At 45.0% G+C, this 142,699-nt stretch overlaps 6 protein-coding genes across 8 annotated transcripts in view; 3 read left to right on the top strand and 3 right to left on the bottom strand.

Annotated features, from left to right (window-relative positions):
• Nucleotides 1-31,940: 31,940 nt before the first annotated feature.
• On the top strand, nt 31,941-85,215 carry TCF20 (transcription factor 20; the record flags this gene model as incomplete). 2 transcript variants are annotated; one of them, XM_082666275.1, is made up of 4 exons in its annotated part: nt 31,941-37,649; nt 69,872-69,965; nt 77,842-77,891; nt 78,967-79,074. In XM_082666275.1, 4 exons carry the CDS (start codon nt 31,974-31,976, stop codon nt 79,048-79,050), a joined length of 5,904 nt encoding a protein of 1,967 aa, XP_082522401.1. In that variant the 3' UTR covers nt 79,051-79,074. The 2 variants fall into 2 exon arrangements, with proteins under 2 accessions (XP_082522401.1, XP_082522400.1); XM_082666274.1 differs by lacking the exon at nt 78,967-79,074 and adding an exon at nt 84,946-85,215 and having other exon boundaries at nt 31,974-37,649.
• Nucleotides 85,216-91,423: 6,208 nt separating this feature from the next.
• On the top strand, nt 91,424-95,832 carry CYP2D6 (cytochrome P450 family 2 subfamily D member 6). Its single transcript, XM_082665661.1, is given in 12 exon segments — nt 91,424-91,691; nt 92,421-92,592; nt 93,247-93,263; nt 93,267-93,399; nt 93,488-93,505; nt 93,508-93,647; nt 94,057-94,230; nt 94,384-94,409; nt 94,411-94,506; nt 94,508-94,509; nt 94,726-94,913; nt 95,380-95,832. Coding segments are annotated over 12 exon segments (1,572 nt in total). The 5' UTR covers nt 91,424-91,505; the 3' UTR covers nt 95,800-95,832.
• A 1,466-nt stretch (nt 95,833-97,298) lies between these two features.
• LOC309829625 (uncharacterized protein) lies at nt 97,299-130,327 on the bottom strand. 2 transcript variants are annotated; one of them, XM_082665658.1, is made up of 10 exons: nt 130,259-130,327; nt 106,721-106,802; nt 104,611-104,649; nt 103,664-103,707; nt 103,100-103,176; nt 98,812-98,877; nt 98,622-98,660; nt 98,153-98,341; nt 97,799-97,841; nt 97,299-97,453 (listed from the first exon to the last, which is right to left on the bottom strand). In XM_082665658.1, the coding sequence occupies exons 2-10, from the start codon at nt 106,744-106,746 to the stop codon at nt 97,332-97,334; spliced, it is 645 nt and encodes a 214-aa protein (XP_082521784.1). In that variant the 5' UTR covers nt 106,747-106,802; nt 130,259-130,327; the 3' UTR covers nt 97,299-97,331. The 2 variants fall into 2 exon arrangements, with proteins under 2 accessions (XP_082521784.1, XP_082521785.1); XM_082665659.1 differs by lacking the exon at nt 130,259-130,327 and adding an exon at nt 129,269-129,510.
• NDUFA6 (NADH:ubiquinone oxidoreductase subunit A6) lies at nt 129,790-136,218 on the top strand. Its single transcript, XM_082665660.1, has 3 exons — nt 129,790-129,955; nt 135,177-135,292; nt 136,013-136,218. Exons 1-3 carry the CDS (start codon nt 129,820-129,822, stop codon nt 136,142-136,144), a joined length of 384 nt encoding a protein of 127 aa, XP_082521786.1. The 5' UTR covers nt 129,790-129,819; the 3' UTR covers nt 136,145-136,218.
• Nucleotides 136,219-137,707: 1,489 nt separating this feature from the next.
• SMDT1 (single-pass membrane protein with aspartate rich tail 1) lies at nt 137,708-141,345 on the bottom strand. Its single transcript, XM_082665075.1, has 3 exons — nt 140,841-141,345; nt 139,243-139,383; nt 137,708-137,956 (listed from the first exon to the last, which is right to left on the bottom strand). The coding sequence occupies exons 1-2, from the start codon at nt 141,024-141,026 to the stop codon at nt 139,246-139,248; spliced, it is 324 nt and encodes a 107-aa protein (XP_082521201.1). The 5' UTR covers nt 141,027-141,345; the 3' UTR covers nt 137,708-137,956; nt 139,243-139,245.
• A 177-nt stretch (nt 141,346-141,522) lies between these two features.
• The window catches only part of PHETA2 (PH domain containing endocytic trafficking adaptor 2), a 4,758-nt gene continuing 3,581 nt past the window's right edge, over nt 141,523-142,699 (bottom strand). The window contains exon 3 of the mRNA XM_082667047.1: nt 141,523-142,699. This exon is cut by the window's right edge and continues 1,093 nt beyond it. The gene's annotated coding sequence lies outside the window, so the exon portion shown is untranslated.

Raw genomic sequence — 142,699 nt, 5'->3', positions numbered from 1 at the left:
GTGGGGGATACTCTTATCCCCTTGGACCTGAGGTACCCCAGGTGGCCTGGCTGTAGTGGAAGAAGTAAGTCATCCTCTTCCCAACGCCACAGCTAGAGCACCTCTCACCGTCTCTCTCTTCTTATCTTGGGTATCTGTGGAAGACTTTTGCTGGAAAAACTGCAAAGTATTTTCGAATACCACTGCACTAGGCTCTAAGGTCCTTGCGGTCAAGGCTGTGTTTTATTTTATAGTCCCAGCAGCTGGCACATTGCCTATCAATGCATTGAGAGTGAATGCACCATTTTGCTTCTGAGCCCCTGCCTGGAATGCCCTATCTTTCTCCTCTATCTTTATCCATATATTACAGTGATGTATGTCATATGTTACAGTTACTATGGAATGTGTCTGTTTCACCACAAGATTGTATTCTTAGATGGTCACCATGCCTTGTTAATCTTTATTTCTTTATGTCCCCTTCACATAGTATGTATTAAAGTAATGTTAAATTTGGATTTGTTATAAAAAACTTGTAAAGCATCTTTAAGAGTAACTAAAATAGTTGAAGAATAGGGGGAAAATTCAGAGAAAATATCAGCCAAAGAAACGAGTTAATTTAGCCTGATAAAGTATCCTAAGCAATGAGTTAATGAGGGTCTTAGGGTATGTTAAAGAGTGATGGCCTGCTGTTCCTCAACTCTGAGAAGGAAAACAGCAGCAGATGAGGTCAGAGGGAGTGCTAGTGGCTTGGGTGGACAAACCAAAGAACTCCCTGCCCTGTGAGGAACTCTGGGAATTTCTCCTAGAGAGTTTTAGGCAGTAGAATAGAGTCATTTATGTGCAATAATTCCTACTTGATGGCAGAGGCATGGCGAACATGCCTCCAAGATTCCAGCCAAATGACTCCTACACCCTCAACATACACAGTGTAAATGAACCTAAAGACTTACAGGCACCTGTACATTAGTGAACAGACATAAGCAAAAAAGTACACGTTGCGTTGAATTTAGTGCTGCTGTTCTGTTTTGCTTTTACCTAGTGGATATGTGAGTTTAAACATAACGGGAGTAGAATTTTCATCTTTTAGTTAAGAAGTCTTTGTGGAAGTGGGGTTAAGTTCTAACATATTGAATAAGAGAGGTTTGAGTTGGAGTGAAGGACGTTGCAGCCTGTGTCACTTACTAAATTTTTTTTTTTAACTGAAATTTTGCTACATTGGTTAGCAAAGTGCTAAAAGTTGGCTATCACTAAAGATGAGAGACAGAGGCCAAGTGAAGCCTGTGGGAATGAAACATCAGAGGAAATACGAGAAAAAGAAAATTTCTATTTCGATTCAGCCCAGATTGCTAAATCTATACCATGCTAGGCACAAAAAATGCAAAAGTAAATAAAACGTCTTCCCTTTCCCCGGAGTTCAGTGTCTGTGGGAGAGTCAGACATGGAAAATTAACATTCATAAAATCTATATAGGATCTGCAAGACTATAATAGTGGCGCAGCCAGAGTTCTAGGGAAGAGGTTTACCCCTGATTAAGAATGGGAAGAATATCGGAGAAGACTGAGGGGAGGGGACCTGTGAGCAGGATCTGCAAGGATCGATAGGAGAGAGCATTCCAAGGGAAGGTCCTTCAAGAAGCAAGGCTTGGAAGTATGTGGCATGTTATATATATATAGCAAAGTGCAGGCTCTTAGGAGGGCCTGGAGATTGCAGGGAAAGGACTGTCAGAAGGAAGTATGGGCCAAGGGTGAAGTGGGAATAGCTTGATGATGGGCCTTGAATCTGGGCTAGAGCACTTTATTCTTACTAATGAAACAAGGTTTTGTGAAGAGAGTTGTGATATGTGGTTGAGAGACTTGTTGATTGTGAGGAGAGGTGGAGGTGGGAAGGAGATGGGAGGGCTGGAAGCAAATGATGAATTGATCATCTTTTCCTGTTCCTGTTCTGGAGGTTTTCCCATGGCCAAATCCCTAGTCTGCATGAGAAGGAACTAAAGCTGGTTTAAACAACATGGACTTATAGGAAATGTTGGCATCAACCCACGTTAATTCCAACAGATGGGCAAGGATATTTTATTTATGAAAAACTTTGAATAAATAATAAAATAAATAATTACGTAATTAAACACTTGAAAATATTAACCCACTTAATTCTTATAAAAATCCTATGAGGGTATACTATTATCTCCATTTTTTCAGGTGAGGAAACTGTAACAGAGAGGTTGAGTGCTTTGCCCAAGGTCCCGTCTAAAAAGTAGCAGAGCCAGGATTTAGAATCAGGCATCCTAACTCCACATTCTGTGCCCTTAACTTGTGCACTGTGCGATTCTGTGCTTAATTTGATGAACTGGAAAATAACTCTTGCAGCATAAATTTGTGACACCTTTGAAGGGAAGAGTTTGGGTTTGGATTTAGGGGGAAAAAAAAATAGAGTGGAGTCCAGAGTTGCCATTTTGGGCCTACTTGTTAGAACAACATCTGTGTGAGGGCGGTTCCCCATCATATCCTCGGCACCTAGAATAGTGCTTGGTGTGTAGTTAGTGCTCAGCAAATAGTTTTTGTGTGAATTAATAAATGAAGTAGAAATTTTCCTGCCAGCTTTCAAAGGAATGTGCCATGGAAACTTCAGTTTCTTTTTCCCCTTTCTGAATTAATGAGTTCCATGCGTTTATTACCTGTTTTTATGGAACTTATCTTACTCAGCTTTCAAAGGATGCCAGCCCAGTCTACTGTTCTCTAGATTAAAAAAAATCAGCAACTTATTTTCAAAATCAAAATGTTAGGTTTTAAGATTTCGGCAGAAATCTTTTTATATAAACAAGATTTCTTTTGTTGATGCTTTTTGCTTATATTTAAGATGTAAACCTCGGAAATGTTATTAAGAATTGAAATTGACTTCTAATTATAGTAGTTGATTATATGTTTATTGAATATTTTCTTAGCAGACCAAGTGTTATCTCTACTTCCCCTTTTTTGCCAATTCAGATATTCTTAGTATTCGATACCGGTCCTTCTGTATCTGCTAAAGAACCTTCCTCAGTGAATTATTTGTTAGGAAATCTCTTCCAGGAACCCAGTGATAATACTACTCAAGAGGTGTCTGCTAATGTAAAGTCACAACACTGACTATGTATAAGTCACATATCTGATTTCATTAGCAAATTAATAGGTAATATAGGTTCTGAGGGGGAGAGACATGTCTTCTCTCTGCTTTAGTTCATTCTAAATTAAATCATTTGGGATAGGAAAATGGGAAATTTTGTCTTTCCATCTAGAGATACATAAAGACTTGGTTCCATAAGCCAATATATTGTTTTTCTTGTTGACTTGATTCAGATTATTAATACTGTATTAAGAGATATACTTCATAATATTTTATTTCCTTTTAAGAATAAGATTTAACTCTACTAAATTAAAAATTTGAAAAAAATCCTACTACTCTTAACAGTATTTTTGTTCTGAGTTAAAATGGTCATATGAAAATAGTTACTTTTGTTGAAATAGTTATACATGGAAATAATTACATATGTTAAAGAAAAAATGTCAAGAATGTTAGCATAGTGTTTTAGTTGAAACAACTTTTAGAACTTTTTTTTCTTGAAATGTATCCTTTTATTATAAAATTAGTACATGCTCTTGTTGTAAAATTCAAACAATACATAGGTGTATAACTTTACTCTCCAGAGATAACTATTGTTTACAGTTTAGTGCATATCCCGTACTTTAAAAAAAAAAATAGGCTTTATTTTTTAGGGCAGTTTTAGATTCACAGCAAAATTAAGAGGAAGGTACAGAGATTTGCTGCATACCTCTCTGCCCCTGCACATGCACAGCCTCCCCCATTATCAACGTCTCCCACCAAAGTGGTACCTTTGTTACAATTGATGAACCTACCTTGACACATTTTCACCCAAAGTCCATAGTTTATGCTACAGTTCACTCTTGGTGTTATATTGTATATTCTGTGGTTGGGAGAAATTTATGACCTGTATCCATCATTATAGTATCATACAGAGTAGTTTCACTGCCCTAAAAATCCTCTGTGCTCTACCTATTCATCTCTCCCTCCCCCTAATCCCTAGCAACCACAGTTTTTTTTACTGTCTCCATAGTTTTGACTCTCAGAATATGATACAGTTGGAATCATACAGTATGTAGCCTTTTCAGATTGGCTTCTTTCACTTAGTAATATGCATAAGTTTCTTCCATGTCTTTTGATGGCTTGATAGCTCACTTCTTTTTAGCACTGAATAACAGAACTGTCTTTTTATTTGTAGATGAAGGTGGTTCTTAATACTGTTTTACAAAATATTCTGAGGTTTCTGTTTGCAGGTGGTTCATCTCCTGAAGACTTCTTTTTTTTTTTTAAGATTTTTAATTAATTAATTTGTTTATTTATTTATGGCTGCATTGGGTCTTCGTTGCTGCGCGGCTTCAGTAGTTGTGGCTCGCAGGCTCCAGAGCGCAGTTTCAGCAGCTGTGGCTCACGGGTTCAGTTACTCCGTGGCATGTGGGATCCTCCTGGACCAGGGCTTGAACCCATGTCCCCTTCACTGGCAGGTGGACTCCTAACCACTGCGCCACCAGGGAAGTCCCTCCTGACGATTTCTTAAGTATTTGTTTCAGACAGTTGATGCTAAATTATTACCTAGTTTTTAAATATTGCAGTGCAAAATTTTTTTCTTTGTATATTAAACCACTGATTTAATGACTAACATTTATACATCCTTTACCAAGTGCCAGGCACAGTGCACAGTATTTATTTTCATTATTTTATTTAATTCTGGTGAAACATAGCTGGAACCCAACTCTGTGTGGCTCAAAACCTTTTTCTCCCTTTTAATATAAAGCGTGTGCCTTGTAAAAATACATACTGCATCACTGCTTCCTTCCCCCGATCTGAGCTTAGAAGCCCCCCCACACACACAGGTTTTCTCTCCCTGCGCCCCACTCTTTCTCCTCACAGCATTTAAACGACATTTTTGTCTTTTATCTTTTTTTTCCCCCACTAAATGTAAATTCCATGGTTAAAAACTGTGCTTCCTTCACCTTTGCATCTCTGTTGCCTAGAGCAGTACATGGCATCCGATAGGAGCCCACATATTTGTTATGAAGAATATGTACCATAGGCTATATCAGTCTGTAAGATTTGCTTTTAATTACTTTTGTGGACAAACTATTAAATTATTTTCTTTTTGTATAGTGATTTAAGTGAGGGAGTTGAAGGAGGGGTCTCTTGAAAAGATGCTGAGGAGCCAGTTGAGTAGGAGACAAGGCTGTTGTGGAAGTGGGGACTAGAAGTGGTTTGGACGAGCGTAGTGGGAGACCTGCCTGAGCTCTGTGAGAGCCTCTTTTTTTTAAATTTATTTTATTTATTTATTTCTGGCTGTGCTGGGTCTTCGTAGCTGCGCGGTCTTTCTCTAGTTGCGGCGTGCGGGGACTAGTCTTCATTGCGGTGCACGGTCTTCTTATTGCAGTGGCTTCTCTTGTTGCACAGCATGTGCTCTAGGCACACGAGCTTCAGTAGTTGTGGCACGTGGGCTCAGTAGTTGTGGCGCACAGGCTTAGTTGCTCCGCGGCATGTGGGATCTTCCTGGACCAGGGCTCGAACCCTTGTCCCCTGTATTGGCAAACGGATTCTTAACCACTGTGCCACCAGGGAAGCCCTGTCAGAGCCTCTTGAATAGTAACTCTTCTTCCCTGGGCCATGGTTCGGTCTCTTCCTAACAACTGCCAGAAAATCTTTTAAAATACACCTTTTGGGCTTCCCTGGTGGCGCAGTGGTTAAGAATCCACCTGCCAATGCAGGGGACATGGGTTCAAGCCCTGGTCCGGGAAGATCCCACATGCCGTGGAGCAACTAAGCCTGTGTGCCACCAATACTGAGCCTGTGCTCTAGAGCCCGCGAGCCACAACTACTGAAGCCCACGCGCCTAGAGCCCGTGCTCTACAATAAGAGAAGCTACCGCAATGAGAAGCCCGCACACGGCAATGAAAAGTAGCCCCCACTCACCGCAACTAGAGAAAGCCCGCACACAGCAGTGAGGACCCAATGCAGCCAAAAATAAAATATATAAAAATAAATAAATTAATTAAAGAAATAAAATACACCTCTTGTGTGCTGAAGTAAATGTAGATGCCTTGCTTTGTTATCCACAGTAGGACCCTTTCCTGCCTTTCCAGCCCCATCTCCCAGTTTCCCTTCACGTATTCTCTAGTGCAGCTTCTGTGTTCCCATTTCCATGCATACATCTGTACTCTCTTTTCCCATTCTCTATCATCTATTGGGATCACCATCATTCAAGGCCTTTCTTAAATGCTCTTTCTTCCATGAAGCCTAACCTTCCCTTACCTGGGTGTTTCTCTCGTGGCATTTTGTAATTTTCTTGTGTACATTTAATCTTCACTTTTTATTATACCCTTCTAAACATGTTCTTGCCTCCTTTCCCAGTCCTCTTTGAGGCCAAGGATTGTGGTTGTCAACACTCCTTATATTTTCTGCAGTGCATTGAATATGAGAGCAGACTGTGAATAGTTTTTGAAGTAGAGAAGAACAAAAGTAGGCAAAGCACAGAATTGGTGGTACAGTTGTCCCCCAGTATCTGCTGGGGATTGGTTCCAGGAGACACCGCCCCACCCACCCCCACCAGGGATAGCAAAATCTATGGATGCTCAAGACCTTTATATGCAATGGCATAGGTTTTGCATATAAGTTATGCACATCCTCCCATATATTTTAAATCATCTCTAAGTTACTTATAATACCTAATACAGTGTAAATGCTAGTTAATAGTTGCCAGAGTGCAGCAAATTCAAGTTTTACTTTTTGGAACTTTCTGGAATCTTTTTTTTTCCTCCCAAGTATTTTCAGTCTATGGTTGGTTGGATCCGTGGATACAGAGGACCAACTGTATTTACTTTGGGCACAGGGAAGACTTGTCCATATCCAAGGATTGTTTTGGTGGTTAGGAACCTTTTGGAAAAGAAGTCAGGAGGGAGGTAGGTAAAGAATGAAGTGTAGCAGGTCTCGCACGTTAGAATAGACGACAGGAAGTCAGAAATGACTGGATGAGCAGCAGCAGTTGTTTTTCAGAGTTCTGGGATGAGTCCCAGCCAGCACTTGTCCTCAGGGTGTTCAGCAGTATAGTGAGGGAAGCAAACAGGTAGATCAGTGATTATACATTATAAAAAATTTGGCCATAGAGAAGAGAAGGTGCTAGAAAACATTTGTTGATTCTAGAGAAGTGAGAGCAGTAAGAGCCAGCAAGCTTAGCAAGATTGTGGTCCTGAACAGGTGGGCAGAAAGGTTGGCATCATGTGGCAGGAGGCAGTCTTAGGGTCAAGACATCCATTGTCCTGTCCCCCTTAAATGAGCATCGCAGAAGGTATCACAAAGATATTTTAGAACAATGTTGGTGAAAGGTTAGCTTTTAGTGTTTGTGCTCAGATCTTAAGGGAGAAGTAGGTTAGTATTAAAAGAAACAATGGTGAATTTAGTGTTTGAAACCCATTTAGCAGCTTGTTCTTCAGTACTTCACGTGTTTGCAGGACTGGCGATTGAAAGTCACAGGAGTGAGCCAGGATTGAGGGAGATGAGTAAGGGTGGGGGGCACCAAGTAATGAGATTACTCACTCTTGGGTGTCCTAGGTTCAAGATACCTCCTTTGGGTTTTTTTATTTAATTTTATTTATTAATTAATTTATTTATGGCTGTGTTGGCACTTCGTTTCTGTGCGAGGGCTTTCTCTAGTTGCGGCAAGCGGGGGCCACGCCTCATCGCGGTGCGTGGGCCTCTCACTATCGTGGCCTCTCTTGTTGCGGAGCACAGGCTCCAGACGCGCAGGCTCAGTAATTGTGGCTCACGGGGCTAGTTGCTCCGCGGCATGTGGGATCTTCCCAGACCAGGGCTCGAACCCGTGTTCCCTGCATTGGCAGGCAGATTCTCAACCACTGCGCCACCAGGGAAACCCTGGGTTTGGTTTTGTTTCCTTTTTTTAATTGATGTGAAACTCACAATATAAAATGAACCATTTTTAATATAATACATTATTATTAACTATATTAATCATGCTGTAAATTAAATCTCTAGAATTTATTCATTTTACACCTGAAAGTTTGTACCCTTTGACCAAAATTAACTATTTTTAAGTGAACAGTTCAACGATTCAGTGGTGTTCAGTACATTCACAACATTATGCACCCACAACCTCAATCTAGTTCCAAAATATTTTCATCACTTCCGAAAGAAAACCCCCATACTCCTTAAGCAGATGGTTCAGTTTTCCACTTCCCCCAGCCCCTGGCAACTACCAATCTGCTTTCTGTCTATGGATTTACCTATTTTGATTATTTCGTATAAATGGAATTATACAGTATGTGACCTTTTGTGCCTGGCTTCTTTCACTTAGCATGTTTTTAGGTTCATCCACATTGTAGTATGTATCATTACTTCTTTCCTTTTTTGGCTGAATAATACTCCAGTGTATGTATATATCACAATTTGTTTATCCATTTACCTATTGAAGGACATTTCTGTTGCTTACAATTTTTGGCAGTTTACTAAGTTGCTGTAAACATTAATGTGCAAGTTTTTGTGTTTACATGAATTTCAGTTCATTTGGGTAAATAGCTAGGAACCTGGCTGCTGGATTGTATAAGAGTATTTTAACTTTGTAAGGAACTGCCAAACTATTTTCCAAAATGGCTGCACGTGGGACTTCCCTGCTGGTCCAGTGGTTAAGACTCCACACTTACATTGCAGGGGACACAGTTTCGACCCCTCGTTGGGGAGCTAAGATCCTGCATGCCACACGGAATGGCCAAAAAAAAAAAAAAAAAATGGCTGCACGTTAACTTCTCTTTTTTTAATTTTGGTAAAAAAAAAAGTATATGACAGAGTTGCCATTTTAACCATCTTAATTTACTTTCTGTCTCTTTGAATTTGCCTGTTCTAGATATTTCATAAATGGAATCGTACAATATTTGTCCTCTGTGTCTGGCATATTTCATATAGCTTAATGTTCTTAAGGTTTGTCCATGTTGTGGTACATATCAGAACGTCATTCCTTCTTATGGCTGAATAATATTTCATTGTATGTATATGCCACATTTTGTTTATCCATTCATCTGTTGATGGACACTTGGGTTGTTTCCACCTTTTAACTGTTTTGAATAGTGCTGCAGTGAACATTGGCATACAGGCATCTGTTTGTGTCTCTGTTTTCAGTTCTTTTGGGTATATACAGGAGTAGAATTGCTGGGTCATATAGTAACTGTATATAATCTTTTTTTTTTTTTGTATATAATCTTTTGAGGAACTGCGGAACTGTTTTCCAAAGTGGCTGTACCATTTCACATTCCCACCAGCAATATATGAGGGTTCCAGTTTCTCTACATCCTGCCCAACACTTGTAATTTTCCCTTGTTTGATTATAGCCATCCAAGCGGGTAGGTGGTATCTCATTGTGGTTTTGATTTGCATTTCCCTAATAATGTTGAGCATCTTTTCATGTGCTTGTTTGCCATTTGTATATCTTTGGAGAAATGTCTATGAAAGTCCTTTGCTTATTTTTTAATTGGGTTGTTGTCTTTATATTGTTGAGTTGTAAGAGTTCTTTATATATTCTAGATACTAGACTCTGATCAGATATCAGATATGTGATTTACATTGTCTGAGAATTTGGGATTCTTTTTCGCTAGTAACATTTGAACAAGTTAGTTTAGACACATTGTCTTAGTTCCCTGACCAGGGATTGAACCTGGGACCTGGCAGTGAAAGCTCTGAGTCCTAACCACTGGACCACTGGAATTCCTAAGACACATTGGTTTATTTTTATTTTTTTATTGGTTTAGATATGAATAAGCCTGTATGCACATTTGAACAGTACTTGAATCCCAGAAACAGAAGAAATTTTGAATGATTTTGAAGATTGTTTGATGTCTGTATATTTATTTAGTCATTGTATTTTTTCCTGATCTCTTTGAAGCCTGTACAGCTCAGAAGACTCATGAGATCTGGAGAAACCAAGCTTTGAGAGGCAGACCTAGTGTGCGTAAAATATTGTAAGCCACTTTATTCCTAAGACAGAGACATTTACAGTTACGTATTGAATCATGTCTTTGTGTTTTAGTCTGAAGGTCATATTCCAAACACAGAATCACAGGAGCGCTCCCAAGTGATGGACAGCCTATCCTGAAACTTCAGTAGCACTAGGCTTCAGAAAGGGTTTGCCTTATTTCATCAACACATTGCTCAGTATCACCTGCTTCTTTGCATGTCAGCTTTCTGACTTGGGAGCAGGGTTGATGTATTAGTGCCAGCTCCTCTCCCACTTGATTCCCAGTACGGGGATGTACATGCTACAGAAGCTTGAGGGAAGGGCAACAACAGAAGCTGTTTCCCTCCCTGTGTTTTATCTCCTTGGATTAGAGGGTTCCCTTAGCAGTTTGAGTTTTCTAGAAGGCAGAGATCCTTGGGCTTTTTACAAGATTGATTTTCATATAACTTGAGGATTCCATGAATTATATTTTCACATTATACTACCTGTAGTATACTTCACTACAGGTAGTCTCTGTTCCCAAATGACTGCTCTTCACTCAGCTCCTGGTGGACCTCTCCTTCCTCTACCTGAACTTCCAAGAGCCAGCTTCTCCACGTTGTCTCAAGTAATAGAGGAACAGATGCTCATTAGAATTATTTATGTCACCATGAATAGAACCAAGAGCTAAGTCAGAATTGTCTGTTTAGATTTAACTTTTTTTAATTTTATTTTATTTATTTATTTATTTATTTATGGCTGTGTTGGGTCTTCGTTTCTGTGCGAGGGCTTTCTCTAGCTGCGGCAAGCGGGGGCCACTCTTCATCGCGGTGCGCGGGCCTCTCACTATCGTGGTCTCTCTTGTTGCGGAGCACGGGCTCCAGATGCGCAGGCTCAGTAATTGTGGCTCACGGGCCCAGTTGCTCCGTGGCATGTGGGATCTTCCCAGACCAGGGCTCGAACCCGTGTCCCCTGCATTGGCCGGCAGATTCTCAACCACTGCGCCACCAGGGAAGCCCCTAGATTTAACATTTAAAAAAAATTTTAATTAGGTAGATTGGGGAGAAAGTATGAAGAAAAGATTCTTCTTTGAATTTCTCATGCCAAGGACTTTGAGTTTAGATTGTGAGGTATGCTTAATTAGCACAGTGAACGGAATGGAAATAGCATCTAGGCCTGGATCTTGGCTAACATTGGAGTGTCCTTACTTTTACTCCTGCAAGCACCTTTTCGTTTATTGCCTTTACGCTTAACCCATTTTCCTTTTAAATACGTCTCTCTAGCATTTTTTTCTGCCTTTTCCTTTTCTTTTCTTCCCCCCCTTCTTTTCAGTAGTGCAAAGGTAGAGAGAGTATTAGATTATTGTGATTTTACATATCTCTTCTAAGTGATTGACTTTGAGCTCTTCACATGCTGGGAGTGTGCGTCTTTACATTCTCTGTGTCTGGCCCCTAGTTAATTAGTTGTGGCACTAAACTTACAGAACAGGCCATGTTATTTCTAGAAGACGTTCTAGGATAATAAAGATCACTGATTTTGTATTCACCAGGCTTCTTGAATCTGTGGCTTGATTTCTCTCATCTGTTCTGGAGGATTCCCAGCAAGTCTCTCCACATACTGCTTTGTCCCCATTCTTTTCTCGTTCTGCGACTCCAGTTATTTGGGTATGTTAGACTTTCTCACTGTTTCCTTTTGATCACTTATCCCTTCTCCTATATTTTTTATCCTCTTTATTTTTCATTTTGGGTGGTTTCTTTTGACCTGTATTCCATTTAACCAGTTCTCTCTTTGACTAATCTGCGTTTAATTGAAATTAAGAACTCAGTGGATAGGTTTATTGTATTGAAAAATACAATAAAAACTGAAAAGTTTGGGTCCTTTCAAATTTGCTATGTTGTTTTTTATGGATTCCTGTTCCCTGCTAAATTTTTCAAGCTTGGCTTTTATTTCCTAAAACAGAGTGAATATAGTTGTTTCATAATCTCCTTTTCTCAGTTCATTTATCTGGAGTCCCTTTGGGTCTTTGACTGTTTATGATGGTTCTTACTCATGGTATTTTGTCTGTTCATGTGTTTGTGTGCTAGATGTAGTATTTGCAACATTATTTATAGAAATAATTAGAGGCCTTCATGTCTTTTTCCAAGGAAGATTTTCATTTGCTTTTTCCAGGTGTCTGAGGGCACTAGCGAACTAGGATTACTTTAATCTGGGTTGAGAGTTTGAGATCTTCTCCTGGTGATTTGAAGCTGAGTCCATGAGAAGACTGGTTTACTTCTAGTTCACTCTTACTCCTAGGATGCAGCCCTTTAGGGCCTCAGTCCCCTGGTTTGGGGCTGGGCCGAGGTTACCAAGTGTCTCCCTATGCAGGGCCTAGAAGGGCAGGCATGCCACTGGACCCCTTGACCACCTCCGGCAGATCAGCAGTCTTATTACATCTTTGGGTTTCCATTCCTTCTAGGATATTAACTTGGTAATTCCTCATTATCCTGTTAGCTTCTTGTTACTTTTTAAAAGATGTATATATATATATTTCATTCAGTTTTTTTCCCAAATTATTTTATTGAATGCAGAAAATGAGACCTTATTTTCAGGGGCTCATGTTATTTGAACATTCACCTTGAAACAAGTGACCATAACGTGAGAGACACCACACTGTAGTCTTGGTTACATCTCAGTGTGACACTGAGTACAAGGTGGCACACTGGTCAGGAAAACCAAGGAGTGTTGGTCAGAGGATTCTCCAAGAATCAGTATCTAGAGATGGTCTCCAAAGCCAGTTACCCGATTTTTGAACCCCAGCTCTGCCACTTACTAACAGTGTGACCTTAAGCAAATAACTATTCTGTGCCTCTGTTTTCTTGTCTAAAAAATGAAAATATGAATTGTACTTACCTGTGGTCGTGCTGATTAAATTTGTTAATAACTAAAGCTTTTAGAATATTGCCTGACTCATAGTAATCACCAGATAAAGTTTAGTTACTGTTATAACCATCTAGAAAGTTTGGAAATTGCTGATTTTTCAGAAGATGTTTATGTTGTTTTGACTTTTATTTTCAAAATTAGGGATTGCAAGTGGTGATGCCTTTTCATCAGCCACCTGTTCTCTATGGGCTTATTTCAAAATAACTAAAGTTGGTGTTTGCTAATTCCATGCCAGTGGTCAGGGAAGGAAGAGACGCTCCCCTGCTTGTCAGAGACCAGCTGCCTCCAAGTGGGTCTTGACAGTCAAGCCGCTGTCCCTCAGTGGGGAAGGTGGGGATTTGTCTTGTGGCTTGTGGCTCCTGCCTATAGAATAAGAATGTGCTCCGTTGGCATTTTGATTGTGAATTATGAGCACTGATGAAGATTTAAATTTAACCCTGCTGTGATTTTTATGAATGGACTATAGACCCCAGGGTATGGGAGCTTTCTTAATTAGAGAATGACACAGAAATTAACTGTCACAGAGTGGTTTTCTATCAGTCATTTGTTATTTTGTTTTTTAGGGTTTTGTTGTATTTTGTTTGTTTGATTGATTAATAGATAACTTCTCCCAGTTTTTTTCCTTGTTGCTTGTCTCTTGCCTGTTTTGTCATTGGTTCAGATTTTTACCTGGGAAAGTGAGAGATGACGGTAGTACTGATAATGATCACTTTAATTTATGTGGTACTTAGCAGTTTACAGATTTATTGTTGAGCATTCCTGTGAGGCAACAAGGTAGGTAATTTGCAAATGAAGAAAGTGGGACTTTCAGGTTAAGTAATTTGCCCAAGTCACAGAACAAGTGCGGCAAAACTAGTATTTAAATATAGGTTTCCTGATTCTAAATGTAGTATTTTTTCCAGTGCATCACTCAGGAGAATCTATTGAAAACAGGTTTAATAGGGAAAGCAATTGTACCTTGCAAAAATAAAGTTGTATTTTTGCTCATTTGGGTTACTAAAATAAAATTCTATTTCCAGAAGTTTTTTTAAACATGTTTTTCTTGGTCTCTTTCTTCAAGACATTTGGTTTGACTCCTAGGTGAGAAAGCAAGGCTTGGTGCTCTCACTGTCCCGTAAGGGGAGAAATGGTTGTGTGCTGATTGGGCGGGGGCAGTCAAGGAGGGCTTTATGGTTATTGCTTTGCAAATCTCTCTTTTTTTAAAAAAATAAATTTATTTATTTATTTATTTTTGGCTGCGTTGGGTCTTTGTTACTGCATGCAGGCTTTCTCTCTAGTTGCCGCCAGGTCAGCGGGGCTACTCTTCATTGCGGTGCGCGGGTTTCTCATTGCCTTGGTTTCTCTTGTTGTGGAGCCGGGCTCTAGGTGTACGGGCTTTAGTAGTTGTAGCACGCTCATTCAGTAGTTGTGGCTCGCGGGTTCTAGAGCGCAGTTTCAGTAATTGCGGCGCACGGGTTTAGTTGCTCCACGGCATGTGGGATCTTCCCGGACCAGGGCTCAAACCCGTGTCCCCTGCATTGGCAGGCGGATTCTTAACCACTGCGCCACCAGGGAAATCCCGTTTTGGAAATCTCTAGAGAAAGACAGCAAACAGTTGTCAGGAGTAGTTTCTTTTGTCTCTCAGTGCCTGTTATTTGTACACTTGGCACTCTCCTTGTTATGGTTCTGGCTTGCCCTTTTTTTTTTTTCCTTTTTGAAATGAAATGAGAACATAAAATACAGTCGAGAGCTAAAGCCATTCACGAAGATCCTACGCTACTGAAATGATCTGTCTTTTTATTTCTTTAAAATCCTCCAACTCCAGATCAATTTGCTGATTCTTGAGGCTCTTCTTGGAGACTTAAAGTTGACTCTTTCTCTTTAGTTTGGAGCTGGAGTTTAGAAGTTTGTTACATGTTTGAAACGATTCTTCCAGCTGTTTATAGGTGTGGAATTTTTGTGGGGTTTTTTGTTTTGTTTTTTGTTTCTCTCTTTTTAAGTGGGAAGCTCAGTAATCTTTAGAAGGACACCTAGCTTATACATGCATTTAACAGGAACCAAAGCGTTGTCTCTCAGTATTTTCAAGTTGTGGTGAGTTTGAGGCAATGGTGCAAGTTGTAGAGTGTGTCCACTTGGCTCACCTCAGCTCCTCCTAATTCCTGTGCTCTTTCACAGGAATCAGTCATCCAGACAGTATTCCTCCCATGCCTGCATCCCCAGCCATACGGAGAGGACCCCATAAACTGTAAAAAGGTCCACTGGCTTTTATCTGGAGTGGACTGCACCCATAGAGCTCAGTTCTGCCTTTGCTTCATTTGGCAGGTTGACCAGTGGTCTTGGTACCTCCAGTAAAATCAAGTCTTAATGCTTCAGTTGACTGCATTTCTCATCGCTTTACCCAGGAAGCTAAGAACACGTTAAAATCTGTTCATCCCATCCTGTATTTCCTTTCTAAGATTGCTGGGGCAGTGCTTTTGTTTTACAGTGTGTTGTTCGTTTGGCCTCAACTTCTGCTCATAAATTCAGATGTGGTCAGATGGTGCTAAAAGAGCTTTTTGCATTTTAAGCATGTCTGATTGACTAGCTGTCGTCTCTTCGTGTTTATGTGTATGTATAGTATCTTTTAATATTTTCACATTTCTTTGTGCTAAACTTAAAAAATACTTTTCTGCAAAGGTCAGAGCCTTTGGAAAAAGGTAACCAATTTTCAAAACTATTTAAGATGTCTTAAAAAAAAACCTTTTGATTTACACTATTTACATTTTTAAATAAGTTACGTGGTTTTTGTTCATCAGAAGTGGCGATCTGTAATGTTCAGCTTTTGTGGAAGAGGTGCAGAGAGGTGAGGCTGAAAGCGGGGAATGAGGGAGGGATCATAGAAACTCATTCTCAAGATTAACTTCCCTCACAGATGAAAGCTTTTGGTCTCCATCTGTTATCTTTGCTTTTGTCAGAAGGAGAATTTACATTGTCAACTTAATTCACCCAGCCTTTGAATGCTTGCTACATGTATGGCAGTAGGAGAGCCAAAGCACTAGCTGTTGGGGAAATAGAGGGTTTAATTACTCTCAGGTAATGTTGGTAAACTCCTCTAGGGAGGAGTTAGGGGAAAAGCAGAATTTGCACTAGTCCTTAAAGGTGAATGGCATGTCAGCAAAGCTAACATTATTCAGGCAGAGGAACCAGCTAGAACAAAGGAAGGACTGCTGAGGTGTATGTGGGGGCACTGGGGAATGCACCGAACAAGAATAAGGACAGGAGAGGTTAAGGGCACATTCTTTTTAGACCTGGGTTTAAATCCCAGCATCTCTTCTTCACTGACTAGCTAACTAACCTTGTGAGAGTTACTTCAACTTTCTGAGCCTCAGTCTCTCCATCTGCAGAATGGCTAATAACTACATCATAGACTTGTTAACATTAAATGAGACTATAATATATTGCCTAGCACATAGTGTAAGGACTCAGTAAAAATAGCTGCAGTCACTAAATTTCTTTGCTTTTTAAATTTTATTTGTTTTAAAGTTAACATGTTCATTAAACCAGTTCCTGGAAGGTGACTGTCCCCTGCAGTCTCACTCCAAAGACAGCTGTTGTCAACAGTTTGATGAATGTCTCCTTTTTAATTTCATGTCTATACATCTTTTTTCTTTATATTTGTTTTGATTGCCATTGTTCCAGCTTTAGAGTGTTTGGGAGGCAGGGAAGAGGAACGCTGTATGGCGTTTCTAGAAGACAAGACTGAGTTGTCTGTGTGTTGTACTAATGATTAGGAGCCAGGGAAGGTTTTAGAGGTCAGGGAGTGACATGATCAGATCTGTTTTAGTAATAATGCTGAAATGTATTTAAATTGGGTTGTGGGGAAGCAAGTCTTTGTTTGGCTGTTAGAATGCCAGGCAGATGTCAAAGATGTCAACCATGTAACCCTAGTTGGGGAAATGAGGCACTCAGCTGAGGTAGGGAAGTGAGGACTAGGCAGGGACCAGGCACTGGATAGTGGTGTGTGGACAAGAAATGCTGTAGCTCTTCAGGGAAGGCAGGATCACTGAGTGTTTCCTGAAGGCTTCAGTGAGGAGGTCAGATGTGAGCCAAGCCCTGAAAAATGACACAGATTTGGGAAACATTTTTGGGAGGGGCAAAGCACAAGTCAAGAGGTAGGAGTACAGGTATTGACACTTGGTCTGGATGGAATGGTGGACTTGACTTGGCCAGCAGTGAGCAGTGTGGTTGGAAAGGAGAATTGCCCGTGCCCTCGTCAGATCTGTTACATGCTCTGCCTTGTGGCACTGATCTGTTTGCAGTTTTCTCCTTTCCAGAGTGTAAGCTTTTTCAAAAGGGCAGAATAGTTTTAGTCATCCCTGTATTCCCAGGCCTGGTAAAGAGCCCAGCACATAGTAGGTGCTATTAAAAAAAAAAAATTGAACGACTGAATATTTGCTGTTTATGGAAATTATAGACTGGATATCCTGTTGTCCCCTCAAAGTCAGGATCTAAAAATCCTAATCTCATTTCTCTCCCCCTCCCCTTTTAATTCTGCCCTCAGCTGTGAGGCCTTAAACAGGTCACCCACCCCTGTGCTTCCACAGCACCGTGTGCTTACCTCTCCATCCCATAATCATTTGTGTACACCTGTTTGGAATCACACTGCACAACCCTCACCAGCACATCTGGAGTCATGTCACACTCCCTCAGCTCCGGGGATGTCACATTGCCTTTCTTCCTCAGTAGCTGTTTCTTCTCTTCACTCTCCTTTTCTGGCTTCTTTTCCTCTTTCCCAGCCTCTAAATGTTGGAGTGATTAAGGGATCAATCCTACACAAATCCCTAGACCAGTGGCTTTAAACCTTTTTTTGACCAAACTACACACCAACCTGGTATACGCACACTACATTCACTTATGCACCTAGACACTCATGCCTGAAGCAGAAGTTTCATAAGAAAGTTCTCATACTTCATCTTACTCTGAGCCATGGACTGTTATTTTCCATTCTGTTCTATTTCATTTTTTTTAAGTACCGTTCATGACCCACTAAATTGATTTCACAACCTTCAGTTTGAAAAACTGCTGTGGATGATCTCATCCACTCCTTTGGCTTTAAATACTATCTCTGTGCTGATGACCTTCCCGTTTATATCTCCATCCCCACCTTTCCCCTGAGATCCAGACATGCCAGCTGTCTACCTGACATCTCCACTTGGACGCCACTAGGAATCTGAAAGTTAACATGTCCAGCAAAGCACTGTTGGTTTCCTTCAGTCCCTCCCCCTGCCTGCCTTGTCCCTCTCCATAAACGGTGCAGTGGTCACAGTTGCTCAGTAAGGGACGGTGCTGGAGTATAAGCTCCCTGGACCTGGCGCTGCCGCCTGATGGGCTTTGAGGCCTTGGGCAGTTGCTGAACCTCTCTCTGCCTCACTGTCTTCATTTTAATAAAGTGCGGTTTTCAACTATACCTTCCTCCTGGGACTGTTGTGCAGACCGAATGGACTTTTAACTGTAAAGGACATAGAGCAGTGATTGGCACATGGCTGCTGCTGTTTGTCATCATTGTTGGGTCCCTCACATCCAGTTCTGATCCATTAGCAATTTCCATTAGCTCTGACTTCAAAATATATCCTCTCTTTGACCACACATCACCACCTCCAGCAACACCACATCCATCTCTGCGGCCAACATCTCTTACCCAGGCGACCAAAATAGCTTCGTAACTAACTCCCCGCTTCTGCCCTTGCACCTCCCAAAGTCTGTTTTTCAAAAAACAGCCAGAGTTGCCATTTGAGAATTGAAACCAGAGTATGTTGCTCTCTAGCTCAAAGCCTTCTAATAAAATCCAACATCCTTATGTGGCTTAAAAGGCCTTTCATCTGTACTTCTCAGACTTTCGCATGTATGTGACTCACTGTTGAGCATGTTAACATGCGGATTCTGATTCTGTAGGTTCACGAGGCCTGAGACTCTACATCTCCAACAAGAACCCAGACGGCAGTGCTGCTGGTCTGCAGACCCCATGATAACAAGGCCTGTGTGCTCAGGGTCCTTTCCTCTGGCTGCGCCTCCCTCTGTTCTCCCTGCACTTTGGCCACGTCGGCCACTTTGTTGATCCTTTCACCAAGCCCTTTCCTGCCTCACCTCTGTGCTCCTTGCCACAGGTCTCTGCACAGCTTATCCCCTCACCTCCTTCCAGTCATACATCACCTCCTCAGGGAGGCTTGTCTTCCTGTGTAAACCATCCTGTTTAAATCCTACCCTTTCCCCTACACCCTTCTCTCTGTCCCCTTAGGCTCCCTTACTTCTCCCTAAGCATTTCTTAGTTCCTGGCGTGTATTTATTTGTAATTGTTTTGTCTTTATTTGCTGTTTTCATGGAAGGTTGGGACTTGAGACTTGTTCATAGCTGTATCTCCAGAACCTAGAATCAGTGCCTGGAACGTGATAATTTGCTCAAATGTGTATTGAAAGATGAATATACATATGTGTAAATGTTTCTCCTGTTAGACATGGGCCCCTTGAGGGAAGGCACCTTCCTTACTCCTTTTTGCATTTTAGATGTTTAGCCTGAATCCTCATTCTGGTCCTCTCATACCCCTCCTCACCCTCATAACATCAGTCTTCAGTGATTGTTAAGCTACTGTTTGCCAGACCGTTCTGGGGGGCTTTCAATAACTTTTTTGTCTCATAACCAAATTTTTTTATATAAGTAACACATGACTTTAGTCTTACTAAAAAAAAAAAATCAAACAAGTAAAAAGTTATTCCTCCCCTAGTTAATGTTTTGGTATGTATCCTTCTCAGCCATTTTCTAGACTTATTATTTTGAAATTTATCAGTAATAAAGGAAAAGATGGGACTTGCTTCCAGTATCAGGAGAAGTCTTCTTAGTGGAATAGTGCATTGTATCTTTCACCTTATCAAGGGCAAACTCCAGGGCAGTTCTGTTCTACAGTTGAAGAAACCGAAGCTTAAGAAGTGAGTAATGTGCTCAGGATCTCACTAACGGTATGATGCAAAACCAGTTCAGAATCTGACTGTGTCCGGGTTCAGAGTCCATGCATGCCCTTTCTGCTACATCATGCTGCCAGGAGCTGTGGGGACAGAGACAGGAGTGGTTGACTCACTGGAAGGAGGCTCCCGAGGAAGGGATGTTTGAGCAGGTCTTCACAGAAGCGTCTGAGTTAATCAGATGGTAGAAGTGGACAGAGAACTAGCATTCTAGACATGGTAACAGCTTGGGCAAAGACCTGAGGTCTGAAGCACCTTTGGGGTATGGAGAGAAGTTCGGTGTCACTGGAGTAGGAGGTGTGAAATGAGGTCATGAAAAGCGGAGCTGGAAATTCTGTTGGTGTCAGAAGCTGAAGAATCTTAAATTCCATGCTGTGAACTCTGTGGTGTTTCCTCAGACCGGTTAAGTGGGAAACCAGAATCTTGTTTATTTGCAAAATGTGTCAAACAAACAGAAAAGCACAGAGTCTAATGGCACCTGTGTACCCATCACCCAGATTTAACAGATGTCACAGTTGGATCCTCCTGAGTACCTCCCTCCCTTCACTTAGAACCATATTCCCAAACACCAGGCCTTTTTCGTATGTATCATTTCTAAAATTTATCCATGTTCATACATACAGAGCTAGAGAACTAGTTTGGAATTCTTCCATTGTTAATTCATCTAATATAGTAAAAGGAATAAAAGCTTGATCCTACAAAATCACAAGTACCCCCTCAGGCTGGTTTGACATGTCTCCATTCGGCTGAAAGTATATCCTGGCTTTCTGGCACGGTTGAAGTTATTACAGGCTTATACCTTGTACTTTGCCCCTTGGAGGATCAGCCATTTTTCTAAGAAGCCTGGGTTCCATTTAGTGAGGAATGGCATTTATAAACTCAAAACTGAATGTCAGCTTGGTTCCCTAGGATTATTAGCGTTCTAAAATTACAATGCCTGTGTGTGTGTGTGTGTGTGTGTGTGTGTGTGTGTGTGTGTGTGTGTGTGTGTGTGTGTGTGTGTGTGTGTGTGTGTGTGTGTGTGTGTGTGTGTGTGTGTGTGTGTGTGTGTAATGTTTAGCTTTCTAATTCACCTGGAGTTTATTTTTATGGTTATCATGAGATGGGATCTAACACAATTATTTTTCTCGCTGAAAAATTCCAGAAATGTAGCATGTTATCCCAATACCCTTTAATTTATTTTAATTATAATTTAGAAAAAGTTATGATACATGGTAGGACAAATATCTTCTGACTTTTCAGTTTCCCAAATTTTCTTGACTAGCTTCACATGTTTTCTTTAATTGAGCTTTAGAATTCATTTATCAAAGCCTCACAGAGACAGTGGAGAGTCCTCTGGTTGAGGGGGTGATGGTGAGGAGACTTGAAGAATGAGGCTTCAGAGCTTGGGAGATGAGTTATGTTGAGCAAAGTAAGTAAATTGATTAAGCAAGTATGTAAGTATATATTGAGGATAATGGGAGCCAGGTGTCTTAACTATCTGAGGAGGGAATTACAAACATGGAAAGATGGAAGGTTGGAAAGATCCTTGAGGGTTTTGGGTTGGAATTGGAGGTGTCAGGATGAACGTGTGGTTCTTAAACGTATATACAACTGTAGATATAGAAGTACTTATAGGTGTGGGTGTTCGTGTACATGCATAATATTATCTAGCTAGAAACAGTGACATCCCAATAGCAATGAACAATCCTAGCACTCAGATCCTTGTTTCTAAATATTATCCTCCTCTAAAATGAATCAAGTGTCCTTGGAGAAATGGCTAGTTCCAGGGGTGGGGGTGGGGAAAGTAAATGATGAGCCTAAAACATCTTGTGCCAGGAAGTAAGGGAATGCTCAAGGAATGGAACATGTCAAAAGGATACAGGGGCCAGTTTGAAGAGGTCTCCACTCGCCAAATGTGGATAGTTTGAGAATCAAATAGATGAATGAATACATGGGTGAGGAGGGAAAGTTCTGCCTGCTAATGATGGATAGAGAATCACCATTTGGCAACCATCCTAGAGGTGGTTGATTCACATGGGAGTCATCAATGAGTGGATGTTTGACAAAGAACAAGATGTTGGCATAATCTCAGGATTCTCCCATGAGATACTCAACCGGTTACAAAGGTAAAGTGGTAGCTTTACAGTGGAGAAGCCTGGCAGAGATGGGCTTGACCAGGTGAATGAGATTGACATCACCACCAGTGGAGGGATGGCTTGCCATCCATCCCTGATGTGATACACTGAAAAGAGCACAGCATCACGTCTCTGATACTACTGCCAAGATAGCGGGACCTGAGCCTGGACATGCAGGTTGAGGACCATGCTACAGAATGAAAGGGCTATGCTCTGTTAAGGACATGGAAGTCAGGAAAACATTGGGGAACTATTTCAGATTGGTGAGACACTGGTGAGACATGACAACTTGTATTCCTGGATGGGATCCTGGGCCAGAAAGGAAAAAGAAACGTTGTTGGGGCAGTTAACAAAATTTGAATGGACTCCGTGGATTGGATTGGTGGTGTAGTGTGAATGTTGATTTCCTGGTGTGGAGGGTTTTATGCTGGTTATGCAGTTGAATGTTCCTTTTTTTGGAAATGTACACTGGACTATTTAGGGGTGATAGGGCTTCATGTCTTCAGCTTACTCTCAAAGAGGTCAGGAAGAAGCTAATTTTTATACAGGCTGTATAATATTTATACAGGCTGTATATAGTCATCCCTCAGTATCTGCAGGGGAGTGGTTCCAGGACCCCCTCAGACACCAAAATCTGTGGATGCTCAAGTCCCTTATATAAAATGGCATAGTATTTGCATATAAACTATGTACATCCTTCCATACATCATCTCTAGATTACTTACAATACCTAGTACAATGTAAATGCTACATTACATACACATAGTTATGAACTCAGTGTGAGTACTATATATTATAAATAGTTGCTAGGCAAGCAGCAGATTCAAGCTGTGCTTTTTGTAACTTTCTGGAATTTTTCCCCCCTAATATATTTGATCTGTGGTTGGTTGAATCTACAGATGCAGAGCCCATAGATAACAGAGGGTTGACTGTATAGGTAATGAATATGTATAGGTAGTGGAACAAATGATATGAAATATTAACTAAAAAGTAAAATGATATTATCAGTTGGGGAACCTTGTCGCTTTCCTGTACATGTGAAATTATTTCAAAATAAATTATTTTTTAAGACCCTACTGAGATTTTGACCAGAATGTTATTAGTTTTATAAACTGATCTGTGGAGACTTGACCTCTTTATGATACTGTGTCTTTTCATCTAGATACGTTATGTGTTTCCCTGGTGGGTTGGTTTATTTTGTTTTGTTTTTGAGCTCTTCTTTGGAGTCCTTTGGTAAAGTTTATTTCGACATGTAGCTTTTGCCTACTCCTACTTTGGATTAGTCCTCTGGTATCTTTTAAATTTTGTTGCTGTTATAAAATGAAGCCATTTTTGCCTATAAGTGGCAACGCTGATTGCTTTCTGTTATCCTTTTTGCCTGTGAAGGTTTAGAAATTATGTACTCATACAACCTTTAAGTGAGGAAAAAAAATTAATAACATCTCAGAAGCCCTCAGGCTCAACAGTTAGGAAAAAACCCACAGGGAGCCCCAGCTAGCTCCAGAGATACCACCAGCTCTACGCCTTTTCCAAAACTATTGGCCATCCTGCCCACAGTTGAGGTCATCTAGATTGATCTTGTGAATATGAGACAGGCAGCTATCTAATGGGAATGGGATTGAGCCCCTTTGGCCTGTCCAGGAGAAGTTTATGGCGTTTCCATTGCAGTTACAGAAACATGTGGTGATAGGATGCTGTGGTCTCTTAGCTATTTGAGATTATGTCTAAAAATAGGGCTGCCCACTCTGGGGTGGAATTCAGCTGTTTTTAGGTCTAATTCTGAAAAATAGCTCAGAGAGCCGGTGTTTTCTGTGTACACACTCACTTGGGCACCACAGTGTATGTGTGGTGTTGGTGCCAGGTTTTCTAGAGCGAGGATTCCTGCCTGACATTGCCCATTTCTCCCCCACCTGCCCCTGGGCTTGTAGGGTCTCCTCTGCCTTCCTTTTTCCCTTCTCAGTCAGGAAAGTGCTTTGCTGTCAGCAGAAAAAAGATATTTTTGAGATAGTGTGAGAGGTATATTTTTAAAATAAGGTTAATGAAATTTTAAGTGATTATTTTCTATGCAGGTATTAATGTCTATAGAAATGAAAATGCATCCACAATCCTGCCTCCCTGAATAATAGAAGGGTTTTCACTATTCCGTACTGTTTGGCCTTGGACCAAATGACTTCCAGATAGTTGTAACCATAGCACACATATGGTTACTTTTCTTCATCTTAGTATGTAAAACAGGCATTTCCTATGGTGCTAGAATCTTCACAGTTGTTTTCAATGAATATGTACTATTTCATTGAGTGAAAATACCATAATGTGTTTAATCATTTTCAAATGCTAAAAAGTTAGATTCTTGCCCATCTTTTCTGCTTATAGGTATCACTGGAGTGAATACGTTGGTACTGTGGTTTTTGCTTGGTTGTTTTGAGATTTCCTTAGGATAGAAATCTAGTAAATATTGATAGAATTACTGGGTCAAAAGATGTTAATATTTTTATTACCAAATAGCTTTTCCAAAGGGTTGTAATAATTTATGCTGCTTTTGCTATTGTTTGTACCAGCTTCACCCCAACCTCACCAGGTGTCATATCATCTCTGCTTTTTTTCTTTTTTTAATTTAATAGCTATGAATTTGTGCTCCCACTTTTTGCCAGCAATGTATTTGATCGTGGTTGAAGGTGGATGTGTTTTATAGCTTGCATGGTTAATACAAAACAGATTTTGACCCTCAGAGCAAACTTCTTACATCTGTAGCACTCTGGTGGGTGTCTTTTCCTCTAGACGACAGACTTGCAAATTCTGAGTTGGTTCCTTAAGCTGCTTTCTGGGCTCCCAAGCCAGGGACAGGCCAGCACCATCAGCACATTATCTTACTCTTAAGGCCTAATTGTACTGAGACACCTGTCAGCCACCAAGAAGGGTCTAGGCTCTGTTCATCTGCAAATATGATATAGAATATGAAATATCAAATCAAAACCTTGAGCAAATCTTTTTGCCTGATCTACTTAGGAAGATTCCATGTTTGCACATACATAGAGCAAACAACATAGAACTACCCAGGTATAGAAAGTCAACTCAACTCTGGAAAATTTCAAGATTTCCTTCTAAAATAACTCCCAATCTGTCAAAGTCTTGCTGCTGTTTCATGGAAGGCTTCTGTCAGAAGTACAGGTTGGGTTCTGGGGTGGGCATTCCATATCCCACCTGTCTGTTTACTATGAATGTTTTGCTTGTTTAACTTCTCTGAGCCTCACTTTACAGAAAGGAGCACTAATACTTGTTAGAGCATGGTGAGGATTAAATACATTAATATTTATGTAAAGTGCCTGGTACAGTGTGTGGCTTGTGTTAGAGATGCAGGAAATAGGTGATAGCTACAGTTATTGTCTAAGTGTTAGGATTTTTTTTTTTTTTTTTTCTGGCTGTGCTGCTAGGCATGTGGGATCTTTGTTCCCTGACCAGGGATCAAACCTGTGCCCCCTGCAGTGGAAGCGTGGAGTCTTAACCACTGGACCGCCAGGGAAGACCCAAAGTGTTAGGAATATTTAAAACCTGGATTTAAGTGCTCCTTGCTCAATTTGTGGTACAGTGAAAGAAGGGAAAGTGGGTTTTAGAACCAAAAGAATTTGAGTTATAGGATATCAGCTTCAGTTTATCCTAGAAGAGTGACTTTTGGCAAATTACATAATTTATCTGTTTTTTTTTTCTCACCTGTAAGTTGAAATATATGTAAAACTACCCAGTGCCTGACACACAGAATAAATGGTAGCTATTATCATCAGTAGTGCATACCTTTAGATAGTGGTTAAAGGCAAATGCACTTCACTAAGTTTGTTTTTACTAACAGAGAAAAGCTAACAAATGACCTGCTTCAAGGAAGACTTGTGGAAAAGGTCACATTTCAGGAGCTCTTAAGATTCTGGGAACCATATGACCTGACTCTAGGAAGGAATTTGTGGACCTAGGGATGTTTCAGAGATGGCTTCAAGGTGAGGGCAGGACGATGGCCCAGAGCGGATGGAGCAGGTTTGATTGAGAGGGTGGAGATGAGCAGAAATTGGGTTGGGAAGATGCCAGAGGGCTTCAAGGCATGTGGGGAGGCAATGCTGTCAAAACAGCAGGTGAAGAAAAGCTGTTCCAGGTGATTGGTTCTGGGAAAGAGACCTTCTAGAGATGTTATTCTAGTCCAAGAAAGATGAGAATGGCAGTGACAAGGCTGGAGAGGTAAAGGGCAAATCCAAGAGGTGGAAAAGTCACAGGATTAGGTAACACCATAAATACAAAGAGTTCAAGGAAGAGATGAGTTTGAGGTTGTTCTCAAGCATCTTGCCTAGGGATGTCTAAGAGGTGATCGTGGTTCTCCTTGGGGATAGGAAGTTGGGTCAATTGAGGAAAGAACATTTTTGTCCTTGAGAATGAGTTGGTGACTGCCTAAAAATGTATTTTGTCATCTTTATGGAAATTAATCCAGCCACAAGTGACACTGCCTAGAGTCTTTACATGCAAAGGTGACTGTTCTGTCTCCCCACCACCACCAAAAGAGGGCTGGAGGCCTTGTCATTAAAACCATTACCATATGGTTAGTAAGTCCTGCATACCTGACCCACCCCATCCCTGGCGGTCAGAGTCCCAACCAATTTTGAATCCTGGGGATTTCTTTCCTCCTTGCAGCTTGGCTGTGCATTTTGTCTGACATTTATAGGTGTTTTGTTATGGGAGAATTTTTAGACCCTCTGGTATGTTGCATGAAATAGAAGTCTCTCCCTTCCCAAGTGATAATATTCTACTCTGAAATCCTAGGAATGAGAGAAGAACGATATTAGTCAGGGTCCTGGTGGGAAACAGATGGCACACTCAAACTGGGTAATTTAAGGAGCATTTAATTGTTTCATTCAGGCAAAAGGAAGCTTTCTATTCCAGGTATGAAGAGTTTTGATAGAGGAATTAAGGATTTACCCAATCATTGGAAGAACTGGGATTGGGAAGGTCAGGGAAGCTGCTACCGATCATCTCACACTGAAACACCACAGTGAGTGGTTCTTGTGAGCTCATGGGGAAGCCGCTTAGGAATCCACGTCTGCTGCAGCCACCTCCAGGAGTATTACCGTCTCCTTTTCTTCTGCCTTTCAAATCTTTCTTGTGCTCCTCTTTGTAAACTCTAACCCAGATTATGCTGGAAAAAGGGTTCTGAAAAGGTAGCTCCCAGGTTCTGGTCTGCAGAGGAGAACTTAGAAAGAGGGTGGTCACAATGCTGCTGAGTTGTCCACAGTGCAGAACTGGGACTATTTACGAAGGGCCAGCAGGGACTGGGGACACCAGTAGAGAAAGTGGAGTCTCCTGGGCTAGCAGTAGCAGGAGGTGTTAGTATCCCTGGGCCTGGAAGGCAAGAGGAGGAAGCCATTCCTCGAGCCTGGAGACGGTGGCTGCTGAGGTTGCCCACCCGGGGCTTGGCCATTGGTGGGTCATCTCAGCCAGTCTCAGCCACTGCAGGGTGGGGTGGGAGCCAGGAGGGTAAATTCCTCCTCCTCACCCTCCTCCTGCCTCTTCCAGGCAACTGGACCAGAAGCCAGAGGGGCAGTGGAGCCTCTTGACGGTCCCTATGGTGCCCCCTCCCAGAGACAGTAGGATGGAGGTGGGTGAGGAGTAAGGTTGGAGGGAAAGCAGAATAATCCACCAGACAAGGGCCATAACTATAAGTATTTGTGTTGTTAACATCTTGAAGAGTAAAGCATTTTTTCAAGGTAAGGGAGGACAATAAGCAGAAAATCAAAGGTTAAACCTGAATAAAAGAGGAAGCAGGTACTGGAAAAGATCTCTCAAGGAAACTGTCTTGAAGACAGTTTGGAAAACTTCGTGGAGAAGAGAATGGTTTGGGGAGTGGGATGATATCGGACACGAGGAGGAAGAAGGACAAAGAAGGCTAATGTTGGTTTTCTACAAGATGGCAAGGTCGTTGGCCCTGGGGTAGGGTGGAGAGTGCGGCTGCAGGGGGAAGCAGTGCTTGTAGTGAGGTCAGTGTGGACTCTGGATCATGAACCATGGAACACATAAGGCACTATGTTCTGGACTTCACCAGTGCGCCTCCATAGCCCTCCCGAAACCATTCGGAAGTTTAGGAAAATGGGAGAGAACCAGGAAGGGGAGAGTTGGGGAGGGAGGCGAGTTGGTAAACCTTTTTCATATTAGGTATAGAAATTCCTTATGGGTGACTTTGCTTCCTTTTAGAGTGTCATTTTTTCTTTACTGCATCTGTACTCATTCAAACGAGGAAATTCAGGCATTTGCCACTATTAATCATGAAGCTATAAAACTGATTACACTGATGCTCTGCTTTTCTTAAATGATGGGACAGTATTGGAATTATCTATTAGTAGCTTATTTTATACACTGCTGCTAAAATTAGTACTTTGGGTTTACATTTTCAATTGCTGGTATACTTGGTTTTCCTAATTGCTTTACTTGGAAATACTAAAAAATGAACTTGCACCCACTTTCTGGTGATCAGATACTTCATGTGTACCGAGAGTGTTTAACTTGACTAATACCCTGCAGGAGATACCTGGCTGTGGTTTTTTTTTTTTCTCTAGTCTTTTTTCATCTAGTCCATAAACCAGAACAATAACAATAGGGAAGAGGATGACATCATACAGGACAGGAAACCTCTGAGAAGGGCTGAGAGCACACCTCCGAAGGAACTGTACCTAAATCTGTCTCCCACTCTGGAGATGGGATTCTCTGAGGAGCAGGCAGCCGGAGGCGGAGGCGGGAAGTGCTGATGTTACAGTGTTCTTTACTTCTTAGCAGCTCTTGCTGAGGAAAAATTTGGAGCAAGTGGCAACATTGTTTATATACTCATTTTTCAGAAGACTGATTTTATTTACAGAAGGATTAATTAAACAACATGTAAGATGTTTATTTATGGAGAGATGATCTCTCAAGGAAGGTTTTCATTAAACTGCCAGATTTAGTAGCTGCCTTTTATCATGTAGAGAAAGCCATTGGCATTAAGAGCTAGGGTAGGACACCACAAACAGGAAGAATACCTGTGTGGACAGAATTGGTCCTGACAGTCTTAGTTCCTAAGGTGCTTACTAACTTACCCTAAGTGGCTTAATGGGGAGGTCCTTGTGAGAGGGGAATAGAGAAGCACATAACTTCAAAGTATTGTTGGTGGGGTCATCCACTTTCAAGGCTGACCTCTGACAGGACAAGTGGCAGTTGTCACTGACTCATATTAGATCCTCTGGGTACTGTAGTGTTAAGAACGTGGCCTGAAGGTGCAGACTGCCAGGCCAGCCTTGTGAACTCTGTGCTTCAGTTTCCTCATCTGGAAGATGAGGATGCTGATTTTGTGAGGATTCAGTGAGTCAGTGCTTGTAAAGTGCTGGTACAGTATCAAGCACTACAGTAAGCACTCCAGTAGGAGTTATCTGTTGCCCAGCAGATGCAGTGGAACACAGAAAATAGCTGTCTGTTGCAAAGGCATTTTGAAGAGGATGAGAAGAGGTTTCCTTTAGATTCTGAGATTATTTGTACTTGAATGTTTAAAGGTGACTTTGGGTCATGTGATTATATAATCAAATTAATATCCAAGTAGTAGACTCTTGTCTAGCTATTTAGACTTAAGATACTTCAGGAAGAAGTAGGTCAAGCTTTCAGAGTTTAGAGTTGCTGACCATCTTCAGCTGTGGTCCATGTTTAATTTCTGCAGTCTCCTCACAGCTCTCATATGGACTTAAGTGGGGTTTTTTCCCTCTGGAACTGGATAATTTTACAGGTAGGATCTCAGGCATCATCTAGCTCTGCTTTCAGATCAGTCATATTCTATTTTCTCTTCCTGCTCTTCTCTCATCTCACTGCCACACCACCACCTCTGAGTATGGAAGTTCTCGCCTGGTTCTCTGAGGCTTACTTCTTGTGCATTTACTGGTTTATAGAATGCCTGCTGTGTGCTCCTTACTGTTTTAATGACAGGAGGATTACAGCAAGGCACCAAGTCTCTGCCCTTGGAAGTTTACATTCTAGTGGGGGCTGGGGACAGATAGTATAGAAGTAGCGCATATGTACCTGTTGGGAATAAATACTGGGGAGGAAACAAGGCAGGGGAATCAGGAAGGCCCAGGTGACGGTGTGGAGTTAGCTGTTTTTTAATAGGATGGCCAGGGGAAAGCCAAACTGGTTCCTGGAAGGAAGTAAAGGGGCAAGCCGTGTGCCTCTGGAGGAGGAGCATCGCCGGCAAGAGCAAAGTTCCTCTGTAGAAATGCTGGTGGCCCGGCCCAGAGGCAAGGAGACAGCAGAACTAGGGCAGAGAGCGGCAGAGGAGGACGTCAGAGAAGTTAGGAGGTAGGGGGTGGGCCTCCCAGACCAGCTTCACTTGGGATGAAATGGGGAGCCACTGCAGGGCTTGGAGATACGGAATCCAGCTTACCAACTCACCTTTTAAAAGAATCACTGACTTTCCTGCCCGCAACTTCTTTTTCAGCTCCCCTGAGAGGGAATTAAGAAAGTAGATTCATAAGCCATTGTAGGAAAACTTTGTCTTAACCTACCCTAGCCCATGTGTGTTTTGTAATTTCTTTTTTGAATAATTGATTCTAAAGTCATTTGGAGCAGTTTGACCTTGTCTTATTCATCTCTGACTCTGAGGAGACAGGCCCAGGCAAAAGGTGTAAAATAGAGAGCTAGTGGAAACCTGCGGTACAGCACAGGGGGCTCAGCTCGGTGCTCTGTGACGACCTAGATGGGTGGGATGGGGGGGTTGGGGTGGGAGGGAAGACCTAGAGGTAGGGGATATATGTATACATATAGCTGATTCACTTCACTGTACAGCAGAAAATAACACAACATTGTAAAGCAATTATACTCCAATTAACAAAAACAGCTCTTGATTAATTGTTTAAGAGGAGTATTATATTACATGAGAATTACATTAGCAAATGTAATGCAAAGTGTTGACCCAATCAGATGACTTTGGGAAGAGTCTAGGTCCTAGGCTTGGTGAATTCTAATTTTCCTCTATATCTTTTGCTGTTCTCCTGTGTGACTGAATTCTCTCTTTCATAGGAATGGCCAATAATAACTTTGTGAATACTAGATTGGCAAGTCAAAAACTACATGGGGGTCAGAGATGCTAAAACTTCTTGCAAACCTCCGGAAAGAATCTGGACAAATAATCACTGCTACTTTGGCTTATGATGCCTAGCCCTTTGAACCTGGGAGTTGAGGATGGGGGCGGGTGGTGGGGCTTGGACATACTTATGTGTCAAGAAGAGGTTAACCCCTAAGATTGTATAGCTGACTGAAGCAATAAGGAATCCATGCAGTGTTAAGAGTTGAGTGTCCCGGGGTCACCCACCATCACAGATTGTTGGTAATTATAGTAAACCTGCAGTCACATGCATTAGGATATAAGGAGCTGACTTCTGTTCTCAGGCCAGTTCTATTTCTCAGAGTCGGGGAGGGGAGTAACTGCCTCTTCATTAAGTGAGACTCTCAGTTCAATAATCAGTCTAATAATACATGAAACAAACTATATGAAAGTGTTTTTTTCTCACCCCTCCCCCACCATAACTGGAAGACTTTTTAAAAATTGTTGGATTTTTTATTGACAATATAGCCCCATATTTTGGGGGCTCATTTATCTAATAGTGAGGTTTTTACTGTATTGAACTTGTATTTACCCAGAATGAATGTTTCTTTTCATACTATCGTAGACTTCTGCCTCACTCTTATGGATGTTTCTTTGCTTATTTGCAGCTTCAGAAATGGATAGGATAAGAAATAAAGGAGATGAAATTCAAACCAGTTAATTTCATCTGGGCATCTGAATTTTCACGTCCCCTCCATCTCTAAACTTGATTTTATTTGTACTGAGGAGATGCATGTCTAATACTCGTTTTTTTTTTCTTCCATTTCCAGGAGGGCTGTTGGCCTGCTGCGGTGCTGCTGAACAGTATGCAGTCCTTCCGGGAGCAAAGCAGTTACCACGGAAACCAGCAGAGCTACCCACAGGAGGTACACGGCTCATCCCGGATAGAAGAGTTCAGCCCTCGCCAGGCCCAGATGTTCCAGAATTTTGGGGGTGCAGGTGGCAGTAGTGGTGGCAGTGGCAGCAGCAGTGGTGGTGGACGACGAGGAACAGCGGCTGCTGCTGCAGCAGCGGCAATGGCTAGCGAAACCTCCGGCCATCAGGGCTACCAGGGTTTCAGGAAAGAGGCTGGAGACTTTTACTACATGGCAGGCAGCAAAGACCCCGTGGCAGCCGGAACCCCGCAGCCTGCTCAGCGAAGGCCTTCTGGGCCTGTGCAGAGCTATGGACCCCCCCAGGGGAGCAGCTTTGGCAATCAGTATGGGAGTGAGGGTCATGTGGGCCAGTTTCAAGCACAGCACTCTGCTCTTGGTGGCGTGTCTCATTATCAGCAGGATTACACGGGACCTTTCTCTCCAGGGAGCGCTCAGTACCAGCAGCAGCCTTCCAGCCAACAGCAGCAGCAAGTGCAGCAGTTGAGACAGCAGCTTTACCAGTCCCATCAGCCTCTGCCGCAGGCCACTGGCCAGCCAGCGTCCGGCTCATCCCACATGCAGCCGATGCAGCGGCCCTCAACTCTGCCAGCCTCTGCCACTGGTTACCAGTTAAGAGTGGGTCAGTTTGGCCAACACTACCAGTCTTCTGCCACGACCTCCTCCTCCTTCCCTTCACCACAACGCTTCAGCCAGTCTGGACAGAGCTATGACGGCAGTTACAGTGTGAATGCTGGATCCCAGTACGAAGGACATAATGTGGGTTCTAATGCACAGGCTTACGGAACACAATCGAATTACAGCTATCAGCCTCAATCTATGAAGAATTTTGAACAGACGAAGATTCCACAAGGGGCCCAGCAGGGGCAGCAGCAGCAGCAGCAGCAGCAGCAACAGCAACAGCAGCAGCAGCAGCAGCAGCAGCATCCGCAGCATGTGATGCAGTATACCAACACTGCCACCAAGCTGCCGCTGCAAAGCCAGGTGGGGCAGTACAGCCAGCCCGAGGTTCCTGTGAGGTCCCCCATGCAGTTTCACCAGAACTTCAGCCCCATTTCTAACCCTTCCCCGGCTGCCTCTGTGGTTCAGTCTCCAAGCTGTAGCTCTACCCCATCTCCTCTTATGCAGAGTGGGGAGAATCTCCAGTGTGGGCAAGGCAATGTGCCAATGGGTTCCAGAAACAGAATTCTACAGTTAATGCCTCAACTCAGCCCAACCCCATCAATGATGCCCAGTCCTAATTCTCATGCTGCAGGCTTCAAAGGGTTTGGACTAGAAGGGGTGCCAGAAAAGCGGCTGACAGATCCTGGGTTGAGTAGTTTGAGTGCCCTGAGTACGCAAGTGGCCAATCTTCCTAATACTGTTCAACACATGCTACTTTCCGATGCACTGACACCTCAGAAGAAGACCTCCAAGAGGCCTTCTTCATCTTCTAAGAAAGCAGACAGCTGCACAAACTCCGAAGGCTCCTCACAGGCTGAAGAACAACTGAAGTCCCCTATGGCAGAGTCGCTGGATGGAGGCTGCTCCAGCAGTTCCGAGGATCAAGGTGAGAGGGTGAGGCAGCTAAGTGGCCAGAGCACCAGTTCTGACACCACCTACAAGGGTGGAGCCTCAGAGAAAGCAGGCTCCTCACCAGCACAAGTCACTCAGAATGAAGCCCCCAGACTCAGTGCCAGTCCTGTAGCCAGAGAAGAGACTGCCTCACCAGGTGCTAAGGACATGCCATTGTCATCTGAGGGCAACCCAAAAGTCAGTGAGAAGACAGTTGGGGTGATTGTCTCCCGGGAAGCTATGACAAGTCGGGTAGAAAAACCTGGTGGGCAAGAAAAAGGCTCCCAAGAGGATGATCCTGCAGCCACTCAGAGGCCACCCAGCACTGGCGGGGGAAAGGAAACCAGTCATGCGTCACTTCCACAGCCAGAGCCTCCGGGAGGAGGAAATAAAGGAAACAAAAATGGAGATAATAACTCCAACCACAATGGAGAAGGAAACGGCCAGAGCGGGCACTCCACAGGGGGCTCTGGTTTTATAGGCAGAACTGAGCCTAGCAAATCTCCTGGAAGCTTGCGCTATAGTTACAAGGATAGCTTTGGGCCAGCCGTGCCAAGAAATGTCAGTGGCTTTCCTCAGTTTCCTACAGGACAAGATAAGGGGGACTTCACTAGCCATGGGGAGCGAAAGGGTAGGAATGAAAAGTTCCCTAGCCTCCTGCAGGAAGTGCTTCAGGGTTACCACCACCACCCTGACAGGAGATATTCTAGGAGTACTCAGGAGCACCAGGGCATGGCTGGTGGCCTAGAAGGAGCCACAAGGCCTAATGTGTTAGTTAGTCAAACCAATGAATTAGCTAGCAGGGGCCTTTTGAACAAAAGCATTGGTTCCCTATTAGAAAATCCCCACTGGGGCCCCTGGGAAAGGAAATCAAGTGGCTCGGCTCCTGAAATGAAACAGATCAATTTGGCTGACTATCCAATTCCCAGAAAGTTTGAAATAGAGCCTCAGTCATCAGCCCATGAGCCCGGGGGTTCCCTCTCTGAAAGAAGATCAGTGATCTGTGATATTTCTCCACTAAGACAGATTGTCAGAGACCCGGGGGCTCACTCACTGGGACACATGGGTGCCGACACCAGACTTGGGAGGAATGAACGTCTCAATCCAAGTTTAAGTCAGTCGGTCATTCTTCCAGGTGGGTTGGTGTCCATGGAAACAAAGCTGAAATCGCAGAGTGGGCAGATAAAAGAGGAAGACTTTGAACAATCCAAGTCCCAAGCTAGTTTCAACAACAAGAAATCTGGAGACCACTGCCACCCTGCTAGCATCAAGCATGAGTCTTACCGAGGCAACGCCAGCCCTGGAGCAGCTACCCATGATTCCATCTCAGACTATGGCCCACAGGACGGCAGACCCACGCCAATGCGGCGAGTCCCTGGCCGAGTTGGTGGTCGGGAGGGCATGAGGGGTCGTTCCCCTTCTCAGTATCATGACTTTTCAGAAAAATTGAAGATGTCTCCTGGGAGGAGCAGAGGCCCAGGGGGAGACCCTCATCACATAAACCCACATATGACCTTTTCAGAGAGGGCCAACAGGAGTTCTTTGCACACTCCCTTTTCTCCCAACTCAGAAAGCCTGGCCTCTGCTTATCACACAAACACTCGCGCTCATGCTTATGGGGACCCCAATGCAGGTTTGAATTCTCAGCTCCATTACAAGAGACAGATGTACCAACAGCAACAAGAGGAATATAAGGACTGGAGCAGCAGTTCTGCTCAGGGAGTGATCGCTGCGGCTCAGCACAGGCAGGAAGGACCCCGCAAGAGTCCAAGGCAGCAGCAGTTTCTTGACCGAGTACGGAGCCCCCTGAAGAATGACAAAGATGGCATGATGTATGGCCCACCGATGGGGACTTACCATGACCCCAGCGGTCAGGATGGTGGGCGCTGCCTCATGTCTAGTGATGGTCTTTCTAACAAAGGCATCGAATTGAAGCACGGCTCCCAGAAGTTACAACAAGAATCTTGTTGGGATCTTTCTCGGCAAACTTCTCCAGCCAAAAGCGGCGGTCCTCCAGGAATGTCCAGTCAGAAAAGGTATGGACCACCCCATGAGACCGACGGACATGGGCTAGCTGAGTCTACACAGTCATCCAAACCTAGTAATGTTATGCTAAGGCTTCCAGGTCAAGAGGATCATTCTTCTCAAAACCCCTTAATCATGAGGAGGCGTGTCCGTTCTTTTATCTCTCCCATTCCCAGTAAGAGACAGTCACAAGATGTGAAGAACAGTAACACTGAAGATAAAGGGCGCCTCCTTCACCCATCAAAAGAAGGTGCTGATAAAGCCTTCAATTCCTATGCCCATCTTTCTCACAGCCAGGAGATCAAGTCCATCCCTAAGAGAGAATCCTCCAAGGACCTTCCAAGTCCAGATGGTAGAAACTGCCCTGCTGTTACCCTCACAAGTCCTGCCAAGACCAAAATACTGCCCCCACGGAAAGGACGGGGGTTGAAATTGGAAGCTATCGTTCAGAAGATCACATCCCCAAACATTAGGAGGAGTGCATCCTCGAACAGTGCGGAGGCTGCGGGAGACACGGTTACTCTGGATGACATCCTGTCTTTGAAGAGCGGCCCTCCCGAAGGCGGGAGTGGTGCTGTTCAGGATGCCGAGATGGAGAAGAGAAAAGGTGAGGTGGTGTCTGACCTAGTCTGTCCAACAAACCAGGAGTTGAGCGTAGAAAAGCCTCTTGCACGATCTTCGGAGGAGTGGCGTGGCAGTGGGGATGACAAAGTGAAGACCGAGACACACCCAGACACGGCCACTGCTGGAAAGGAACCTCCTGGTGCCATGACATCCGCAACCTCACAGAAGCCTGGGAGTAACCAAGGGAGACCAGATGGTTCCCTGGGTGGGACAGCACCTTTAATCTTTCCTGACTCAAAGAATGTACCTCCAGCGGGCTCATTCGCTCCTGAGGCAAACCCCAAGGCTGAAGAGAAAGAGAACGATACAGTGACCATTTCCCCCAAACAGGAGGGTTTCCCCCCAAAGGGTTATTTCCCATCAGGAAAGAAGAAGGGGAGACCCATTGGTAGTGTGAATAAGCAAAAGAAACAACAGCAGCCACCACCTCCACCCCCTCAGCCCCCCCAGATACCAGAAGGTTCTGCAGATGGAGAGCCAAAGCCAAAAAAGCAGAGGCAAAGGAGGGAGAGAAGGAAGCCTGGGGCGCAGCCAAGGAAGCGGAAAACCAAACAAGCAGTTCCCATCGTAGAGCCCCAAGAACCTGAGATCAAGCTGAAGTATGCCACTCAGCCACTGGATAAAACTGATGCCAAGAACAAGTCTTTTTTCCCTTATATCCATGTAGTAAACAAGTGTGAACTTGGAGCCGTTTGTACAATCATCAATGCTGAGGAAGAAGAACAGACCAAATTGGTGAGGGGTCGGAAGGGTCAGAGGTCCCTGACCCCTCCACCCAGCAGCACTGAAAGCAAGGTGCTCCCAGCTTCATCCTTTATGCTGCAGGGACCTGTCGTGACAGAGTCTTCTGTTATGGGGCACCTGGTGTGCTGTCTGTGTGGCAAGTGGGCCAGTTACCGCAACATGGGCGACCTCTTTGGACCCTTTTATCCCCAAGATTATGCAGCCACTCTCCCCAAGAATCCACCTCCTAAGAGGGCCACGGAAATGCAGAGCAAAGTTAAGGTACGGCACAAAAGCGCTTCAAATGGCTCCAAGACGGACACTGAGGAGGAGGAAGAGCAGCAGCAGCAGAAGGAGCAGAGGAGCCTGGCCGCCCACCCCAGGTTTAAGCGGCGACACCGCTCAGAAGACTGTGGCGGAGGCCCCCGGTCCCTGTCCAGGGGGCTCCCTTGTAAAAAAGCAACCACCGAGGGCAGCAGCGAAAAGACTGTTTTGGACTCAAAGCCCTCCGTGCCCACCACTTCAGAAGGTGGCCCCGAGTTGGAGTTACAAATCCCTGAACTACCTCTTGACAGCAATGAATTTTGGGTCCATGAGGGTTGTATTCTCTGGGCCAATGGAATCTACCTGGTCTGCGGCAGGCTCTATGGCCTGCAGGAAGCGCTGGAAATAGCCAGAGAGATGGTGAGTACGAGAAATCCCTTACCAGTTGCTCTTTTTGTTACTTCTTTTTGATTCCTTTTCTTCCACCTTCACTTGTTTCAGCCGTATTTTTTATTCTTTCACATCACATGATGATTCCTCCAAATTAAAGCCCCTAAGCTCATGTACAACACAGGGAATATAGCCAGTGCTTTATAATAACCATAAATGGAGTATAACATTTAAAAATTGTGAATCACTATGTTGTACACCCGTAACTTACATAATATGGTACATCAACTATACTTCAATTAAAAAATAATAATAAAGCTCCTAGACCCAAATAACAGACAGAAAATTAAGTAATTTGGACATTTGTTTCACTTTTTACTTTTATCAGCAGTATGTGTTCACAGGTTACAGGGCCATGCTAGTGTCCTCCAGCTCATTAAAACAAACATCCCTGTTTCACCCGTTCTCAAACCTGATTCCTCTGCCAGTTTCCTGTGTTTCTAAACGATAAGTGTTTACTGCTACTTGTGTTATCTATGGATCTTTTTTCCCATTTTTCAACATCTGACTCTGTAATACTTACGAAATATATACTGTGGATATAACTTCTTTCTTTTAAAACTTTTCACTTCTCTAGAATTATTAATTCATGTTTTTATTTGCTTTTTATTTTCTTGGACCACATCTTTCCAATCCAAACGGCTCCTTCCAAGGGGGTTTTTGTTCTTCAGGTCTTTTTTTTTTTTTTTTTAATTGGGGTATGGTTGTTTTACAATGTTGTGTTAGTTTCTACTGTACAGCGAAGTGAAGTAGAGTTCCCTGTGCTATACAGCAGGTTCTCATTAGTTATCTACTTTATACATATTAGTGTATATGTGTCAGGTCTCTCATAACTTTTCCTGGGGCGTTCATCATCACAGTCATCATCATTTACTTCTTCCCTCTGTGGAATGCTGTTACCTTACCCATGTCTTTACCTTACTTAGTCTGGGTCCTCATTTAATGGAGTGCATCATCCTTTAGTATTTTCCCGAGAAAAAGGATGCTTGGGAGGTAAATACATTGAGATCTTATGTATCTGGACGTCTTTATCCCATCCTCACGTTTGATGGAGGGTTGGTTGGGTATAGAATCTAGTTGCCTCTCACGATCTTGGAGTCATGCTTCCTGACCTGTCCTCTGCCTCCTAGTGTTGCAGTCGACAGGACTGGAACCACTCTGATTTTCAGGCCCTAATATGTGTGTTGAGTCTTTCTCCTCTGGAAGTTTAAGGATCTTGTCATTTCCCTAGAGTTCTGAAATCTCAAATGATAGGCCTTGAGGTTGGCCTTTTCTTACCATCTGTAACTCATGGCTGTTAGATCAGGAAGTTTATGTGTTACTTCTTTGATAATTTCCTTCCCTCTGTTTTCTCTATTCTCTCCTTCTGGAATTCCCATTAATTAGGAATTGTACCTCCTGGATTGATCTTCTGGCTTTGTCTTTTCTTTCCTATTCTGTGTTCTTTCTCTCTTTTTGTTCTGATTTCTCCATGCTTCCTACAACTTTATCATCTAATCAACCTTTTATTTATTTATTTTCATTTCTGATATTTTCAACAACTTTCTCTTCTCTGAATATCCCTCTGTGGGGACAGTTACATGGTTAAACTGGGTTGAGTAAGGGACCTAACTACTACAGGCTTTGAGCTAATCTTCTGGTTTCCAGCCCCACCTTGTACCCCCCACTTTCTGAGACACCTGTGCTTCCCAGGCTCTGTGCCACAAGGTGGCTGGCTTTCTAGCGGCTCCTCCCCTGCACTCTCCCCTCTTCTTCCCTTCAGTCTGCTGAAGCACTTGCTCTGTTTTATTTCCGGTTTCCAGAATTTGGACATCTCCTGTGTGTTGTTTGTTTCCCCTCCCATTCTTCAGGTCCTCATGAATTTATAAGTTTATCCCTTTATTTTGTGGAAAGGAAACAGGTGTGTAAATGTATGTTCAGTCTGTGATGTTTAATCAGATGAGAGTTTTTTGTATTGATTTGTATTTGAAACTTTCCATGCTTGACAGATGTACAGGTGACTTTCAGTCATACTTAATAAGGGTTTTATCAGCCAGGATCATAGTATTCTTGGACACTTCATACTGTCCTCTCCTCCCCACTACATCTTCCCCACAAAGCACTGTATTTTATCATTGCATTATCCCCAGAATTTATAACAGTGTCTGATGTAAAGGAAGTGCTTGTAAACTATAGTCAAAAAATGTAATTAATGTGAAATTTACATATATTTTAAATTAGAACATTCTAATTCAGCCACACAAGGAGTTTGCTTTTCCCTCCAAGACATTGTCCCCACCCCCCCACTTCCCCACAGGATCTTTTTTCTCCCTCCTTCCCCCTCTGCACCATCATTGTCACTCCTAAAGCCCCAAGTTTGAAATAGATTTGCTTTTTAGACACAGTGGCTTTTTTTTTTTTTTTTTTTTTTTTAACCACACTGCTTGGCTTGCAGGATCTCAGTTCCCCGACCAGGGATTGAACCCAGGCCACGGCATTGAAAGCCCAGAATCCTAACCACTAGGCCACCAGGGAAGTCCCCCACAGTGGCGTCTTAAAATGCAGAAGTCCTAAAGGGACATAACGTTTAAGACTCTAAAGTAAGCACAGAATTCTTTAGTCAGTTCTGAGAGCTCAGTAATCCATTAATCATCATTTTGCCCCAGTTGATGGCCTGCTTGCCAACTTTACTCTGATGGTTACTGTATTTGGTGGGTTGGTTTGTTTTATTTGTTACTTTTTGGTGTGTGTCCCTATCTGCCCATGTTTTCTTTATTTCAACATAGAACATTATTAACATCTCTCAGAGTAATTTTTATGTGTAAACTTTTGAACATTCTCTAGTAATAACTGGTAACCAGTAATCAGCAGGCTAAATCCTTCTCAGCAAACCACTAGATCCCATGTCTCAATTCAAGTCTAGTTTATAGAAAGTAGAAAGCACCCTATAATGATGCGAACCCTAAATCACAGCTCCCTCCATCCTCAAAAGGGCCAAACAGCAGGCCTGCCTTTTAAAACTCCTAGTCAGGAATCATGTCTTCAGAAAGTGACAATTTAGTCTTTTACTTGTCAGCTTTGATCCCAAAATAAAATCTGGAATGTTATAATTGGAACAAATACACTGAATATGATAAATCAGTCTCTTTAACCCATCCCTCATAGCTTCCATTGACTAAATGGTTAAAATAACATGAAGCACATTAGGTAGAGAACATTGAAAGTAGTTTTTGATTTTTAAAATATTAATTGCACCCTCAACTGTTTAAGTTGGAAAGTTTCATTTAAAGGGAGAAGGCGTAAAAACAGGTATTTTTGTCCCTACACTTCTTCTATATAGTAGAGGCTGTAAACTTAGATCTTGGGGTTCTGTGATGGCACCATCAGGGCTGCAGATTCCACTCTCCTTTAGTAACAGGTTTCAGAACACTTGACCACCTTTTTTTAAAAAATTGAGATGTAATTGACATATAACATTATATTAGTTTCATGACCAATTTTAAATTAAATCTCATACTGCAGCTTTAAGCTTATTTTCTTATGTTGTACTCATTCACTATACCAGTGCCCTTTAAGAATATTACCTTTCTCTTCCCTTGATCCCATTCTATTTTTTTTTACATCCCTCTTTTAGAATAGAATGCTAGCTTTGTATATTGAATTTTTTAGTACACTGCACATCTGTTTTATTCTCACAAGCCACTCAGTGAGATAGGAAGAGAGAAGATACCATTCCATTACCCTCAGAATAAAGGATGGCTTGGCTTTTGTGACACATGCTCAGTTAGTATAGCCCAGTGATGTGTTGATTTTTAAAATGGTTTAAAAAGTTATGCTTCTTGGCTCTTGGAGCTGATGTTGTGCTGTGACTGCAAGATCCTTTTCAATTTTATTTGCCTAGCTTTTATTCTCCTTTTCTTAATGTACTCAAGAACAAATTACACTAACTTGCCTTCTTTTATTTAATTTGATGGATGCTGTTTCAATTTGTCAAGGTCACTTTGAGTCTAGTTTTATCTTGGGTTTTAACAGATGCCTTCGATTTTGGTCTGCTTAATAAGCGTGCTCTCAATCCTGTCGTGTTGAGATAAGGCCACATATATTTGATTAAAGATCCATTTTGGCCTATGTATTTATCAGGTGTTTTGACAAGCACGATATTATAACAGAATAATACAAAGTCTTTGACAAACAATAGCTCCTCTCCCTGTAAGCTTCACACTAATCTAAAAATAGCTGAAATCTAGAACATTCCTGTACAAACGGCCTTCACCGTCTTTACTTTTCTGAGTGTCCTCTTTGGTTTTGTCTAACTATGACCTCTGATTATTTACTTTGATGTAATTATATATGTGAATCCTCTGACATGGATGGTATGACAGAAGTAATTGCCTCTAAATAGACATACGAATAATTTGTTACATAAAAACCTGTTCAATACGTTTAGGAATGGGAAGGCTTTCAGGGATCTGGTGGCCATGGATCTCTGGTGTGTCCCTTGAGACTGCACATCTCAGCTTTGCCGGCCTGTGCTTGTTCCCCTCCCCTCCTCCACTACCTAGGCTGGTGGCACCCCTTCCAAATAGATTGTTTTCAATCTTGAAAAGTATATTAAAGATTATATTTAAAGGTTATTTAAAGTATTTAAAGTTTATTTTTATTACAAGTTTAAATAATGGGCAATAATAATTTGCCTTCATACAGCTAACAGGTTAACATCCTCCTTAATTTACTTTAAATTGTGACAAAAAACATAACTTGACAAGTATAAAAGTACTAATACGTTGATTATGTTGTGAAAGTGTGACTACGTGTTCAAATGTCAAAAACAGGTTAGTTAGTTTCTCCAGTTATTTGTAAAATAAAGGCATTGTCCCATATTCTCACTGAATTCCCATCTATGTGCTCCTTAAGTTAGCAGCCTGGCACGGATGCTGCCGCCAGCCCAGGTCCTGCGGAAGCCTTCCATAGACTCCTGGTCTCTGCTCTTAGCTCCAGTATCCCTCTTCCCCCCATTGACTCTTTCCTTTCCCTCCCCTCATCCCTGTACCCCCAGCTCATCACCCCTGTATGCTCCTCTACTCTGCCCCTCCCTCTCTCACATTCCCACACTCTCTCTCATTCTCCTCTTCCGTCTTCCTCACACTCCCTCCCTCCCTCCCCAGCCCCCATCACTTGGTCTTTGTCATCACAACGCTCATTTCTGTCACAGCCTGTCCACATTACACATTAAGGCACCGAGGCCTATTCATCTCTCTATTCCCATGACTTTTATCATACAGCAGAAAGTTGTGTAATTATCTTATTTCCTATTTTTCTTAACATTTACCTGTGTGATAGATATCTCTTTTTATAACACTACATGATGGCCTTGAGACTGAACCTACAGAGAAAGGGTTACTTTTCTTTCAGAATTTGGTTTTTCTGAATTCTAGGGAATCTCCTGTGAAATTTGAAGCTTAGAATTTTATTGTTTATATTACCTTACAAATGGAAAGACTTAGTGTTCCTACAGTCTATTTCTTTATTTCTTTTAGGGATGAGAGAAGCATTACACCTGATTTTTAAATAAAATTTATAAGGGGCACACTCTTCTTTGAAAATGCTGAAGGACCATAAATAAGAATATTGACAAGTCACTGTATATTAGGCCAGATAATTCATCCCTGAGATGTTAAGCAAGTTATTGCTGATATGTTAAAAGAGCTCACGTGATCAAATAGTATGTAAAAGTAAGTATTCATTTCAATTCAACAAATATCTGAGTCCTTGTTAGAAAACCAGTAGAAATCTGAAGTTAGAATGCTGTGAGGGACCTTTGTCACTTCACAGGTGAGTGAGCCTCAGCCCCGGGCCCCAGGGCTGGTGCCTGAAGAGAAGCCCTGTGTGAGGGCTCCTGGACCTTGTCAGGAAGGTTCGCGCGCTTCCTGCAGAAAGCAGTGCCTTGCCCCACACAGCTCCTGCACGAGGGAGGCACAGCTTCCTTTACCCAGCTTTGTTAGAAAAATGGAGCTTCCGCCCCCTCATCCCAAGCCAAGGCCAGTTTTGAAGGCACCTGAAGGCCACAGCCGAGACCAGTTTCTTCCCATCTTCCCATGTATTGGAAAGAAGTCTAATAAGGGAAAGTCCAGTCAGCTTAATGGTTGCCCTCAAAGATCTTCCTCAACTTTCTGCCTTTGCCGTTCTGCTCAGCAACTGTGTGTGTGTGTGTGTGTGTGTGTGTGTGTGTGTGCCGTTCTGCTCAGCACCTGGGGCTAGGTCAAAGACCTGGAATCACGTTGCTTCCTGTGAATTTCCTAGCTGGTCACTTGCTCAAGTCACTAACCTCTGTACTTCACCTTCCTCATCTGTAAAATATGGAAGCTGATGGCACCTGCTGTGAAGAGGGTTGTCCTGAGCATTAAATGAGTTACTCTTTGGAAAGTACATAGAGAAATGCTTGGCATGTACTGTGGGCTGGTTTCTGCCCTAGAATGGCATCCTCACGTGTTGTTTTGGCGAAGATGTGTTCCTGTTATAAGCTCGCTCAGTAAGCTGTGGTTTATATCATTCCATCCTAGCACAGTTAGTGATTCGTCCCAGGAGTGTCCAGAACGTATCCTCCTGGATAGCAAAATTGCCGTGCATATGAAACAAACAGTTTCTCCTCATTTTTATTACTCTGGTGGGAAACTCAACTTTGTGGGGAGCGGGGGGCGTGGTGTTTAAGGTGTAATTTTTTTTTTGCGGTACGCGGGCCTCTCACTCTTGTGGCCTCTCCCGTTGCGGAGCACAGGCTCTGGACGCGCAGGCTCAGCGGCCATGGCTCACGGGCCCAGCCGCTCCGCGGCATGTGGGATCTTCCCAGACCGGGGCACGAACCCGTGTCCCCTGCATCGGGAGGCGGACTCTCAACCACTGCACCACCAGGGAAGCCCTAAGGTGTAATATTAATTACTGTCTCATGAAATAGCATTAGCCCACGTGAACACTCTCAGGAATTAGAGTCCTCAAGGAGAGGAGGCAAAAGGAAGAGAATAAAATCTGTCTTCACATTAAGTAAAGACATTAATATTCTTGTGAGTTGGTAAATTTCTGATAATGATTATCTAAGGCCACAGTAAAGAGTCTACCTAGTAACAAAGTTTTTTAAATAAACATTTTTGACAGGTCAGCACCATAAAGGAGATCCAAAATAATTAAGAATTCATGGAATGATTCGAGACAACCACACTCCACCTCCCACCAAAAATAGTTAATATGTGTAGTATATATGGACCACAGAGGGCTGTATTGCAGTCTTGGGATTGAGCCTTTATAATTTATGGGCAGTGCGAAACCACCAGCAATTGGTGGGTTCCAGACTATTCCTGGAGGCTTTTGAGTTGTGGTTTTTAGATGAAATAAGTACTGTGGGCTGATGTGAGTCCTAGAAGGTGTCCTCACATGTCATTTTAGTAAAAATGTGTTCCTGTCATTAAGCTTATTGGGTAGAAGTCAAACCAAAGAGAAAACTCAGCCCTATATGACCCTGTCCCACTAATCCAGGTACAGTGGAGTGATTCTGGCTATGTGTGCTTATGACTGACACTTGATTTGAATATATTGGCAGCATACTGCTGTCAAGTAATGTGCCTTGTGAGAACAGAACTAAAGAGCTGCCACATAAGCAGACGCATGAGAGCAAGGCCAACAAAATAACAAACTTAAGTCTGAAGTAGTGCAGGCCCCTTCTGATGGGAGTGAGACCCAGCTGCAGTGGGCATCAACTTCTCTTTTTTAATTTTATTGGAGTATAGTTGATTTACAATGTTGTGTTATTTTCAGGTGTACACCAAAGTGAACCAGTTAAACATATACATATATCCACTCTTTTTTAGATTCTTTTCCCATATAGGCCATTACAGAGTATTGAGTAGAGTTCCCTGTGCTATACAGTAGGTCCTTATTAGTTATCTATTTTATATATAGTAGTGTGTATATTGTCAATCCCAATCTCCAATTTATCCCCCACCCCTTACCCCCGGTAACTGTAAGTTTGTTTTCTACATGTGTAACTCTGTTTCTGTTCTGTACTCGTACCGTTTTTTTAGACTCCACATATAAGCGTATCATATAATATTTGCCTTTGTCTGACTTCATTCAGTGTGCCAATCTCTAGGTGCATCCATGTTGCTGCGAATGGCATTATTTCGTTCTTTTTTATATGGCTGAGTAATATTCCATGTATATATGTACCACATCTTCTTTATCCATCTGTCGATGGACATTTGGGTTGCTTCCATGTCCTGGCTATTGTAAATAGTGCTGCAGTGAATATTGGGGTGCATGTACCTTTTCGAATAATGGTTTTCTCCGAATATATGCCCGGGGTGGGATTGCTGGATCATATGGTAGTTCTATTTTTAGTTTTTTAAGGAACCTCCATGCTTTTCTCTATAGTGGCTGTACCAGTTTACATTCCCACCAACAGTGTAGGAAGGTTCCCTTTTGTCCTGTGACATCACCTTTGAAGGCATTTTATTTCTCACCTGTTTCACTAAGCAGCTAGTAGAAGAGTTTCTAGTAAAACGTATGCTCATTTAACAACTCTCAGGCATACTCATTGTGACTGGCTCTGTGGAGATGCCAGGTGGTTCCAGACTTTGAAAATAGTGTCTATGAAATTTAAATCTTGGTTCAGACAGATATCAGATGTAGGTCCTTTGTTTGCTTGAGAGTTACTTTTTTTTTTTCATTCAAAAACTACTTAAAACTGGTTAAGATAAGCAATAGGGTAATTGCCAGATGGTTCTCTTTGCTTATTTCTAGGTAGAGTTGTCTCTGGAAAGAATCAAAATATATTAATGCTTTGAAAAGGCAGCCCCTCAAAATATATTTGTTTGCTGACACAAGACCTTGCACCTCTCAACAGGCCTGGGCATTTTAATCCACTGTTGTTCATGAAAAGCACATGGATTTTAAAAAACCAACTCACCTGTCACCTGGTTCCCCAAGCAGCAGGTCCCCAGCACTCCCATTATACCTGTTGCGCTACTTAGCACCGTGTACTGTGACTGTCTTCCTCACCAGATTGGTTCCCCAGGGGCTAGGTCAGTCCTGGGGCCGCTGTTGAGAATGACACAGGGCTGATCAGCACAGCGTGAACCTGTGACTTAAGAAAGACATGTAATGAGCAACGTAATATCTGGTGGAGGAAGGTGGGCCTTTGGATGTCATTTAAAGTATCTTTCGAAGCATGTAATAATTGAAGAGAAATGTTAAAATGTGTTTTGGTAATGAGACTGAGTGACAGTTTTTTCTATATGGCACTTTATAGTTTCAGCAAAAAAATTAATGGTTGAGAGATAGTCAACCATGGTAGTGTTAATTGCTCATCCCGGTAGTTCTTTGTGAGGCACAGTATACAAGGCACTCACCAAAGGTTTTGTTGTTTGTGTGTTTTATTGTGTGCCCTTTGAGACAAAAACGTGAGATCCAGAGGTCAGTCACCCAGAGCCCTAACACTGTTTTATTGTCCTAGACTGACAACCTAGAGGAGAGATTCGACTCAGAAGGGAGAGGAACAGTCCCTGTATGAGAATATGACCTAATGACACTCAGAACTCATGTTCCAGATCTGTCTATGAAGCTGCCCACTGGCCTCACTCAAAACCAGCATATGTGTGTCCCCTGCCTAGTTCTGTGCTCTCCTCTGCCCCAGCCAAAACCCTTGGAGCCGTCATAGACTCCTTCCCTTGTTTCCTATTGAGACATTCATTGTTTTTGTTTCCTAGAGAACTCAAGTCTCTCATATCTTCATTGAAACACCCCAGACCCCCAAACCATCATCTTTTCAATTAGGTACCATCTTAATCAGTCTCTCTACTCTTTAGTTTGACCCCCTTCCATTTTCCACTCTAAAGAGATCCTTCTAAAACCCAAATGTGGCCATGCCGTTGCTTACAACCTTGGTTTACTTACACCCTTTACTAGTTGGCATCTGATAGGTGCCAGGAACAGATTGGTGCACACAATTAAAAGAAGACAATGTGGTAGAAAGTAACCAGGTAGCTGCTTTAGATTGGGAGCCCAGGGGAAGTTCCTGGAGGTGCTGAGGTGGCAGTGGTATAACGAGCCAGCCTTTGAGACCAGAGAGGTACAGAGGGTACAGGGGCTGCAGGGAGGAATGGAGCTCGGTGGGTTTGAGGATCAGGAAGAAAGCCAGTGTGGTGAGGCAGTAGCAGAAAAGCGGAGAGGGTAATGAGGTTGGAGAGGTCGGCAGGAGCTAATCCCCATGGCCTGTGTGGGCAGGAGTGGAAACAGCAACTGGGTGAATGCGGTGCCATTTCTTTAAACAGGAAGGCCTGGAGGAGGAACAAGTTTTGGTGGGGAGATCAGGAGGTGTATCACGTCCATGTTAAGTCTAAGATGCCTCCCTTTTAGACATCCAAGTGACCATTTACGAATTAATGAATTTCTGATGGATGGTTCCTTGCAGCTAAGAGCAGCTCTAGATAAGCTTAGATCAGCATGTGTGTAAGGACTGTGAGGGTGTGGGGTCTGTGTAAACACCGAAAAGCTGCACCTAACTTGGGCGAGGGGAAAGGTGAGTCAGGAAGGCTCCGGAGGCCCAACCTGCCCAGAGTTACTGTGCGCTCGGACCAGCCCAAAGCTCAGAGTGAGTGGTGGGAAAAATAGGCCCACGTCACGATCCACACCTTCCTGCTTTCCCAAACCCTTCCATCAAGCCCTCTGAAACTCACAGTCTGCCAGGAGCACACTCTTAATTCTCTTCTCTGAACAGTGGCTTTCTCAGTGTCACTACCTCTGTCCCCTTACCCCTCACAGGTGGACACAAACAGTCATTAATATTTGCACCTTCACTCTGGTCCAGGTACTCTCCAAGAGCGACATGTCAGCCCAGGGCTATAAGCAAAGCACCCGCAGTAGAAACTGCGGAACAACATGCAAAGCTACCACGCGGTTGTGGGTGGCATCCCTATAAATTGCTGCTGCTGCCTCCTGGCAGGCGAGGCTTTGCAGTGCTGCAGACCTTTTCCTCATTAAAGCCAGTCACCTCCAAGGATGCTACCTCTCCAGCAAGGGAATTCCGTTCTCCCATACCATCTACCCCACCCACACTTTGCAAAAAAGAGAATTCCATTTAAGTTGCATATGCCAACAAGATCTCATTGCTCAGCTCTGGAAGACTCTCCACTCAAAACCTTCCAAATTAACTTTCAGAAGCCCAGGAAATGATCCAGCCACACATACACACACACACTGAGACCACCAGCAAACACCAGTTGTTGCCTTCAGCTCCTTAATTTGACTTGGGAATTATGAAACCCCATCTTCTGTTGCTTCTTTGTAATCTCACTCATGAAAGAAAACCCACATATATGGTGGACCCACCTTTCATCACATAAATACTGTGTCCTGACCAGGCTGCCCAGAGAACAGGTACCAGAAGGAGAGCAAAAGAGGCTCTTGGATTTACCCCACGAATGGTCTCCGAAGACACTAGAAGAGATTGTTGGGGAGGAGTGATGATTATAGAACGTTATAGATCTCATTTTTTCCTTCATCCAAATATTGGTAGGGATTGACTTCTTGGAAAATTGTAATGGTAGACAAGTCACTTTAGCCTCTTCCAACCTAATTTCTTAACTTGTGAAGTGGAGATAATAACTGATCTACCCTGTCATGTTGTAAGGAGTAAAATGAGATATGTCGAACAGTCACTTGACATTAAAAAATTGAAGGTTGGGGAGGTAGTTGTTGAATTTAATTAATTCTGATCTTGGTCATATTATTTCTGCGTTCCCATTTTCTCCATCTGTTGAAGTAAGGATTGGCCTCTTGCTGAGTATCTTCCTGCTCTTGAAATGAAGAAGAAAGTGTCCCCATCCACGAAGGTGGATTGAGTTAGTAGCTGTTAGACTTTCTTGGGGGTAAGAAACACCTGGAATGCTGCATGTTCAGTCTTTCTGGGTGGCGGCCACGACGCTTCTGGTGATGCCGGGACAAGTGACAGACTGAAATCAACTCTGAAAACTCAGTGTTTAGCCAGTCAACTAACTTTGGTACCAAAGTTTCCATTCTAGGTTTGGACCAAGTTTTTTTTTTCCAGTGCAGGGTTTCTGGGAAGTCAAGGTATGGAAGGACCTGAAATGCCCTGTGAGGTGTCTCACACATTATCACCTCATTAAGTGGCCCCATAAAGCCTGCTGAGAGGGTTAGCGGGATCTGGCTCTAGGGTGTGGGGACCAGTGACCCTATGGATAGTGGAATTGGCATGGCAGTAGCTTAAATATACCAAGATGTCCTCATTTTTTAAAGTTCCTTTCTGCTGGGACTATGCCCCCATATAAAAGTGCCTCTGCTGTCTGTCCCTTTTTAGGCTGCCCCCTGCCCTTAAAGAACCTGCCACTTCCAGGAATAGGGTGGCTTTGCCTGACAAGATCTTGACTTGCAATTCTCAGTTGTTCTGTTGGGAAGATGGGGATGGGTGAGGTGGAAGCAGATCTGGTCAAGAAAGTATAAAACAAATGCAAATAGGAAGAGAGGCAGTGAAAATAAGGAAAAAGATCTCCAAGAGTTTGGAACTTCTTTGGAGCTTTAAGTTCCAGTATAAGCTGCACAAATTTGAAATCTTGCTAAAGGAGGCCTGTCGTGGCAGCAGGTTCATCATTTCTGCCACTGAAATTGTAAACAGTTGAATATAAGCGCCTTTCTGGATGCATAGACCCGGCTCGGCGTTGGATGATCAGTGGAGAGGAGCAGGATTATACTGAGAGTCACTTTCCTGGCAGGTAATTTCTTTTAAAAAATGCCTTTTTAACGCAGACGTAGAGAATGGACTTGAGGACATGGGGAGGGGGAAGGGTAAGCTGGGACGAGGTGAGAGAGTGGCATGGACATACATATGCTACCAAATGTAAAACAGATAGCTAGTGGGAAGCAGCCGCATAGCGCAGGGAGATCAGCTCGGTGCTTTGTGACCACCTAGAGGGGTGGGATAGGGAGGGAGGGAGGGAGACGCAAGAGGGAGGAGGTATGGGGATATATGTATATGTATAGCTGATTCACTTTGTTATAAAGCAGAAACTAACACACCATTGTAAAGCAATTATACTCCAATAAAGATGTTTAAAAAAAAAAGATGCCTTTTTAGACTCAGAAAGCGCAAAAGGCAATCATATCTCCTTGTAGGCCAATCCACTGTTTGAGCAAAGGGTAAAAAAATTAAACTAGTATGTAGTCTTGTACAACTTAAATTTCAGTGTTTTAAACTCTGTCTATAAGCATTTATCTGTACACTTAGAGAAAGCTGTTCTCTTTCTTCTCACAGGGCTGCCACAGGGCTCCTCCTCCTGCTGAGCTAGGCTTTCTCAGGTTCTCAGCTGCTATTCAGAGCAAACATGCTAATTACTGCCTTAAACCTCCTTTCTAACTTCTTAAAGGGCACACATCCCTTTTCTTCCTACCATGTGGAAACTCCCCTCAGACAAGATATATAATGTTCTCAACAGAGTTACAGCTTTCTTCTCCAGCTGTAAAAGAAAACCTCTGATTACAGTTGTTTTAATGGAATATATGTACCTGTGAGTTAGATAAAATGCAAACTGTTTCAGGAAAAAACCAAAGTCTGGTTAAGCCAAAGAAACATCATTAGTGAGGCCTGTGTTGACTTTCTTGTAAGTGGAATTATGAAGAATATGTATTTACATAGCAATGTACATTGTAAGATCAAGAGAAAAATGATTAAGTCTTCTTTTATAATGCTTTAATATTTTAGAAGGGGGGCAGGGATGAAGACTGGTTTTAACGTAATTGTGGCAGGGAGATACATTTTATCTGGGATATTGCTTTGTATTGCTTTGGTTTTGCCTCTGTAGATTTGTTATTGCTGAATCTGAAGACTGTTAACCCAGGAGAATGAGAATTAGACCAGGAATTATAGGATATTTAAAACCCACAGTGAATGGCCAGCATCTGTGCCCACCATATCCATGTTTGAAGTTCATTCCATATGTGATCATTAAAACTTTAAGCTTTGTGAGCACCTTGGTAGAAATAATGACTAGTACCTGTACTAATACATGTTTAGAGAACATTATCATCATTTTTAAAAAGTCGTTAAATACTGTGCCTGTCCTATTAAAAAAATGCTGTTGTATTAAAAAGATAAATGTTCAAAACAAGTGCATGAAAGTGGCGACATTGCTGGGTGTAAGCATTAGTAGTGGATTGTTTTACAAGCTAGCTCCTCCTGGACGCCTGCACTGCCATCCCCAGCTTCCTGTGTCCTTGCAGATAAGCCCAAAGGTCTCTGCTGTTCAGGAGGCCATCCTGGGATTGCTGCTAGGCCCTCATTTTCCCTACTTCTTTTTTTAATCTTTTTTTTTTTTTTCCTGGCCACGTGGCATGTGGGATCTTAGTTCCCCAACCAGGGATTGAACCCATGCCCCCTGCAGTGGAAGTGCAGAGTCTTAACCACAGGACTGCCAAGGAAGTCCCATCCCTTCTGTTTTTATACAGAGTGTGTTAGGATACCCTACACGTCATTTAAAAAATACTCTTCTCCTTCACCGTCGAGCACATTCTGGGTTGATTGGGGGGATTTTTGGTTTGTTTTCCTCATTGATTTTCTTAAAAGATTCTCCACCCTCCTCCTTTTTTCCCATCTGGGTACTGTTCCCAGTTTGTTGAGACGAAATTGAGGCTGAAATTAATTAACTGGCCCAGGCTGGTCTAGCGGAGGAGGCAGGACCGGACGCTGGTCTCCTGTCTCCTGTGGAGCCCCTGCTGCTGGTCCACCTCCACTGCCACTTCCCTGGACAGCTCCACCCCAGGAAGGAACCCAGAGCCTCCTCTCCAACCCAGCTGTCTCTCCATTTTTCTCTTTTTGTGTCTTTGTCTCTTTTTAGGCTGCCCATATTTGAGGCAGGAACCAAGAAAAAGAGCCCACTGAATATAAGGCAGGCAAATCCAGGAGATGTCAGCAACGACTGGAACATGTCTTTAACTGGATTGTTTTCTCCCCTCCACTTTAGGATAAACAAGAAAATGATAAGGAAAAAAGCTTGATAGCAGAGATTTATTTTGAAAAGCAAGTTTTAAGTTATACCTCCGAGTCACTTTGATTTAAAAAAAAAAAAAGCCTAGTCTCTACCTAGTATCTTACAAGAGTATTCCTAATAATAGAATCATCACTCTGAGGCAATAGAGAATAATCAGTTCAATTCAAAATAGTGTAGACTCATGTGTTCCAGAAAGGGTTTCTAGTTTTGCCTTCAGTTACCCAGAAAATGTCATTTGAAATTAAACTCTTTCCTCATCATTCCAGTTGAGATATTGCTCAAAGTCCACAACATTGTGTTCTTAAATGGAATTTTTCTCAGAGTAAGTAGCTTTTAGAGCAGGGGCCACTTGTGTCCTCTCCTCATCAGAGTCCTGCTGCACAAATGCTGGAAGGGCTCCCCTTCCACTGTGCCTGCCAAGTGAGGGTCCCGCCACTTACGCCACACACACCTAGGGCTCACGAGACACATCTCAGACCCCCGTGGCTGTAGCTTATCACCAAGTCCTATTGGTTTTATCTCCAGGTCTCTAAGTGCAGCCTCTTGTATGCACTTCCACCCCCAAACCCCCGTACCCAAACTCTTCTGTGACATGCCTCACCCAACAACAGGCCATCTTTGACCCCACATTCCTGCTCACCAGCTCTCTGCGCCTTCAGAATCCTGCCCCACTGTGTCAGCTCTCCACACCCTGAGTGCTTGTTCCTGCAAGGCAGTTTGTTCCTTCTGCCCTGACATCTGAATGCTTTCCTGACCTGCCTCACTAGGTCAGGGATACTACCTCTAAGCTCTAAAGTACTATTTACCTCTTAACACATCACAGTTTTGGTGTCTTACCTACAGACCATTCCATAAGTTCCCCAGTGGCAGACTTTTGATCTTCAGTTCAGCCCCCTTGCCTGGCACATAGGCAGGTAAAATTGGTTGAATGAATAAGAAGGAAAGATGATTACGTTTCTGAAGTTGATACCATTTAAGAAAACTTAAATATCAAGGCAAAGACCACCGAGAATCAAAGGCACTTTGATCATATGGTCTCTTACAACCTTTAGAGAAACCAGGATATTAGAGGGAAAGATAAGGAATAGAGAAAACTTGAGCCGACACAGACCAAACTAATTGGGTTCTTATTAATTTTCTTCTAGCCCATGTCTCCATTTTCTCGACTTTGCAGTTCTATGCTGTAGACTCAGAATTGACGTGTTAATAAGGCAAATTAAAAGTCCCAAGAACAGCTCATTAGGAAATCAAAATCCTTTCTTCATTTTCAGTAGGATAACTTGTATTTCGTGATTCTGTAAAGAAGCACCAGCCTGGCTTTTTACTGTTAACCAGTGGTTACTCACCTTCACCTATCATGGAGGCACAACAGATGCCTTACTTCCGGTGCACCTAACGTGTGAAAGTCCAGATTTGTAAAATAGCAACAACAAAAAAAGAGATGGGATAGAATCTTCTAGAGAAAAGACACCCTTCCCCAGCTGCATCTTAGACCTAATAAGTTTTCATTATTTGTTTGCTGAATGGTAAAGTGAACAAATCCATCGTAGAAAGGCATGTGCACTCTGAATGTATTCTTCATGTGCTCAAGGTTGTGGGTAAATTCTGGCCTCCTCTGTTTGGCAGATGAAGTACAGAAAAACAAGAAAGGACATTGTTAATGAAGAAAAAAAGTCCTTTAATCCCAAACCTTGTAGCCTAATTCAAAGCATCAAAACTTCAGTGTAAACCCATCTGCAAGTACAAAGACAGTAGGAAGGGAATTCAGGGAACAGGCTTTTTCCTCGTGGATCGAAACAGAGGCCAGGGATGCAGCTGGGAGACGCTGCCAGAAGAGCCGCACTTAGATTTTGACCTTGGTCATGCTGTCATGCGTTTTGTTCCACTTCCAGGGCCAGTCACCCCTCAACTCCCACTGAGCCACAAAGACATTTTTTATATGTTTATAATGTGGTTTGAAAAGCTTTCCCAAAGAAGCTAATATTTTTCAGGGTCAGCAGCAGAACCACTTTTTGACTGGGGTTTTTATGGGAGGAAAATGGGAATCTAAATGAGTAATTTTATCCCAGATTTTTATATCTAAAAGATGACAGTTGGATTAAAGAAAGTTGTGCATGTGTGTTTCCTCTCCTGGTTTTGAGGGGAAGCAGATGACTCTATCCTGGAGGCAGAGAAGATGAGCCGCTAGGCTCTGGGTGTGTTGTGAGGAACCGTGCCACCGGCTGGGTCTCGGCCCCTCATCGTGAGGGGTCCAGAAGCAGAGGTGGAAATTATTGTAGATTATCCTAACATGAGTGAGGGGTTGCATAACAAGGGTGGGGACAGGCTGGGAGAACTGTGGCTAGGAGCACGTGGCAGGTGACACTGGTGCAGACAACCTGAGTCAGCGTCATCAAACAGGCAGGGGCAGTACCTACAGGGCACAGCAGGCCAGCCCGCAGGGCCCTTTTCCTCACTCTGGTTTTGCTCAGCTTTGGACGCTTTTGACCCCCTGCTAGTGTTTAATTTGTACTCGATTGTTTTTATTCCTTGTTTGTTTGTTAAATTTTATTATTATTTATTTTTGGCTGTGTTGGGTCTTTCTTGCTGTGCGCAGGCTTTCTCTAGTTGCAGAGAGCGGGGGTTACTCTTCACTGCAGTGCGCGGGCTTCTCATTACAGTGGCTTCTCTTGTTGCGGAGCACGGGCTCTAGGCCTGTGGGCTTCAGTAGTTGTGGTTCACGGGCTCTGGAGCGCAGGCTCAGTAGTTGTGGCGCACGGGCTTAGTTGCTCTGCGGCATGTGGGATCTTCCCAGACCTGGGCTTGAACCCCGTGTCCCCTGCATTGGCAGGTGGATTCTTAACCACTGTGCCTCCAGGGAAGCCTCTCCTTGTTTATTTAAAACCTTTCCTTCCAATGCAAAAGTGCTTCACAAAACATTAAAAATACTTCCCATTAATCTGTATTGTTCAAGGATAGAATTAGGAGGGGAAATAAAATGAAAGTAATAGTGAATAGTAGCTAAGAGATGCAGTGTTCAGAGATTTGGCCAAGAGCTGTCCATACAACTCCCTCAGAGGTGAAATACTGTTGAAACACACACAGCAACTCAAATTACAAAAAGACTGACAGCAGATGCTCAGGATCACCCAGGGTCTGCTTGTTTCAGCCAGTATTCTAAAGGAAAAAAATTAGTTCCAAAAAACAATTTTTAAACTTAGTTTGTCTTAATTTAATAGAATCTACTTGGTATGTGTTTTCTAATTTTGACATCAGTAACTGCCAAAAATATGACACATTATAGGGACTTCCCTGGCAGTTCAGTGGTTAAGACTCTGTGCTTACACTGCAGGGGGGCACGGGTTTGATCCCTGGTCATGGACCTAAGATTCTGCTTCCCGCATGGTGTGGCCAAAAAAAAAAAAAAAAAAGGCATGTAAGCCCTAACAATTATATAACTCTTTCTAGTTTATAAAACACTCTCACAGTTATTTCGAACAACTTTATGAGGAAGGAAAACAAAGTTGACCCTTGAACAGCACGGGGATTAATCCGAGTATAACTGATAGGTCAGCTCTCCATACCCTCGGTTCCTCCACTTTTGCAGATTCGACCAACCACGGACTGTGTACTACTGTAGTGTTTACTATTGAAAAGCATCCACGTATAAGACCCAGCAGTTCAAACCTGAGTTGTTCAAGGGTCAGCTGTATTGTTAGCCCCATTTTGCAGATCATAAAATTGATGTGACTTTTTTGGCTTTCGTGCAAGAGCTGACACCCTCAGGTTCTCTTTCCATTGGCCCCTGTGCTGCTTCACACGAGCGTAGTATTTACATTAGACCATCCATGTTTATTCTGAAAAGCCAGTCAGACCGGGAGCTTTTGTCTTGAGGCACAGTTAGCCGTTAGCCAGTGAATGCTGCTGACACGACTGATGGCATTTAAACTAGTATCATCATAATTTTTTAAGATTTAATGGTTTTTCTGGAACAGCTATGGGACATAGATGCTACTTTAAAATATATACTTCTCGTAGCACTGAGTAAATGGTTGTGGAAGGACTGACTGGGTGTCTCTCCCCGCTGAGGGGGTCTCTGAAGCCTTAGTGGTGCTCTGGGCTGTGGTGTGGGCTCCAGAGGCTGGTGCCAATCCCTTCTTCCAGGTCTTGAGAATGGCAAACAGCAGCAGAACTTTCCAGCTGGTCTCGTGAGCTTTCAGGGGACATAAAGAGATTAACTCTAAGGAAGCAAGAACCCAAAACATAGAGGGTTTTATATGTATTGCTTTGGCCAACACCTTGAAGTGCTCTTGAAAGAAAATCGACAGGGTGCGGAGTTGCCTCAAAGAAAGCTGCTCCCAGGGCAGCTCTACCTGTAAAGGGGGCAGCTCTTTACAGGTAGACTGTGTCGCTGCCACGTGGCTGGAGTAGACCACTCGGGCGGCAGAGGCTTCTGTCCTAGATATGGAAGGCATAGTTAAAAGGAAAAGGAAGATCTTGCTGGTGGCCAAAAATTAACACATACCTTGTTCCACATGTTCCATGCTCTACTAGCACCAGCTTTTAAACTCATGTTGAAGAGTATTCTCGTTAGTTATCTCCACGTTCTCAAGTGTGTCAGGCATCGCGTTCATTCCATCAGCCCACATTTACAGTTCCTACAGTGTGCCGGGCCCTGAGGATACAAGAATGAGTCTTGCAGTTTGGGGGGTGTGGAGGGTGGACAGACATGAAAAAGTTAATACTGTAAGCACGAGCAGAAGTGTGTGCAGTGCTGGCTAAAAGCCATCTTGGGCACAGTAGTGGCAACGTCTGTGATCTTTAAAGCTCTAACGGAACTGATCATCATCAACACTAACAATACCCTGACCCAAATGCTTCAGTGCACTGAGGCTGCTCAGAGATGCTCGTTAAGCAGAGCGACTATTCAGGTCGCCGTTACATCTCATAGGAAAGACATTCCTGTAAATGAAGAGGCATGCAAAATTCTCCCTCAGAGCTTCCTTTGGATATGAACTAAACTGCTTTTAGGTGATTCGGCTCCAGCAATTTGCCACCTCCAGTATTTCCCAAGATTTACAGTATCAAGAAATGCACAGTGGCTTAAAAATAACCTTTATTCCCCCCTAAATAAACGAAAGATTCACTGTTGAGATGATTGGACCGTTGCTTGTTGTAAAAAGTACTTTGATTTAGAAACCATGATTGAAAAGTCCCACTGTGTGTCTCACTTGTGTGGGGAACAGTATTGTGTGGACTTATCTCTCCTGGAGATAAATATCATTAAACTTGTAACAACAGTGGCGTCAAAAACAAAGGACATTTAGCTGTACAGTGACTTTATTAAATTATTTGCACTATAGGAGAGTGGTAGTATACATAGTTTCTTCAGGTAAAAACTAAAGAACAAAAAATCCAGTTGGAAATGGTACTGGCCTGGGTATTGATTTTAGGATAGAAGGGGTGAATAGAAACAGAAGCTATTATACAGGTAAGTTTTTATATTGTCTTTGGCACCTGGCATGTAGGAAGTACTTTTCAAATGTTGGATAGTTGAGTAAATGAAGGGGACTAGAAGGCAGCACAGTGTGGTATAAAGAATGGTTGAACCTTGGGGTTCAGAAGAAAAGAGGCTTTAGTTCTAAGTTCTGGTACTTCTAGTTATGGGATCTTCAGCAGGTCACCTTGCTTCTAGCCTCTTTTTGAACCAGAAAAAAAAAATGTGTTGAAGACAGACCCAGTGTCCCTTCCAGTTGCAGTGTCACTAATCTGATGCCAGACAAGCCTGATGCCTAATAAAGAGTGAGTGAAATTGTGGGGGTTTCCATGAGGGAGAAGCTTGTTACACTGAGGGATGTAACAGGAAAATGAACGGTCCCTTCTCTTACTGTGAGATTCTCAGGAAATCCCCACTTACTAGATTTCTATCACTGCTGTAACATATTACCACAAACTCAGTGGCTGAAAACACACACTTGTTATCTTACAGTTCAGATTAAGGCATCAGCAGGGCTGTGTTCCTTTCTGGAGGCTCTAGGGAAGAATTTTTCTTGTCTTTTCCAACTTCTACATTCTTGGCTCATGGCCTCTTCCTCCATCTTCATATCCAGCAGTGTTGCATCTCTCTGACCCTGCTTTCATCATTACATCTCCCTGAAGCCTGCAGCTCTGATACTTCTGGGAGAGGTTTTTTACTTTATGGAACCATGTGATTAGATTGGGGCCACCTGATAATCCAGCTTACCCTCCCCATCTGCACAGTCCCATTGCTGTGAGGCAAAGATTCTGAGGATGAAGTTGGACATCTTTGACATCTTTGGGAGTCAGTTCTGCCTGTCATGCCCCACTGTCTACATTAGTCTGCCGGGGACAGAAGTATAATGGCGAAAGCACTAAATGGCTCCCAGGAATTCTGAAATCCTACCTCAGCCAGTCATAGCATCTCTCTGGGTCTTTGTTTTTCCTCATCTAAAAAGTTGGGGAGTTGACGGGACTTCCCTGGTGGTCCAGTGGTTAAGTCTCCGCGCTCCCAATGCAGGGGGCCAGGGTTCGATGACTGGTTCGGGAACTAAGATCCCACATACCGCAACTAAGCCCGCACACTGCACTAGAGAAGCCCGCATGCCACGATGAAGAACCAGTGCAGCCAAAATAAAATTAATTAATTTTTAAAAGTTGGGGGGTTGAAATTGGAGTGGTTCTCAAACTGTATTGGAGCATCAGAATTGCCTGGAGATTTGTTGCACATTGACATGGGGCTTGAGAATTTGGATTTCTTTATCTTTTAAATTCTTTTATTGTGCTGAAATACACTTAACATAAAATTTACCATCTTAACTGTTTTGTTTTTTTTTTTTTTTTTGTGGTACACGGGCCTGTCACTGTTGTGGCCTCTCCTGTTGCAGAGCACAGGCTCCGGACGCGCAGGCTCAACAGCCATGGCTCATGGGCCCAGCCGCTCCGCGGCATGTGGGATCTTCCCAGACCAGGGCACGAACCTGCGTCCCCTGCATCAGCAGGCAGTCTCTCAACCACCAGGGAAGCCCCTTAACTGTTTTTTTTGTTGTTTGTTTTTTTATTGAAGTATAGTTGATTTACAATATCATGTTAGTTTCAGGTGTACAGCACAGTGATTCAGTTATACATATATATATATATATATATATATATGTATTCTTTTCCAGATTTTTTTTCCTTATAGATTATTACAAAATATTGAATATAGTTCCCTGTGCTATACAGTAGATCCTCGTTGTTTATCTATTTTGTATATAGTATGTGTATATGTTAATCCCAACGTCCTTTTTTATCCCTCCCCACCCCCCCTTTCCCCTTTGGTAACTGTGAGTTTTGGAAATAAGTTCACTTTTATCTTCTTTTTTTTTTTTCTTTGAAGATTCTACATATAAGCGATATCATATGATATTTGTCTGTCTCTGTCTGGTTCACTTCACTTAGTATGGTAATCTCTAGGTCGGTCCATGTTACTGCAAATGGCATTATTTCATTATTTTCTATGCCTGAGAATATTCCATTGTGTATACATACCACATCTTTATCAAGTCATCTGTTGATGAGCATTTAGGTTGCTTCCATGTCTTGGCTATTGTAAATAGTGCTGCAGTGAACATTGGGGTGCATGTATCTTTTTGAATTATAGTTTTCTCCAGATATATGCCCAGGAGTGGGATTGCAGGATCATATGGTAACTCTGTTTTTAGCTTTTTAAGGAACCTCCATACCGTTCTCCATAGTGACTGTATCAATATATATTCCCACCAGCAGTACAAGAGGGTTCTTTTTTCTCCACACCCTCTCCAGCATTTATTATTTATAGACTTTTTTATGATGGCCATTCTGGCCAGAGTGAGGTGGTACCTCAGTGTAGTTTTGATTTGCATTTCTCTAATAATGATGTTGAGCATCTTTTCATGTACCTGTTGACCATCTATACGTCTTCTTTGGAGAAATGTCTATTTAGATCTTCTGCCCATTTTTTGATTGGGTTGTTTGGTTTTTTGATATTGAGCTGTATGAGCTGTTTGTATATTTTGGAAATCCCTTGTCAGTCACATTGTTCGCAAATATTTTCTCCCATTCTGTAGGTTGTCTTTTCATTTTGTTTATGGTCTCCTTTGCTGTGTAAAAGCTTTTAAGTTTAATTTGGTCCCATTTGTTTATTTTTGTTTTTATTTCCATTACTCTAGGAGGCAGATCCAAAAAGATAGTGCTGTGATTTATGTCAAAGAGTGTTCTGCCTATGTTTTCCTCTAGTGTAGTTTTATAGTATCCAGTCTTACATTTAGGTCTTTAATCCAGTTTGAGTTTATTCTTGTATATGGTGTTAGAGAATGTTCTAATTTCATTCTTCTACATGGTAGCTGTCCAGTTTTCCCAGCACCACTTACTGAAGAGACTGTCTTTTTTCCATTCTATATTCTTGCCTCCTTTGTCGTAGATTAATTGACCATAGGTACATGGGTTTATTTCTGGGCTTTCTATCCTGTTCCATTGATCTATATGTCTGTTTTTGGTCCAGTACAGTACTGTTTTGATTACTGTAGCTTTGTAGTATAGTCTGAAGTCAGGGAGCCTGATTCCTCCAGCTCCATTTTTCTTTCTCAAGATTGCTTTGGCTGTTCAGGCTATTTGTATTTCCATACAAATTTAAAATTTTTTTGTTCTAGTTTTTTGTAAAATGCCATTGGTAATTGGATAGGGATTGCATTGACTCCGTAGGCTGACTTGGATAGTATAGTCATTTTAGCAATATTGATTATTCCAATCCGAGAAAGCAGTATATCTTACCATCTCTTTGTGTCGTCTTCAATATCTTTCATAAGCATCTTACAGTTTTCAGAGTACAGGTCTTTTGCCTCCTTAGGTAGGCTTTTTCCTAGGTATTTTGTTCTTTTTCTTTTTTTTTTTTTTGGCTGTGCCATGAAGCATGTGAGATTTTGTAGTTCCTTGACCAGGGATCAAACCCGTGTCCCTGAGGTGGAAGCGTGGCATCCTAACCACTGGACCGCCAGGGAATTCCCTATTTTATTCTTTTTGATGAGATGATAAATGAGGTTGTTTCCTTAATTTCTCTTTCTGATCTTTTGTTATCAGTGTATAGAAATGCAGTAGATTTCCGTGTATTAATTTTGTATCCTGCAGCTTTACTGAATTCATTGATGAGCTCTCGTAGTTTTCTGTTAGCATCTTTAGATTTTCTATGTATAGTATATCATCTGCAAACAGTGACAGTTTTACTTTTCCAGTTTGGATTCCTTCTGTTTCTTTTTCTTCTTTGATTGCTGTGGCTAGGACTTCCAAAACTATGTTGAATAAAAGTGGCAAGAGTGGGCATCCTTGTCTTGTTCCTGATCTTAGAGGAAATGCTTTCAGCTTTTCACCATTGAGTATGATGTTAGTAGCTGTAGGTTTAACCGTTTTTAAGTATTGAGTTGGCCAAAAGGTTTGTTTGTTTCCGTAAGATGGCTCTAGTAGCGCTTGGTTGTCTTTAACTTCATTCGAAACAGTTTTGTTAGATTGTATCATGACAGCTATTGCATCAGAATGGATTTAAAAAATGACATCAAAATTGGTGAATTTTTGTGTAGCCATTTTAGTATTGAAGATGGAAGAAAACAACATTTTGGGCATATTATGCTTTGTTATTTCAAGAAAGGTAAAAACCCAACTGAAACGCAAAAAAAGATCTGTGCAGTGTATGGAGAGGGTGCTGTGACTGATCGAACGTGTCAAAAGTGGTCTGCAAAGTTCCGTGCTGGAGATTTCTCACAAGATGATGCTCCAGGGTCAGGTAGACCAGTTGAAGTTGATAGGAATCAAATTGAGACTTTAATTTTGAACAATCAACGTTATACCACGCGGGAGATAGCCAACATACTCAAAATATCCAAATCAAGCATTGAAAATCATTTGCACCAGCTTGATTATGTTAATTGCTTTGATGTTTGAGTTCCACATAAGTTAAGCGAAAAAAACCTTCTTGACCATATTTCCACATGCGATTTTCTATTTAAATGTAATGAAAACATTCTATTTTTAAAACAAATTGTGACAGGCGATGAAAAGTAGATACTGTACAATAATGTGGAATGGAAGAGATCGTGGGGCAAGCGAAATGAACCACCACCAACCACACCAAAGAAGTTGTATATGGTGGGATTGGAAGGGAGTCCTCTATTATGAGCTCCTGCCGGAAAACCAAACAATTAATTCCAACAAGTACTGCTCCTAATTAGACCAACTGAAAGCAGCACTCGACGAAAAGCATCCGGAATTAGTCAACAGAAAATGCATAATCTTCCATCAGGATAGCGCAAGACCGCATGTTTCTTTGATGACCAGGCAAAAACTGTCACAGCTTGGCTGGGAAGTTCTGATTCATCCACTGTATTCACCAGACATTGCACCTTCGGATTTCCATTTATTTCCGTCTTTACAAAATTCTCTTAATGGAAAAAATTTCAGTTTCCTGGAAGACTGTAAAAGGCACCTGGAACAGTTCTTTGCTCAAAAAGATAAAAAGTTTTGGGAAGAGGGAATTACAAAGTTGCCTGAATAATGGCAGAAGATAGTGGAACAAAAGGGTGCATTTGTTGTTCGATAAAGTTCTTGTTGAAAATGAAAAATGTGTCTTTTATTTTTACTTAAAAACCGAAGGCACTTTTTTGCCAACCCAATACATAGTTTTAATTACATAGTGGTATTAAATACCTTCACATTGTTGTGTAACCATCACCACCATATGTCCCTATAACTGTTTTCATCTTGTAAAACTGAAACTCTAGGGCTTCCGTAGTGGCACAGTGGTTAAGAATCCGCCTGCCAATGCAGGGGACACGGGTTCCAGCCCTGGTCTGGGAAGATCCCACACGCCGCGGAGCAACTAAGCCCGTGGGCCACAACTACTGAGCCTGCACTCTAGAGCCCGGGAGCCACAAATACTAAGTCCGTGTGCTTCAACTACTGAAGCCCGCACGCCTAGAGCCTGTGCTCTGCAACAAGAGAAGCCACCACAATGAGAAGCCCTCACACCACAACAAAAAGTAGCCCCCACTCGCCGCAACTAGAGAAAGCCCACGCACAGCAATGAAGACCCAACGCAGCCAAAAATAAATAAGTTAATATAAAAAAAAATCTGTGTGCAGGTTTAAAAAAAAAACCGAAACTCTATACCCATTAAATAAGACTCCACACTTTCTCCTCCCTCCATACCATGGCAGCCACCATTATACTATGATTAAATTATTCTAGATACCTCATATAAGTTGAGTCATATAGTATTTGTTTTTTGCTGACTAGCTTATTTAACTTAGCACAGTGTCCTCAAGGTTGTAGCATGTGTCAGAATTTCCTTCCTTTTTAAGAGTGAAAAATATTCCATTGTATGCATATACCGTATTTCGCTTAGCCGTTCATCCATCGATGGACACTTGAGTTGCTTCCACATATTAGCTATTGTGAATAATGCTGCTGTGAACATGGGTGTACAAATATTTTTCATACTCTTCTTTCATGTTGGTGGGATATATATGCAAAAGTGGACTTGCTGGATTATATGATAATTCTATTTTTAATTTTTTGAAGAACTGCCATACTGTTTTCCATAGTGTTTGTACCATTTTACATTCCCACCAGTAGTGCCCAAGTGTTCCAGTTTCTCCTCATCCTCACCAACACTGTTCTTTTCTGTTTGATAGTAGTTATTTTAATGGGTGTGAAGTGGTATCTCATTTTCGTTTTGATTTGCATTTCCCTAATGATGAGTGATGTTGAGCATTTTTTCCTTTGTTTATTGGCCATTTGTATATCTCCTTTGGAGAAGTGTCTATTCAAGTCCTTTGCCCATTGTTGAAATGGGTTGGGTTTTTTGTTTTGGTTGGGGTTTTTGTTGTTGTTGTTGTTATTTGGTGGAGTTTTAGGAGTTCTCTGTATATTCTGGATATTAATCCCTTATCAGATATATGATTTTCAAGTAGTTTCTCCCATCCTGTATGTTATCTTTTTACTCTGTTGCTAGTGTATTTTGATGCGCAACATTTTAAAATTTTCATGAAGTCCAATTTGTCTACTTTTTGTTATGTGGGCCTTTTGGTGTCATAACCAAAAAATCATTGCCAAATCCAATGTCATGAAACTTTTGTTTCATGTTTTCTTCTAAGAGTTTTATTGTTTTAGGTCTTACATTTAGGTCGTTGGTCCTTTGTTAGTTGATTTTTATATATGCTGTTAGGTAAGGGTCCAACTTCATTCTTTTGCATGTGGATATCCAGTTTTCCCGGCACCATTTGTTGAAAAGACTGTCCTTTCCCCATTGGATGATCTTGGCACCCTTTTCAAAAATCATTTAACCATATACGGAAGGGTTTATTTCTGGGCTCTCTATTCCATTCCATTGGTCTATATCTCTGTATTTATGTCAGTGCTACACTGTTGACTACTGTAGCTTTGTAGTAAGCTTTGAAATCAGAAGTATGGGTCCTCCGGCATTGTTCTTTATCAAGATTGTTTTGGCTATTCAGGTTCCCTTAATATTCCACATGGGAATTACCTGCTGGTCTAGAGGTTAGGACTCTGTGCTTTTACTGCCAAGGGCCTGGGTTCGATCCCTAGTTGGGGAACTAAGATCCTGCAAGCTGTGCGGCACAACCAAAAAAAAAAAAAAGATTCCATATAAATTTTAGGATAGGTTTTTCTATTTTTGCAAAAAACGTCATTGGGATTTGATAGATTGCATTGACTCTGTAAGGTCACCCTGTAGATCACTTTGTAAACATTTTAATAACAGTAAGTTTTCTAATCCATGAGCATGGGATGTGTTGCCATTTATTCATGTCTTCTTTAATTTCTTTCAGCAGTGTTTTGTAGTTTTCATTGTACAAGTCTTTCACTTCCTTAGTTAATTCGTAAGTATTTTATTCTTTTTGATGCTACTGAGAATCAGAAATGCAACTGATTTTTCTGTGTTGACTTTGTATCCTGCTACTTTGCTGAATTCATTTATTAGTTCTAGCAAGGTATTTGTTTTTTGTTTTTTTTGTGATCTCTAGAGTTTTCTACATATAAGATCATATCTTCAAACAGAGATAATTTTACCTTTTTCTTTCCAGTTTGGACCCCTTTTATTTCTTTTTTTTTCTTAATTGTTATGGCTAGAATTTCCAGTACTATGGTGAATAGAAGTGGTGAAAGCAAGTGTCCTTGTTTGTTCCTCATCTTAAAAGAAACACCACTGGTCTTTCACCATTGAGTATGATAATCCTTGTCGGTTTTTCATATACGTCTTTTGTTTCCTAGTTTGTTGAGTGTTTTTATCATAAAAGGTGTTAAATTTTGTCAAGTGTTTTTTCCTGCATATAATGAGGTGATCATGCATGTAGTTATTTCCCTCATGCTGTTGACATAACATATTACATTGATTTCTGTGTGTTGTACCATCCTTGCATTCCAGGAATGAATCCCACTTGGTCATGGTGTATAACCCTTTTAATGTGCTGTTGGATTCTGTTTGCTAGTGTTTTGTTGGGGATTTTTGCATCAATGTTCATAAAGGATATTGGTCTGTAGGGTTTTTGTGTCTGTGTATGTGTGTGTCTGTGTGTGTGTGCACACACCATTTTCTGGCTTTGGTATCGGGTGATGCTGGCCTCAGTAGAATGATTTTGAAAATGTCCCCTTCTCTTCAATTTTTGGGAAAAGTTTCCCAAGGACTGGTATTAGTTCATTCTTAAATGTTTAGTAGAATTTACCAGTGAAGCCATCATCAGGTCCAAGGCTTTTCTTTTTTGGGAGCTTTTTGACTACTGATTCAATCTCCTTACTAATTATAGATCTATTCAAATCTTTATTTCTTTGTGATTTAATCTTGGTAGGTTTTGTGTTGCTGGAAATTTGTACATTTCATCTAGATTATCCAATTTGCTAGTGTACAGTTGCTCATAGTACTCTCTTATAATCCTTTTTATTTCTGTAGAATCAATAGTAATGTCCCCACTTGGGTTTTTCTCTACTATTCTCTGTCTGTTCTCTGTTTCATTTATTTTTGTTCTAATCCTTATTATTTCCTTCCTTCTGCTAGCTTTGGGTTTAGTTTGTTCTTCTTTTCGTAGTTCCTTAACTTGTATAGTTAGGTTGCCTGCCACTTGGCTGGGAGTGGGAGATGGGCAGAATTAACTGCTGTTTACCACCCACATCTCCCCTGGAAGTTGCAGGTCTTCAACAGACTCCAGAGCTCCAGAGCAGTTACATCAGACAGATTCTGCCAGTGCAGTTATTTTCCAGGTGTGGGGACAGATTCCCAGTGCTACTACTCTACAGTCTTCCCAGAATCCCAAAATTTGCATTTCGAACAAGTTCCCAGCTGATGCTGCTGGTCCAGGGACCACACTTTGAGAACCACTGACCTAAACTCTTTAAGGTCCTTTCTCTAAGGCCCTACCTAATAGGTCATACAGGGTCTTTCTCCTCTGGAAGTAATATAGTAAGTTAGTTGTGCTTTTTTAATTGAAAGAAGCATGCATCATTTTAGTGATGTGATTTCCTGGGGAGGGATGGGTTTGCTTTCTTGATGAGAAAAATGGGGCCTGTGGGCTGGTTCAGGGCAAGAAGCTTTGAGAAGCCCTCCCGGGGGCAGAGGGGTGTGTGTCGAGGTAGGAAGGAAATGGACAGTGTTCGGATCCGAGGGTGATGACAGGCCTGCTCCACAGGTGGCTGTTCGTCAGTCTGTGTCGTGTGTCTGGCACATGGTCATCTTGGGTCACATTTACGGAGCGCTTTTGATCCAGCCACTGTTGTAAGCCTGGATTAACACATTTAACCCTCACAATATCTCTGTGAGGTAGATCGTATTACCAGGTCCACGTTTGCAGCTTGAAGAAACAAAGTTTAGGACTTTGGCCAAGAACAACACAAAGATGGTCAGTGGTGGAATCACTTACCAGGGAGTTATTTAGGTTCCAGAGCCCACATCCTTAACCTTATACAGCAGGGCCTCAAGTACTAGGTCCCTTTCTGTATCAGTCAGGATATTTTGACTGCAAGTTACAAAATTAAACTAAAAAGTAATTTTTTTTTTTTTTTTAAGAAAAGTGTCCTCCCCCTTAACAAGTCTGGAGATGGGATGGTCCTGGGGTTGGTTACTTTAGTGCTTAATCATGTCACAGAAATCCAGGTTCTCTCCATCCTGTCACTCTGCAGCCCTCAGCAGGTTGGGCTCTGTCTTCAGAGCTGTCCCCTTGTGGTGACGAGATGGTTGCTACAGATCTCACCATCCCCTTCTCACAGAGGTCGAGCGAGAAGATGACCTGTTCCTGCCTTTCTGTCTTGTGTCCTTGTTAAGAGAGCAAAACTTTCCCAGAAGTCCCTTTCCCTGCAGACTTCACTACCAGAAATGCTTGACACACCCATTCCTAAATGGCCACCACTGAGATTCACCCCCCAGGGGCGTGGGGAGGGCCTGGAGCATGAGTCCTCCGGATGGCTGACCGTTCGGGGCTCCTTTAGGAAGAAGGGGTGTAATGGGAATGGCTGTGGGTGACCACTGAGAAATTAGCCATGTTCATTCCCTCTGGTTGATGGTGAGACCTTTGTACTGAAGGTGCCCTGTGGCACTGATAAAAGCAGATAAAGTCTAGGGCTGCCCGAGAAGCTGCCAACTGTCCTTGGTTTACTCTGGGCCAAGTAGTCTTTTGTTTCTTGGCAAGGGTATGAGGGCACATGATAAACATTTACTGGTTGTCGGCACCCAGAAGAATGTTGGTCTTCTAGGGCTGTCTTACAGCCCCGTTCCTGCTGCTTTTGCCTCTGGAGGATGCCAGGCGTGGTCAGCTGGGATCAGCTCTGACCTGGAGCAGGTTACTTCCCCTTATGGTGCTTTAGGAACCTCATCTGTAGAGCAGGGATGTCACAGGGTAGTTATGAGGACCAAATGAGCCGCATCATTCGGGTGATGCCTGACGCATGATTCAGGGTGCGCATTGGGCTGTGCTGTTGCTGGCATCTGTGTGGTTTTCCATCAGCATCAGCATTAGGGAAGCTTGATCCAGCTCCCTGTCATCCTGCTCCTGCTGCTGTGAGTTGGAGGTGTTCATTCCATGGCACCGTCCAGGTGGGCCTCACTTCACTAGGTGAGGCATTCCTGACTGCTGCAGGCCTGCAAGCCACACAGACCCTGATAGGCTGACATCCCAGGCAAAAGAGAAAAGAGGGAAGGGTGCCCTTTGGTCACTTTGCCCCAGGAAGGGGGTGTAGTATGTGTTGGGGAGCCATTTTCCACAAGTGTAACGGCTTATGGAGCACTTTTATTTTCCCTAGAATCAGGAATCTGATTCCCTAGAATCAGAATCTGTATCATTCAGGTAGCCTTAGCTGTGTGTCCTCGGCCACCAGAAGGGTCTGCATCTTTCCTCAGTAGGGCCAATGTGGTTTTTCCAAGTACGATTATTGTTGACAGGACACAGGACTGAGCGATCATGGCAGCCACATCACATGATAGAGATGTGCCCCACTTTACGAAAACCTGACCAAAGAAGGAGGAGCATCTCAATTACAGAATAATGTCTCAGCCAGAAATTCATGGCAGGTTTCCTAGTGCCTTTAAAATAGGATTTGTGTGTAAAAATACCGTTTGCACACAGGAGCCCATATTTTCTGAAAAGAGAAATATACTTGTATTGGGCATTTGGGATAAGCAGAATAAAAATAAAATCTTCTTACGAAAATAAAAACTAGAAACCAAATTCCACTTTTAATTCTAAAAGGTTTATATATAACTCTACTATCGTACCCTCTTCTCCTACCCCAGACTTCCACAACAGAAATAGATGGGCAAGATCTGTAGGCAGTTCACCATAGTGGTGAGGACTGAGGAAAGGACAGGCAGACTCACAGGCGGGTGGACAGTGGGCACACCAAGGGCAGGGCTGGGTGCCTGTGTTGTGCTGTTTGATTTATTTGTGAACATTTGTAAGGCCTGGCCTAAAACATTACTGCTGGATCCCTTGCATGGTGTGGTCAGTGAGTGGTGGTTAGAAATTGACAGCCTGTCCTGCTGCCAGACTTCTGTAACCGCAGAGACATGCGCTGAGGTCTGACCCACGGGGTCTGGGGAAGGCCTGGGGAGAGGGGTGAGGTTGGGATGGTGACACGCCTGACTTCTTCCTTCCTTTCCAGAAATGTTCCCACTGCCAGGAGGCAGGCGCCACCTTGGGCTGCTACAACAAAGGCTGCTCCTTCCGTTACCATTACCCGTGTGCCATTGACGCAGGTAAGATGGGACCACAGACCCTTGTTCAGAGCATCCGAAGGGTAGGAAATAACATTTTGATTCTCTCTCCTTCATAGTTCTTTTTGTCTCTTCTGACCTTGTTCTGTTTGTAAATTCTGAAGGAATGCAGAGAAGATAATAAAAAGGAATTAAATGGGGTGATATTTTTTATAAATTTTATAATTCACAAAAGATTTACCTATTTAAGTGCACAATTAAATGATTTTTACCATTATATTCACAGAGTTGTGCAAGCACAATCACAATTAATTTTAGAGCATTTTCATCACGTCTTAAACTACTACCTTTTGGTGGTCTCTCTCCCTCACCCCCAGCCCCTGGCAACTACTAATCTACTTTCTATCTCTGTGGATTTGCCTTTTCTGGCCATTTCATGTAAATGGAATCACACAATATGTGGTCTTTGTGATGCGTTTCGTGTGACTTAGCTTCCTGTTTCTCTGGTTTATCCACATTGCAGCATGTGTCAGTACTTCATTGGTTTTATTTTCTAACAATATTTTATTGTAAGGATATACCATATTTTATCATTCTTCAGTTGATGCACGTTTAGGTTTTCCACTTTTGTATTATTATACAATAATAATACAAAATAATGCTGCTGTGAACATTCACAGACAAGTCCTTGTGTGGACTAAATGTTTTCATTTCTCTTGGGTATAAACCTAGGAGTGGAATTACTGGGTCATATGGTAACTCTGTGTTTAACTGTTTGAGGAACTGTCACACTGTCTTCCAAAGTGGCTGCACCATTTTACATCCCTCCAGCAGTGTGTGAGGGTTCCAGTTTCTCCACATCATCACCAACACTTGTTTTTATGTCTTGTTTATTATGGCCATCCCAGTGGGCAAGAAGTGGTATCTCATTGTGATTTGGGTTTGCACTTCCCTGACAGCTAATGATACTGAGCATCTTTGGTGAAGTTCAGTTTATCTGTTTTTCTTTTGCCACTTATGCTCTTTGTTGCTTGTTGCTTTTCTTATATTTAAGAAGCCATTGCATAATCCAAAATCACAAAGATTTATGCCTATGCTTTCTCCTAAGAGTTTTATAGTTTTAGCCCTTACACAGGTCTTTGATCCGTTTTGAGTTAATTTTTGTATGTGGTGTGAAGTAGGGGTCCAGTTCATTTCTTTCCATGTGGATTCCAGTTGTCCCAGCACCATTTGTAGAAAAGACTACTCTTTTCTCATTCGATGACCTTTGTCGAAAACCAGTTGACCATAGGTGTATGGACCTATTTCTGGACTCTCTCCAGTACCACACCGTCTTGTTTACTGTAGCTTTGTGGTAGATTTTGAAATTGGAAAGTGTGAATCCTCCGACTTCGTTCCTTTTTTTCAAGATTGTTTTGGGTATTCTGGGTCCTTTGCTGTTCTATATGAATTTTAGGATCAGCTTATCCATTTCTGAGGGGGGTGCGGGATTGCATTGAATCTGCAGATCAGGTTAAGGGTTGTCACCATCTTATAAAAAAAAAATAGTGTGTCCTCCAACCCATGATCATGGGGTGTCTGTCTTGCCATTTACTTCAGTTTTTAATTTCTTTCAACGGTGTTTTGTAATTTTCAGAGTACACATTTTGCATCTTTTTTGTTAAATTTATTCCTAAGTATTTTATTATTTTTGGTGTGGTTATAAATGGAATTGTTTTCTTAATTCCATTTTCAGATTGTTCACTGTGACTGTATAGAAATATAATTGATTTTGGTGTATTGATCTTGTATCCTGGAACTTTGCTCCACTCACTGGTTAGTTCTAATAGTTTTTTAGTGGATTTCTATATACAAGATGTGTCATCTGTGAGTAGATTGTTTTACTTCTTCCTTTCCAATCAGATGCCTTTTCTTTTCTTTGCCTAGTTGCCTGGCTAGACCTTCTAGATAATGTTGGATAGAAGTGGCAAGAGCTGGGACTTCCCTGGCAGTCCAGTGGTTAAGACTTCGCCTTCCAGTGCAGGGGGTGCGGTTCGATCCCTGATTGGGGAACTAGGATCCCACATACCTCGAGGCCAGAAAAACAAAACATAAAACAGAAGCAATATTGTAACAAATTCAATAAAGACTTTAAAAATGGTCCACAGCCAAAAAAAAAAGAAGTGGCAAGAGCTGACATCCTTGTCTTGTTTCTGATCTATCATGATGATAGCTGTGGGCTTTTCATAGATGTTCTTGACGCAACTGAAGAGGTTCCTTTCTATTCCTAGTTTGTTGTGTGTTTTTATCGTGAACTGGTGTGGGGTTTTGTCAAACCTTTTTTCCAGGTCTCTGGAGATGATCAGAGCAGTGTTTTGCAGTGTAATAACTGTTGAAAGAAGGACACCTTTTGTCTGAGAAGTGCCATCCAATGAGCAATGCAGAAGACTGGAGTTCTGACTCAGAGCTTCAAGCAGCCTGGGAAATCCTCTTTCTTCCTCCTGACTTTTGGCTTTTTGTTGACTGTTTTCACCAGTTACTTTTTGAGCATCAGATGGGTCTGAGACCTTCACCTAGCAGGTTCTCATGCTTTCAGTCAGGATGGAGGAAGAGAAAATGGGAAGACAAACAAGAGTGCTCAAATGGCCTGGTGGCTGACCAGGTGATGGGAGCAGGTACAGAGGCATAAAGCACATGGAGTCGGATCCGACAGGCGTGGGAGGAATCTGAGTTCCTCTCGACCACCCTTCCTCCCAGCGCTCCTGACGTTTGCTTAAGTGTGTCCCCCTGCCTTTCACATCCTTCTCGTTGCCCCTCCTTTCCTCTTCCCTCTTTTCTTTCCAGGTTTCTGTAGGGCGTGCAGCTAAAAAGAACAAGAAAGGGAATTCCCTGGTGGTCCAGTGGTTAGGATTCCGGGCTTTCACTGCTGGGGGCCTGGATTTGATCCCTGGTCAGGAACTAAGATCCTGCCAAGCGACACAGTGTGACGAAAAAAAAGAAAGGTACAGAAAGATAACGCTTATGCCAAAGTTAGATTCTCATGAAAGTTTGTTTGCATGTGCTGAAGGGCAGCTGGTGGCCAGGGTGCCGTGTGACCAGAGGGATAAGTGGGCAGTAAGAAGAGAGCCTTGAGGGCTTCCCTGGTGGTGCAGTGGTTAAGAATCCGCCTGCCAGTGCAGGGGACACGGGTTCGAGCCATGGTCCGGGAAGAACCCACATGCCATGGAGCAACTAAGCCTGTGCGCCACAACTACTGAGCCTGTGCTCTAGAGCCCGTGAGCCACAATTACTGAGTCCGCGTGATACAACTACTGAAGCACAACTACTGAAGCCCGAGTGCCTAGAGCCCGTGCTCCGCAACAAGAGAAACCACCACAGTGAGAAGCCCGCGCACCCCAACGAAGAGTAGCCTCCGCTCACCGCAACTAGAGAAAGCCCGCATGCAACAACGAAGACCCAACACAGCCATAAATAAATAAATAAATAAATTTATTACATAAAAAAAGAAGAGAGCCTTGAAATGTCAGTTCAGGGAGTTTGGGTTTCAGTCTGTCCCTTCCATCCTCTGTCCTCCTCTACATGTTTACTTGTTGAGTCTGAGCAGTAGTTCACCCTGGGTCGTGGTCTGGCATGTTCTATAGAACAACCATTAAATCCTTCTCTCTCAGAAGCCCAACCACTGCCTTTTCTCATTTTCATGATACCGCCCAGGGTTACCTCAGAACGTTTTGTTTCTTTTTCTAGTTTAAGCTTCGTGATTTTTAATGAAGATGGTCAGGTTCTGGGTTTTCGGCAGTTGTGTGTAAGTCTTTTGTGGGGAATGCTGCAAGCATTGGCTTTCCCCGTCGGTGGGCGGTGAGAGGTGGTCTCCTGCATGGAGACTCTGCCCAGCAGCCTGAGGTGAGCAGCAGGCAGGTGCCTCGTCCCCCCTGCGAGCGTGCTCCCTGTGTGCACACGGGGCACCTGCCTCCAGGTACAGTTTCTCCAGGGGTTGAGTGGAGTCGCTCGGTAGAACTTTCTGCAGTGAGGGAATGTTCTAGATCTGTACTCTCCAATACAGTAGCCACAAGCCATGTGTGACCATTGAGCGCTTGGAAGGTGGCTAGTGGGAATGAGGGACTGAGCTTTTTCTTTCGTTTAGACTCCCATGGCCGTGTGCAGCTGGCGGCTGGAACGCCCTGCTCTAGCCCAGGCTCTGGGGGTTCTTTGGGACAGGTACTGGGCTCTCCTCCCTCAAGTGGAGGCCCTCTAGCACGCACTGCCAGCAGGGAAGCAGGGCCTGCTCTACCAGCTGAGTGTTAGGAAGCAAAGGACTTTCTTGTCACTCTGTTTGAACCTGCCTTGCATGGCCTGCCCAGATAAGTTGGTAACGTCTCTGTTTGGCAGAAGTTGGTGGCCGAGTATCCAGGGAGAGGAAGGCTGTCTGGGTCGGGGCCTTGGCCCTCTGGCTTTGCTGTCCCAGCTGCTGCAAACTGCTCCTCCATGCGGAGCTGGGACCAAAGAAGCAGCTTAACAAGGTGACCGTGTCTTTGTTGGTCTCTTGGATGACCTGAGTCACAGTGACCCAAAGCCTGCACTGCTCTGTGTAGCTTGATGCTTGTATTTATCCCACACAGTCTTCTCAGGAATTCTGTTCTATATGTAATGGATCTTTGTATCCAGGAAAGGCATTCATTGATTGACTTTCTTTCTAGTTACAATAAAAGTAAGTCCCTGAGTTTGAGTCCCCCATCTCTGTATGGAGTAAGGAACAGTTTGGCATTTTCATCTCTGCCTTACTGTCAGCTGCCCAAACCTTAAAGAGCTGTTCATAACGAAGGGAAAACTTTTATCACCAGGGACATCTCCATGGAAACATGAGGATCTGTGGCTCCTGCAGCGTTTCCCCTTCCTAATAGTGATTGCACATTTGTGACATCACAGTTTGCTCTGTTGTGCTGCTTGTTATGTCACAGGCATAGGATTTGTCTCCAGGTGGGAGAGTGCAGTAATAAGAACATGAGTGCTGTTTAAAAAAAAAAAAAAAGATTTAATGTATTTAATGCAATAAGCCACAACAATTAATACCAAAGGAAAAAAGAGCTGTGGTAGCTCATTTATAATCCCACTGTGCATACAGAATCTTGCCTAGAGGGGCTTTTTCTTTTACCCTCATGAGGAAGCACAGCTGGGAATTTCACTTCTGTAGCCACCCTTCCAGCAGCATTTTAAAGCTGCTCTCTCTGCTGCTGACTTTGATCTTGCAGCAGTGGGTTCAGAGCCCCAGATGGGTCCTACGAAAGAACTGGTGGTCTGGCCTCTCCCTGGAGAGGAGCTCTCTGCATCCCAGGGCCTTGCTCCCGCCTTCTTATTCCCCTCCTTCGGCCCCAGGAGCTGAGGCTGCCTCTCAGCGAGGTGGGGTGAGGCTGGTGGGTCCCTGAGTCCCAGCCTGGATTTTGCCATTATGAGTACTAAGCGTAGCTCTGAGGAGATTGTAGCTGAGTTGGAGACTGTCGGGGCCTGGCAGATCCAAAGGACGCTAGACATCCTTTCGTCTTCTCCCTTCCCGGGCTCACCATCCTCAGCATGGGGTATATACGGGTGCATGTGGGTATCTGAAGCTCCACATAGCTTGTTATGAGGAGCTCAGCAGAGTCCTCTGCCTTTAAGCCCAAAGAGAGGACTCAAAGTGGAACACTGTTCTGGGGTGCTGCTGTTTGTGTCTGGAAGCCACTCTGCCGACTAGACAACCTGGTGAGTCTCTTCCAGCCTGCGTGATGATCCAGCCATTGACTCTGACCTCACTGTGGGGAAGTGCTGACCAGGCCCTCTGCACAGTGCGGGGTGTTGCCAGGGGCTTAAAGGAATCAAACGAGAGGCTGGCGGGCCGGCAGTGTGGGGCCAGGCGCCTGTCCAGAGCCCTCAGGAGAGCTTTTACTGCACTTCCTGCCACTCTTGGCTCTTCCCCAGCAGAGCCTGGCTGGAGGCAGCCCAGGAGAGGCTCGCTGGCCCCTTGCAGGTGTCTAAGCCCTCCAGCTGTGGTTCTCACCCTGCCAGGAACAGGAAGTGCAGTTCCTGATGGCCGGTGGACATGACGAGAATGGGGACAGCCGCTGCCTGTTCGGGAGGCCTAGCCAAAAGGTGCACCCCGTCTCGTAGATTCGTTTCGGAGACTTCCATTCCCAGAAGTACCTGGCATTAGTTCCAAGTTGCCTTTAGTGTTTACTTACATTGTTTTATTTCTTCTTTTTAACTTTGAGGGAACATGTTTCCTAACTTTAAGCATGTTTTACTAATGGTCCATCACAGCTGGTCACTGTTTCGTGCCAGTGAGGGGACCCGAGCCACCTCTACCTTTCTGATGGCATCTTTTCCAGCTAACACGGCCCCCCTCCTTATTTCTGTAAACCCCTGTGGTGTAAGCGTGGTCTTTCCCCACCGCGTGGCCTGTGCTGTTTCTCTTTGGCCCAAACTATAGACTCTGCCAGCATGCGCTGCTGCCACAGCCCAGGTAAGGAGAAGGTGCTTCCCTGGAGCTCCAGCTGTCCGTCTCCCGCTGTTCGTGAGCTCTCTGGCAGATTGGAGCAGCAGGAGCCTCGGTCACACCATGTACTTGTGGGTTTTAAATTAACACATTTCATTTACTGCCGCGCTCTTTGCTTGGAGGGGGGAGGGGATAGGGATGCAAAGGTTAGCAGGACTTGCTGTTTCTCATGCCCCGAGGCTTGCCCCAGGAACTGTGAAGACCAAACCCGTCTGACCCTAGAGATTCTAGGACTCCAGAAGGGGAGGTGGCTTAGCCGAATTATGAAAGGGTCTTTATTTATTTAAGATTATAGAGGACCTCAAAAGTTTCCATTTGTGTGCTCCGTTGCTTACTACTGTTTCACTTGAAATCTGTGGGTACACAGGCCGCTAATCTGGACCTCACTTTAAACCTGAATTAAATTGTAAATTTAACAAGGCTAAGTACCACGGCCGCCTCCTGCCTTGGTGCCTGGGCGCTCTCTGAGAATGTGTGATCAATATTTATTAACATTCGGCCACTGCGTCTCGCACCAGTGACCTGGCTGTCGGTTTTCAGGAGCTGTGGTGTGCAGAGTGAGCTCGTTAAGTCGCTTTCCTCGCCCTGCTCCGCGCACGACGCTTGTGCCGCAGAGCACAACGCCCCTGGAGGCAGGTGCGCGTCCTTGCCATCATGGAGGATGTGTCACCACCGTGTTAACAGTTGGAATGAGTGATTTTCCTCCAAGGATTAATCGCCCCCTCGTGGGATTTCACATTTCTCTGAAGCATTTAGCAGGGATTATGGACCTTCTGCAGTGTGTCCGTGGGTTGTGTGTGGGGCAAGGGTGGCAGCGGGGCTCACGGGCCTGGCCTCCTTGCTGTCTCTGACCTGTGACTCTCCACAGAGGAGAAAAGATGCCTCCAGATTCAAAGTGTTTTCACAAGGAAGCTTTGGCGTGGGCCTGTGGAATGGCCTTAGCCTAAGATAAGGAATTTTAACAATAACACTTATTAGAGATTGTTTCTGATGATTAGAATAATAGGATATGATCATGGAAATACAGAAAAAATAAAGAAAATTAAAATCACCTATAATATTACTATCCAAAGAGAATCACTGTCATATTTTGGTAGATTTCCTTTGTCCTTTTTTATGCATATAAAATATTTTGGTAAAATTGGGATTGTACTTGTACATTTATGTATCCTGGTTTTTTGAGCAATTTGCATCCTGTTCACTATTCTGAAACGTTTCATGTTGGACTGATATTCCACCATGTTGAGGTGCCATAGCTTATTTGGGGGTGTCTTGCGTGGTTTCCTATTAGAAATCATAGTGTGGAGACCTCTTATCGCCATGTGTGACCCTGTCTGCCCTGGCCAGCGTGGCCCCACGCCCCGCAGGCTGTGCCGCACGCCAGGCTCGTCCTGACTGTCCCCTTCTCTCTTGCAGATTGTTTGCTCCATGAGGAGAACTTCTCGGTGAGGTGCCCCAAGCACAAGGTGAGTCAGAGCCTGCAGAGCCTGTGCTCCCCTCCCCGCAGGACTTGGGGGTGGCAGCGGGGCTCCTCCTGAAAGACCTGGAGACCAGACATTGCAGGGTCACGGCCACACCACCAGGGCCCGGGCTGCTGAGCACTCCTGGCCCCGGGAGGGCCGAGATGCAAATGGGAGGGAGCCCTGTGGCGTGGGGTCAGCACCCATGGGGTGGCGCAGCTGGGGAGAAAGGTGTTTGTTAAGAGAAATTGGAAGAGAAACACACAAAACTCCTGGTTTCCCCCGCAGTTGAGTGGAACCCCAGATCACAGATTGGCGTGAGGTGAGATTGGTTGTAGGTCTAGGTACATAAGCAGAGGTGTCTTCCCAGACTAAAGAGAGTTGACTCCAGGCTTTTGGGGAAACTCACAGTCTCCTCCAGGTTTTACTTCAGCTGAAGCAGCCAGTGGTGCCTGCAGCTGATTGAGGAGGTGGTCTCTTGGTCACCTCTTAAATTTAGGAAAGGAACGAAGATGGGGGCGGGGGTGTGTGTGAATGGCCTGTTTCCAAGACACCACATGTGTGTGTGGAGACGGGAGGGCGTGGAGAAAGGGACCCCAGGGAAGGACTGGGATGGTGGAGACCCGCCACCTGGCAGTCCCTGCAGCGGCGGCTCTCCTCCGGCTGAGGTCACACTGACCCCTGGTGGCCACTGGTGCTCACGGTCTTCAGTCTCTAAGTGGGGCCAGAAAGTACTAGAAAGAGGTCGCCCTGACAGGTCTGCCCTCAAAGTGCTTCTGAAAGATGCTTACTTCTGCTTTTCTTTAACAATTATTTTCCAATATGGATCATAGGATCTTACAATTTTCTCTCCCATTTTTTACTTAATTTACATGTTTTTATTTTTAAAAACTTCTCTTTTTTAATGGTCACAGTTTACCTCAGAAGACCCTGTCTGAGTATCTCCTGTTTGTCACTCAGCACTGACTCTGCTTTTTCTTTCCTTTTCCATGTGCGTTCCTCTCCTCACCTCCGCCTGCCCTGACCCCCACGCTCGTTCTCTGTCCCTCCTGTCCTGTCTCCTTGGCTTTGCCGGCGTCAGCCTCCCCTCCCGTGCCCTCTCCCCGCCTTGCAGAACAAGACAGCGAAAGGCAGCCTCAGCACAGAGCAGTCGGAGCGGGGGTGAGGGGGGCAGTGTGCTCGTGGGAATGGAAAGTACAGCAAGCACAGGTGAGTCGGGGCCGCCGCCCCTGCCAGACTGCAAGGGGGTGTCGGGCCGCTGCCTCCTGCTCACCCCAGGCCAGGCTGCCCCACCAGCATTTAATCGCGTGGACTGCCAGCGCCAGGTGGATACCATGTCTTTCCATCTGTTGCTCAGCTCCCCAGAATACGTGTGGAAAGGTGGCGTGGGGCTTTAAATTGGTCCCATCCTCCGCCGGGGTTCAGGCCTTGTGTGTGGAGTCCCCAGGGGCAGAACGCAGCTGGCTTCGGGACAGAGCCTCTGGGGGGGTGGCTCTCCTGCTGGCAGCCCTCACTCTTGCCCTGTCTCAGAAAGGCTTCTTGCCAGAGGCCTCTTCTTAATTTACTTAACATCTCTAAAGCTTATGATGGGTTCTCCTTTGAAAAACAAAAAATACCCCAAGTTTTGTTTTTTGAAATCTTTTTTTTCCCCCAGGTCTATGAAGGATTCCTTTTCCTAGAAGTACAAAGGGAAGGAAAATCCCCTCAACGATTTAGTAGACTTTAGCATCCCATTTAACTTTACTTTTAAAAATCTCAGGAGGTTGAGTTGTGCTTTTTTTGAGTGTGTCTGGGGGCTCGTGGTCTGGGCTGGCAGCATGTGCCTGTGAGAGCAGGATTATGGGACTTGGGTCTCTAGAAGCAGCAGGCCTGCAGTGCTCCCATTGCCTTCCTCACCCGCCCCGTCCTCACTGAGCAAAACAGATCATGAGAAGAAAAAACAAAATGTAACTTGGGGCACTTGCTTCTACAGGATGGGGTGGGGGGCTAGTTGTCTCAGAACTGTTCGTTAAGGGATTATTTCTCTGCAAGTGAGGGCGTCTGTGTTTACTCCAGACGGCTGAGACCCACACAAGTGTGCTAGGCCTGGCTCTCTGGGACAGCAAGCCCATGTGCCTGAGTCTCTGTGGAATGTCCCCTCCCCCTTGTTACAAGTCGGGGTGGGGGGTGTCTGCCTTTCTCTGGAATGCCTAACAGTACTTTGAGGAAGAAACAGAATTCACCTCAGAATGTGGCAGTTTTCATCTGGGAAGTCGTCTGTTTCTTAGGTGGGTCCCGGTACTGACCTCCAGAGAAGGCCCCTGTGCTGAGTGCTGAGTGTCTGGGGCCGGTGGGGGTTACAGTGCTTCCTGAGGGGCTGTCGAGTGAGGACTTTGCACTCACACTTTTCTGTCTTGCTCTTCCAGGGAGTAGGGCTGGGAGTGGAGGGAGCGGAGCAGGGCGGGAGGGTGGGTCATCACACGGAGCCCCGTGCACTTCTAGAACCCGCGGGGTCCACTGACCCTCAGGGCAAGCAGCAGTCTGGGTGGTTTTCAAGAATGTTTCTGTTGGCCCTTCTACTGTGTCTAGGGGGCTCTGCCACCTTCCTGGCCCCGGTGGTTAGGGCTGGGTTATATAGGAGGCCACGTGGAATGTTCCTGGAAGTGTCCAGGAAGAGCCAGTTAGGGAGAGAACCATTGGTTACTCAGTGCCTTTTGTTCCTGTCCTGGAATCCCAGCCCATGTTTGAGAAAAAGAAGAACTCTGGGCCCTGGGCCTGGTGGGCAAATCTCCTCTTGGAAGTTTTAATTTTGTTCATCATCACTTTTCTCTCTGCTCATTCTTGGGCTCTGCCAGCTGACAGAGCCCTTGGCTCTCGTGGGACAGTAAGCTTCGTAGTTCATTCCTCAGAAGGTTGGTGTTATCATTTCTGTTTACACAGAAGAAATGAGGCGCTGAGTGATTGAGTGGCGTGTCCCTCGGCTTGGGGTCGTTTCGAGTCTGTTGAGGGCAGACCTTCACCTCTTGGAGGGAAGGAACGAACATGCGCCTCTGGTCTCGTCCACCTGAACTGCTTGTCATCGAGTGCTTCCCCGCGAGGCTGGACCCGTCGTCCTGGGTTCGCGGTTCAGCAGTCACATTGTGGGCCTTCGCTGTCAGCCCTCTGCAGACTGTGCAGAAGCCCCAGTGATTGGGGACAGAGACGCAGCCCCCCACCTCAAGGGGCATTCATTTCAGTATCCGTGCTGAGGACACAGAGCCACCATCGTTGGGTCTCCCGACAAGGCGGGGAAGGGACAGTGATTGTACATGTGAGTTCCGGTTCGTGGCGCCCCACTTTCTCACCCAGAGCAGTGTGGAAAGTGCTGTGTGACCAGGCTCAGGCCACTTAATGTCTCTGTGCTTGTTTTCCTTCTGAAAAAAGAGGGATAGCAGTGGCCAACCTTGTGAGAATTCAGTTAAGAAATGCCTCCACCATGCCCAGCGCAGCCTGGCCTGGGGTGTGGTGTCAGCAAATGCTGGGTGCACTGCCCTCAGCCATGCCCAGGAGGAGCAGGAGGTTCAGAGCTGCAAACCAGACCCTACAGCTGCCCTGTCTGGCAGAAAACCCCAGGGCTGGGGCAAGGAGACGTGAGTTCTAATCTCCTGCCACCACGTGAGATACCTGGTGCTTGTCCCTCACCAGGCCAGCAGTGCCACAGAGGACAGGTCCTCGGACAGCTGTCAGTGGGCCCCCTCCTCCCGGCTCTGTGGATGACGGAGCCGTGTGGCCGGCCTGTGCTGCCCTCTCCCCGTGCTGAAGCCTCCCTGGCTCAGGGCAGCGAGTGGGCAGGGCTCTGACCGCGGAACATCCCCCCTGCCATCTTCCATTCTCATCTGAGTAAACAAGGAGACCCCACCCCCCAGGTCTCCCGATCCAGTGGGCAGGAAGCAGTATCCTCCATCCATCTGCTGCCTTGTCCTGGGTGCCAGCTGCACACAGCAGCCTCCCTGCCCTGGAGCTGGGCCTTCCCGAGCAGCTTCTGTGGTCGGAATGTCACACAGCCGGCCTGCGTGTGAAGAGCGTCATGTCCCGGGGCTCCCCTTCCCTCCCACCCCAGCCCCGGCAGCCCCTCACTGCCTCCCACAACTGCAGCTTCAGAGGTTCCCATCCCTGGTAGGATTAAGTCCAGAATGCCCAGCACGCCTCTGAGGGCCCCTGGAGTCTCCGGCGAGGCTCCTTCGGCTCCTCTGAGCTTCCTCCCGCGGAGCTTTGTGCTCGCGCTTAGCTCCCTGCGCTGGAGCACTGTGCCTCCGTCTCTTCTCTGGGTCTCAGCTTCAGTGTCACTTCCTCACGGCAGCCTTCCAAGTCCCCTTGTCCCCACTCTGCAGCCTTCCTGGCATCACCACAATCTCAAGTCATTTGTGTGTTCACGTATCGTCTGCATCTCCACTAGACTGCCTGCCCAGTCCGCAGGGACCGCTGTCTCTGTCCCGTCGTGCACTGGCCCAAGGGGGCACACGGCAGTCCCTCTCCTCGCAGGGCGGACAGCCGTGTTAAATAGAGGAGCACCTGCAGCCCAGGGAGGAGAGTGCTGACCTGACGGCGCCCGGGTGGGTACAGGTTGAGGACGAGGCTGCCCTCCACACCCTGGCCAGGTCCCGTGGGGCTGAGGGGGTGCCGCCAAGCCGGAGAGGTGGAGAGGGCAGCTTGGTGTCAGACGCGGGAGGATTTGGAGGACAGACTGACCCGGCCCAGGTTCAGGCCACGGAGGTGAAGCTGAAGGGCAGCAGGAAGGAGGGTGATGAGGGCAGGGGTGTTGGAAGACTTTGGCCCAGCATGAAGTCCCGATCGCCGGCAGCTGAACGTGCAGTTGCCTTTTTACGGAGAAGCGTGCAGGTCCTCAGCACAGAGGGCCGCCCACTCGCTCACCGGCGCAGCAGCTCCGCGCCTGCTCCGTGGCCCTGCCTGGGGTGCTGCCTTCTCAGCCATGTCCTGTGCATTTGGATGGGGCCCACAACAATGGAGGCTCGAAGGCAGAGTCCCTGGGGCCCAAGCAGAGGAGCTTTGCTGGATGTGAGCCCCAGTCCCACTTCTAACCAGCCACGTGGCCTTGGGCCACATGTGTCACCTCCCTCAGCTGCCTCATCTCCAAGATATGGGGGTCAGGCCTCTCAGTGTTACTGTGAAATAATGTCTGTAAAGCTCCTAGCATAGTGCCTGGCCCCTACTCGGTGCTTAAAGAATTTTCTTCCCATTCTCCCTACTGAAGGAACAGTTTTGAGGAGCAACTGAGAAGTTAGGGTCCCATTACATTCAGGGTATCATGTGTTTGGGCCAGTCTAATATCAGACCCTGGGGAAGGTCCCTGCTGGGAAGGCTGGAAGGCAAAGCCCCAGGCGGGAGGTGCGGAAGGGCCGAGGCTGCCTGGACCACCAGGTCCCCCTGTGGCACCAGGGTAGGAGCCCAGGGTCAGCAGCGTGCACAGCCCACCGGCCGGGCAGACCCTGGTGCTGAGACAGCCTTCATTCTGAAGATGGGCGCTGGGCTGGGGCCTGCTGTTGTGAGTAATGAGCAGGATAGGGGTGCAGGCCCAAGACTGTGCCAAGCACTGGGGAGAGGGCACACCCTGCCCTGTCCCTCCCTCCACCAGCAGAGCTTTGCAGGATATGCATGGCACCTGTCCTCTGTCCTCACCTGAGAAGGCTGCTTGCTTCTCCCCGCCTTCCTGGCAGCCTTAGCCTCAGGAAACCAGAGTGAGGAGTGGAGAGTGTCCGTGCTGGGGGAGGGGGAAGCATGGACCACATAGGTGGGGCCAGAGCCACCATCAGTGCCGGGGAAGCCACACTGTGGCCAGGGACGTCCTGAGGATGGCTCAGCCACTGGCCCACGTCCCCAGGGCCTCCAGCTGGATTCCTGGGGTTTGCTTTTACCTGAGGGTGGCGACATTGTCCTGCTGTCTCTGTGAGTCTCTTCCTGTTTATTCATGTTTTCTGTCAAGCAGTTAGGAATCTCTTTATGGCTCATGCACACAGACCAGTCTTAACTATTTTGCATATTAGTAAGTTTTATGGAAGCAGAAAAGGGGATAGTGGTTTCTGGGTTTTCTTGAGGTTTATTGGTTGGAGGAGGGACACACACACACACACACACACACACACACACACACACACACACACACACACACACACACACACACACACACACACACACACACACACACACACACACACACACACACACACACACACACACACACACACACACACACACACACTTTCCAAGAGTGCTGTGATTGGCAGAAAGGTGAGGGTGCCACCACTCTTGGCTTCTGGTGTAATTTTTCTGGACTGAATTCCTTGGAAACTGCTGTCTCTCTCTGAGATCTTTGCACATGTAATGAATGGCCCGCGAAGCATTCTGAGGAGGCCCTTGATACAACCCCACGTACCCCATGTGATCACCAGGATAGTCTTCCTGAGCCTGGAGCCTGGGCTGGAAGGAGAGACGCCAGTGGCAGGGCCTGGGGAGCCTCAGAGGATGAGCTGAGACCTGCCTTCCGTCAGAGCTCTTGGGTGGAGTGTTCGCTGTTAGATGTAAAGAGCTGCCTGTGACTGGAGGCAGCCTTCACGTGGTCCTGAGCCGGTTCTTCCACAGACTGGCTGGGTACTCAGCCACCTCTGTGAGGACTGGTCCCTGCCACCAAGTGCCAAGCCCAGCCCAGCTGCAGGCCCCAGATGGTGGGGTCCTAAGCAAGGGGTCGCCCTGAGAGCCACTCCACTCCAGGCAGCCCCACCTGGCGGGTCAGAGAACTCTCTCCTGGTCTCGGTTCCTTCCACACACCCGGGACAGGGCACTCAGAGTCCGTTCCTGGCGCAGCTGGCCGGGTCATTGCTGCCTTTACCCTGTTTCAGGCCCAGAGCCACACGACTGGCTCCGCCATTGGTCTTGGGTGTCTGCAGTGTGAGCGGTGTGTTCACAGGGGTTCTGCAGCTGCTGGACCCTGCAGAGTCCCCCTACCCCGGTGCCGCCACGGAGCAGGGGCTGTTGGCTACAGCACCACACGGGGTTTCCCAGCACCCAGTGTCTGCTTGTCTTGCAGGTGAGACTGTGGAGATGAGAAGGTGGTGGACCCTTGTGATGGAATGGAAATGGTCCTCCTGTGCAGCCACACCCCACCCCGCCCCACCCCGCGTGCCTGCCCGTGCCAGCACTTCCTTCCTAAGTTCTTACATCACTCTCAAACTGGTGACACCACAGGAAAGAAAGACCCAAGAAGTTGGAATGGCTGTTTCCATGGACACAATCTCCATAGTGACAATGTGGGGGGTGGGGGGAGGGGGGATGATGGGAAAGGGTGGGGGGAATTAAAAGAGGGAGGGATAAAAATATATATATATAAATCTATTTTTAGTCTGGAAAGACTGTTTAAATGAAAGGTGCGCTATCCCTTTTGATTCTATTTTAAAATTATCTAGCTTAAGAATTCCAAATTTGTTCCAATAACAGTGAAATTTAAATGTGAAATTGAACTGAACAAACTCTCATCTCACAAGGACAGGGCTGACTTAGATCCTTAGCCCAACTTACACAATTCAGAGATTCTAGACCCGGGGTTGGAAGAGCAAACAAACCACACCGAACTATTCTATTGTCAGTAATTTGTCTCAAAGTGGGAAGGTCAAGGGGGAGGGAAGCGGGGATGGTCCGTGTTTTCAAGAGTGGGAGAATGATGTTTAAACACAAAAATAAATTTTTTCATTTCCAGAAACACTATTTATTTATTATTTTTAAGATTTTTATCTTTTGGGGGGGGTGAAATTGGCACAAGCGCCAAGGTCACAGCTGCGTCCTGGGTCACTGTGGCCAGTGAGAGCCCCAAGCATCCCACTAAGTGGCTCAGCCAGCAGGGTCAAGGGATGGCCGCCTCTGGGCATGTTTCAGGCAGCTGTGCCCTGACCCCCAGGACAGACGGGACAGAAGCCTAAGCTGTAGGAGTGGACACAGGGAGGGACAGTGTCAGGTATGATCATGTGAGGTAAGCTGACCAGGAACACCCACTCCACCCTTTTTTCTTTTGCTTTCATTTTTATAAAGGAAAAGGGGGCCTGTCGGTTGAGCAGCCCCATGCTACATGATTCTTTATGTTGTATTGTTTTGTTTTGTTTTGTAAATTGTACAGTTTTTAAATATCTGAGTTTTAAAAAAAGAAAAAAGTACAAAAAAAATCTTGTTAAGGCCTTAAGAAGGGGTTAGTGCATCTTTCAGGGGTCACTCTGCCGTGGGGATAAAATAGCTGTTTCACAAACAGTTTTATTTAAAAAACAAAACAAAAAAATCAAAAAAAATAATAAACTTCATTTTAACCTTGTTTCTTTTTTTGTTTAAAGCAACCGCGTCTCTTTTCTCCTCCCATCCCAGTCCCCAGGGTGGCTCTGGTTCTGCTGCAGGGGCGGCTGCCAGCTCACTGGTCCAGCCGTCCTGGCCTCCTGCAGGCCTTGCAGCAGAGCCTGGCATGAAACAAACCGAGGACTCCTGCCACTCACCCTCGAGGGTGGAACTCAGCCACGTATGGGGATGGCCAGATTGCTTAAGTTGATATGAGGACATATTTCCAATCAACATTAATTTTAAAGGTTATTAAAAAATAATACAATGTTAACGGACTTTATTTTTAGAGAACAGTAATACTGGAAGGAATGTTGTGAAGTAGAAATAAGCAGTTATAAATGAGTTCTTGTGTGCTCATCAATTTGAGGCTGCAGAAATGGCAGATTAATTTTGTTATAATAGCTACATCAAGCAGTGCGGTCCATTTATAATTTTGCTCGGCCAGGATGGAGCTGTGTGGGTGGGTGTGCTGTGTCGGCCACGGAACCTGCATAGAAATGACAGCTTTTTGAGCTCCTTGGCTTCCCATCTGGTCTTGACTTGGCATTAACACAGTTCAAATGAAATTGATAGATTTCAGGTGTTGAGAACTAAGCCACAAAACTTGGAAGATATGCATCTTAAGGAAAATATTTTCCTGACAGCAAATGGTTCTTCATCATTTTGCCTTTTGTTCTTCTGTCCTCTTTTGACTTGCTGATGATACTCTGAGTAAGGCACTTTTGATGGTTCCTCAAACTGGCTACTGAAATGACGGTTAACTGGGGAGTGGCCCTGTTCCAGGCTCCACTCCTGACTCTAGCTTTCCCAGTTCTGCAGGAAGCCTCAGCTGTTCATGTGCATTTCAACTCCTGCCACTTTTGAGCTCTCTGTATTTTTTAACAGACTTTATTTTCTAGAGTAGCTTGAGGTTCTTAGTGTAAAGCAAAAGGTACGGCGGTTTCCCTCATATGCTCTGCCCCCACACAGGTGCACAGCCTCCCCCAGTATCAGCGTTACCCACCAAAGTGGTGCTTTTTCTTTATGACTGGTAAGAACTTCCATTGACACATCATTGTCACCCAGAGCCCATAGTTTACGTTAGGGTCCACTCTTGGTGGTGTACATTCTGTGGGTTTGGACAAACGTTTAGTGACATGTATCCACCATTATAGTATCATGCAGAGTAGTTTCACTGCCCTAAAAATTCTCTGTGCTCCCCCTCTTCATCCCTCCCTCCCTGAGCCCTGGCAACCACTGATTGTTTACTGCCTCCATAGTTTTTGCCTTTTCCAGGATGTCATATAGTTGGAGTTACACAGTATGTAGCCTTTTCAGATTGGTTTCTTTCGTTTGGTTAATAGGCCTTGAAGGTTCCTCCTCCATGCAAGGCTCCTCTTTACATGGCTTGACAGCTCATTTCTTTTTTAGTGCTGAAGAATACTCTGTTGCCTGGACATACCACAGTTTATCCATTCACCTACTGAAAGACATCTTGGTTTCTCCAAGTTTTGGCAATTATGAATAAAACTGCTGTAAACGTCAGTGTACAGGTACAGGTGTTTTTGTAAGGAACGGCCGTACCATCTTACATTCTCTCCCCTGCAGTGAATGAGACTTCCTGCTGCTCCACATCCTGGTCAGCATTCGGTGTTCTCAGTGTTCTGGATATTGACCACTCTAATCGGTGTGCAGTGGTGATGTATTATTTTAAAGTAATTTTTACGCCGTGGTTTAAAAACACAGCAAAACTACCATCTTAACCGGTAAGTGTACTGTTCGGTAGTGTGAGGCATATTCATATTGTTGCGCAGCCGAGCTCCGGAACTTTTTCATCTTGTCCAGCCGAAGCCCTGTTCACGGGAAGGGCCGGCCATTACCCGCCCCCCCCCCCCCCCCCCCCCCCCGCCCAAGACCGCTGGCTCGCTCGCTCGCCCGTGGCGCTCCCCGACCACGCCCCCCCCCCCTCCCCGCCGGCGGCTGCCGGGCCGGCCCTCCACCTGCATCCCAGCGGGGCCCGGGAGGGCAGTACCGCGAGTCAGATGCCAGCGCCCACTTCTGTCCCCCGGGAGGAGCGGGAATTGAGGGGTTTCTTCCGCGGGCTTGGCCTGGCGGGGGGTGGGGGTATAGCGAGCCAACTGCCACCAACTTTACAGCGCCCTCTCTGGGCGCTGCAGCTCCCTACTTGCTTTCTAGAGCTCTCTCCAAGGGGCTTGCTCCGCATCGCGTTGGAGTCCCACGGCTGGGTCTCCGTGCTTGGGGGCCCCAGGGCCTGGCGATTTCTGGTCCGTCATCTTGCGGACGTCACCCAGGACTCAGTCTCAGGTCGCAGTGTCCAGTTGGGCCTTCCCTGCGCGGGCGAACACGTGTGACACGGAGATTGGGGGACGGGAGAGAATGGGGGGGGCTCATCCCTCTAGCACCAGCAGCTTCACCAGAGCAGAAACCAGCAAGGGCAGGCTGAGTATGTTTCTAAAATAACAAATTTCAGTAACTTAAATGCTGGCCCTCATAGAAGTCCACGGTAGAGCAGTGGCTCAGAGCATGAGTTTTGAGATAGACCATAATGGTGCTCTGTGACTTTGACCCCGTGATCCCTGAGACTCCAGTGCCTTGGGGACCATAAAGGTCCCCAAGGGTGTGGGGAGGATGGGGAGTGAACAGCAGTGCCCGGCATGTGAGTGTGCACAATGATTGAAAAAGGCCGTTGGCCTCACGATCACAGGTTTTCCTCAAGGCCTGTCCTGGACAATAGGCGCCCAGTAACGGGAGGGCACTGCCTGAATTACAGGCATGTCTGTCACTGCCCTTCGTATGTCCATTAGAGTGACTGGGGAGGGCGTGACACATCCAAAACAAAAGGGAGATGCAATTTATCGAGGGCCACTGTGACAAACCTGTGATAGACCATCCTGCCAGCCCGACTAACACCACCTGATTCTCTGGCTGAGCCCCGATGAAAGACCACAGGCTGGATCTGAGAAGACCCCAGGGTGCCCATGGGTCTTACCCTCTCAGTCTTTTGAGTGGCCTCAAAACTGGTCTCCCTGCCTCTTTGAGGCCCAGGAACCCCGGTTTCCCACAATCCAGTCCTCTGCCGGACCTTGCAAAGCCCCAGCCTCAAATTGCCCCCGTCCTGCTGTTTTGCATTGGTGCTTTAGTCCCACTGCCAGGTCACCTTGGCTTGCAGAGCCAAGCCAGCCGAAGTCCTCTGGGAAGTTTTCCCGGAAAGTGTGCTCCAGCCTGGGGCAATGTTCCCACAACCCTCAACGCAATCCCTGCACTGCTGGCCTGATGGTTAGCTCTCTGGCTCCCACTCCTCTTGGTCATGAGCACCTTGAAGCAGGGGCCCACCATCGCCTTCCCGCCATGCTGCCAGTGCCGTGCCCAGCCCAGCACCCAGCACAGGGTGCATCCAGACAGGGTGGGACAGAACCCAAGCCTTGGTCAAGGCAAGATGCAGGAAAGGCCAGATAAACTGAGGAAGGCCCAGTCGGGCCCCAGCCAGCTAGACCCTCTGGCCCTGGGCCTGGCAGGAGGGTGGAGATGCGGGAATTTGGAAGGGGAGGAGCAGCTTTCACAGACCAAGCAGGGATTGCAAATGTTGAAAGCCAATACCTGAAGGCCACAGCACTCTGTGTTGTCCTGCACCCTGAGAAGAACCTGGTCCTCCCCCCGCTGGGGAGTGAGATGGGAGGGAGGGAATGGGGGTGTCGGGGTACGGGAGTGGGGACAGCTGTTTTCCGAAAGAGAGGTTGCCTCATATACCCCTGGGATGGGTGAGGGGGCTTGACCCCTACCCAGGAAATGCCACAATTCCAGCCTGGAGGTGGCACACACTGGTGCAGGGTGGTACCAAGGTTTGCACATTTTGTCGAGGACTGGAGCCACTGAAGGGACCAGAGAGTCAGGATTGGAAGGTGTGGGGCTGGAGCCAGGGTGGACTGGACCCATGGAGAGGGAGGAGGCCGGCAAAGGGAGAGGCCTGAGAATCCATTCTTTGTGCTCCTCAGCAGGCCTGTGAGGGTGTAAAGAAATTACATCCCCATCTGGTATCCATGCCCTTGTCTTCTAGAGTTTGAACAGCTGATGTTCAAGGACAAATCAAGGAGGAGGAAGCAGGCCCACTCCTCTGAGGACAGTCACAGCCTATGCTAAGCCACTCTAGTACCCTGAGCTTACTGGCAGTCCAGTCAACAAGGTAAAGTGCCCACCTCACATGTCTCCAAGTTAGGAAATGGGCACAGACACAAGATTGATTCATCACCTGGGTGGCCACAAGAGCTAGAAGGTCCAAGGACCAGTTTGTAACAAACTTAGGAAAGGATCTCTGGGCCATCAGACCAGCTGGTCATGTGACTAGGGAGCTCTGAAGACAATCCTGCTGCCTCCCCATCCCCAGATTCAAACTTGTCATGGCCACAACCAGGCGGAAACGGGCAGAAACCAAGGAAGCTGAGCCAGCGGCCAGCCAGGGGAAGGTCCCCAGCATCACTGCGAGCAGCCTCGAGGTGGGAGGAGGTGGGTTGGGTCCAGGCAACCACTGAGAACTCCGAGGACTTGGTGCTGGGTCTCTGTGCAAGCATGTAAGTGGTACATATGTGTTAATGTGTCTGGCTTTGTGGGTGTGTAAATATGCATGTGAGCAGGCAGTATGTGAATGTGTGTAAGTGTGGTTTTTGAGTGTGTGACTCTGTGTGTGTGTTGAGTATACTAGTGTGAAGTGAGGGGACACCAAGAACTTTATCCCCCTACAGTGGTTCCTCTGGTCATTAGGACCTCCCTCCAGCGCTGGGCAAGGGCCAGTAACAAACTTGGGAGGTGAAGGCCACTCAGGAGGAGGCAGGTGATACATGGGAGGACAAGGACATGTTCTGGGGATGAGGCTGTGAGCACATTAGAGAGTGTGAGACTAAAGTGACAGGTGGGTGGCAGGATCAAGTCTGAAGACCCCTGATTCTTCCTCGGAATCTTTACAGAGCTGGGGAGTCAGGCTAGGGGAAGGGGAGGACTTCTTGTGTCCTCCCCCTACCCTCTGTAAGCACGTGGAGAGGGCAGGAGGGACAGTGGCCATCTGTGCACCTGACTTTCCCCGACCCCTCCCTGCACCCTCTGGCAGCACACTCTCCCTGGCAGGTTGGCTCAGGGCAGAGGGCAAAGGCCAGTCTCAGCTCCTGTCATAAAGAAGACCCAGACTGGTTGAGCCCTGGAGGTGCAGGGAGGAGAGTGCCCTGCCTGGGCTAGTCCTAGGTGTCTGATGTGTTGAGGAGCCCAGTGCACACTGAGGCAGCCATGCTGCTGACTGGGGATACACTGGCGACCCTGGCCGTGGCTGTGGCCGTCTTCCTGCTCTTGGTGGACCAGATGCACCAGCACTCACGTTGGGCCGCACGCTACCCACCAGGTCCCATGCCACTGCCTGGGCTGGGTAACCTGCTGCAGGTGAACTTCCAGGACCCACTTCTCAGCTTTAGCCAGGTAAGGAGGGTGGGGGTGGGAAGTGGGCAGCGGAGGTCTTAGGGACCCCACCTAGCAGCAGACAGCGGGTGGTGGGTGAAGTCACAGGCTGGAAAAGGAACTGGGCCAAGAGGAGGAGGCAGATTTGAGAGGCTTCCTAAGGGAGGGCATTTGTTCAGGGCCCGAGAACAGTTGGATTTTCCCAACAGCCCAAGGTCCAAGAGGGCAAAGGCCAGGGGGTGGGGGAGTACGACTTGGCAACAGGCTGGGGATTCAGCTGGCCAGCTCTTACATTACGTGAGCCTGAGTCCCTTATGATTAAATTAGGAGGAAAGGTCTCGAGAATGGGGGAGAGGAGTCTGGTCTTGAGCCCTATTTAAATCAGGTAGTCGAGGTTGAGAGAGGTACAGTGATCTGGTTCAAATCTTTTGCCACCGTGAGGTCCAAGACCTCGGACCTCACGCTTACCTCTATGAATCTGTTTCTTCACCTGTAAAATGGGATGCTAACTTGGTCTATTGACAACTTTGGTGACCTCTGCACAGTCATAGCTGGGTGGTCTGATCCAACTTGAGGTCCTCGACTGTGGTGGATGTAATTAACCCCCAGGCTCACAAGACTGGATAAAATCTTTGCACCCCCTCGCTCCTGGTAGGGGCCTAGGGTTCCCGCAGGGCTCACGCCATGAGGCTGGGCCCGCAGCCTGGCGGGGCCTGGGCTTGACAAACGCCCTCGACCTTCGGCCTGCAGCTGCGGCGCCGCTTCGGGGACGTGTTCAGCCTGCAGCAGGTCTGGACTCCCGTCGTCGTGCTCAACGGGCTGGCGCCTGTACGAGAAGCGCTGGTGTACCGCAGCCAGGACAACTCCGACCGCCCACCTGCGACAGTTTACGAGCACCTGGGTTACGGGCCGCGCTCGGAAGGCAAGCGGAGGAGGGGGCAGACCGCGTCCCGGCGGGGACTGGGCCAGCAGTGACCCGATACCGGCAGGGCCAAGGGGAGGCAGGGTCGCGGACATTCGGTGCAGGGAAGAGCCAGCGAATTTGAAGGGGCAGCAAGAGGAGAAAGGAGTCTGTGCCAAGGGTCGGGGGAGGAAGAATGCGGGCGAGGCAGGGGGCGGGGCCTTACGGAGAGAAGGCGGCCCAGGGCCATCGCGGGCACGAAGGGGAGGTCAGGGTGGGCAGGAATGAGGACAAAGTCAGAGCGGGCAGGGTAGGGCCGGGCCAGGACCTTCCCCGAAGAGGAAAGGGGGTCCCGGTGGGCAAAGTAAAAATTGGAGCCAAGACCTGACCCTAGCAGGGGAGAGTAGGCGAGCAATGCGGGCGGGCAGAGAGTGGGACTGGTCCCCAGGTGGAAGGGGGTGTCAAAGTGGGCGGGATTTGTTTGGGAGGGGAGGGTGAGGTTGGTGTGGGCGGAGCGGAGGGGCGAGGCCTGCCCCAAAGGGGGCGGGGCTGTGTGAGCAGAGCACCGGGAGGGGCGGGCCGAGGAGGCTCGGCGAGCCCGCCAGCGCTGTGGGCTAGCAGAAGGTGGGGCCGGGACACACCCGAGCCACGCCCACGTGCCCGCTCCGCCCCCAGGAGTGATCCTGGCGCTCTAAGGAAAAGCCTGGCGCGAGGAGCGGCGCTTCTCCTCGTCCACCCTGCGCAACTTCGGCCTGGGCAAGAAGTCGTTGGAGCAGTGGGTGACCGAGGAGCCCTCGTGCCTCTGTGCCGCCTTCGCCGATCAGGCCGGTGGGTGCTGAGGGACAGGGAACAGGTTTGAAGAGGCTGGGGAAGAGGAGATGGAGGCGACGCCCTGACGTGCACCGTTCCCTCCCAGGACGCCCCTTTAGCCCCAACGCCTCCTGAATAAAGCGGTGAGCAACGTGATCGCCTCCTTGACCTTCGGGAGCCGCTTTGAGTACAGCGACCTTCGCATCCTCAAGCTGTTGGACATATTGGAGGATGGACTGAAGGAGGAGGTTGGCTTCGTGCGCCAGGTGAGGGAAGGGAGCTTCATAGAGGAGGCCTCCGTCCTGCAAAGGGCCTTCCCGGAGGAGGATTTGCGTAGAGGGTCAGAGGAGGAAAGGGCATCCCGGGAGAGGAAACTGCAAGGGAAAAGGCCTGGAAGTGGGGAAATGACAGACAACACAGATGGGAGAGGCGGGGTGAGGGTCAGCGGGCTTAGGGGAGGAAGGGTTCCTTCATTGGAAGGCACCGGCACCCATGAGATGCAGACTTTAGGTTTATCTTTCTGCGCCCAGGGCCAGGAGAGAGGGGCGAGGCCTGCACTTAGGGAGGAACAAGGTCAATGGTGGGGACATCCTGGAGGAGGCTAGGACCTGACTGGTCCAGGTGAAAGCCTGAGCACCACAAGGTGCCAGGGCCCCAAAGCTGTGACCCCCACAGGTGCTGGAAGCAATCCCTGTGCTCCCGCGTATCCCAAGGCTGGCTGCCAAGGTCTTCCCGGGGCAGAGAGCCTTCATGGTCCTGATTGATGAGCTGGTCATCGAGCATAGGGTGACCCGGGACTGGGCCCAGCCACCCCGAGACCTGACTGACGCCTTCTTGGATGAGGTGGAGGTGAGGTGGGTTGAGGGTTGAAGGCCCCGTGAGGCAAGCGCAGGCCTGTGTATCACCCCGTGACCAGACACCTGGGCTGACAGGAGCAGAGTGGAAGGCCATTTGGAGGCTTCCTCCCTCTGTCCCTGCGCTTACCTTCCCTGCGTGGCCCAGGCCAAGGGGAACCCCGAGAGCAGCTTCACACCTGGTGGTGTCTGACCTCTTCTCTGCCGGGGTGATCACCACCTCGGCCACGCTGGCCTGGGCCCTCCTCCTCATGATCCTGCACCCAGATATGCAGTGAGAGCCTAGCCCAAGGGGCCAGGTGGGATGGGGGAGGGAGGAAAGGGACAGCCTGAGGCCCCTGAGCTTGGTGGGTTTGGCCACCAGTAACAGCTCTGTGCAGAGGTCACAGTGACCTCCCCCTCCGAGTAGGCACAGCCCTACACAGGAGTCAGGAGGAGGTCAGGGCCCAGCCCTTGGGTCTGACCACTATGAGGATGCTTGTTTTTCCAGGACATGTCCAACAGGAAGTCGATGAGGTGATAGGGCAGGTGAGGCAACCAGAGATGGGGGATCAGGCCCTCATGCCCTTCACCATGGCCGTGGTCCATGAGGTGCAGCGCTTTGGGGACATCATCGCACTGGGCCTGCCCCACATGACATCCCGTGACATCGAAGTTCAGGGCTTCCTCATCCCAAAGGTAGGCCTGCGGCTTTCCTCACCCCAGCTCGGCACCATCTGCCACCTGGTAGCCCCAATGTGGGCATTGCCAGGTGGGGTCAGGACTGCAATCCAAGCCACCCAATCCTCATTTCCACAGGCACTGAATGTCCCAGGCTGGGTGGGTGTGAGGATGAGAGCAGAGGCAGGGCTGGCCCTGTCCATTCAGAGCCCGTAGTCGGGTAGGGAAGACAAACTAAAGCGTGTCACAGAGTGTTGGAGGAGCCCGTTCACCAAGGGACAGGTGGCAGTAAGGGCACCCATGGGAGGCAAGTCACTTACCCTGCCATGGGGACAGGGAGGGTGCCGAGAAGCTTCTTGGGCTGAGGGTTACTTGAAGAGTCCAGGTGTGTGCCAGGCAGAGGGTGTGTGCCCACGTGTGTTTGGTCGCAGGGGTCCAGGCATCCCCCAGTCCAGACCCACCCATGACAGATATTTCCTGCCAGGGGACGACACTCATCACCAACCTGTCATCAGTGCTGAAGGACGAGACCATCTGGAAGAAGCCCTCCCACTTCCACCCGGAGCACTTCCTGGATGCCCAGGGCTGCTTCGTCAAGCAGGAGGCCTTCATACCCTTCTCAGCAGGTACCTGTGGGGTGCCCGGTTTGCTTACCTGTCCTGAGGGAGTCTTGAAGGGGAGGAGCCCAGGCCCCCAGGCTCAGAGAGCCCCCATGCCCGCCCACAGGCCGCCGCTCGTGCCTTGGGAGCCCCTCGCCCGCATGGAGCGCTTCCTCTTCTTCACCAGCCTCCTGCAGCACTTGTGCTTCTCAGTGCCCACTGGGCAGCCCCGCCCCAGTGGCCACGGTGTCTTTGCCTTCCTGGTGACCCCATCCCCCTACCAGCTCTGTGCTCTGCCCTGCTAGAGGTGGGCACCAAGCCCCCAGCCCACTCCTCAAAAGTAGCCCTGATGTACAATAAACCAGTCTGGTGGCTCCAACCTGGCTTGAGTCCCACCCAGGGCCCCTGACCAGCCCCTTGGCGCTCATGGGGCCTCAGCAGCCTCCCCAGATCCAGCCCCTACCCCTGCCTGATCCATCCTTACCTGGCATTTGACCCCATTTGAGAGATGGGTATACCGAGGTTCAGAAGGTGACACCTTACCCCCTAGTCACCCTTGGAGACCCAATACTGGTTACTTGGGTTAGTGACAAAGTCTATAAATAGGTCCTGGCTTCTGCTGGAAGGAACTAGAATAGGCTGGTGAGAGATTTCAGGCCCCAGTGGGGATGAGGAGGGCCCCACTCAACCTGGATGCCCACATTTCAGGCCCAGCCACCCTCAGTTTGCACCACAGGCCAGCAGCTCAGCCAGCACCATCAAGTCTGCTGCCCCCAAAGCTGGCGAACTCAGGGTTGGCTGGGAAGCAATAGGCCGGGTTAGCACCCACAGCTCAGTCTTCAGATGCCAGAGCTCTCCCTGGGAAGCCTGATGGCAGCCCAGGAGTGTGCCACCTCCCTGGGACTCTCAGTCACCCCAAGATAGGATGGGCCCCCTTTCCCTGCCCCTTAGGGATGCTCATTTCCCAGCCCCTGCCCAATAGTAGTTGCCACTCACGGCCACGCTCGAGTGGGAGGACACTCATCTAGGCTCCAACCCGGGCTCTGTTCTCTGAGTGGCCAGGTCAGGCCGGGCGCCCAGGAGGCTTGGCAGGGGCCGGGAATGAGCCCCTGTGGGCCGCAGGCATGCCCTAGGGAAGGGGTCAACCTTGGACCCATGTGACAATGGGGTGGCCAGAGCAGAAGGAGGCCATGTGGGGAGCTGGGAGGAGGACACCCTGGCTCTAGTCCTCGCTCTGCTGCGACACTGTGTGACCTCAGGCTTCTATTCCCCTTCAGCCAATGAGAAGTTTGCACCAGATGGCTGCTGGGGCCTGTCTTCCTGCTCTGACTCTGGAGCTGGGACCTCATTAGCCTGGAGCCCTAGCTGAGGGCGGGGACTGCCACCGTCTACCTGTGCCCACCACCCCGACAGTTTGTTCTGGCCTCTAAGCACGCACAGGCACCACCCAAGGGCTTCTAATGACTGTCTGCTTACCTGAGTCATAAGTAGACTTCCTGGTGCATTTAGGTTAACAGCTTGGGGACCACAGACACTCAAGGCAGAAGCACCACCCCCAGCCAGGCCACTTTTGCCTTCATGACAGTGAGCTCCACAGCTCTTAGCATTCAGGGAACTTGGCCTCTCCCTTGGCACTGAGTCAGAAGACCAGCCAGGGCCCCGTTCAGTCTCCAGCTTATCCCCTGTCGTGGGCTTAGTGGCAGGAGGTGGTGTTCCTGCAGCTTATTGGAACAGGGAGCGTGGATGAAACCACACTGAGTTTGTGGAAACTTGAGGCCCCTGAAAGGAGGCAGCCAGGCCTGCAGAAGTGGCAACTCTGGATTTATTGGATGTTTTGTCATTCGTGGCTCTGAGTCTTGGGGATGTCAGAGGCTGGGGACCAGCCCAGCCAGAGCTTCCTCAGGAGCTGGGGGACCCAGCCCCCAGCCCTCTCCTCCATTAGGTCCACCTCAGAAGCCTCTAAAAAGCACAAACAGACATGCCCTGTGGGTTCCTTGCTGGGAGGAACCTTTCCCCAGGGCCAGGGTACCCTCTGGTGCCAGGGAAGCAGGTCAACGTTGATATAAGGCTAGGCATTCCTCCACCCCAAGCACAGTGGCCTCAAGTCCTGCCAACCCAAGAAGGAAGCAGGAGGCAGGGGGTGCTCATCAGGAAAGACAGGGCATCCGGCTACCTGGGTTTCTTCCCTCCCCTCCCTGGGGCAGGAGGGTCAGGGAGGAGCTCGGCTGTCTGTGGCCTCTGCAGGGTCACCGAGCTTAGAGAGGAGAGCAGCCCTGCTACAGCAGGTGGGGCCAGTTGTCTTACCAGAAGTATATGCAGCAATCTCCTTTTGGACCTTTTTATTTTCCTGGGAAGGAAGAAAGGAGACAGTGGTGGGATGAGACAGGCTCTGCACTGTGCAGATGGGGAAACAGGCCTCACTTCACAAGGAGTCAGGGGAGGCCAGGATTCAGATCTCCTCTGCTCAGGCCATGTCTACTCCTCTCAGCTCCTCACAGAGCTGTTGCTCGACTGAGATGGCAGTTTGGCTCAGTCATCTTGGGGGTGCCCCCGCCCCCCATTGCCCTCCTTCCCCAGGGCCTCTCCACTCCACCCTGCAGAGCCCTGGGGCTCCTCAGTAGGACCTATGCTGGGATGTTCCAGTCGAGGCTTCCTTACCTCCCAGCCTGGGGTCCCTGCCGCCTCCTCCTCCTCAGGTACCTCCTTCCCAGCAGGAATGGAGGAAGGAATGGGGCTGCCTGCTTCCTCTCCTGGGGACCTCATCTCCCCCTCGTCCGAAGACAAGATATCAGCCTCCTCCTTGGGGGCAGCATCATTCGGTCCTCCTGTTGCCTTCGGGGTCATGGCCTGCAGGGAGGGACAAGAGGGCAGAATATGGGCAGAAAGGCCCCCTGATCCCCCAACCCCTCTCCCTGTTCTCCACACCTGGAGTGTGTGTAGTTCTTTGTTTTTCCAGGGAAGCCCCTCCCTTCTCAGCTCACGCTGTGGGAGGGTTGTAGGTTTCCTAGAGGGGCCCTGCTACTCTCCCTGGGAGCCCTGGCCATGAGCTGGGGCATCCCTGAGCCTCAGGGAGCTCTGACAGGAGACAGCCCCAGCCCCGGGCCCTTCCAGGGCAGGCCTCACTTACCTCAGAGTCTTGCTTCTCCCCACTCTTGACTCTGCGTCTCTGCAGAGGGAAACAGGGGAAGTGACATTCAGCTGTGAGTGTCTGGGAGTCCTTCCCTGCCTGGCCCATCCTCTTATGGTGTGCGCCTACCGAGGGTGCCCAGAACAGCCATCCTACCCCAGGAGGAGAGGGGTCCCCAGCCCTGACCCACCTGAGCGGTCACAGGGTAGCATTTATCCATCAGTCCCCACACTGGCCTTAAGGTCTCCCCTAAGGGCTGCATGACAAGGAGAAAGAGAGAGAGAAGGAAGGCTGAGGTGACATATTAAGGGCTCAGCTATGTACTAGTCCACTGTCAACGCCTGCTGCGAAGACACCTAAAGACTACCAAGGATTTAAGGAAAACTTCACACAAACAATAATTGATGGCTTTAGAAAGATAAACTTTGCATTTACAAAACAAGTATGGGCGCTAAAATAGAAATGTTCAAACAACAATCTCTAATTCTTCAAAAACAAATATGATATTATAATAGGAATTAAAAATTAAAAATCCAATCAAATTTTAGAAGGTAAAGAATAGAGAGAAGAGAGCGGGAGGTCCAACAGCTAAATCATAGATCTTTCTGAAAGAGGGAAAAGAGACAACAAACTGGGGTGGCAGGGAGAGATATCAAATAAATATGTTCATTTTTTACCAAGACAATTTCCCAAAGATGAGCGACATGAGTTTCCAGAAGAGAAGGAATCGCCAAGTGTCCAGGACAATGGATGAAGGAGACTCACCCCAGATTATGCCATCAATAAATTTCAAAACACTGAGGATGAAGAGAACCTAAAAACTTCCAGAGATATGAAGAAAAAAGTCTGTTTTAGGAATTCAACTTTCATCAGACTTTTCAACACCAACCCTTTGAAGCCAGAAGAAAATGAGGAGCTTCAAAATCTGTCAGAAAATTATTTCTAGTCTAGAATTCTATACCTAGCCAAACTTAGTTAAATATGAATTAAGACCTTTTCAGATATGTAGTATCTCAAGACTACCCCTCAGGAAGCAACTGGAGGCTGTGCTCCCCCCAAATAAAGAGTAACATCAGCTCCCACACGTGAAAGAAGTGAAGCACTCCCCACAATGACGGTGAAGGGAGGTCCCAGGACAGCTGAGCAGCAGGCCTCAAGGACGTCCCGTCCAGATGGAAAGAGGAGGATGGAGGGCTCCATGAGATATGTCTCCAGGGAAACGATCATACAGATAAAACACCTAATTTATCTAAGTGTATTGCAAGGAGATTAATATTTTTGGTAGAGATTTTGGATGAATTAATTATAGGTACAGAGAAAACAAATTTTTAAAAAAGAGGAAAAAACAAAATTATACACAAAGAGTAGTTACAGTACACTACGTGACTCAGGAATACTATTTACATAGTTTTAAAATGTAAACCCTCAGGCTTCCCTGGTGGCGCAGTGGTTAAGAATCCGCCTGCCAATGCAGGGGGGACACGGGTTCGAGCCCTGGTCCGGGAAGATCCCACATGCTGCAGAGCAGCTAGGCCCGTGCGCCACAACTACTGAGCCTGCGCTCTAGAGCTCGTGAGCCACAACTACTGAAGCCCGTGCGCCTAGAGCCCGTGCTCTGCTCTAGAGAAGCCACTGCAGTGAGAAGCCCCCGCACTGCAACAAAGAGTAGCGCCCGCTCGCCGCAACTAGAGAAAGCCCGTGCGCAGCAACAAAGACCCAATGCAGCCAAAAATTAATTAATAAAAAAATAAACACAATGTAAATCCTCAATATTGATCTAAATAAAATTACAATACAAGCCTATTAGAATGACTAAAAAAAGGTAAATGTTGGAAATGATATGGAACAAATGGACCCTCTCATTCATTGCCAGTGAGAATGCAAAATGGGTGCCAGCCATTTTGGAAAGGTTTTACAGTTTCCTACAAAACTAAATATACGCTTGCCGCATGACCCCACAATCCCACTGCTAGGTATTTACCTAAGTAAAAGGAAAACCTATGTTCACACAAAACTTGTACATGAACATTTATAGTGGTTTTATCTGTAACTGCCAAAAAACTAGAAACAATCCACATGTTTCTTACTTGGTGAATGGACAAACCATGGTACATCCATGCAATGGACAGCTACTCAGCAATAAGAAGGAACAAACACTGCTACACACAACTGGGTGGACCTCAAATGCCTTGTGCTAAGTGAAAGAAACCAGGCTCAAAAGACTACATACTGGGGAATTCCCTGGAGGTCCAGTGGTTAGGACCCTGTGCTTCCACTGCAGGGGGCCCAGGTTCAATCCCTGGTCAGGGAACTAAGATCCCACAATCCTGCTGCACAGCCAAATAAATAAATAAAAGACTACATACTGGATGTTTTTTGTACATACATCCAGTATGTAGTCTTTTATTTATTTATTTATTTTACTTTTGGCTGCGCTGGGTCTTTGTCGCAGCGCACAGGCTCAGTACTTGCCCCATGGCATGTGGAATCTTAGTTCCCCGACCAGGATTGAACCCGCGTCCCCTGCATTGGAAGGCGGATTCTTAACCACTGGACCACCAGGGAAGTCCCTGGATGTTTCCACTTATATGACCATCTTGCAAAGGCAAAACTATGGGACCAGAAACTGCTCACTGGATGCCAGGGGCTAGGAGTGGGGAAAAGGTTGACTATAAATGAGTATGGGGGAATTTTTTGAAATGATGAAACTGTTTTGTATCCTGGTTGTGGTGGCAATTATACAATTGCATACATTTGTCAAAACTCACAGAACTGCACACTAAAAGAGATGGATTTCACTCTGTATAAATAATACCTTAATTTTTTTAAAATGAGTGAAAAGAGCCCACTGTGTGGGAGAGGGACTTAAAAGCCAAAATGAGGACTTCCCTGGTGGTCCGGTGGTTAAGAATCCACCTGCCAATGCAGGGGACACGGGTTCGAGCCCTGGTCCGGGAAGATCCCACATGCCGCGGAGCAACTAGACCGCGTGCCACAACTACTGAAGCCCACGCGCCTAGAGCCCATGCTTGGCAACAAGAGAAGCCACCGCAATGAGACGCCCGCACACTGCACGAAGAGTAGCCCCCGCTCGCCGCAACTAGACAAAGCCAGCGCGCAGCAACGAAGACCCAATACAACCAAAAATAAATAAATAAATAATAATAATTAATTATTTAAAAAAAGCCAAAATAACATAAAAGTCAGCAAAAAAGCAAAACTGATACTTAAAATTTTTTAACAACTGAAGATGTCATTACTCAGAATAAAACATTTACAATGCAAAAAACTAGGATATAACTATACTGGAAGACTAGAGAAAGGTGAGATGTATGTTGGAGGTGGCAGTAAGTGTGCAGCTGTTACAAGAGCTAAATCCTCATCTTTCGTTGTAGGAATTCATTCGATAATGTTTAAATCTGAAAAATTAAGACAAAGCAGGATAAGCTTTCTATTTAGAACCATGGAGGCAAAATCAAAGGCTTCAGCTAGAAAATTGGAAGCTGGAAAGACTCCCACTCTGGGTTGTGGGAATCATGGGTGAAGAGGATGGGTGAAGGGACAAAAGACAGCTAGTTTTTTGTTTCAAGTCTTAAAACTTTGACTCCTCGAACTATGTATATGCATATCTTTGATGACAATAAAACTTTTTAAAATGAAAATTTGGTTAATTAAAAAAAAAAAAAAGGAAGCAACATAGGACTCTGTCTCTAAGGCACCTGCCAACATGGGCCTTATTAGGGGCTCTCCAACCTCTGAATAGTCCCTCCCTAAATATGTAGCACACACTTCTCCGTGTTGCTGGGTCACAGATAAGCTTATTCCCACGAAAATCCTCTCTTCCCAATAGCACTAGATGGAGAGCAGGAAGCCTCCAGAGACCAGGTATGTGGCTCTGTCCTGTCACCTGGGGCAGCCTGGGTCTAGTCACTGTTCTTCTGGGAGCCTACGTTTCCTCCTCTATAAAGTGGGAGCTACTGGGTTGCTGCGAGGTTTCAATAGATGGGCAACACCTAATCCAGCACGTGGCCCTCAGTGGGCATCCAGTGTCCATTTGTGTTTTCCTGACAGAGGGCTGGGAGGAGGGGCTTCTGCCATAGGTTCCTGGACCTGGGACATTAAAGAGGGTATGTAACCCCAGGCAGGTGTCCTGCTTACCACCACCCGATTCACATATGAGTGTCGAACCATATTCCAGGGCTACTCACATGCATTAGGGGTCACCTGTTCCTTTAGGTTTGTCTAGGTCACTGCTACGGAGCTCTGAGGTGAGCTTACAGCCAGCCCATGGCAGGTGGGGCCTCTGTTTGACACTTTGCCAGGAACACAGGGAATTTCTCCAGAGCCCTCACATTCTCTCTCACACACACACACACACACACACACACACAGTTGGTTGACCATTTGAGATCAAGGAGTATGACCTCTGTTTTTGCTACAGTGAGACAGTCCCTCTAAACTCTGACAGAGGTCCCTACCTGTGATGATTCCCCAGCAACCTCATGGTCAGGAGCTGTTTTCCCCACACACCCCTGAAAATAGTAGTACACCACTCCTGCAGGTAGATGAAGAAAGACTAGTTAAAACGTTTAAAAGAGTGATGTAATTATTTTTAAATGTCAGTATTTACAATATGCCAGAAATTATATCCTTTTCAACTATTTTAATGTGTGATGAAAGATATTAGATATTAACTTACAATGTGTGAAGGGATAGTTTTTCAAAAGGTATGCAAGCAAAAATTTGAAGATCACTGCTGTAGGACATTATTTGGTTGTATGCGTTTTTTGGTTTGTTTGCCGGTTTTGTGGGGTATGCATGGATTTTAGAGTGAGATATGGGTTCAAATCCCAGACTCACCATGAAGGTGCAGAGGGAAGAAAGGGGGAAAGAAGACCAGCCTTGGCTCTGAGCAGTGTGACCAGCCCTGGGGAGCCAGGTACATGGCAGTCTCAGGAGGGGGCCTCTGGGAATCCCAGTGAGTAGCTGGAGACTGGGGTCCTGCCATCATCCCCAAATTACCCCAGCACCCAGACCCTTACCTGCAAGAATGAAGATGTGTACTACATACAGCAACTTGTATAGCCTGGAAGGAAAGCAGAGCTGAGTGTGAGGCTGGGGCCTCGTGCCCTCACCGGTGGGTGCTGGTTTTCCTCCCCAGTCCAAGCCCCAGGACCTATTCCACCAGCACTCGTCCAATCAATACTTGTGGATGAATGAATCCATCAGCAGTAACAGGGCTCAGCCTGGGCTCCCTGCTGACTGGCCGGCATGCTCTGTGCCTCTGCCTACTGCTGAGAAAGCCAGACTTGGTGCCTGGAACCCACAAGGATCCCCTGACCCACTCCCTTCTCCTTTCCTTCTTTACTTGTTTACACAGGTCCATCTTGCCTCTCCAGCCAGAAGGCAGGGACTTAGCCTTGGCTGGACACTCATAGTTATTCATTCAAGTGCTGGATTAGCTCTTCCCCCCAAAGCCCTCCAAAGCCCTCCCTACTCTGGACTGACAGATCCCACAACCTGGATTAGAAATAATATCTCATTGTCCATCCTCCTCTTCTAGGACCCCTCCCTTGGGACAAACAGAGCATCTTTTTTTTTAATTTTTTTTTTTTTTTTTTTTTTGGCTGTGCTGCACTGCATGCAGGATGGTTCCTTGACCTGGGCCTCCACAGTGAAAGCGCCAAATCCTAACCACTAGGCAACCAGGGAACTCCCTCAAACAGAGCATCTCGGCACTGCCAGGATGATGGCTCCCTGCCTACACACACACAGGCATGTCCCACCTGTCAGTACCAGGCCCTCCACTCTGACCCTGAGTCCCAGAGACACTATAACACCCTCCACCCTGACCCTGAGTCCCAGAGACACTATAACAGTCAGGGAAAAGGGAATATAGAACCCTATTTTCCCATCCTTGTGGCACCAAGTGAGGGGTCCCCTTTCCTGGTCTTTTGGGGCATGGTAACAGGGCCCACCTAAACTTTACCTCTCTCTCTGGCAGCACAGACCAAACACCATTTTCAGTCTAAGAAGAAAAGATGGCAACAGTCAATGCATCACATAGACCCAGGGTCCTGGTGTTCCTTTACTCTGTGGCTTGCAGGGATTGCAATGGGCTAGAGGCAGTTGGGGGAATGGCAGGACCTCCACAAGCAGGGTTCATCCAGGGGAGAGCCTGCTGGGCACAGCTGGAGGCTAAACTCAGGATGGAGTGGGCTAGCACTAGGAGCTTGGAAAATGCTCAGGAATTTCTCCCAAGACCTCAGAGCCCCAAACAAAAGCTGGTTTCAACGTCCTCAGAGCTGGAAAGGTAGGTCCCAGGGAATCAGGATGGGAAAAGCGGGGTTGGGAGAGGATTAAGGAAAAAGGTATAGCTCTGTTAAACATTTTGTGTAAAATGACCCCAGGTGTAGGTGGCTAATTATAATAATAAATAAAAAGGATTAAAAACTACGAACAGTTTAAAGTATTTTCTGTGTTATACAGCATTTTGGGAATAATCTTGGGAGTTCTGGGGGAGATTCCCTAGCTGCCTCAGAAATTCCCTGTCTAGAATCCCACCTTCAGTGTCAAATTGCATATAAACTGACACTGTGGTACAGTCAATGTCTCCAGGGTGAGGTGGACCTCAGTGTGGCCTGGTGAGCCTCTGTTTCCCAAGTGAGTTCCCCATTCTCCACAGGGACTATTTCGTTTTTTTTTTTTATTTTATTTTTTTAGATGTACGTGGGCCTCTCACTGTTGTGGCCTCTCCCGTTGCGGAGCACAGGCTCCAGACGCGCAGGCTCAGCGGCCATGGCTCACGGGCCCAGCCGCTCCGCGGCATGTGGGATCTTCCCAGACTGGGGCACGAACCCGTGTCCCCTGCATCGGCAGGCGGACTCTCAACCACTGCACCACCAGGGAAGCCCCACAGGGACTATTTCGGAACCTCTCTTTAAACCTCCAGCCCCTCCTCTGCCTTCCTCACCTTCACCAGGGAACACACGCGCTACCAGATGGGTGTTCCCTAGACTTTCTGCCACCAAACTCATCCATCCTCTGCTTCTCACAGGTCATTTCCTCTTCAGGGGAGGAGGCTGCGGCCCCCTCTCTGGGGCTAGCCCCCTCTCGTACTCCATTCACCTGGTCTTCTCATAACCTGGGTGTTTGGAGGTCCCCTCTCTCACTTGTATATTCATCCTTTCCTTTTCTGGCTCCTTCCCATCAGTATTTAAACATATCACTCATCTCTTCCACTAAAAAAAGAAAGGCCTTCTCCCTTGAACCCATATCCCTTCTCCAGATACAGTCCTTATTGTCCCCTACCCTTCACACCAGTCTCCTTGAGAGAGCTGACTGCAGTACGTATCTTCACCCCTCTTCACCTCTCCCTCACTCCACAGCCCACTGCAATCTGTTTCTGTCCCCATCAACCTCTGAAGCCTCTCTCACCGAAGTCACCAATATGCTCCTAGTCACCAAATCCTGTGGGCCTTTTCCGGGCCTCAGCTCACTTCATCTCTCTGCAGGGAACTACAGCACCTCCCTTCACACTGAATTTCCTTCTCTGAGAATACTGCTAGCAGTATACTCTACAGTAAGCTTTTTAGTTATTTATAACTTGGTGTGAGCAAAGTTATCAGGCTTTTTCTGAGGGAAGGTTTGGAGGAGAGAAAATGAGTCCTGAGTGAGAGAAGAAGAGGGGGAAAGGGGGAACGTCAAGTAGAAAGGGATGCAGGACAGGCAGGCTAGGAGTCGTAAAGACAATTTTCACCTGCTTGGGTGGTTTACTGAGCGCAACCTTTTGAAACTGCTTACCGAATCTACCAACCCTGATGACGTTAGTGATTTGCAGAGTACCCTTTGACCATACCAGTGTACAGGCAACCTATTCACCTCCCCTCAGGCTCCAGGACTGAGACTGAGAAGGGCACCGGAGCTCAGCTAAGTCTGGCAGTCCAGTGCACAGCCCCTCCCTTTCACAGGAGAGCACTGTCTGTGTGTGACATCATGTCTTAGGGGGCTTTATGACAGGACAACCTCTCCAACCTTGGCCAGAGTAGCTTGTCATTGCCTCAGGGTGGCTTTAAATCCCAACCAGTCAGAGAAAGCACCTTTGTAGGTATCTCTTTTGTTCCATTCAATGCCATCAATGCTGCCTGAGCTCCTGCAATGTGCCAAGCTGTATGCAAAGCCCTGTAGAGACACAAAGACACAAAGGTGTATAAGACTCAGTCTTGTCACATAACACAATAATCTTGTTTTTAAAATAACCATTTAAAATGACCATTTCTAAGTGTAATCCATTTATTCAACCAGTGTCTGCTGAGCTTTCATTCTGGTCCAGGAATAATGCTCAGGGGATAGAAATGTAAACAGGACACACAGACTGCCCTCAGGGTGCCTGAAGAAGTCAAATAGACATCTTCTGATTCAAGACAATAGCTTTTATACCCTCCCCAAATTACTATAAATGTAACTAAATAATAATTACAAAACTATGGTGGTTAAAACTGAAGAATGCCTTAGTTTCACATACACATGAAATATTTACCAAGAAAGATCACATTCTCAACCATGAAACAAGCCTCTATAATTTCAAAGATTTGAGTAAGACGCGGAGATCACCTTCCTCCCCACAGATACACCAGAAATACATCTACGCGTGGAACAACTCCTACGGAGCACCTACTGAACGCTGGCAGAAGACCTCAGACCTCCCAAAAGGCAAGGAACCCCCCACGTACCTGGTTAGGGCAAAAGAAAAAACTAAACAGAGACAAAAGGATAGGGACGGGTCCTGCACCAGCGGGAGAGAGTTGTGAAGGAGGAAAAGTGTCCACACACTAGGAAGCCCCTTCGCGGGTGGAGACTTCGGGAGGCGGAGTGGGGGAGCTTGGGAGCCGCGGAGGAGAGCACAGCAACAGGGGTGCAGAGGGCAAAGCGGACAGATTCCAGCGCAGAGGATCGGGCCGACCGGCACTCACCAGCCGAGAGGCTTGTCTGCTCGCCCGCCGGGGCGGGCGGGACTGGGAGCTGAGGCTCCGGCTTTTGTCGGAGCACCGGGAGAGGACTGAGGTTGGCGGCGTGAACACAGCCTGCAGGGCGTTAGTGCACCGCGGCTAGCCGGGAGAGAGTCCGGGGAAAAGTCTGGACCTGCCGAAGAGGCAAGAGACTTTTACGTCCCTCTTTGTTTCCTGGTGCACGAGGAGAGGGGATTAAGAACGCTGCTTGAGAGAGCTCCAGGGACGGGCGCGAGCCGCGGCTAAAAGTGCGGAGCCCAGAGACAGACATGAGACGCTAAGGCCGCTGCTGCCGCCACCAGGAGGCCTGTGTGCGAACACAGGTCACTAGCCACACGCCCTTCCGGGGAGCCTGTGCAGCCCGCCACTGCCAGGGTCCTGGGATCCAGGGACAACTCCCCCGGGAGAACGCACGGCGCGCCTCAGGTTGCAACGTCACGCCGGCCTCTGCCGCCGCAGGCCCGCCCCACACTCCGTGACCCTCCCTACCCCGCGGCCTGAGTGAGCCAGAGCCTCCGAATCAGCGGCTCCTTTAACCCCGTCCTGTCTGAGCAAAGAACAGACGCCCTCCGGCGACCCACATGCACAGGCGGGGCCAAATCCAAAGCTGAGCCCCTGGGAACTATGAGAACAAAGAAGAGAAAGGGAAATCTCTCCCAGCAGCCTCAGAAGCAGCGGATTAAAGCTCCACAATCAACTTGATATACCCTGCATCTGTGGAATACCTGAATAGACAACGAATCATCCCAAATTAAGGAGCCCTGTGGATGAAAGTCTCTTGGTGCTGCAGCCAGGAGTCAGTGCTGTGCCTCTGAGGTGGGAGCGCCAACTTCAGGACGCTGGTCCACAAGAGGCCTCCCAGCTGCACATAATATCAAACAGCAAAAATCTCCGAGAGATCTCCATCTCAACGCCAGCACCCAGCTTCACTCAACGACCAGCAAGCTACAGTGCTGGACATCCTATGCCAAACAACTAGCAAGACAGGAACACAACCCCACCCATTAGCAGAGAGGCTGCCCAAAATCATAAGTCTACAGACACCCCAAAACACACCACCAGACGTGGACCTGCCCACCAGAAAGACAAGATCCAGCCTCATCCACCAGAACACAGGCACTAGTACCCTCCACCAGGAAGCCTACACAACCCACTGAACCAACCTTAGCCACTGGGGACAGACACAAAAAACAACAGGAACTACGAACCTTCAGCCTGCAAAAAAGGAGACCCCAAACACAGTAAGATAAGCAAAATGAAAAGACAGAAAAACACACAGCAGATGAAGGAGCAAGATAAAAACCCACCAGACCTAACAAATGAAGAGGAAATAGGCAGTCTACCTGAAAAAGAATTCAGGATAATGATAGTAAGGTTGATCCGAAATCTTGGAGATAGAATGGACAACAGAATGGACAAAATGCAAGAATCAGTTAACAAGGACCTAGAAGAACTAAAGATGAAACAAGCAACGATGAACAACACAATAAATGAAATTAAAAGTACTCTAGATGGGATCAATAGCAGAATAACTGAGGCAGAAGAATGGATAAGTGACCTGGAAGATAAAATAGTGGAAATAACTACTGCAGAGCAGAATAAAGAAAAAAGAATGAAAAGAACTGAGGACAGTCTCAGAGACCTCTGGGACAACATTAAACGCACCAACATTCGAATTATAGGGGTTCCAGAAGAAGAAGAGAAAAATAAAGGGACTGAGAAAATATTTGAAGAGATTATAGTTGAAAACTTCCCTAATATGGGAAAGGAAATAGTTAATCAAGTCCAGGAAGCACAGAGAGTCCCATACAGGATAAATCCAAGGAGAAATACGCCAAGACACATATTAATCAAACTGTCAAAAATTAAATACAAAGAAAACATATTAAAAGCAGCAAGGGAAAAACAACAAATAACACACAAGGGAATCCCCATAAGGTTAACAGCTGATCTTTCAGCAGAAACTCTGCAAGCCAGAAGGGAGTGGCAGTGAAAGTGTTGAAGGAGAAAAACCTGCAACCAAGATTACTCTACCCAGCAAGGATCTCATTCAGATTTGATGGAGAAATTAAAACCTTTACATACAAGCAAAAGCTGAGAGAGTTCAGCACCACCAAACCAGCTCTACAACAACTGCTAAAGGAACTTTTCTAGGCAAGAAACACAAAAGAAGGAAAAGACCTACAATAACGAACCCAAAACAATTAAGAAAATGGGAATGGGAACACACATATCGATAATTACCTTAAATGTAAATGGACTAAATGCTCCCACCAAAAGACACAGATTGGCTGAATGGATACAAAAACAAGACCCATATATTTGCTGTCTACAAGAGACCCACTTCAGACCTAGAGACACATACAGACTGAAAGTAAGGGGATGGAAAAAGGTATTTCATGCAAATGGAAACCAAAAGAAAGCTGGAGTAGCAATTCTCATATCAGACAAAATAGACTTTAAAACAAAGACTATTAGAAGAGACAAAGAAGGACACTACATAATGATCAAGGGATCGATCCAAGAGGAAGATATAACAATTGTAAATATTTATGCACCCAACATAGGTGCACCTCAATACATAAGGCAAATACTGACAACCATAAAAGGGGAAATCGACAGTAACACATTCATAGTAGGGGACTTTAACACCCCACTTTCACCAATGGACAGATCATCCAAAATGAAAATAAATAAGGAAACACAAGCTTTAAATGATACATTAAACGAGATGGAGTTAATTGATATTTATAGGACATTCCATCCAAAAACAACAGAATACACATTTTTCTCAAGTGCTCATGGAACATTCTCCAAGATAGATCATATCTTGGGTCACAAATCAAGCCTTGGTAAATTTAAGAAAATTGAAATTGTATCAAGTATCTTTTCCGACCACAACGCTATGAGACTCGATATCAATTACAGGAGAAGATCTGTAAAAAATACAAACACATGGAGGCTAAACAATACACTACTTAATAACGAAGTGATCACTGAAGAAATCAAAGAGGAAATCAAAAAATACCTAGAAACAAATGACAATGGAGACACGACGACTCAAAATCTATGGGATGCAGCAAAAGCAGTTCTAAGAGGGAAGTTTGTAGCAATACAATCTTACCTTAAGAAACAGGAAACATCTCGAATAAACAACCTAACCTTGCACCTAAAGCAATTAGAGAAAGAAGAACAAAAAAACCCCCAAAGTTAGCAGGAGGAAAGAAATCATAAAAATCAGATCAGAAATAAATGAAAAAGAAATGAAGGAAACAATAGCAAAGATCAATAAAACTAAAAGCTGGTTCTTTGAAAGGATAAACAAAATTGATAAATATTAGCCAGACTCATCAAGAAAAAAAGGGAGAAGACTCAAATCGATAGAATTAGAAATGAAAAAGGAGAAGTAACAACTGACACTGCAGAAATACAAAAGATCATGAGAGATTACTACAAGCAACTCTATGCCAATAAAATGGACAACCTGGAAGAAATGGACAAATTCTTAGAAAGGCACAACCTGCCAAGACTGAATCAGAAAGAAATAGAAAATATGAACAGACCAATCACAAGCACTGAAATTGAAACTGTGATTAAAAATCTTCCAACAAGCAAAAGCCCAGGACCAGATGGCTTCACAGGCGAATTCTATCAAACATTTAGAGAAGAGCTATCACCTATCCTTCTCAGACTCTTCCAAAATATAGCAGAGGGAGGAACACTCCCCAACTCATTCTACGAGGCCACCATCACCCTAATACCAAAACCAGACAAGGATGTCACAAAGAAAGAAAACTACAGGCCAATATCACTGATGAACATAGATGCAAAGATCCTCAACAAAATACTAGCAAACAGAATCCAACAGCACATTAAACGGATCATACACCATGATCAAGTGGGGTTTATTCCAGGAATGCAAGGATTCTTCAATATACGCAAATCAATCAACGTGATACACCATATTAACAAATTGAAGGAGAAAAACCATATGATCATCTCAATAGATGCAGAGAAAGCTTTTGACAAAATTCTACACCAATTTATGATAAAAACCCTGCAGAAAGTAGGCATAGAGGGAACTTTCCTCAACATAATAAAGGCCATATATGACAAACCCACAGCCAACATCGTCCTCAATGGTGAAAAACTGAAAGCATTTCCACTAAGATCAGGAACAAGACAAGGTTGCCCACTCTCACCACTCTTATTCAACATAGTTTTGGAAGTTTTAGCCACAGCAATCAGAGAAGAAAAGGAAATAAAAGGAATCCAAATCGGAAAAGAAGAAGTAAAGCTGTCACTGTTTGCAGATGACATGATACTATACATAGAGAATCCTAAAGATGCTACCAGAAAACTACTAGAGCTGATCAATGAATTTGGTAAAGTAGCAGGATACAAAATTAATGCACAGAAATCTCTGGCATTCCTATACACTAAGGATGAAAAATCTGAAAGTGAAATCAAGAAAACACTCCCATTTACCATTGCAACAAAAAGAATAAAATACCTAGGAATAAACCTACCTAAGGAGACAAAAGACCTGTATGCAGAAAATTATAAGACACTGATGAAAGAAATTAAAGATGATACAAATAGATGGAGAGATATACCATGTTCTTGGATTGGAAGAATCAACATTGTGAAAATGACTCTACTACCCAAAGCAATCTACAGATTCAATGCAATCCCTATGAAACTACCACTGGCATTTTTCACAGAACTAGAACAAAAAATTTCACAATTTGTATGGAAACACAAAAGACCCTGAATAGCCAAAGCAATCTTGAGAACGAAAAATGGAGCTGGAGGAATCAGGCTTCCTGACTTCAGACTATACTACAAAGCTACAGTAATCAAGACAGTATGGTACTGGCACAAAAACAGAAATATAGATCAATGGAACAGGATAGAAAGCCCAGAGATAAACCCACGCACATATGGTCACCTTATCCTTGACAAAGGAGGCAGAAATGTACAGTGGAGAAAGGACAGCCTATTCAATAAGTGGTGCTGGGAAAACTGGACAGCTACATGTAAAAGTATGAGATTAGATCACTCCCTAACACCATACACAAAAATAAGCTCAAAATGGATTAAAGACCTAAATATAAGGCCAGAAACTATCAAACTCTTAGAGGAAAACATAGGCAGAACACTCTATGACATAAATCACAGCAAGGTCCTTTTTGACTCACCTCCTAGAGAAATGGAAATAAAAACAAAAGTAAACAAATGGGACCTAATGAAACTTAAAAGCTTTTGCGCAGCAAAGGAAACCATAAAGAAGACCAAAAGACAACCCTCAAAATGGGAGAAAATATTTGCAAATGAAGCAACTGACAAAGGATTAATCTCCAAAATTTATAAGCAGCTCATGCAGCTTAATAACAAAAAAACAAACAACCCAATCCAAAAATGGGCAGAAGACCTAAATAGACATTTCTCCAAAGAAGATATACAGAGTGCCAACAAACACATGAAAGAATGCTCAACATCACTAATCATTAGAGAAATGCAAATCAAAACTACAATGAGATATCATCTCACACCAGTCAGAATGGCCATCATCAAAAAATCTAGAAGCAATAAATGCTGGAGAGGGTGTGGAGAAAAGGGAACCCTCTTACACTGTTGGTGGGAATGTAAATTGATACAGCCACTGTGGAGAACAGTATGGAGGTTCCTTAAAAAGCTACAAATAGAACTACCATATGACCCAGCAATCCCACTACTGGGCATATACCCTGAGAAAACCATAATTCAAAAAGAGTCATGTACCAAAATGTTCATTGCAGCTCTATTTACAATAGCCCAGAGATGGAAACAACCTAAGTGTCCATCATCGGATGAATGGATAAAGAAGATGTGGCACATATATACAATGGAATATTACTCAGCCATAAAAAGAGACAAAATTGAGCTATTTGTAATGAGGTGGATAGACCTAGAGTCTGTCATACAGAGTGAAGTAAGTCAGAAAGAGAGAGACAAATACCGTATGCTAACACATATATATGGAATTTAAGAAAAAAAAATGTCATGAAAAACCTAGGGGTGAAACAGGAATAAAGACACAGACTTACTAGAGAATGGACTTGAGGCTATGGGGAGGGTGAAGGGTAAACGGTGACAAAGCGATAAAGAGGCATGGACATATATACACTACCAAACGTAAGGTAGATAGCTAGTGGGAAGCAGCTGCATAGCACAGGGAGATCAGCTCGGTGCTTTGTGACCGCCTGGAGGGGTGGGATAGGGAGGGTGGGAGGGAGGGAGACGCAAGCGGGAAGAGATATGGGAATATATGTATATATATAACTGATTCATTTTGTTGTGAAGCTGAAACTAACATACCATTGTAAAGCAATTATACTCCAATAAAGACGTTAAAAAATAAATAAATAAATAAATAAAATTAAAAAAAAATAAAAGATTTAAGTAATTTCAAGTACATTCTCTGACCACATGGAATTAAATTATAAATTAGTAACAGAAAGATCCTAGAAAAATCCCCAAATAATTGGATACTAAACAACACACCTTTAAATAATATATGTGTATGAGATGTAGAGAACAAACGTATGGACACCAAGGGGGGAAAGTGGCAGGGGAGGTGAGGTGGTGGTGTGATGAATTGGGAGATTGGGATTAACATGTATACACTAATATGTATAAAATGGATAACTAATAAGAACCTGCTGTATAAAAAAAATAAATAAAATAAAATTCAAAAATAAATAAATACATAAATAATATATGTGTGAAATAGGGAATTCCCTGGCAGTATAGTGGTTAGAACTCTGTGCTCACTGCCAAGGGCCTGGGTTCAATCCCTGGTCAGGCAACTAAGATCCCACAGGATTTGCAGTGCAGCTAAAATATATATATGTGTGTGTGTGTGTGTGTGTGTGTGTGTGTGTGTGTGTATACATATATATATATATGTATATATATGAAATAAAAAATCAAAAGGAAAGTTAGAAAGCATTTTGAACTGAAAGAAAAGAAAAAATATCAAAATTTGTGGGATGCAGCTAAAGCAGTACATGGAGGGAAATTTATAGCACTAAAAAACACCTATATTAGAAAATAAGAAATGTCTCTAGAAAATAAGCTTATGGTTACCAAAGAGTAAAGAGGGTGGGGGGAGGGATAAATTAGGAGTTTGGGGTTAGCAGATACAAACCACTATATATAAAATAGATAAACATGGGACTTCCCTGGCAGTCCAGTGGTTAAGGCTCTGCACTTTCACTGCAGGGTGCGTGGGTTTCACTGCAGGGGGCATGGGGGCGTCAGGGAACTAAGATCCTGCATGCCACGTGGCACAGCCAAAAAGTAAAAAAAAATTAAAAAATAAAAAACAAGGTTCTACTGTATAGCACAGGGAACTATAATTCAACATCCTGTAATAAACTGTAATGGAAAAGAATATAAAAAAGAATATGTATAACTGAATCACTTTGCTCTACACCAGAAATTAACACAACATTGTAAATCAACTATAGTTCAATAAATAATTAATTAAAAAAGAAAATAAGAAATGTCTCAAATCAATGACCTCAGTTTCTACTTTAAGAAACTAGAAATGGAAGAGCAAATAAAAGCCAACGTAAGCACAAGAAATTTTAAAAATCAGAGTGAAAAGAAATGAAATAGAAAACAGACAAAGAAAAGAAAAAAGTCAATAAAACCAAAAGCTCAACAAAGTGTACAATCCTCTAGATAGACTAGATCAGGAAAAAATGAATAAGATGCGAATTATCAATATCAAGAATGATAAAGGTGACTGATGCAGATTCTATAGATACTAAAATAAGGGAACATTATGAACAATGCTATGCGGATAAGTTTGACAACATAGATGACATGGACAAAATCTTTAAAAGACACAAAGTACCAAAGCTCATGCAAGAAGAAATATATAACCTGAATAACTCTATATCTATTAAAGACATTGAATTTATTTAACTTTCCCACAAAGAAAACTTCAGGTCCACATGGCTTTACTAGTAAATTCTACCAAACTTCTGAGGAAGAAATAATACCAATTTTACACAAACTCTTCCAGAAAAAAAGGAGGAAATACTTCCCATCTTGTTTTATGAGTGCAGCATTATCTGATATCAAAACCAGACAAAGATGACATGAGAAAACTACAAAACAACATCCCTCATAAACATTGATGCAAATATTATTTACAAAATCTTAGCAAATTGAAAACAACAACATATAAAAAGATAATACATCATTACCAAAGGAGTTTACCCTCGGGAATGCAAGGTTGATTCAACATTCAAAAACCAATCAATATAATTCACCATATTAATAGACTAAAAAACAAAAATCATATGATTATCTCAACAGATGCATAAAAAACATTTGACAAAATCAACATCTGTTCCTGAAAAAAATCTCCCAGCAAACTAGGAGTAGTTAGAACATCCTCAACCTGATGAAGGACATCTATGAAAAACTTAGAGCTAACAATATACCCGATGGTAAAATACTGAAGGTTTTCCCCTTAAATTCAGGAATAAGGCAAGGATGTTTGCCCTCATTGCTTCTATGCAACATTGTACTGGAAGTTTTAGACAGTGAACTAAGTTAAGAAATAGAAGTAATTATCCCTTACACCATCGGTAAACCTACCACACTCCTGAATGGGGCAACGATGTCAAAGAAGAAGTATAATATCAGACTTCCCTTACCATGCTTAATCTAGTCCAGTAACCAACCTAAAATCTGATTTATTATCACTTGTTGATTTTTTTCCTGAAGTCAAATTGTATACTTTTAGTAACAGATTTCTAGAGTCAGAACCTCATGACTGCGATGATTCAGCCCTTTACATGTATAACTTACAAAACTACTTGTGTTAACATTCCCTCATCAATTTATGCTGCAAATTGCAAATGAGACAAAAACCTCTCACTTGCATCTATATCATAATTTTGCTCATTGATTATACTAATGTTTTTCAGATTTGATACAATCAGCCATTAAATGATGATCACCTCTTTCAATGAACTACAAAGATTAAAATTAAAAAATAAAAGAGAGAAGTAAAAGGTAATCAGATTGGAAAGGAAGAAATAAAACTGCCTTTATTTTGCAGACAACATGATTGTGTATAAAATCCTGTGGGATCATCCAAAAAGCTACCAGAGTTTAGCAAAGTGAAGGATATAAGATCAATATGTAAAAACCAATTGTATTTGTTGTGAACCTAAAAGTGCTCTTAAACAAATGTATTAAAAGTCAGTTGTTTATAGCACTGAACAATTGGGAATTGAAATTTTAAAAATATCATTTATTATAGCATCAAAAATATGAAATACTCTGACAAAAAATATGTGGAAGATCTGTACACTAAAAACTACAAAACATTATTGAAAGAAATTAAAGACCTAAATAAATGAAGAGATAAACCAAGGTCGTGAATCAGAAGATTCAAAACTATTAAAATGTGAATTCCACACTCAAATTGATCTATAGATTCAGTGTAATCTCAATAAAATTTTCAGCAAACTTTTTTGGTAGTTGAAATTGATATGCTGTTCCTAAAGTCCATATGGAAGTGCCAACAACCTAGAATTTTGTAAAAGTAAAGTTGGACAGTAATCAAGACAGTATGAGATTGCTGATGTCAAGAGAGATGGAACAGAATAGAGTCTAGATATAGACCCATATATTGTCAGTTGATTTTAGACAAAGGTGCAAATGTAATTCCTTGAAGTGAAGGAAGCCTTGACCCTTAAATCATATAATTTTAAATTGACTTAATGAGGCAAAAGTAACACCAAGCTTTCCATATGTATACATATCCTGGTTAAGATTTTTGAACGTAAAGAACAAGAAAACATTAAGGCAGGAAAAAAAAAAAGGTTACCTAAAAAGAAAAAAGAATCAGAAATCAGAATGCCATAAGAATTACCACGTGAAATACGAAATGTTAAAGGACAGTGTAGTCATGTTCTACAGAGTTTTGAGGGAAAATGATTGTGACTCAAGAATTCTATGCTGAGCCAAGTCAGCTTTCGGTGTCAAGACAACAGAAAGGTTCTCAGGAGCCACTAAGGCCAGACATCAGACTGCCATCTGTGTGCGGTGCCTCTCTCTCCTACCTCAAACAACAGAGGTAAAAGAAAGTAGATCTTTAAATAAATCCATAATAGCGCTGGAAAGCAAAATGTGGTACCCTGTTGAACCAGAAGCCATAAGGAATCTCTCAGAAATGGAAGGCAGGCAGGATGCAGTTGACAGAGGAAACCAAAGAACAAAATACAGGCAGGAGAACATCACTGTGAGAGGCAGAGAGTCCCTGGGAGTCTCTGTCCGTCAGAGTGACAGATCTGGGGAGCAGGAGAGAAACTTATTGGGATGATTGGTTTGGGGATTCATGTGAAGCAAAAAGATGACTGACTTCCTCTCTTTCCCCACCTGTGGCAAGCAGACAAAAACAGATGCATCAACCACCAGGTGAGAGCAATGATTGTGAGGCCCCTTGCTGGATGGCTGGTAACACCCAGCAGGTCTGGGGACCCCCATTATCCCGAAGTCTAACCACAAGTGTACCCTGCCTAGCAATGTCTTATCTTGACTCCACAGAGACTAATGCCACTTCACAGTAAATAAAACCATTCAAAGAGAATCCATCAGAGAATCTCAAAGACAGACTTGAGCACTTAGCCAGAACTTGCCAAATATTTGAAGAAAACCAACAGTAGAAAAGAGAGGCACAATGCTATACAAACAAAAAAAAACTAATGACTAAGGAAAAGAGTTAATAGAGAAAATCAAAAGAGACTTTAAAGTAAATATTAAAATCCTCAAAAAGATAAGAGAGGATATGGCACCCATAAAAGTGAATTGTCTATTAGGGAAAAGAAACAGCACAGTGGAAATAAAAATAGAGCTGGTGTGGGCTTCCCTGGTGGCGTGGTGGTTGGGGGTCCGCCTGCTGATGCAGGGGACACAGGTTCATGCCCCGGTCTGGGAGGATCCCACATGCCGCGGAGCGGCTGGGCCCGTGAGCCATGGCCGCTGAGCCTGCGTGTCCGGAGCCTGTGCTCCGCAGCGGGAGAGGCCACAACAGTGAGAGGCCCGCGTACCAAAAAAAAAAAAAAAAAAATAGAGCTGGTGAAATATCGGCTTCCCACTAAGGCTTTTCAAAGACTTAAAAGTTTCAGCCGTGAGGGAGTAGCTGGTATTGGATTTACCTTTGCACAATAAACAAACATAAAACATAAAAGGGGACAAAATACATTCAACTACTTTTAGGCATGGAGAGCAACCAATGCAGATTTTCTCCTGAGGGTACTTCCCTAAGTGTGACCTGGAGTGGTCGAGCCAAGACAGGGAGCAGAATTCTTACTGGGTATAAGAGGCAGAGCCTGGGGTTTAGGGCTGCTAGTGTCACAGAATTTGAGGGTCAGGGAAGTGAAGTGGAGGTAACCATAGGCAAAGAGCCTGAAAGGTCTGAGTATAGATGTTGGAGTCCTTGGCCACCTGCTGGGCTGAGCAGATAAGACAGCGTAGCATACAACTTCGGGGAGCTGAGAGCACATGGGGAAATTCAGAGTCACATAGTGCTGGATGACATTGGAGACTGGGCCTGGCCAAAGTGAAGAGATTTTGGTGCATACTCCAGGCATTCAGTTAAGACTCCAGAAAAGCATCCCCTAGGAATAAGGACTGCATCTACAACTATGGGCAAAACTAAAATACTTCCAAACAACTGAAACCTAAATTCAAGCCTCAAAGCCTGCCAAAACAAAACTTGATGTTCCTTTTTTATTTTTTTGTGGTTTTAAAAAAACGTTTATTTTATATTGGAGTATAGTTGACTTACAATGTTGTGTTAGTTTCAGGTGTACAGCAAAGTGATTCAGTTATACATATACATGTATCTATTATTTTTCTTGATATTCCTTTAGAGAAAAATTAACATAATCTACAACATATCCATGATGTCCAGCTAACAATAAAAGTTACTAAACTTTGGGACTTCCCTAGTGGCACAGTGGTTAAGACTCTGCGCTCCTAATGCAGAGGGCCTGGGTTCAATCCCTAGTCAGGGAACTAGATCCCACATGCATGTCACAACTAAGGAGCCCACGTGCTGCAACTAAGGAGCTGATGAGCCACAACTAAGGAGCCCGCCTGCCACAATTAAGGAGCCAGCAAGCTGCAACTAAGACCCAGTGCAACCAAATAAATAAATATTTTTGTTAAAAGTTACTAAACTTATAAAGAAGGAGGAAAAATTAACTGATAATTAAGAGATAAACAGTCAAAGAAGTTGACCCAGGGATAATCTAGATATTGGAGTTAGCAGATAGGGACTTTTAAAAATGGCTATGATTAGCATGTTAAAGAAAATAAGACAAAAAGATAGACAAAACAGATGAAGAGCTAGAGTAATTCAACAGAGAATTCAAATCAGTAAAAAATCAAATAGACACTGTGGTAGGACAGCCTCTAAGATAGTCACTAATAATCTCCACTTCCTAGTATTCATTTGGGTGTGGTCTGGATTTATTGAATAAATTTGGTAGACGTGAGATGTCACTTCCAAAATAAGTTTACAAAAAGACTGTGGCTTCCATCTTGAACACTGTACTCACTCTCACTCTCTGAACACTTGCTATGGGGGAAAACAGTTGCCTTATAATGAGGCAGCCCTGTGGAGAGCCCCAAGTGATGAGGGCCCAAGGCCTGCCAACAACCACGAAGTGGATGCCACCTCACACTCTCTTCCCCAGCCCAGGTGAGCCCTCAATGATACCACAGTGCCAGCTGACTGATGACCACCTCATGAGGGACCTTGAGCCAGAGGCACACAGCTAAGCCTCACCTGGATTCCTGGTCCCTAGGAAACCATGAGATAATAAATGTTTGTTGTTTTAGCTGATAAGTTTTGAGGTAATTTGTTCATAGCAATAGATAACACAGACATTCTAGAACAAAATACAATATCTGACATTAAGAACTCACTGGACCAAATGGGTTAACAGCAGACACAGCAGAAAATAGAATTAGTGTGGGGAACAGGTACAAGATGCTTTGTGAGCAACAAATGCTCTGTTCTCTGATCCCCATCCAAAGGTCTTGAGTTTCTCTTAGGGTCTGAATATACATACACATACTATGTGTAAAGCATTCTATGTTCCCTGTTAGGAAAACTCAGCAGTATAAAGATGTCATTTTTTTTCGGGGGGGCCACACCCACAGCTTGTGGGATCTTAGTTCCCCCACCAGGGATTGAACCCACACCCTCAGCAGTGAAAGCACAGAGTCCTAACCACTGGACAGCCAGGGAATTTCCAAGATGTCATTTCTATATTCAATTATAATCCATATTCAATGCAATCTCAATCAAAATCCTGATGATATTATATTATTTTTTTGTTTAGTTTTTTGTTTCCAGTTTTACTGAGAAATTGACATACATCACTGTAAAATTTTAACACATACAGCATGATGGTTTTATTTATATATATTGTGAAATAATTACCACAGTAGGTTCAGCTAACATCCATCTTCTCATATAGATACAATAAAAAGAAAAAAAAATTTCTCCTTATGATGAGAACTCTTAGGATTTACTCTTAAGGACTTTCCTATGTATCATAGAGCAGTGTAAGCTATAGTCATGTTGTGTATTACATTCCTAGTACTCATTTATCTTAAAACTGGAAATTTGTACCTTTTGACCTCCTTTCTCTAATTCCCCCTCTCTCTACCCTCTGCCTCTGTGACTTGGGGGGTTTTTTTTTTTGTTTTTAGATTCCACATGTAAGTGAGATCATACAGTATTTTTCTTTCTCTGTATGACTTATTTCACTTAGCATAATGCCTTCAAGGTCCATCCATGCTGTTGCAAATGGTAGGATTTCCTGTTTTTTCATGTCTGAATAATATTCCATTGTATATTTAGACCACAACTTCTTTATCCGTTCATCCATCATCAGTGGACACTTATGTTGCTTCCATGTCTTGTCTATTATAAATAATGCTGCTATGAACGTGGGGATGCAGATATCTTTTCAAGTTGGTGTTTTCATCTCCTTTGGCTACATTCCCAGAAATGGAATAGCTGGATTATATGGTAATTCTAATTCTTAATTTTTTAAGGATCCTCCATAGTGTGTTTCATAGTGGCTGTGCCAATTTACAATCCCACCAACAGGGTTTCCTTTTCCTTTCACAACCGTGCCATGATTTGTTATCTCTTGTTTTTTTGATGATGGCCATTCTAACAGGCATGAGGTGATATCTCATTGTGGTTTTAATTTGCATTTTCTCAATGACTAGTGATGTTGAGCATCTTTTCACGTACCTGTTGGCCTTTCATATATCTTCTCTGGAGAAATGTCTATTCAGGTCCTTCACCCATTTTTTAATTGGGTTATTTGGTTTCTCTGTTCATTTGTTTTGCTACTGATTCTTTACATACTTTGGATATTATAACTAAAATAAAGGAGAAACCTTGAGAGTAGCCAGAGAAAAACAAATCTAGGACCTATATGAGAAAAATCAATTTGAATGACAGCTAATTTCTCATTAGAGGCCATAGAGGCCAGAAGGAAGTGACACAATACTTTTCAAGTGTTGAAATGTCAATCCAGAATCCCATATCCATTGAAAATATCCTTCAGGAATGCTGAGGGAAATCAGGAAATTCTCAGATGAAGGAAAACCAAGAGAATTTGTCACCAACTGATAGGCTCAACTGACTTTTTTTTTGGAGGTAAAATTGGTATATTACATTTTATGAGTTTCAGTTGTACAACATTATAATCTGATATCTGTATACGCTACAAAGTGATCACCACCAAAAGTCTAGTTACCATCCATCACCATACAATTGACCCTCTTCACCCATTTCGCCTACCTTCCAGCTCCCTTCTGCTCTGATAATCACCAATCTGTTCTCTGTATCTATGAGTTTGTTTTTGTTTTATTTGCTCATTGTTTTTTGCTTGCTTTTTTTTGTTTTGTTTTGTTTTTTAGATTCTACATATGAGTGAAATCATATGGTATTTGTCTTTCTTGAGATCCATCCATGTTGTCACAAATGTCAAGATTTTCTTCTTTTTTCCTTTTCATTCTTTTCCTGTTTTGTTGATCTGTCTGTTCGTTTTTTATGCCAATACCATACTGTTTTGATTATTGTAGCTTTTAACTGAATTTTGATAAGGGTGCAAAAGCAATTCAGTGGAGGAAAGCTGGCTTTTCAACAAATGGTTCTGGAGTAATCAGACATCCATAGGCAAAAACAAAACAAAACAAAACCCCTCAATCTAAATCTAACAGCTTATATGAAAATTAACTCAAAATGGGCCATGTACTTAAATGTAAAACATAAAACTCTTAGGAAAACAATCATAGAAAATCTTCTGGACCTAGGGCTAGGGTTCTTAAACTTGACACCAAAAGCACAGTCCACAAAAGGAAAAAAAATTATAAATTGGCTTTCATCAAAATTAAACACTCCTGCTCTGTGAAAGACCGTGCGGAAAAGATGAAAAATCAAGCTACAGAGTGGTAGAAAATGTTTGCAAACCATGTATCTGACAAAGAACTAGCACCTAGAACATATAAAGAACTCTCAAAACTCAACAGGTAAACAATTTAATTAGAATATGGGCAAAAGACATGAAAAGCCATTTCACTAGAGAAAATATAAGATGGGAAATAAGCACATGAAAGGATGTCAACATCACTAGCCATAAGTGAAATGCAAATTAAAACAATAATGAGCTATTCCTACACATCTATCAAATGGCTAAAATTAAAAAGTTGCTTCACCAAAAGCAGAACAGGAACTGGGTCACTCATATATTGCTAATCAGAATGCAAAATGGTACAGCTGCTCTGGAAAACAATTTAATAGTTTCTTACACAATTAAATATGCAACAAACACATAACCCAGCAATTGCACTACTGGGCATTTATACTAAAGAAATGAAGGCTTGTGTTAACACAAAAGCTGTACACAAATACGTACAGTTTTACTTATAATAGCCCAAAACTGGAAACAACCCAGATGTCCTTTAAGGGGTGAATGGTTAAACTGTGGTAAATCCATACCATGGAATACTACTCAGAAATAAGAAGGAATAAACCACTGATACATATATCAACCTGGATGAATCTCAAGAGAATTATGCTGAGTGAAAAAAAAAAAAAGCCCATCCAAAAGGCTGCATACTGTATGATTCCATTTATAAAACATTCTTCAAATAACAAAATTATAAAAATGGAGTCCCTTTATTAGGGAGGGACTAAGGAAGGAAAAGGATGACATGAGGGATCCTTGTGGTGATGGAAATGTTCTGTATCTTGATTATATCAATGTCAGTATCCTTGTTGCGATACAGTACTATTGTTTTACAATATGTTACCATTGGGAAAAACTGGGTAAAGGGTACATTTGACTTTTCTGTGTTATTTCTTATACATGTGAATCTATAATTATCTTAAAAGTTTAATTTAAAATGTGTAGCATAATACAGGGAAAATTATAAAAGCTGCTTTCCCTTCCCTACAGGGGCCAGAAAGAAAAGGCTGAGTATAAGGCATGTGGCTATATATCTTGGCCCTGATGGATCAATTCCTGATACCTCCCCGTTGCTTTTGCTTCCATCTTGGGACCCCATGATCCCATATACCACTGGAACCCAAAACACCCTCTGCTCAAATCTCTGACTCTAAGGTGGTGGTCTCAGGAAGAAGGATGCAACCATTTTAGATAGAAAAGCTTTAAATCAAGGCCAAAAGTGGGGTGAGAGGAGGGATGGAGTAGAAGAACAACACCGAACCCACGTAAAAAATTCTGGGAGCTGGGACTTCCCTGGAAGTCCAGTGGTTAAGACTTTGCCTTCCAGTGCAGGGGGTGTGGGTTCGATCCCTATTCGGGGAGCTAAGATGCCACATGGCTCGAGGCCAAAAAACCAAAACATAAAACGGAAGCAATATTGTAACAAATTCAATAAAGACTTTAAAATGGTCCACATCAAAAAAATCTTAAAAAAACAATTCTGGGATCTAGTTCTCACTCCACTACCAACAGCATAAGTATCTTAAATGCTGAGGTCTTCAATTCAACCCAATTTAACATTCACTGGGCACCAACGACAGTGGTGAGAGGTGGCTAGGGATAGTGGTTAGTTCTTAACCTATATGTACATCAATGTCCCCTACCAAAAAAAAGTAATATTCTTTTCTACAGAAAATTGAAAAATTTGGGTTAAATTGAAAATCTTGGGTTAAATGTTCATAAAATCACCTTTAGAAATCTCTATTTGTATTAATCCATAACATATAATGTAAGTAAAAAATGGGGGCTTAAGATGCAAACACAGCATCTAGGCAATGCCCTGGGTGCATTCCAACCCTCCCACCTCAACAAGACTACCACCCTCCACTGGTTCTTGGTCACTAGGATATACTCTGTAAATGTGTTGTAGGGATTGAGGCTAAAGAAAGTTAACGGGATTCTCATAATCTGATTAGTAGGCAAAGGAAAGAAAACTGACATTTATCAAACATCTGTGTGAAGCAGACACTCTTCCAGGCACTTCATAGTATATACATTATCTCATTTAATCCTCTCAACCCTGTGTGGTAGCCATTGTTATGCCCGTTTTACAGATGCAGAAACCAATGTTCATGGAGGAAAGGTAACATGCAGCTTGTAACTGATATCAGGGACTGACAATAAATTTTTTTCACTATATGCTACATTGCCTCTAATTTTACAGAGGATATTTATTTTCTGTACTGTGCTATCCTGTCCAATTTTCTAAAATAATTGTTTTTAATAAGGACAAATAGGGTTTTTTCCTTTTTTAAGGTGATGAAAGGAAGAAGGCATTATTAAGACACACTGGACTTTACACATTTGAAAAATCATCAGACCTTTTTTTTTTTTGGCTGCGCTGTGTGGCATGTGAGATCTTAGTTCCCTGACGAGGGATCGAACCCGCGCCCCCTGCATTGGAAGTGCGGAGTCTTAACCACTGGACCGCCAGGGAAGTCCTGAGACCATTTTTTTCCAACAGCTTCACTGAGATATAGTTTTCATACCATAAAATTCATTCTTCACCCATTTTAAGTGTACAATTCAATAAATTTTAGTATATTTACAAAGCTGTACACGATCACCATGAACTAATTTTAGGGCATTTCCATCAGCCTGAACAGAAACCTCATGCTACACATCTGCTCCTCATTTCTACTCAGCTCACTAATCTACTTTCTGTCTCTATAGATTTGCCTTTCCTGAACCCTTCATACAAATGCTATCATACTGTATTGTTGTGTGTCTATCTTCTTTCTCTGAGCATAATGTTTTCAAGGTTCATCCTGGCTGAAGAGTTTTCTATTGTATGGATGTACCATACTTTGTTTATCCACTTAAAAAAATTTTTTTTGGTATATCCAGTTGATAGACTTTGGGGCTGTTTCTACTTTTTAGCTATTGTGACTAATGCTGCTATAACAATTCACATACAAGTCTTTGTGTGGACAAATCTTTTCATTTCTCCTGGGTAGATACTAGGATTGGAATTGCTGGATCATATAGTAAGTCCATGTTTACCTTTTTAAGAAACTGCCAGACTGTTTTCCAAAGTAGCTGTACCATTTTACATTCCCATCAGCAACGTACGAGGGTTCCAATTTCTCCATGTCCCCACCAACACTGACTGTTGTCTGTTTTCTATTTTAGGAATTCTAGTGGGTGAGAAATGGTATCTTACGGTTTTGATTTGCATTTACCTAATGAACGCTGAGTGTCTTTTCATGTATTATTGGTCATTTGTATCACTTCTTGAGAAAAACAGCTATTCAAAGCCTTTGCCCATTTAAAAAAAAAAGGCTATTTTTTTAAGAGCAGTTTTAAGTTCACAGAAAAACTAAGTGCAAAGTACAGAGTTTCCATATACCCCTTGCCCTGCCCACCCTCCAGCCTCCCCCACTACCAACATGCCCCATCAGAGTGCTATATTTGTTGCAATGGAAGAACCTAGATTGACACATCATTGCCATCCAAAGTCCACAGTTTACATTCGGGTTCACTCTGTGGGTTTGGACAAGTATATAATGACATGTATTCACCATTATAGCATCATTCAGAATGGTTTCTGACCTAAAAACCCTCTGTGTTGTACCTATTCATCCCTCTTTCTACCCTAGTCCCTGACAACCAATGATCTTTTTATTGGCTCCATAGTTTTGCCTTTTTCTAGTATGTCATATAGCTAGAATCATACAGTATGTAGCCTTTTCAGATTGGCTTCTTTTACTTAGTAATATCCATTAAAGTTTCCTCCATGTCTTTTCATGACTCATTTCTTTCTAATGCTCCAGAATATTCCACTGTCTGCATGTACCACAGTTTATTTGTTCACCTCCTGAAGGCCGCCTTTGTGGCTTCCAACTTTTGACAATCATGAATAAAACTGTTATAAACATCCATGTGCAGGTTTTTGTGTGGACATAAGTTTTCAACTCATCTGGGTAAATACCAAGGTGTGTGATTACTGGATTATATGGTAAGAGTATGCTAGTTTTTTTGTTTGTTCGTTTTGGGTTTTTTTTGGCTGCCCCTCACAGCATGTGGGATCTTAGCTCCTGGACCAGGGATCGAACCCAAGCCCCCTGTGGTGAAAGCACAGAGTTTTAACCACTGGACTGCCAGGGAAGTACAGAGTATGCTAGTTTTGCAAGAAACTGCCAAACTGTCTTCCGAACTGTCTTCCAAACTAGCTGTATTCGCACCAGCAATGAGAGTTCCTGCTGCTCTACATCCTCATTAGCATTTGGTGTTGTCAGCTTTGCTTATTTTTAAATTGGGCTATTTTTTTTTGAGTTGTGTCTTTTATATATTCCAGATACAAGTCCTTTATGGAATATACCATTTGCAAATATTTTCCCCCAGTTGTGAGTTGTTTTAGAGACTTTTTTTTTTCAATGAATAAGAATATTAAACACTAAACTCATGACAGTGGTTACTCCTAGAGGAGGCAGGAGCATGAACCAGGTCAGAATTACACAGGTGGGTATCAGAGGTAGAGCGCAGACTCTGGAGTCAGCTACCTGGGTCTCAACCCAGTACTGTCAAGTAACTTAGCCTCTGTGTTTCAGTTTCCTCATCTGTAGAATGGGTATAACAGCACCTATCTCACAGGTGTGTTTCAAGGCTTAAACAAGTTAATGTGCCTGAAGAATGTAAAACAGTGGTTACCAGGAGCATGGTACACAATACATAAATGTTAACTGTACTACAACTTCTTGAGGTGGGTACTGAAGTTCAAAAGTTCCCATTCTACCATGCTTTATCACTTACATATGTTACATGCTTTTTTAACTTTTGGGGAAGGCTTTTATTCTTGGTTCCTATTTCTTTCCACTACCCCATCTCACAGTTACCACATTTTTATATTTCAAAAGTTCTTTCTTAACTAATATCTAGTAGATGCCTTTAACAGCAGGCTATAGATACACTGTCTCATTTTGTTTTATCACCTCAGCTCTTTTTTTTTTAAACATGCTTATTGGAGTATAATTGCTTTACAATGGTGTGTTAGTTTCTGCTTTATAACAAAGTAAATCAGCTATACATATACGTATCTCCGTATCTCCTCCCTCTTGCATCTCCCTCCCACCCTCCCTATCCCACCCCTCTAGGTAGTCACAATGTTACAAGCTTTCTTTTCATGCATAATTCATTTAAATGTACAAATACATTTTAAAAAATAATACAGGGAAAAAATCCATTTTTTTACCCTTTAAAATGGGTAAGACTGGGCTAGATGCAGGGCCATCCCCCATGCTGGCTGGGGTTCCAGAGCTAAGCTCAGCCCTGACCCCTGCTGCTTCCCCAAAACTCACAAAGTATCTATCAACTGCATTTTCAGAAATGACCAGTGGACTCCAGGCAGGAGTCTGTCTGGGGCAGAACCTAAAATGGCAAGTGACCTAGGCTGCACCACCTCACTTTCTTCACCTGTAAAATGGGGATGCTAACAGTACCCACCTGATCTATGAGATTAACTAAGACTAAGTAGAAAATCTACGCACGGCCTGACATGTTGTTACCTGTTATTTTTCCCTTTACCCTTCCAGGCTCCCCTTGATGTTCAGAGATATCCTCAGTAGAAAAATGCTAGGAAAGGGACTTCCCTGCTGGTCCAGTGCTTAAGACTCTGTGCTTCCACTGCAAGGGGCGCGGGTTCAATCCCTGGTGGGGGAACTAAGATCTCTCATGCCCTGCAGCAAGGCCAAAAAAAAGAAAAGAAAAAGAAAAATGCCAGGAAAGAGAGAGGTACCCAGAATGGACGACCTAAGGTTCCTTCCAGCTCCAAAACTCTGGGCTGTTTTTCATAGAGATCCAGAGTTTGGGATGAAAACGTCCCCGTCTAAAATGGGGCTGATGATATAACCCACCTCCCTGGGCTGTGGAGAAGGGCCGAGAAGCTCAGAAGCTCAAGGCCAGGAGAGCACTTTCACGTCTCTACCTCGCTTCAAAAGAGCTGGTTTATAGGTGGGAAAAAAGTTATTGCGGAAAAGCCGCAGAGGTGCCAGGCCAACGCCACAGCAGCCCAGGCGCCATTACTTGCCTCAGCAGGGCCCACGGCCCAAGCGCGGAAGATCCACGACGTGCGTGTGGATGGGCGCTACCACAGTAGCGCCCGGGGCAGTTCGCGGGCGTGACGCAGTGGACGCCAGACAGCAGGCACGCGCCAACTCGCGGCACAACGGCTGGCCTGGGCCCGAGCGGCCCCTGGCGGCGCGGTCGGGCGACCGTTAGGACGTTCAACGGCCGAGCGTAAGATTCCGCAGGTGAGCCTGCGCAGCCTCCACCTGCCTCTCTCACACAGAGAGGGAGAGAGGGGGAGAGGGGGAGAGGGGGAGAGGGGGAGAGGGGGAGGGGGAGGGGGAGGGGAGGGGAGGGGGAGGGGGAGGGGGAGAGGGAGAGGGAGAGAGAGAGACAGAGAGAGAGAGAGAGAGAGGCTTCTCAGCCAATCAGAGAGCCCCATAGCCGTTCTCCCGCCCACCAGTAGTTTAGGGGCGGGACTTTAAGTTTTAGCCAATGAGAAAAAAGATTTGTCCCTCGGCCAGACTTACGGGTTGAAACGGGGTGAAGTTGGGAGGTGGTTTCTTTCTCAAGATGGCGGCAAGCGGCCTCCGCCGCGCTGCTGCGGCCAACACCTTGGTGAAGCCCATTTTCAGTCGGGACATGAACGAGGCCAAGCGGAGGGTGCGCGAGCTCTACCGCGCCTGGTATCGGGAGGTGCCGAACACTGGTGAGAGGCAGCGGCGCACGCGGGGCCCCGGAGGCAGCCGCCCAAGGTCGCCGTCGTCCCGGCCTCCCATTTCTGCCGGGCCGAGCCGAGGTCACCCGCTTGGGCAGAGGTGATCCCGAGCGCTTCAGGGGAGGAGGGCCACACGAGCCTTGGTGGACCTGACCTGGCGGCGGCGGCGCCAGGGTCAGACCAGTCGTGCTCTGCGTCGGAACCGCGCTGCTAGGGCGCCCTTGCCCTTTTGTCCCCCGTAATTCTTCCCGAACCCCTGGGAGGGAGAGCAAGGACTGTCAGTGACACACTCACTTTATAGATGAGGCAGCGGAAGCACCTAGAGACGAAGTGATCCGCGCAAGGCCCAGAGCCAGCCCCTGGTGGATCTGGAACCCAGAGTCAACTAGAGTTCGTGAATGTGTTTACAGACATCCATTAGGTTATATAAACAAAGGGGCGGTGGGATTTGAGCGATCATCTGGTTCCCACATCCCCCACAGAGAAAGAAGCAGAACCGGAGCAGGGAAGTGACTTTTCCAAGGTCATCCAATCAGACAGTGGTGTCTTTTCCAGCCCCTCCGGGTGAGGTGCCTCCCTCCCCAGTCTCCAAAGTCTTTTTACCTAGTGCCACAGGCCCCTAGTATTCCTTAGGAACTCCTTCCCCTGCCCCCCCAGAACCCCTGTCTTCGCTTGGATGTCAGAGAACCAATGTGTTCACCCGAAGGATTAAAATATAAGCTCCCCACGTTCAGAGACTTTTTTTCATCTTGGCATCCCCCTCAGCGCTGCCCCGTGTACCCGATGAAAGAAAACTTGGGGAAAATCCCATCTGAACTGTCAAGGGCAGTACAGATGTCAGGGACTGTCGATATTTGGTAATTTTGTTGATTTGATTTAGTGTGTTTTATCGTGTTTTTAAGTGAGCTGGAGCGCCATAGCACCCCTTAGGGTGCCACTTCCTTGCCTGTGTGTAGAATGTGGTGGTTACATGGACTTGCCTCCACTTTCCCCTTAGAAGCTGTGTGACCCTGAGCAAGTTGTTTCATCTCGCTATGCCTCAGTTTCCTCATCTGTAAAATGATAATATATAGTACCTTCTTCAGAGAGTTGCTCTGTTGAATAGGATAGTGTCTGACACTTAGACACTCATTAAGTGCTGGTTGCTACTGCTGTCTTGTTATTATTGTTACTGTTATGTGTAGGGCTTACACTCCGTGCAGAACCCAGCTCTTTAATGTACGGGAGCTGTGTCTGCTCCAGTGTCACTTGTCCTCAAGCTGACTTTTTGAGAGGTTGCCCATGACCATAACTTAGACCCACAGGATACAAGGGAGGGAGAAACCGGAGTGATCCGGGCGGTTCAGGGACTACAAATTTACATGCCTTCAGGGGACAGATGGGGAACAAGACCCAGATGGCAGAAAGAATAGTTGGCAAACGGTAAAAATCAGTGACTGAGTTGAGGATAGAACCCAGGTATCTAGCTTGTTCAAAATCAACACCCTCCAAGACTTTCCCTCAAATACTGTTTGAGAAGATAAGCCCACAGTCAGAAGGGTCCTGAGAAGAGGAGAAGGCAGGGGGTTATAGGAGCCTGTAGAGCAGGGGGAGGTTGGCGGGGGGTCAGTGGGGAGGATCAGTGATCTGTAGCTTGTCGTTTTCTCAGGCCTGTGTGTACACTGGTGTCATGACATCCATCACTGGGGATTCCAGCTGAGGATCCAAACTAAGGACTGGGAATAAGTAAAAGTATTGATAATAACTAACATTCATTGAAATGCATACATATGGCCCAGCACTATGCTAAATGCTTTACATTGCCTCATTTTAGGGTGGGTTCTAATCATTTCCCTGTCTTGCAGATGAGAAAACTGAGGCACATAAACTTGTCTCACTCACACCATTAGTAAGTGGAAGAGCCAGACTTCAGACCCTGATTGTCCAGCTGTTACACTTGGCTCAGCTTCTGCTGTAGTTTTCCCTGCATCTCACGGGACCCAGTTATGCTGCGCTTGTGGAACAGAGTGCCATTTGCCTGGGTGGTTGCCTCCACATGGGAGCACAGAACGAAACTGCCTTGGATTCCCTCCTTTGAAGAAATACTACATGCTGCTTGCTGGTTACAGCACAACAGGAGACCTTCTATAGAAACTATTCATTTGTTTAATTTCCATTTCATTGGGTACCTCTTGTACTACAGGGTCAGTACTGGGTGCCTAGAGAGATATGAAAGTGACTAAAACACAACCCTGCCTTCCAGGGTCTTATGGTCTAGTCAGGAAGATAGGCATATATAACCAGATCATTAAAACCCAAAATGTAACAGAGGTATGGGAAGTAAGTGCTGAAATTTTTAATAGTTAACATCAGTATCGATGCTTTACTGTTTATAAGATGTCACTTGATTTTCACCACATTCCCGTAAAGGAGTTAGGTAAGAGGTTATTGTCTTCCCTACGTTGTAGATGAAGAAATAGACTGAGGAGGCTGGACCCCAGGCAAGGTCCTAGTTCATGATGGTGTGGAGACCTTACCCAGCTTGTTTGACCCCAGATCCCATGTTCTTTTTTCATCACACCATGCTGCCTTCCCATCTAAGGATCTCCCGGCACTTGGTATGAATGCTACCAAAATGAATTGGAGCAGACGGCTGAGAACCATCAGTGTCATCCTTCCTAACCTGTCAGAGCCTCCCTGACTCAGAAAAGCCTTAACAATAACTTGAGGAAAACACACAGACTATGGAAGTCACCTTCATCCAAAAGGGGCACTTCCATATCTTCTTTTTGTGCCTCTCAAATTTTTTCAAATCGAAATTAAAATATGCAGGATTCGAAGATTAAGCCAGCAGTCTGTGAGTTGAGAAAGAACAGTTGGAAATGATTTACTCCAGGGCTTCTCAGCAGTGACATTTGTGCTGGATAATTCTTGGTTGTGGAGACTGTCCTGTGCATTGTGGGATGTTTAGCAACATCCCTGGCCTCCACCCAGTGATGCCATTAGCATTCTCCCCCCTAGTTGTGATAATCAAAAACGCCTCCAGATGTTGCCAGATGTCCTGGTGGGCAAAAATCGTTACTGGTTTGACAACCACTGATTTAGACCAAAGAACAGTTGAGTGGGCTATAGCTTAGGCTGTTCCTGTTTGCCTTCCTGCAGCCTTTCTCACTGGTGGAGGGGGTGTGTTCAGGGGGTTGAGGTGGGAGAAGGATGACTAGGACAAAGCTATGAATTTGCCTCTTTAGAGACAAGGATTCTTAACCTGGGAAGATGGGCATTCAGGGATCCGTGAACTGACACTGTAGGCAAAACTTTGCATTTGTGCCTGTGAATGTTTTCCTGAGGAGAAGATTCATACACTCAGTGCGCTGGTGTGTGGTTCAGGAGATCTTGTGGAATGGGAGTAGGTGGACACCAGCTCCCCCAGTGTGCACAGAGGCACCTCGCTTTTCTCTCCCAAGGTTGGGCAGGATTCTAATATGAAAACGCAGGAAAGGTAAGCACTGATAGCAGGGGAAGATTCCTCATACTCCTTTCCTTAAAAGAGCACAAAATTGTAAATTAAAAACCAATAAGCAACCTGGATTCTAGGCCCATGTTTGCCAGGGACCAGTAGTCTGACTTAAGGCAAGTCCCCACAGTCCTCTAGTGGTAAGATTCTAAATTCCAGCATCCATATTAGTTTGCATTAATTTGTGTCTCTGTCTTCTTATGGTCCCTTTGTTTGCTCTTTTCTAAAATTCCACATGTGATACTGTGGTGTTTAACAGCTAACTCTCCGTCAGGAAATCTAGATTTATAGTGTTTACCATTTTCAGTGATGTAAATACTCCCACCACGGTTGATTTTAAGCTATCAAAGTGAAGTCAGTGACGGCCGACTTGGGAAGAGATGTGTATAATTGGCTCACCATGGCAGCCTGCTCCAGCACACCACTGGATACTGAGTTCTTTCTCATGTGATCCTCTGTCTTCTCTGTTAACACTTACCTGCAAAGCTGGGATGCAGTTTCTCCTACTAGATTTCTGCTATTGCTTATTCTTTGGTTGAATCAGCCTGGCATGATCTCTTCCTCAGCAGAAGCTTTATTTTTCTATTGCCATCACTAAGTTATGAGTATAATTAAAGATTCAAACTTTGTTGTTGATTAATTCAGTCACTAGATAGCCCTCATGGTTTTCAGAGCTGGTTGTGATAGTTCCATAGATGAGAGTGGACATGTCACAGGAATGGCCACACCACAGGGTATCCTCACCAAATGAGCCCACTGCTCTGCTCAACCACAGTGCTCATTCTAGCCTGTGAGCCTTGGTTATGCTGTCCCCTGAGCCTCGTGTGCCCCTCTTCTGTCCTTATTCCACCTACCACACAAGGCCCTGTTCATGTCCTTGCCATCAGCAAATCCACTGAAGTCCAACTGCCAGAGGATGAGAATAAAAACACCTAATTTTCAAAGGACATCTATATGCCTTGTCAAACTCCCAGGTCACTGAGTCTGTGCCACTATTTTAGCACTTAATCAGGGATCGCTGAATATTGTGATTTTAATATTTGCACTCATGGATTTAAGGCCTAGAGATCAGGAGCTACATCTTAAACTCCTCTCTTTCTTCCAGGTAACCTAATATGGTAGTAATCGTTTGCTGGATTGATGCCTTTCCCTACCTGCACACTCAGCAGTCTCCCTCAACTCTTAAGTTTGCATGGTGCACAAATCTGCACCATATCACTGTACATTAATTTCAGCCATGTCATCTTCTGTCAGTTGCTCCATGTAATAATAATGCTAACATTTATTGAGAGCTTATTCCATGCCAGGCACCGTTCTCTCATAGAATCCTCACAACAGCTCTGTAGTTGTATGTGCTGTTGTCGTCCTTATTTCACTCACAAATAAATACACTCAGGCATAGAGAAGTGAACATACACAGAATCATATAGCTGATAAGTGACAGAGCTGGGATTTGAACCCAGGTTGTTCATACTCTTGAACTGTGCTATACTGCCTCTTCAAATGCAGTGGGCTTGTCTCCCCAAACAAATACGCTCTTTGAGAGCAAGTGCCATATCTCACGCTTCTTCACATCCTCAAGCACCTAGCTTAAGGTCAGGCTAGTATTTGGTGAATGGAATGAATGGGCAACCTATGTGTTCAATGACTAGCCGTTGACTCAGTTTTTTTAAAAACATGTTTTAACCATCTCTACTCTGAATCATGTTTTTTCTTTAGTGCATTTATTCAAGCTAGACATCTCTGTGAAACAGGGACGGGATAAAGTCCGAGAAATGTTTATGAAGAATGCCCACGTCACAGACCCCAGGGCGGTTGATCTTCTGGTCATTAAGGTAACTAACTCTCCCTGACTGATTTTAAAGAGCAGCCAATTTGTCCAGAGCTTCTCAGTCTTCTCAGATGAACATTTTATCTCCAAGTTTAAAAGCAACTACTAGGTCAGCAACTGTTACATAGTGTTTCAAAGGAATAGTTCAACTTGGAGGTTCTCACCTGGTTAAATAGATTATAAGATTATTCAAGAGAAAATCCACTGGGGCTTACATTTTAAAACTAAAAACAGACAGAGGAAAGTTTGAACTCTTCTTGAACCTCATCCCTGGAAGTTACTGCTTCACCTGGTTGCCAGTTTTCAGCTGGAAGAGCAGGCCATGGAGTCAGATCCTGGGCCTGATTCTGTCTCTCTGGTCCGTCTCATTGGCATCAGTGGCAACTTCAGCATATGGGCCAGTAAATAACACGGAAAGAATGTTAAGCAGGAATGTAAATTAAGCCAGTCAGGTTAGGCAGTCGGGGCAGAGGCCTGGTGACCTAAAGTCTCCTCTTGGAACCAGTCAGCCAGAGAGTTAAGGAGTATTTGAAAGGTCTCAGAATTACTTAGTCCAACCACCTCATTTTCCAGATGCAGAAAGTATGGTCTAGATGCAGTATGTTACTTGCCCAAGGTCGCTCAGCAAGTCAGTGCCAGAGCAGAGAATCGAGTCCTGGCCTTCAGTGTTGTATTCCTTCCACTCAACCACTCTGACTGAAGACCTCTCCCCTCACTTGTGCAGGGAAAGATGGAACTGGAAGAAACAATTAAAGTGTGGAAGCAGCGGACACACGTTATGCGGTTTTTCCATGAAACAGAAGCACCAAGGCCAAAGGATTTCCTGTCCAAGTTCTATGTTGGGCACGACCCGTGAAATCACTCAATGGAAAAGTGCATGTTGATATTTAAATATTTTAGAGCACAAATAAACTCAATATATGATGGTCATTTCATGATAGAATTCCATTGGTGAACCAATGAGAAGCTCTACTTCTGCAGTCTCACTTTTCGTCTGAACAAGTTGAACACACCACCTGTTCTTTCCCGTCTCCTGAAGTGTGGTGTTTCCAGTAAATTAGATTCTCTTTTCTCAGAGCCTTGCATGTTGGTAAACAGGAATGGTGAGGCCATCTGCTCAGAAACTGCCGTTCTGGGTGTGATGCTGGATGGCTTTGTTAACTTAGCTGTGTTTCTACAGCCCCCAGGATTGGATATTTTGGTGTAATGGCACAGATTATCCAAAATTAGCCAGCTCTTGCTACTGGAGGAGGATCCGAGCAGCACGAAGAGGCCCAGAAGTAGAGCTGACAAGCTGGGCTGTTTTTCCCTGGGTTCTGAAGAAAATGGCTGCTCAGAGGCCTAACCCCCTGTCCGCAACAAGCATTGGTCCTAAAGATGAAATTAACTTGTCAATCAATCAGGCATCCTGCTAGGGGACACAGCTGTTCAGTGCACGCACAGAAGTATTCCCTTTGCAAATGGAGTGTGGCTCTAGCGATGAGAATAAATCTTGACCCAGGTTAAAGACCTGATCTGTTTGCTTTGGATGGTAGTCTTCTCTGTTCCTTCCCTGGACAGTCTAAATGCTGGAGAAAGGGGTTCAGTATCTATAGGTACAGTCACCCTGATGATTCCTAAATTTTTCAGCACCAGCAACCCCTTTATTATTTTTGTTGTTTTTTTTAACATCTTTATTGGAGTATAATTGCTTTACAATGGTGTGTTAGTTTCTGCTGTATAACAAAGTGAATCAGCTATACATATACATATATCCCCATATCTCCTCCCTCTTGCGTCTCCCTCCCACCCTCCCTATCCCACCCCTCTAGGTGGTCACAAAGCACCGAGCTGATCTCCCTGTGCTATGCGGCCGCTTCCCGCTAACTGTTTTACGTTTGGTAGTGTATATATGTCCATGCCACTCTCTCACTTTGTCCCAGTTACCCTTCCCCCTCCCCGTATTCTCAAGTCTATTCTCTAGTAGGTCTGTGTCTTTATTCCCGTCTTGCCCCTAGGTTCTTCATGACCATTTTTTTTTTTTAGAGTCCATGTATATGTGTTAGCATACGGTATTTGGTTTCCTCTTGCCCTTTATTATTTTTTCATCTAAGGAATCCAAGTTTTGAAAGAATTCTAAAAAGTGGTATTTCTCAAGGAGTTTTAAACAATCAAAGCTTCTTCTGATTGCATGGGATAACTAGCCAGTGTTACTCAGCACAAAAGCTGAGCCTTTAGTTAGCCTGTGCAGCCATTGGGCTTTCGTAAATAACGAAGATAGATTGGTCCCAGGTCCCCATGATTACCTTGTGGATCCATAGGGGCCTGGAGGCCCTGGGTTGTAAATCAAAGACCTATTTGTTCAGCTGATACAGATAGGACAGCAGGGTGAAGAAACTGCAACTAGAGCCTACTTGTATTACGAAACTTCAGCCATCACTCAGTCATACAGAGCTGATGTTTATTATGTTTATTCACAATTTGATTATGCTCAGTGGATAGCACATCTCCAGGAACCTCCCGGAGCCTGGGGATCTGAGCTATGGTCACAGACCATGCAGGAGGCTTCACTGGGGTTGGGAGGCTGAGGGCTTTCCCTGGGCCCATCTGCTGATAGGGAAGGAGGAGAGGCTGCGAGCATCACCATTTCTTAAGTTAGGGCTTTCTCCTTTCTATACTTCTCCACGCCCTGCAAGAAAGTAAAGCAGCAGTCAATTGGGTGACAGAGCCGTCCTCTTACCATATACTGAAAGAATTCCATACAGTGGTTCTACCAAACATGGGAGGAGATAGGCAGTTTTGAGTACATTCAATTATTCATTCATATATATACTGAACATTCACCAGAGACTGGGCACTGGGGGCCTAAAGGTATAAAAAGACATGTTCCAGGGCTTCCCTGGTGGCGCAGTGGTTGAGGGTCCGCCTGCTGATGCAGGGGACACGGGTTCGTGTCCCGGTTCGGGAAGATCCCACATGCCGCGGAGCCGGTAGGCCTGTGAGCCATGGCCGCTGGGCCTGCGCGTCCGGAGCCTGTGCTCCGCAATGGGAGAGGCCACAACAGTGAGAGGCCTGCGTACCACACACACAAAAAAAGACATGTTCCCTGCAGCAAGAATATGGTCAAGTAGAGTTTAGGGTATATCTTAAGCATATAATACTGACTGTCACAAGAGGTACTGGTCAGTTAGGGGACGGAGCAGTCACTTTCAAATGGAGGAAAGACTTCATCAAAGATAATGAAGAATTGGTAGAAATGAGAGCAGTGGGAAATAATCTTTCAATTGGGAGGAATAATGGGCCACTGGGAGTGGGCAAGAGAGTGAGTAACTCAAGAGATAGTGAATATTGGGGATAGGTATGTGGTTGGGAATATGGAAGGTAAGGCTGGAAGAACAGGTGTGACCAGATCATCGCAAGCCTTAAATGCCAGACTAAAGAGTCAGGAGGGTCCTTGTTTATAACGGTAATGCAGCCATTAGGGCTGCATTAGGGCACAGGAAGTCAGCACAAGACAGCTGGATGGAACTGGCACAGGGGAAGGGTTTGTGAGCAGTGTATGAACCAGGCGGCAGTGCCCGTGTACAGGCTGTGCTGGTGCAGAGCTTGGTAACCAGAGCTCACTGATGAGGGCCTGCAGTTTCTAAATTTCAATGTGGAGCTGGTGAAATGAAGTTGTTTGTGGTGGGTGTGTAAGGCATATTAAATTGTCAAGAATATTTGTGGGTTGAGAAAATTGAGTGTACATAAAAGGGCAAATAGAAAAGGCTGGCTGGGATCCAACCTGGTTGGAAGAGACGCCAGTGAATCGGTAAGTCAATAAGATAGTTTCTTTCATCCAGCATAGGGAAAAGGTGACATAAAAACATTAGTCACCAAGAGTCAATGCATTAAAAGTCTGTGCTTCTGCTTCGAATGTTCAGATTCTGCTACCAGGCCAAACTGCATCACAGTTGCATCAAAAGCAAGTCTTACCTATTAGTCGTCATCATCATCATCCTCTGGAACAAAAATATCATGCTCCTCAAGTAGAGCAGCAAAGTTCTTGCTAATTAGCGTCCCGACATAGAGAAAGGGGATCACAATGGAGAACACACGGAGAAGGCCGAAGGACATCTGCAGAGGGTCAAAGTGGTGGCTGTGAGCGCCAGAGCCCACTCCAGTAGGACCACAGAAGGCCTGGCCCTCTCAGGAGCATTCCCTCCTGTGGACCTGAGATCCATGATAAGCAACTTGATTTTAAAGTCCTTGGAAAAGTTCAGAGCAAGAAAAAAAATCACAAGAAGAGATAAAGTGATTTTATGGCCATCAAACTGTGCACTTGTAAGAAAAGTACAAGGCATTCGTGGACATCTAAAAGTTAGGGCACAACCTGTTAATTACTTGCAGATACTCATAAACAGGTGAGAAAGTACTACAAGCTGGACTAGGGAATAGAGTTCAGCTCTCCTTGAATAAACTACTAAATACATGAAAACAGATTACAAAAAAATGAACATGTACAGTGAAGGGATATTCTATACAGTTCTTTAACTGGTTCCCTGATGCCTGAGAAATTTGATTTCACTACATTAAATTTTAGAAATATGTTTTGAAAATCGAGCATGTCTTTATATTAAAAGACTAACTATTTAAATGCACTGGCGGAGTTTCAGTAAAATTTTAACATTTCCTCTCATATCTTCTTACGGAGTTTCAAAAAAAAGTTGTTTTTCGCTTCAGTTGTGCCTCTTTAAAGGCAGCTCTTCCCCAACATGACCGTGCTTCCTGCTGTGAAACAGCCCTGAACTCACCTTGTGTGAGCTTGCAGTCGGCCAGACTAGCTTTAAAAGAATGTTTTGTAAGTCTCACACAGCGCTGGAGTCAAAAAGCAAACTTACTTGCCATAAGGGACTGTTCCTATTTTACTGAGAAAACTCCAAGGGTACTGAGGGCATATGATAACACAGTGGCGGGAAAAAATAGGATCTGGTGGGAGTTGTACCAGCAGGAAATCTGAGTTCCGGAACCTAAGTCAGCTGCTAGCTTTGGACACTGGCTTCACTAGTCTGGCCCCAGATTCTTCATTTGTAAAAACACTGATGGTAATAATTCTCTGCACACCCAATCACATGAAATTAAATACTAGGTCAAAACTCGCAAAAAGATAAGGTCTGTCCCACTTACCCTTTATTTACAAAATCATTCCACAATTCGTTTTTCATCCCATCAACTCTATGGTGGAGAGGTTACATGACTTGTCTATACTGGATGCATAAAGCGGAGTCTTGTGGCTCCGGAGAGCCAGGGCACCACACTCCTCACGATGAGCTAGGGCTAAGTGCCGTCTTTCTCCGTTCTTGCCCCCCATCTGTCTCCACGCACCCCGCTCAACTGCCAGATCTAACCCGACCATTTCTTCCCATTTGTCAAAATTAGCAGCGCATCAGCGCAAAACTTTGTCCTTGATCCGTCTTCCGGTCTAAGGCGGTCGTTCGACTGGCCTTTGCTCCTATCAATCAGCGTGAGCCCGCACACACTCCCCACAATGACTGTCCTCGGCCCCTTCGCCCCGCCTCCAGGCAGACACTCACTTTCACCGGTTTGGGCAAAATGGCGCCGCTGCGAGTAACGATGACTGACCTCGATGGTACCAGACTCCGAACTAAGCCGCCCCGTCCGGCGGAGACATCGCCACCTTTCCCCAGGCTCAGCCCGCTCCGGAAAGCCCCAGATGCGACGGGTGCCAACGCCAGCCAGCGACTCGCTCCGGACGCCATATCCCAGCTCCCCCCACCTCGTCCGGGAACCTGCACCCCACCACCCGGCCCCCGTGCCGCTCTCAGGAGGAACGCCGCCCGAAGCCTCGCGAGGCTTTAGGGATCAGACGAGAGGTGCAGCTCACAGACTTGCGCAATGCGCCTAGTTCCTGTAGCGGCCCCACATGGTGACGTCAGGAGGATGACGCCAAGGGCCCGGTACAGCCCTCATTCCGGGCCTGGTGGGCGGGGCCCCCTGACTGGCGTTGTCCTTGTGAAGCCTTCAGATTTCTGTCATTGTTGCCGCACCCAGGACCGCCAGGGCGTGGCAGAGCAGGGGGTTGTTGAAATGAGAAACCACTTTAATTGAACTTCAAACTATTGTATTTTTTAAAACAATTTAAAAATACAAATTTGTTACTTGTGCTACTTGATTTTGGAATTTTATTTCATGCCAAGGTATATGTTATGTATAGCTAAATGGAAACTATATCTGAAAAGAGGAAAAATGGAGGCTTTCACACAAACTGTCCAGGTGATTGCTAAAGTAAACTTGAGCCAAAATAAGTAATAAAAAAACCATAATGTTTTAATCGTATAAAAAGCACTGTAACAATAAGCAAGATAACAAAAAGCCCGTAGTGTCTGTGTATAAAACAAGACGCATCGGGGCTGTGGGGCTCCCATACAGGGCTGGGGAGGTGGCCCCTATTCTTGGGAAACAGGCCTGGCTTCCTAGGAACTGGTCCAGGACCCTGGACGGCATGTCAGCCTCCTGGACTTAAGAGGCTCTGAGCCGAAGCCTCTAGCTCAGGCTGTCCAAGGCCCCAATAAGGGAGAGAGGCTAAGAAGGGGGAGATTGTGTATATCGGAGGAGGGGGATGACTGGACCAGGCTCTGCATCTTCCATCCAGCCACTGCCACCACACCCCTAGGCTATCAGGCTGATCTGGCCTCTGGCTCTGTCCAACCAGCCACTTTTCCTCTCAGAACAATCGATAAAGCAAATGCTTGGCACCATGCTGGTGAGAGTAGGAACAAGAGGATCTTGGCAGGCACACACTGGGTGCCAAGCAAGACTATGCCCGAGTTCCTAGGGGGTTTCAGGATGAGGAGCATCTCTCTGGGGGTCCAGCCAAGAGAGAAGAGTTTATCACAGCGTGCCAGGAAGCCTGTGCCCAAGCTCCTAGAGGCCCAGGACTGAACACCAAAGTAAGAAACTGGCTTTCCCAGGGATCCTCACTGCCTCCCCACTTCAGCTTCCCACTTGGCAGCTGAGGACACAGTACAGGAAGGATTTCTGCTGACATATAAAAGCTACTGGCCCTCCTGGGGCAATGACCAAGCACCATCTGTTGACAGGGCAGCCAGGGAAAGAAGATGGGGCCCTAACACTTCCGGAGCAGGATAAATCCCTCTTGACTGGCCAAGTGCCCTCTCCCTCCAAAGAGTCCTGTCCAAATTGCAGAGTGGGGGTCCCATGCCCAATCTTCTCATCACTCAGGATGAGCCGGGCTCCAGAAAGCCCCATAGCACAGTAAATCCACTTTTTCTGACAATACCAGTCCCTCAAGCCAACACTGCAGCCAACTTCTGGTATTTATACAAGATTCCCCATGTTGGAAATTGTGTCTGTAGAATCGTGTGTAGGTGAAAGGCAGAGTGGCCTGTGGTCATGTAATATTCCCCACTTC

Source organism: Grampus griseus (genome assembly GCF_964374135.1).
Source record: "Grampus griseus genome assembly, chromosome: 11".
NCBI classification, from domain to species: domain Eukaryota; kingdom Metazoa; phylum Chordata; class Mammalia; order Artiodactyla; family Delphinidae; genus Grampus; species Grampus griseus.
Note: the sequence above shows the minus strand (reverse complement) of the source record. Positions and strands in the feature narration are given on the sequence as shown.

Coding starts and splice junctions, on each gene's coding strand:
- LOC309829625 (XM_082665658.1), bottom strand. CDS start 106,746: ATGGAACAAAAGAGATACCTACAAAG. Junction 104,650..106,720: donor CAAAAGAGATACCTACAAAG/GTGCTTTCTCTG, acceptor TTTTCTTCTTAG/ACTGAAAATGGTGTTTGGTC. Junction 97,842..98,152: donor CAGGGACCCCAGGCTGGGAG/GTAAGGAAGCCT, acceptor CTTCCTTCCCAG/GAAAATAAAAAGGTCCAAAA.
- NDUFA6 (XM_082665660.1), top strand. CDS start 129,820: ATGGCGGCAAGCGGCCTCCGCCGCGCTGCTGCGGCCAACACCTTGGTG. Junction 129,956..135,176: donor TCGGGAGGTGCCGAACACTG/GTGAGAGGCAGC, acceptor TTTTTTCTTTAG/TGCATTTATTCAAGCTAGAC. Junction 135,293..136,012: donor TTGATCTTCTGGTCATTAAG/GTAACTAACTCT, acceptor TCACTTGTGCAG/GGAAAGATGGAACTGGAAGA.
- SMDT1 (XM_082665075.1), bottom strand. CDS start 141,026: ATGGCGTCCGGAGCGAGTCGCTGGCTGGCGTTGGCACCCGTCGCATCT. Junction 139,384..140,840: donor TTTTGCCCAAACCGGTGAAA/GTGAGTGTCTGC, acceptor GACCCTCTGCAG/ATGTCCTTCGGCCTTCTCCG.